Source organism: Gossypium arboreum, chromosome 12 (genome assembly GCF_025698485.1).
Source record: "Gossypium arboreum isolate Shixiya-1 chromosome 12, ASM2569848v2, whole genome shotgun sequence".
Classification (NCBI taxonomy): domain Eukaryota; kingdom Viridiplantae; phylum Streptophyta; class Magnoliopsida; order Malvales; family Malvaceae; genus Gossypium; species Gossypium arboreum.
In genome coordinates, this window is record NC_069081.1 from 55,642,228 (window position 1) to 55,786,406 (window position 144,179).

Sequence of the window (144,179 nt, forward strand, 5' to 3'; positions counted from 1 at the left end):
TGATGCTATATTATAAGTATTGAGCTACAATATGTAAAGCATTAGCTAGTAAAATGTGTGCCATTCATGTGTGGTGTTAAACATGTAATTGGCCTCAACATCAACATGCATAATCGGCCATGAATGAGTGCCTAAGAGGTTGTGTTGTTCGCCATGAGTAAGCATGTTGAAGGCTTTGTGTGTTGAGTCGATTCATGAATTCCGTACTTATGTGACTTTAATGTCTAGTGAATATATGTGGGCTAAGTGCCTTGAGTTCTTCTTTTCGATACTCAAATGATTGAATCAAATTATTTGTTAAATTAAGCTCAAGAGCAAAGGGGACCAAATCCGATAAAGGGAAGGAAAAATAGTCGAATAGCCATCGAATCGCTCGACAACATCCGAGGTAAGTTTTCGAGTATCGAAACTTAGATTTTGATTCGATTGAATGAAGTAATAAGCAATCGAAATTGTGCCCTTGTATATGGCCATTGAGCCGAAATGATATTTTGATTAAGTAAAATGTGCATAAAAGTTTGTTATGAAATTGAAACAAAGATGTGAATGAATGTGCGACCAGATATCGGGCTAAGCCCAAGGCAATTGTGCGACCAGATATCGGGCTAAGCCCAAGGCAATTGTGCGAGCTATGATATCGGGCTAAGCCCAAGGCAATTGTGCGAGTTGTGATATCCGGGTTAAGTCCGAAGGCGTTTGTGGGTTACCATAACGGGCTATGTCCCGAAGGTGTTTTGAACAGTAGCTATATCTGGATAAACTCCGAAGGTATGTGATTTGAAATTTATAAGCTGCTGGAAAATTTTCAGTTAATGCACTTGTGAAATTCCCAACAACAAGGTATGTTTTGTGTGTGCTTTGCACACTATGAGTAAGTGCGTATGAATATTCGCTCTAATGATAAATGAGCTATCGGCATTAACTAGGCCTTTATTTGTGTATGAATATAAGAGTTGGGATTGTGAAGTAAGCATGTCTTTGAGAAATTGTGCATATGAATTATTGTTTAGCTACTTGAATGCTATGCTTTGGTTGTGTGTATATTATGGCAAGAAACTTACTAAGCATAAATTGCTTACTCCGTTTCTTTGTTTCTCTGTTTATAGATTTTGCTCGTTAGCGATCGGATTCGGGATCATAGAAGTTGAAGTCAACCACACTATCAAAGCCCTTTTTGGTACTCCTTTAGTTGAGTTTTGGATATGGCATGTATAGGACTACCCTCGGTTGTTTTTAAGTACTTGTGATGTATATGTGTACGGCCATGTGAAAATGGTTCGTAATAGTGGAGTATGGAATTAGACCATTTGTGGTTTGTAATTATATTTGGTTTCATGATGTGATTATGGTTTGGAATGAGAGAGTTGGTCACATGATCAGCCATTGGAATGGCTAAATATGATCATATGTGACCAAAGTATGACTAGACTATAGTTGGTTCATGGGAACTACAATATAGGTAAAGCCTACCTTAAAAACAGATGCTGCCAGCTGCAGTGACGTGGATGTGGAAAATCATCAAAATTTGTAGGAATGGTGTTAAATAGTGAATAAATTATGTGAACGAACCTTGACGAGTCTATTTTCATATGAAAGTAACAAAACGATCATATGAACAGTATACCGAGAGATATTAAATTTCTCATGAGACAGGGCCAGAACGGTTTCTGGGTCCCCTGTCGCGACTTTGAAAATTTACCATAAATTATCCAGAATGAATTAGAAGTCATACCTTATATGTGCAGATTCCTTTTTGAGTATAGTTTCATTAGAAACAAACGGCATCAGTATTGAAACCCTTTGCAGAGAGATATTCAAGTTGTAACGCGCGAAGGTCATTGTAGTCAACCCCTGTAACATGGGTGACTTTAATTAATAAACTGTACCAATTGGCCCAACCAAAAATTCTAGAAATAAATCCATGGATGGATATATGAGTCTAAATTCAGGGAAAATTTACGGAATCAGTTTCCGAGTTGTGAAACTCAAGATATGCTTTTTAAGGCGACAGCGATGCAGTTTTCCAGCTTGCCTGGGAATGTCAAATTGGTAGGTGCCATAAGTGGTTTTGGCTTGTTAACCCCTCGTGTCCGACATCGGCAACGGTCTCGGGTTCGGGGTGTTACAAATCAAGTTATTAATGACTGGATGAAACCAAGAAATAACCCCTCACGTGCAAAATTATAGAAGATACAAATGGTCCAATGGGAGCAAGAATTTCCAGGAGCATTTGGAACATTTCGTTTTATGCGGTGCTAACAATTTAAAAACTATCTTTGTAGCTCCAGAATGTTTCAGTTTATGCTCCTACCTATTATCTGGATATACCAAGAAAGATGTACGGTCTAATGAGGCTACTACGAAATATTTACTCATGGGTGGGGCAAAACGGAATCTATTCCAAACATATATGCCATGGTTCCTTACTTCGACAGGGTACAAATATCTAAATTTGATATTTTTACATCTAACTATTGGAAATTTTGTACTGATAAAAGAATTGTAAGAATAAACTCAACAGCACACAAAAAAAATCTATTACTCTGCACTGGGAATAAAAAGGCTTCAATGCTGAATAGAAAACCTACAAGCCTAACCGCATTTAAGATAGAGGAAACACATTACTGACATCTAAATCAATATAACCTCAGTGAACAAAATGTAGAAAAAGGAGAAATTCAGCAACCTGATTACAAAGTGGTTCTAATTGCAAACTCTCCACTGTGATTCGCCTTTTGACCTTAACTTTGTTAACTCGACCAAGATTTTCAATATTGCAATGTTGCTCAAACATGATAACCTATAAAATACAAGAATATTTTATTAATATAACTAAATTATAATGTAAAAATTAAAATACTAATAACATTTTAATTTGAAAATGAACTAAATCTATTAAAATTCTAAAAATAAGAATTATATTATATATAACAATATTTATGTACGCATAAATAAAAATACTCAATGCCAAAAGTTCCAACTTCCTAATCTGGATCTCCTGCACGTTCAAATAAAAATATATATGTCAAACAAGAATTTCTGAAGATGCTAAATTAAAAAATAATGCCAATGTAATAAAGGATTATGATATTACTAGATAGTTTTAGCATTGACAATGACTACATTTCTAAAATAGGATGGTTTCTCAATCATTTAGGTTGTTCCTTGACAGCAAGTTTAAAGAGTTAAGAGGAAATAATTGACTAAGGGTGGATGAAAAGATGGCATTATGCTAACCTTGTTAGTGTTTGAGTGGTAAGAACATAAAGTGGAGGATCAACAACACTTTCATCAATAAAAAGCAACGTTTTACCCTAAAAGACTAGTGTTGAATCATGGTATCTGAAAAAACTTAAAGAAATAGAAATGATTGTAAAGAGGCAGTGAATAAGAACATTACATACTATGAATTTATATTCAATGCACTCTTTGTAAATGGTTATCAACATGGAAATGAAAGGATCCTTATATGAAACAAATGGTAAATTTTGAATTTGGCAATTGAATCTTTATATCCTTATATGAAGTTTGGTCGGCAAATGAAAATGAAAGAAAACTAAAGCAACATGGTTCCAAAGGTAGAAAGCTATCTAAGTTAATGTCTTCGTGCACACATTTTTGGAAAAAGTTCACATCTCTTAGCTAGGTGGATATACTGGCAAGCTTGATAGATCACATGAATAAGGTTTTGTAGTGAAATACTGAAAATTGAAAATTTAATAGGGTCAAATCTCAGTTTCTTTTTTTTTCAGATCGAGAGAAAAAGATTAGCTAAATTTTATTTGGGGGATTTAGGGCGAGCGATTGATGAACCACACTGAAAAATCATAAGGTCTAAACTTAAGACAATCCAATCTAACATCAATGGTAGTTATGATAGCTTAACACACGATGGAAATGATAGCTCATTTAAGCTATGATATGCTTGCTTTCAAGTAAAAACAACAGCATCGCTTAAAAATAACAGATATCTTGGACTCTATATTCCATGAAAATTGAATCTAATGGAAATTTTGGGTTTACCAAAATTGCGACCAACAATGCAATGCCAAGTAGGTCCATGTTTCTTGTCAAATTCTTTCTTAATGTACTCTGCTACATCTTTCTCTACATTGTTCTTCTCGAAAGCCTAGTCAAAACCCCCAGAAGGAAAAACCACTCCAAGTCAACAAATTTACAGTATTTACTAACAAATCAAGATCAAACGAAGAAAACCCGAAACTAATTCCAATAAAAAGCCATAAAATTAGGAATCTTGTAAGGTAGAGAAAAGGGCTAACTGAAATGGCTATATTGACGGCCTCTTTTTGCATGTCGTCTTTCATGTCGGCGCTTTTGATGATAACTTTATTGGGTTCTCGCAGAAGCCGGAGAAGGCTTCAATTCATCGGTTCTCCGTTGTTTCATCGTCGAGCTCGGTGGTGCTTCTCTTAGTCGCTCAAGACTCATCCTACTTTTTTCTTTTTCGTTTTTCAAATTCCAGAGCCAAAAGAAGAGAAAAAGAGAAGGGAGAGACTTAGTTTCCACAAAATTCCAGTTTGCAACAATGGGGATTTTGTTTTGGAAGAAATCGAAAAATTTATTTGGGAAAATTTTTCTAAGTAAAAGGGAAAAAGAAATAAGTACAAACATCTATTTGGGGATTTAGGGCGCGCGACTAATTTTTTCATGAGAAGAAGAGGGAGTAATGAGCGGTAATCAAAAATTATTTGTCTTTTGCGGCGTTTTTACTAAAAACGCCACTATAGCTAAACCTTTTGTATTTTGGTAAAACGCCAAGATTATTGCTTAATTTTAATTTTTTTCATTTTTAACATATTTTTCTATTTTTTCTTTAAATTTTTTTTTTTGAGTTTATTATTTTTGGAATTTTTTAAATTTTGAATATTAAACTTTTAACTAAAATATGGACTAAAATATTAAATTTTAAAATTTAAATTTTTAGTTTTTAATTTTAATTTTAATTTTTAATTTTTGAGTTTATTTTTATTTCGGTTTAATGTGCAATTGTAGACGTGAAATTCTAATTATGGTTTAAATGTATAGTTGAAACTTTAATTTTAATTTAATCATACACATTTAAAAAATAAATACATCAATATATTTTTATATTGAATAAATATAAATATTTATGTATGCATGCAATATATAAATATAAAATGATGTTATTCCAATAATTGTGTTAACAATTTACAAGAACCATATCAAATTAAAGTTCATGCATGTATACAATTGCACACTAAACCATTGTTTTAGGGTGTGGGGTTTAAGGATTAGGGTTTAGGGTTTAGGGGTTGGAGTTTTAAGGGTTTATGATTTGAGATTTAGAGTTCAGGGTGTTGGGATTAAGGTTTGTTGTTTAGAGTTTTAAGGGTTTATGATTTGATATTTAGGGTCTGATATTTAAAGAGTTATTGATTAGTGTTTATAGTTTTAGGGGTTTATGATTAGAGATTTAAGGTTTGGGGTTTAAAGGGTTGTTGATTTAAGGGGTTAGGGATTAGGGGTTAGGGGTTAGGGTTTAAAGAAAGCCATAACATTGATTTTAACAGCTTTGTATCTTAATTAAATGAAAACTTCTAATTAAATAGTTTAGTTATCAAAGTGTAACTTTTCATAATTAAGTAACTAAAATGAAATTAACTTTCTCATAGCTAAGTGAATGGTGTAGTTAATTTATATTGTTTATAAAGTCGGTTTTAGATATGATCAAAATAAAATCGAATTCAAAATAAAAATAAGACCTTATTTAATTTGTTATAATTTGGATCTATCCAAAATAGATAATTACCTATCCATATCAATCATTATTTTTTATTTATTTTTCAATAAATAATTTGTTATAATTTTAAAATATTAAAATTAATATTATCTATTTTATAATTATATAAGAGATTATTTAATATATAAATTAAAAACACTAATTAATCTAAACCTTAAACCCTTAATTATAGTCTCCAAACCCTAAATCATAAAACATAAACCATTAACCTTAAAAGAATAAAACACACTCTATAAAACAAGTTGGAACTAAATCAACATTTATTTAAAAACATAAAAAACAAAAAAGAGTTGTAACTTTTAATAAGAAGATTGATTTACTGAATAAAGGAAAATTCACTTTTATAAAAAGAAAATGAGTTACAATTAAAAAACGTGGAGACACAAATGAGTGCAGAGGATTTTCGTTCAGATAAATAAATATATATTTTAATTAATCAGTATAGATAAATATTAAAATAGTATAAACAAAAACTATTAATAAAATTTAAAGGTAAACTTATCATTTAAAATGTTTTCCACAAAATATCCCTTAAATCCATTAAACAATATAACACCTTATTAATATATAAAAATATTTTTTATCAAAATCAAGATATCTATTATCGATAACAATAATTAATTATAGGGTTTAAGATTTAATTATTGAATATGATTCACTTGAGATTAACATACTATATACCCATGGCCATTAAACCTTAAACCATAAAACCCTAAACCCAAAAATAAATTTAATCAATATTAAGTATTGCTTCCATAATTTATTATGAACATAAGCTTTTACATTAATATCTATGTATATACACATCAACATCCATATGATATTTTTTAGGGTTTAGGGTTTTAGGGGTTATAGTTTAGGGTTTAGGGTTTTTAAGGTTTAGGGGTTTAGTATTTTAGGGGTTATAGATTAGTGTTTATGATTTTTTTAGGGTTTAGGATTTTAGGGGTTATATGAATTTTAGCGGCGTTTTATCAAAAGCGCCGCTAATGCTCTGGTTTTTAGCGGCGTTTTACCGAAAGCGCCGCTAATGCTCTGGTTTTTAGCGGCATTTTACAGAAAGCACCGCCATTGCTCTATTTTTTAGCGGCGTTTTACCAAAAATGCCGCTAAAGCCCTATTTTCCTGTATTAGTCCTTTAATAAGAAACAATTAAATCTAGATTTCTAAACCCACACTTATTCTATTACAATTAGATTCGAAGTTGTGATTCACTTCTAAATTAGGGGTGGTTCGGGTTGATAGCAATTGGTCCTTCAACATACGAATAGTACATGAGATGTTAAAATTGAAGAAAAATGATATCTAATATCACTATAATATTTGACCCTTGAATAAAAGAATGGGAAAGAAGTGATTATTAGCCCAAATCATCTTATACTTATGTTGAATCAATCAGATTAGAAGGATTTGCGACTCACCAAGGTCTTGACTCGTAGAAAAAGTAGAAACTGTGAAAAATCATCATCATTAAAAATAAAAGGATTGGTTTGGGATTTAGTAACAAATTAAGAAAATAGGAGAAAAGGAGTAGAAATCTTATTATCACTAAAGATTTGAAGGGAAAATGGAAAACAAAGAAAATGATGACTAACGGTGGTGGTAGTGCGACGGCGGCGATGTAGTGGTGGTGAGATAGTGGTAGAGTGAACTATGGGTGGTGGAAAGTGGAAGATCAGTGGAGCAAAAGGTGGTTCAAAGAAGAAGAAAATAGAAGAGAAAAGAGGAATAAATGGAAGAGTACTGGAGGAATCAATCAAGAGTAGAGGAGGAGAAAACAAAATAAAACAAAAATGAGAATAGTGGTTATTATGGTAGGGTGGACGGTTCAAGTAAGGCAAGTGGGAGGAAATGGGGGGGACATGTGGAGTGAAAATGAGGCTAAGGGAGGAAGGTTAACTCACTAAAGAAGGAAAGAAATCTTCTCCACAAGGCAACAATAGGGGGAGACATAGGTGGTGTTGACCAAGGATTTATGAGCCAAAATTTAAATAAAAATAATGAGGGTGTTAGGAATTGGACATAAGACCTTAAGGAAACTAATTAAACTCTTAATCGTTAAGCCAATTCACTTGCTTATTAACACTTCCACAACATTTATTTAAAAACATGGCGTGACACTTACTAAGGTTTGAAGCAAAAATTCACCAAATAGAAAATAATGTGAGGGAAAGGATTTGAACTCAGGTATTTAAAGACAGCTCCACCACTATTAATCACTAGACTAGATACCTATTTATTATTAAATGCGCAAAAGTCATCTTAAAAAAAACCGAGCGTGACAACTCTCGATTCACTAACCAATTTTTTGGGGTGTGACACAGTAGTCAACATAAGGCTTTAATTTATAGCCCAAAAAGGGAGGCAACCCTTTTAATTGAAGCAGACACCTCAAGATCCCATATCACAATTCTGAGAATAATACAATGGCATAACATCCTTCTCCCTGCCAAATAGAGATTAGAAGGCGCCAAAGATCTTGCCGCACTAACTCTCATAAAAAATATTTCATTAAGCTAGATTTCTCAACACTAGGATGACACTGTTGAATTAACATTAAATAGGTCTCCTAGAATTTCCCCAATACCCCATGACATTTTTATGAAATAGGAAGCTCTAGTGTAGCCTTTAAATAGCTAAATATAGAAAAAAGAATAAAATCTTGAAACACAAAGAACAAATTTTAAGATAGTTAGAGCTTGTGTCTCTTCCTTACCTACTAAATTTAAAACCAATTTGTAAGTCATTGATAATTCCTCAAATATATCCTAACCTATCAAAGCTAGACAATAAAAGAGTTCCTTAAATTCACCTAATATGTCTCCAACATATTTTTCAATGACTAAGAATGCAATAGTAGAAAAAAAAATCAGAATTTGTTGCATTAGAAAAAGGCTTTTAAAATCAATAAAGAGTGGTGTAAAAATACTTCTATTCCAACATGAATAAACAAAAGAAGAAGATGATGATATTACCTTAGAAATTACAATAATGAGAAAAAGATATTCTCCAAGAATATTACAAATTTATTGATACCACAAATTTCATATAAAATTCTTTAAATGATTTGAGGGCTTATTTGAAAACTATTAGTACAATAAAAATATTACTAAATGGCAAACAAATAGAGGAAAAGTTTATTCTCAACATCCTCCTTTTACAAAGGTCTAATACTTCCATAAAAATATTGGAACAAAATCAAGCTTCTTAATAATGAGATCTCTTAATGTGAGAGAAAATATCTCATAAAAAGATATTAAAATGATAGTAAAACAAAACAATTATACAAAACTAAGCCTTCATACAATAAGAAAATAATTAGATTATATAAAAAATCTAGTAGGAAACCATCCAATTAGGAAGAATTGGTAAAAGAAGATACAAAGTAAAATCTTGAAGAGCCAATATTTACACAATACAAAATACAAAAAACCTTTCCAAAAACTCTAAAATAATTTTTTAATAGAAACCCAACTTGAAGCTTTAGAAAGTTACAAGTCTAAATTAGTTGCCCTATATACTTTTATGTAGGGTTAAAACTTTGTCAAAACATTACACCAATCTTCTCAATCTAACTCTGACGAGTTAAATGAGAAACAAATTAACAAAATAACTTGGAAAGAACCAAAATGATTGTATTATCCAAAAATCATTGCACTTGACCTTAATATAGAAGAAAAATTCATTTCCCAAAACAAATATAATGACAACATGATCTATGAATAAAATATAGATGGAATGTCTGAAAAAATATTCTCAATTTATTAGAAAAATATCAATGGTTTCAAATGTTTATAAAACTCAAAACCAAAATTAGTTAATCACTGATCATGTTATAGTCAATCTTTTAGACTCCAATTTCACTAGTCAACTAAAATGGATGGGGGAATCATACACTCACTACAACCCAACAAGAAGAAATTTTAAAATCTATGAAAAAAAAAAAGGATGATCAAGGGAAAGATATATTGGATGAACAAGTAAGAGAAATTCATGATGCAGTTGCAACCTTGATTTTCTCAATCTCTAAATACTTTATTATACAAGGTTCCTCTCATCTTAAATATAGAAATTTTGACATTGTCAAATTTAAAATTCAAAAATTTAACACACCTCAAATGGTATAAAGATGTCTTTATGACTAGAGTTATACAAATATTTGATAATCAACAACCATTTTAGAAAGAAAATTTCGTAGTAAGACTTCCGATCCTATTAAGAGAAAAGGTTAGGAATTAAATTAGCGAAAGTTACAAAGGTATAATTCCTTTTCAAAAGCTTACATATGGTGAACTAACTAGTTTCACCCAAAGGAAGGATTAAAAATTTGTTAGGATCTAAGATTAGAAAAGCAACTTAAAAAATAAAGTTATTAATGCTAGAATTAGGATCTTTTTGTCCCCAATTTGACATTAAAGTGAACCATCTTCCTTGAAAATATGTTGCCCTACAAAACCAAAAAAAAAAAAAAACCTCTGAGTATCATATGAAACCAAAATATAAAAGATTCAGAAAGAAAAGAAAAAGAAGCAACAAAGCCTAGAAAACAAAGTTAATAAGACAATAAATTGTTATGGTTGTGGAAAAATAAGACATATCTAAAAATATTATAAGATTAAGGCTCCGTTTGTTTGCCAGTAAAATATTTTTCGAAAAATAATTTCTGGAAAATGATTTACTTTCCAAGCATTTTGGATGAATCTATATAAAATATTTTCTATTGTTTGGTATATTTCCTGAAAATATTTCATAAAAGCTATTTTAAATTAAACAAATATATATATTTAAAATTTATTATCTTTTCATTTTTTAATTGAGTGAAAAATGAAACAAAATAGAACATTGAATAAAGGTAGACAGAAATTAAAATCAAAGCATGAAATAGAAGATTAATAAAATTGGAACTGGAATGATAACTAGGGGGATAATAATCAGGGGGATAATAACCTAAGTCAGTTCTGAAAGTTTGGAAACTCGGACACAGGCAACATGTGTATCAATATCACGACGTAGCTTATCCCTGACTTTTGAGGAATCCTAATTTTCTAATTCAACAACAGCATCTGAAAAATGATGTTACACTCAACATGTAGTCAGTCAACCTTATTGAGCAAAAATAATCTCATTGACAAGCATCTATGGCACCAAACTTATTAAATGCAACCAAGATAGACAGGCTTTTAAAGTTTCAATTCATAGGAATGGCTTAAAAAATCATTTTCCTAATACTTCATAGCCAAATGTGTAACACCCCGAACCCGAGACCGTCGCCGGAGTCGAACACGAGGTGTTAACAGACTTCAAACCACTTATTAAAAATTTCCCAGATAAGCTGCCAATCTGTGTACTAGTCGCTTCAAAAATCATATCTTGAGTTCTAAAACTCGAAATCCAGTTCCGTAAACTTTCCCCGGAACTAGACTCCTATATCTATATGGTAGAATTTTTGTAGAATTTTTGGTTGGGCCAATTGGTACAGTTTATTAGTTAAAGTCACCCCTGTTTCAGGGTTCGACTACTCTGACCTTCATGCATTACGACTTAGATATTTCCCTTTACAGAGCTTCAATGCTTATGACGATTGTTTCTAGTGAAACTAGACTCAAAAGGGAATCTATACATATAAGTCATGACTTCTAATTGTCTCTGATTAATTTATGGTGAATTTCTAAAGTCGGAACAGGGGATCCAGAATTTGCTCTGGCCCTGTTTCACAAGAGTTTAATTATCTCCTAACATACAGCTCATATGGTCGTTTCGTTTCTTCCATATGAAAATAGACTCATCAAGCTTCGATTACATAATTTATTCCTTATTTAATTCCATTCCCACTATTTTTAGTGGTTTTTTTCAATCTCACATCACTGCTGCTACCAGCATCTGTTACTAAAGCAAACTATGCCTATTTTGTGATTTTTCCTTAATCTAACTAATAATTCATCATACATATCATGAATTTAACACCGAGAATAATCAGCCATGACAACATTATCAAACCAATTTTTACTAAGACTTATGACGAAGTATCATAGGACCAAAATTCAACTTAATATTTATGCCATTTTCGCATGGCTAAAGTTTACATACCAAAGTTCAATAAAACATAATAGCCTATACATGCCGAAATGTTCTCCTAGACCAACTAAGAAGAAGATACCCCAAAAGTTGCAATCCGTGTGATGACTTAGATGACGGTCCGAGCACGCAAAAAGACGAGTCCAAGGAACCTAAAATAGGTGACAAGTAAACACCGAATGAGTATATAACTCAGTAAGTCATAAGCAATGCACTACCATCCATTAATAACATTATCACAAGAGGAAACAAAATGGAACGAGGCTAATTAGTCCATCCAAACCGAACTATACCATAGTTCCTTAGACCTTTCGATTCAATCTCATACCAAGTTACACATTCACATTCCATATACTAATCAATAGGATATTTGAGGCATTTTTATACATCATTTTGTTTTCGTTACAATCATACAACTAAATGACCTTTCACTTATTCCACGATAATTCTTATGTACGTGACTTCAATTAAAATTGTCACATAGGTTCAAAACTTACCAAGCTCAACTCCAAATATAAACATAGCGCCTATTAGCCATGAACTCAAGGTACTTACCCGATCCGCTGTCCGTGATCAACTCAATAATGTCGCACACTCAGTGTCAATAGTGATTCAAAAGCATATAGTGAGTCCGCACACTTAGTGCTATATAATCAACTCGCACACTTAGTGCTATATAATCAAACTCGCAAACTTAGTGCTGTACAAATTTTAAACCCGCACACTTAGTGCCAATCTCATGATCATAAATGTTTATACCCGCACACTTAGTGCCGAAATCAACAACTCAATACATCTCACCTCTTTTCTTTTCATTCAATACTTTCATCACCACATACATACATGTATATAAATTTATCATTCCTTTCGGCATAATTACATAGACATTATGTCTATTTAAATCAATACAAAATATATGCTTAGTGACTTACCTTGTGTTGGGTAAAATAGTTCCAAGTCGGCTTCTCGATGACCTTCGTCTTTCCCTTGCTTGATTCTCCTCCTTTAACTCCTTGAGCTTAATCAATAAATCAACTAGTTTAACCATCTTGCTAAACATTCATAATTCAATTACACATGCATATGTATGTTTGTATATTCGGCAACCATCCTCACTAATTACCCATTTAGTTGATTATACACATAATTAAAGGTAACATCACGAACGGGCATACTTATGTATATTTATATATATATATATACACTTCCAAATGGGCATCACAATTAGATTTAACACCACCTTCATACTCAATTAGATGGCCGAATGTATGTATATATATACAATGTCAACTATAACATCTTTTAAATACCTAATTTCATCTCATGAACACTTAATCAAATTTTCCTAATCTAGCATATATTTTCACATCTATTTGTAACATCATGTAAATTCACATATAACTACATTTCTTAAGTTCTACATCTTAATGCCCATTATAGCCACTCCCATGGTCTAAATCTAACAATCGGCAACACCTACCTTTTCACTATGTTAGCCGAATACTCATTCTCTTCTTAGTCCTAAATTCGACACTTCCAACAAATTAGCTTAACAATTCCAACTTTCATGCTAACATCCCAAGCAACTTAACACATCCATATATCTAGCATGCTAATAGCATCAAGGTATCAACCAAAATTTTTAGGCTCCTTAGCCAAATTCTAACTCTCCATCAACCCCAAATCCAACCATGAGATAGATAGAATTTAGACTCATCACCCAAAGGTTGTATATACTTCCAAAGATACCCTTGAACATACCTTAATCTAGAGGACCACCTTGGCCGAATCTTCCTTCTTCCCCTTCCTCTAGTTACGGCAATTGTAAAAGAAAGAAAACATGAACACTCCTTCTTCTTCTCAAGTCACGGCAATGGAGAAGAGAGATGAGCATTTTTTTTCTTTTTCCTTCTTTTACTAACATTATTTTATTTCCAATAACCCAATTTCTTATTATAATATCTAATTAAACATATGTATTGCCCAACAACATTTCATCTTGGCCGGCCACTATAAAGAAATTGGGCAACTTGACATGCAAGTCCACCTTTGTGTTAACATGCACTAATAAGCCATTTAAAATTAGCCTATCATATTTCACTATGTCTCATATTGATCCCTATTTAATAATTTCTCATGCAATTGGCAAAATTAGAGAATGAAACTTCCACATACTCATGTACACACATAATAAGCATAGAATATAGCAATTAATTATTTTTATGACTCGGTTTTGTGGTCCCGAAACCACTTTCTGACTAGGGTCACACTAGGGCTGTCACAACTCTCCCCCACATAAGAAATTTTCGTCCCCGAAAATCTTACCAGTGAACAATTTAGGATATCGATCCTTCATAGAGTCCTCAAGTTCCCAAGTGGCTTCTTCGATTCCGTGTTTATGCCACAACACCTTCACTAATGGGATCTTCTTATTTCGCAATTCTTTCACTTCACGCATCAAAATGCGAATCGGATCTTCTTCATAACTCAAATTAGGCCGAATCTCGATCTCAGATGGAGTGATTACGTGCGATGGATCGGACCTATATCGTCGAAGCATCGAGACATGAAAAACGTTGTGAATCTTCTCAAGCTCAGGGGGCAAAATTAATGGGTATGCGACTGGTCCAACTCGTTCGGATACTTCATACGGGCTGATGAATCTCGGACTCAATTTGCCCTTACGGCCAAATCTAAGCACCTTCTTCCAGGGTGAAACTTTGAGAAATACCTTGTCCCCAACCCGATATTCAATGTCTTTTCTCTTTGAATCCGCGCACGACTTTTGACGATCCGGCGGCTTTCAAACATTCACGAATTACTCGAACTTTTCGCGGCAAAGATCCTTAATCAAATCAACCCAAAGATTTTACTTTCACTAAGTTCAGTCCAAAATAATGGGGTTCGCATTTACGATCGTATAAAGCCTCGTAAGGTGCCATCTTAATGCTTGATTGAAAGCTATTGTTGTGCGAATTCAATCAAAGGCAAATATCTTTCCCATGAACCACAAAACTCTAAGACGCAACATCTCAACATATCCTCGAGTATCTCGAATTGTTCGCTCAGATTGGCCATCATCTGGGGTGAAATGCGGTGCTAAAATGCATCTTAGTACCCAATGCTTCTTGTAATTTCTTCCAAAATCGCGAGGTAAATCTTGGGTCTCTATCCGACACAATGGAAATGGGTACCCATGCAATCGAACTATTTGGGAGACATATAATTTCGCCAATTTATCGAGCGAAAAATCCGTGCAGACAGGATAAAATGAGCGAGACTTGGTCAACCTATCGACAATGACCTGCATCGAGTCTTTCTTACTCGAGTCAACGGTAACCCGGATACAAAGTCCATTGTTATTCGATCCCATTTCCATTCGAGTATCATGATTGGCTGAAGTAATCCCGATGGCACTTGATGTTCTGCTTTCACTTGTTGACATATCAAACACCTTGAGACAAATTCAGAAATGTCTCGTTTCATACCGGGCCACCAAAATTGGCGTTTTAGGTCATTGTACATTTTAGTACTACCCGGGTGGACTGACATTCGACTACTATGAGCCTCGTCCAAAATCGTCGAAATAAGTTCTGAATTTCTTGGAACGCATAATCGACCTCTGAACGTCAAGCAATCATTGTCGTCAATCCGAAACTCCGATTCCTCATTCGAAGCACATTCAGCTCGTTTAGTGACCAATTCAGCGTCGACTTTCTGAGATTCAAGTATTTGACGAATCAATAATGGTTTGGCCTCTAATTCAGCTACTAGCACCCCATCGGGTGAGACGGATAAGTGAGCATTCACCGCTCTCAAAGCAAACAGTGCTTTCCGACTTAAAGCATTGGCAACCACGTTAGTCTTTCCCGGGTGATAATCAATAACAAGTTCATAGTCCTTCAACAACTCAAGCCAACGTCTTTGTCGAGATTTAGATCTCTTTGAGTCATCAGATATTTTAGACTCTTGTGGTCCGAATAAATATGACACCTTTCTCCAAACAAGTAATGTCGCCATATTTTCAAGGCGAACACTATGGCTGCTAATTCAAGATCGTGGGTCGGATAGTTTCTCTCATGCGGCTGTAATTGTCTCGACGCGTAAGCCATAACTCGACCTTCTTGCATCAACACACAACCTAGCCCAAGTAAGGATGCATCACTATAAATGACAAACTCTTTGCTTGGGACTCGGTTGTACTAGCACCGGAGCTTCGGTTAAGCAGTCTTTAGTCGATCAAAACTCTTCGACAGTTTTCACGTCCTTCAAACTCAACATCTTTTGGAGTAGTTTCGTTAATGGTGCAGCTATCATCGAGAAACCCTTACAGCATCAGTCGGTAGTATCCAAGAAGTCCCAAAAGCTCCTAACTTCAGTAATATTCCTCGGAGGTTTCCAACCGAGTATGGCCAATTTTGTTCGGATCCACTCTAACACCGTCGCGGACACCACGTGCCCCAAAAAGCTAACCTCTTTCAACCAAAATTCACATTTCTTGAATTTTATGTATAATCGCTTGTCTCGCAAAATCGTAATACTAACCTCAAATGCTCGGCGTGTTCGGCTTCACCTTGTGAATAAACTAAAATATCATCAATAAACACAACCACAAATCGATCCAAGTATGGCCACGAATACTCGATTCATTAAATCCATAAATACCGCAGGGGCATTAGTGAGCCCAAACGGCATCACTAAGAATTTGTAGTGACTGTACCTCGTTTTAAAAGCGGCTTTGGGTATGTCCGAGTCTCGAACCCTCAACTAATAATAACCAGATCTCAAATCTATCTTGGAAAATACTGAGGCTCCCTTTAATTGATCAAACAAATCATCAATACGTGGCAACGAGTATTTATTCTTTATGGTCACTTTATTCAATTGACGATAGTCGATGCACAATCTCATGGTTCCATCCTTCTTTTTCACAAACAATACGGGTGCGCCCCATGGAGAGAAACTCGGTCGAGCGAAACCTCTATCCATCAATTCTTGAAATTGAACTTTCAATTCCTTTAATTCCGTTAATGCCATACGATACGGGGCTATTGAGATTGGCGTGGTACCAGGTACAATCTCGATGCTGAATTCCACCTCTCGAACCGGTGGCAACCCTGGTAACTCCTCAGGAAAAACATCTGAATACTCACAAACCACTGGTACTGATTCAAGTTTCCTTTCCGTCTCTTTGCTATCAAATACATACGCAAGGTATGTTTCACACCCCTTTTTCACATATCTCTGAACGGTCATTGAAGATATTATCGATGGCACCCCCTTCAACTCGGTAGACTCAACTCGGACTACCTCATCATTTGCACCCCTCAAATCGATGGTTTTTCTTTTGCAATTCACCACTGCATCATGTACGGTCAACCAATCCATACCAAGAATAACATCAAATTCGTCAAACGGTAAAAGCATCAAATCGGCCGGAAAACAGGATTCTCGGATTATTAGAGGGCATCTCTTACACACTTTATCAACAAGTACGTATTGACCCAAAGGGTTTGACACTGAATTACGAACTCGAGAGACTCAACAGGTAGAGTCTTACTGGATGCTAAGGTTTCACATACATATGAATGAGTAGAGCCAGGGTCAATCAATGCAATCACATTAGTATCAAAGAGAGCGAAAGTACCAGTGATGACATCAGGGGAGGATGCCTCCTCTCGTCGCTGAATGGCATATGCTCTAGCAGAGTACGGTCTCGGCTCGAACAATAGTGTCGAGGCCCTCTCTCACCACCACCCCTACCCCCGAAATTCTCGGTGATCTACCTCTAGTGTCATTCCACTAGGTCTTGCACCTTGCATCTTATTCTTCTCATCAAGCTCCGTCCAATCTCTAATGAAGTGGTCCTTCGAACCGCATCCATAACAGCCCTATTAGTAGACTTACCCCAACATTCACCTAGGTGTCGTCTTCGCATTGGGGACATTCGGGTTTCTCTTGACGATTATTGCCCACACTAGCTACCAAGTAGCTCAGAGTCCGTCGATGGTCGTGCTCTAATGGAAATTCCCGCCGTCATCCTCGATTTATTAGTGTCCTCCCTGAACTTCTTTACAGCCGAGAATGGAGCTTTACCCGTCGATCTTTTACGATAGTCTCTAGCTTCAAATTCAGCCTTCTTCTTCTCCTTTCCAAGTTCTTCCACCTTGCAGGCTCGTTCAACTAGTGTTACGAATTCTTTTATCTCCAAAATACCCACTAGTAGCTTTAAATCTTCATTCAATCCTTCTTCAAATCTTTTGCACATAGCAACCTCATCAGCCACACACTCCCGGGCATACCGACTGAGTCTTACGAACTCATGTTCGTATTCAGATACTGTCATACGGCCTTGCTTGAGTTCCAAGAATTCCTTACGTTTTTGATCGATGAACCGTTGACTAATATATTTCTTTCGAAATTTCGTTTGAAAGAAATCCCAAGTAACTCGTTCGTTTGGGACTATGGAAATCAAGGTCCTCCACCAATAGTAGGCTGAGTCCCGCAACAAGGATATAGCACACTTTAGACATTCATCGGGTGTGCATGACAGTTCATCAAACACCCGAATGGTGTTATCAAGCCAGAACTCGGCCCTTTCGGCATCATCAGTAACTATGGCCCTGAACTCCTCGGCCCCGCGCTTCCTAATCAAGTCTACAGTGGCTTAGTCACCTCACAGGATCAAGAATCGATGACATTACGGGCTCTTGGGGTGGATTATTCAAATTCGGAATTGTTGGATGTACCGGATTGGTTCGGGCATATTGCGCGACCCACTCATTCATCATGGTAAAGAAGGCTTGTTTAGCCCCCTCACCTTGATTATTCGCAGATGACTGAGGCTCAACAGGCGGTGTCCCTTGTGCAGGAGCAGCCGCTACACTTTCAACGTCATCCGCGAAGGTTCTCTCTACACCGGGATCCATTTACTAATCAAACAAAAATTTTAACCGTCAGAAGTCATCACACATTTAAACATTAACATTAAGGCATGTATAGCTAGACTCATACGCGCTATGGTAGTCCTAGAATCGACTAAACCATAGCTCTGATACCAATTAAATTGTAACACCCCGAACCCGAGACCGTCGCCGGAGTCGAACACGAGGTGTTAACAGACTTCAAACCACTTATTAAAAATTTCCTAGACAAGCTGCCAATCTGCGTACTAGTCGATTCAAAAATCATATCTTGAGTTCTGAAACTCGAAATCCAGTTCCGTAAACTTTCCCCGGAACTAGACTCCTATATCTATATGGTAGAATTTTTGTAGAATTTTTGGTTGGGCCAATTGGTACAGTTTATTAGTTAAAGTCACCCCTGTTTCAGGGTTCGACTACTTTGACCTTCATGCATTACGACTTAGATATTTCCCTTTACAGAGCTTCAATGCTTATGCCGATTGTTTCTAATGAAACTAGACTCAAAAGGGAATCTATACATATAAGGCATGACTTCTAATTGTCTCTGATTAATTTATGGTGAATTTCTAAAGTCGGAACAGGGGATCCAGAATTCGCTCTGGCCCTGTTTCACAAGAGTTTAATTATCTCCTAACATACAGCTCATATGGTCGTTTCGTTTCTTCCATATGAAAATAGACTCATCAAGCTTCGATTACATAATTTATTCCTTATTTAATTCCATTCCTACTATTTTTAGTGATTTTTTTCAATCTCACATCACTGCTGCTACCAGCATCTGTTACTAAAGCAAACTATGCCTATTTTGTGATTTTCCTTAATCTAACTAATAATTCATCATACATATCATGAATTTAACACCGAGAATAATCAGCCATGACAACATTATCAAACCAATTTTACTAAGACTTATGACAAAGTATCATAGGACCAAAATTCAACTTAATATTTATGCCATTTTCGCATGGCTAAAGTTTACATACCAAAGTTCAACAAAACATAATAGCCTATACATGCCGAAATGTTCTCCTAGACCAACTAAGAAGAAGATACCCCAAAAGTTGCAATCCGGTGTGATGACTTAGATGACGGTCCGAGCACGCAAAAAGACGAGTCCAAGGAACCTAAAATAGGTGACAAGCAAACACCGAATGAGTATATAACTCAGTAAGTCATAAGCAATGCACTACCATCCATTAATAACATTATCACAAGAGGAAACAAAATGGAACGAGGCTAATTACTCCATCCAAACCGAACTATACCATAGTTCCTTAGACCTTTCGATTCAATCTCATACCAAGTTACACATTCACATTCCATATACTAATCAATAGGATATTTGAGGCATTTTTATACATCATTTTGTTTTCGTTACAATCATACAACTAAATGACCTTTCACTTATTCCACGATAATTCTTATGTACGTGACTTCAATTAAAATTGTCACATAGGTTCAAAACTTACCAAGCTCAACTCCAAATATAAACATAGCGCCTATTAGCCATGAACTCAAGGTACTTACCCGATCCGCTGTCCGTGATCAACTCAATAATGTCGCACACTCAGTGTCAATAGTGATTCAAAAGCATATAGTGAGTCCGCACACTTAGTGCTATATAATCAACTCGCACACTTAGTGCTATATAATCAAACTCGCACACTTAGTGCTGTACAAATTTTAAACCCGCACACTTAGTGCCAATCTCATGATCATAAATGTTTATACCCGCACACTTAGTGCCGAAATCAACAACTCAATACATCTCACCTCTTTTCTTTTCATTCAATACTTTCATCACCACATACATACATGTATATAAATTTATCATTCCTTTCGGCATAATTACATAGACATTATGTCTATTTAAATCAATACAAAATATATGCTTAGTGACTTACCTTGTGTTGGGTAAAATAGTTCTAAGTCGGCTACTCGATGACCTTCGTCTTTCCCTTGCTTGATTCTCCTCCTTTAACTCCTTGAGCTTAATCAATAAATCAACTAGTTTAACCATCTTGCTAAACATTCATAATTCAATTACACATGCATATGTATGTTTGTATATTCGCAACCATCCTCACTAATTACCCATTTAGTCGATTATACACATAATTAAAGGTAACATCACGAACGGGCATACTTATGTATATTTATATATATATATATATACACTTCCAAATGGGCATCACAATTAGATTTAACACCACCTTCATACTCAATTAGATGGCGAATGTATGTATATATATACAATGTCAACTATAACATCTTTTAAACACCTAATTTCATCTCATGAACACTTAATCAAATTTTCCTAATCTAGCATATATTTTCACATCTATTTGTAACATCATGTAAATTCACATATAACTACATTTCTTAAGTTCTACATCTTAATGCCCATTATAGCCACTCCCATGGTCTAAATCTAACAATCGGCAACACCTACCTTTTCACTATGTTAGCCGAATTCCTAAATTCGGCACTTCCAACAAATTAGCTTAACAATTCCAACTTTCATGCTAACATCCCAAGCAACTTAACACATCCATATAACTAGCATGCTAATAGCATCAAGGTATCAACCAAAATTTTTAGGCTCCTTAGCCAAATTCTAACTCTCCATCAACCCCAAATCCAACCATGAGATAGATAGAATTTAGACTCATCACCCAAAGGTTGTATATACTTCCAAAGATACCCTTGAACATACCTTAATCTAGAGGACCACCTTGGCCGAATCTTCCTTCTTCCCCTTCCTCTAGTTACGGCAATTGCAAAAGAAAGAAAACATGAACACTCGTTCTTCTTCTCAAGTCACGGCAATAGAGAGGAGAGATGAGCATTTTTTTTTCTTTTTCCTTCTTTTACTAACATTATTTTATTTCCAATAACCCAATTTCTTATTATAATATCTAATTAAACATATGTATTGCCCATCAACATTCCATCTTGGCCAGCCACTATAAAGAAATTGGGCAACTTGACATGCAAGTCCACCTTTGTGTTAACATGCACTAATAATGTGACACCCCTAATGTGACCCTAGTCGGAGAGTGGTTTCGGGACCACGAAACCGAGTCACAAGAATAATTAGGTGTTATATTCCGTGCTTATTGTATGTGGAATTTGTATGCATAAATATTTCGTGTCTCGATTTTTATTAATTAGGTGCAAATTTATAAGAAAGGACCCATGTGCTAGGACTTGAAAATGTGATAGGTGTATTTTTAAGTGGCCTAATAATGCATGAAGTGAAATAAATGGAGTTGCATGTCAATTATCCCATTCCCTAAGGTGGATGGCCGGCCATGACAAATTATGGGCAAGGGAAACATGTTCCCAACATGTTTTACTAATGGATGATGTTAGAAATAATAAACAACTAAGCATGGGTGAGAAAAGAATGAAAAAAAATGTGTGTGAGAGAGTAGCATCCCCCATTGCCGTGCAACCAAGAAGAGAAAACAAAAAATTTGTTCATGCTTGCTCTCTCCCTTTTGGCCGAAAATACTAAGAGGAAGAAGGGATTTTGCTTCATTTCCTTTGTTTAGAAGAGATCTAGAAGGAGATTTGGCTAAATTTGCATCAAGATTAAGGTATGTATGAGGTTGTGTTGGGAGTTTCATGCATGTTTTGGTTGCTAACTTGATGTGCATGTTAGCCATGGCTCAAATCTTTGTTATGCCATGGAAATGGTATTTGGCCAAAGTTGTTATGGTGATAAAGCCATTGCATGCTAAGTGTGAAGCTTGATGATGATGCATGCAATGATGGATTGTCTACTCTTGAGTAAGATTTTGAGTTTTGTTTTGTTTTATCATGATTGAAGTTGAAAAGGAGCATGATTGTCATATTCGCCATGATGCATTCATGAGCATGGTTCATGCTTCTTGCATGTTAGTTAAAATTTGTGTTTTGGATAGCTATGGACACCTTGAAATTCGCCATGCTCATATATGTATATATATGTTTGCACATGATGTTTTGGTTATGAAGGAAGTGATGAATAAGTTTGTTTAAAGAAGAAGATGTTGAAGAATAATTGTGAAATTGCAAGCACAATTCGCCTAGCACACATATAAGTGCTTGATGCTATATTATAAGTTTTGAGCCACAATATGCAAAGCATTAACTAGTAAAATGCATGCTGTTTTTGTGAGGTATTAAGTGCATAATTGGCCTCAACATGTACATGAATATTCGGCCTTGGGTAGCCTATTGAAGGCCTTAGCATTTCCTTGATGCTCGAATAAATTGTATTGAATTGCTTGATGTAGTATAAAATGTGCATGACCATTGTGTATTCAAGCTAAAGGGTGGCCATATGACCATTTAAACTCCTTGTCATATTCGCCATAAGCTAGCACAATGAGATTTTAATAAATTGAATTTGTTTGAATTAGCTCAAGAGCTTAGAGGGCCACAATTGGACAAGGGAAGGAGAAAGTGATCGAATAGCCGAAAAAGCCGTTCGACAACATCCGAGGTAAGTCCTCAAGAAGTGACCCTACTTGAATTATGTGAAACAAAGTATGGATGTGTATTGATTATTGATTATGTGTGTATGAGCATTTGAATTCTACCCGGCTAAGTCCCAAGGCGAATATGCTTGTGATTATATTTGCGTTTGAGCCTTAGTAACGAAAATGAAATATGTATGTCCAATGATTATTGATGTATGTGTACATGAGAAATTGAATGATATCCGGGCTAAGCCCAAGACAATTATGTTGAAATTATATCCGGTTAAGACCAAGGCAATTGTGCAAGTGGCTATATCCGGCTAAGACCAAGGCATTCGTGCGAGTCATTCTATCCGGCTAAGACCAAGGCATTTGTGCACATGGTTATATCTGGTTATATTCTGAAGAATCTTGGGCTGGAGGTGAGTGTTGGTTGCTGTAATAAATTCAATTAGTACACCGAAAAGCCCAAAGAATAAGGTACGTTTATATGTGCATTGAAAGTCGACACGTTTGAGCAACATTCGCTCAATCGACTAATGAATTTCAGTTATTGACTTGATTGATACTTTGTGAAAGTATATAATGATGAAGTGTGAAGTAAGAATGTGTATTAATGAAATGATGCATTTGGCTATGTGAATGTATTGCTGTAATTAGAGTTGATTATATTCCTTGAGACTTACTAAGCATAAAATGCTTACCCTGTTACTTTGGCTCTCTGTTTTATAGATTTCGCCGATAGCAATCGGATTCGGGATCAATAAAGTCAAGTCATCCACACTATCAACGCCTCCATTTTGGTATAAATTTTGTTTGAACTTTGAAATGGCATGTATAGGACTACCCTTGTTGGTTTAAAAATGTGGTGATGTATATGTGTACGGCCATACGAAAACGGCTCGTAAAAGTGAAGAATGAACTTAGACTATTTGCGGTTTGTATATATATATATGGTGTCATGATGTGACTATGAATTGGAAATGGGAATGTTGGTCACATGATCAGCCATTGGCATGGTTAAAATGATCATATGTGGACCTATGTATGGCAAGACTAGTTGGTTCATGGAGACTACAAAATAGGTAAGACCTACCTTAAAAACAGATGCTGCCAGCTGCAGTAACGTGAATGTGAAAAATCACCAAAATTTGTAGGAATGGTATTAAATAGTGAATCAGCTATGTAAATGAACCTTGATGAGTCTATTTTCATATGGAAGAAACGAAATGGTCATAGGAGTTACTTGTTAAGAGATATTAAAGCTATTGTGAGACAGGGCCAGAATGGTTTCCGGGTCCCCTGTCGCAACTTTAAAAATTACTATAAATTATCCAGAAGGAATTAGGAGTCATGCCTTATATGTGAAGATTCCATTTTAAGTCTAGTTTCATTAGAAACAAACGGCACCAGTATTAAAGCCCTGTACAGAGAGATATTCAAGTTGTAACGCGCGAAGGTCAGAGCAGTCGATCCCTGTAACAGGGTGACTTTAACTAATAAACTGTACCAATTGGCCCGACCAAAATTCTAGAAATAAATCCATGGATGGATATATGAGTCTAAATTCAGGGAAAATTTACGAAACCAGTTTCCGAGTTTTGAAACTCGAGATATGATTTTTAAGGCGACAGTGACGCAGTTTTCCAGCCCGACTGGAAATGTCAAATTGGTGGGCAAAATATGTGGACTTGACTTGTTAACCCCTCGTGTCCGACACCGGTGATGGTCTCGGGATCGGGGTGTTACAATTTTATTGGTATCAGAGCCACGGTTTAGTCGATTCTAGGACTACCGTGATGTGTTTTGGGCCTAGCTATACATGCCATTAAATGATGAATCGATAGTGTGGTGATTTCTGACAATTTGACTTTGTGTTTGTTTATAGCAATGGATCCCGATCCCAACCGAAGCGATAGTGATGATGTGGAGAGTGTGGCGCTGCTCCGCGCAAGAAGGGACAGCGCCGGCGGACTCTCAACCTATGGCCAGCAATCCGAATGATGAGGCTAGGCAAGCCTTTTATAGTGTGATGAACGAATGGTTTAATCAATACATTCGAACTAACACGGTACTGTTCCACAACCTCCATTCCCGACAAATGCAACCCCGCACCTACAATACCTCCGGTGATCGACCAAATAAGGTCAAGTAAGCCCCATCGATAGGATTCGAAAACATGGGGCCACTGAATTTAAGGCTACGGATGATGATGATGCCGAAGCGAGTTGAATTTTGGTTGGATAACACTATCCGGTGCTCGATGAGCTATCCTGCACACCGATGAGTGCTTAAAGTGTACCATCTCCTTGCTACGTGAGTCCGCCTACTATTGGTGGAGTACTCGACTTGTGGTGCCTAGAGAGCAAGTGACTTGGGAATTCTTTCAAACCGAGTTAGAAAAAAGTATATCATCGAGATTCATCGACCAAAAGCGGAGGGAATTTCTTGATCTTAAGCAAGGTTCTATGTCCGATTCTGACTACGAACGAAAGTTTGTGAGGCTTAGCCGTCTGTGAGAATGCATTTCGTCCGAAGCTATTATGTGTAAATGCTTCGAGGATGGGCTGAATGATGATATAAGGATGTTTGTTGGCATTCTCGAGATACGAGAGTTCGTAGTACTTGTTGAGCGAGCTTGTAAAGTCAAGAGCTTAGAAAGGAGAAACAAAAAGTGATGTGGGAACCGGAGAATTCGAAAGAGGTCCTCGGAAAGTCTCTTCAACAAGCATCGAAGAGATTTCGAGATGATGCGAGCCGGTCTAGAGGCGTTTGGGCTTTTCTAGACGAGGACGCGATCGACCCCGTGACCACACGAGTCACTTCGATCGCTAGTGGTGGAAATGATCGAGAGAGGCGGAGTGTCCACATTGTGGCAAATGGCATTCGGGAGCTGTTGGTTTCGTGATCGCTCCTCGCTATAAGTGTGGATCGGCCGACCACTTTATGAAGGATTGCCCGAGGATGCTTGAGCAGAATGTGAGTCGAGTGGAAACCCGGTGCTACCTTTGCTCGAGGTAGGCCACCTAGAAATATGGGCAATGTCGTTGGCGCGAGAGAGGACCTAGAGATGCTACCATCGATCCGAGGCTCGTGCTCTGCTAGGACTTATGCCATACTGGCAAGACGCCGAGGATCTGCCTCTCAAATGTCATTACCGGGTACTTTCACTCTTTTCAATACAAATGTGATTGCTTTGATTGACCCTGGTTCTACTCATTCGTATATATGTGAAACCTTAGCATCCAATAAGACTTTGCCTATCGAGTCTACTGAGTTTGTAATTCGGGTGTCAAACCCCTTGGGTCATTACGTGCTTGTCAACAAAGTGTGCAAGAAAAGTCCCCTAGTGTTCCGAGGTTCTTGTTTTCCGGCGGACTTGATGCTTTTGCCATTCGATGAGTTCGACGTTATTCTTGGTTTGGATTGGTTGACCATGCACGATGCGGTTGTAAATTGCAAGAGCAAGACTATCGATTTGAGGAGCGCGAATAACAAGATAATTCGGGTTGAGTCTACGGACTTAAAGGGTTGCCACCGTAATATCGCCGATGTTGGCCCGAAATATGTAAGAAAAGGGTGCGGCGTACCTTGCGACGTGCTTTCGATGACAAGGAATCGAAAAGAAACCCGAATCTGTGCGTGGTTTGTGAATACCGGATGTTTTCCCGAAGAATTGCCGGGTTTACCACTGTTCGGAAGTAGAATTTGGCATCGAATTGGTACTGGTACCACTCAATTTCGATAGCTCCGTATCGTATGGCACCAACGGAATTAAAGGAGTTGAAAGCTCAGTTGCAAGAATTGGTGGATAGAGGTTTTGCTCGCCCGAGTTTTTCGCCTTGGGGTGCGCCAGTATTGTTCGTGAAGAAGAAGGATGGAACCATACGGCTGTGCATCGACTATCGTCAGCTTAATAAAGCGACGATAAAGAACAAATATCCGTTGCCACGTATTGATGACTTGTTCGATCAACTGAAGGGAGCCTCGGTGTTCTCGAAAATAGATTTGAGATCGGGCTATTATCAATTGTGAATCCGAGATTGGACGTACCCAAGACCGCCTTGAGCGAGATATGGTCACTATGAGTTCCTAGTGATGCCGTTTGGGCTCACTAATGCCCTGCGGTATTTATGGATTTAATGAATCGGATCTTCGGACCATATTTGGATCGATTCGTAGTCGTGTTCATTGATGACATCTTGGTCTATTCAAGAAATGAGATCGAACATCTTGAACACTGCGGTTAGTCTTGCAAATTTTACGGGATAAGCAATTATATGCTAAGTTCAACAAGTGTGAGTTCGGTTAAGAGAGGTTAGCTTCTTGGGTCATGTGGTATCAGATCGGTATTCGAGTCGACCGAATAATATTTCAGCCATACTTAATTGGAAGCCTCAGAAATATTAACGAGGTTCGAGTTTTTGGGGCTTGCTTAGGTTATTACCGACGATTTGTAAAGGATTCTCAACGATAGCCACGCCGATGACGGCTACTCCAAAAGGATGTTAAGTTCGAATGGACGGAGAAATGTCAAAAAGTTTCGATCAACTGAAAACTTATCATTGAAGCCCCAATTCTAGTGCAACCCGAGTCCAAGAAAGAATTTGTCATCTATAGCGATGCCTCCTCCTTGGGTTAGGTTGTGTATTGATGCAAGAGGGTCGAGTTGTAGCCTATGCGTCGAGGCAATTAAAGCCACATGAGAAAAATTATCCGACTCATGATCTCGAATTGGCGCCATCGTGTTCGCTTTAAAGATTTGGCGACATTACTTATTTGGTGAAAGGTGCCATGTGTACTCGGATCACAAAAGTCTCAAATATTTGATGACCCAAAGAGACTTAAATCTGCGACAAAGACGTTGGCTCGAGTGTTAAAGGATTATGAGTGATCATTGACTATCACCCGGAAAGGCAAATGTGGTTGCGGATGCCTTGAGTCGTAAATCATTATTCGCTTACGAGCGATGAACGTGCACTTGTCTGTCCAATCCGATAGTGTGTTAGTAGCCGAATTGAAATCCAAACCACTGTTGACACACCAAATTCGAGAAGCTCAGAAAGTCGACGATGAGTTGGTTGCAAAACGGGCTGAGTGTGTTCCGAACAAGGACTCGAAGTTTCAAATCGACGATGACGATTGTTTGAGGTTCAAAAGTCGTCTGTGTGTTCCAAAGAATTCGGAACTCATTTCGATAATTCTGAATGAAGCCCATTGTAGCCGAATGGCAATCCACCCGGGGAGTACGAAGATGTACAATGATTTGAAACATCGGTTTTGGTGACATGGTATGAAATGAGACATCTCCGACTTTGTTTCGAGATGTTTAATATGCCAACAAGTGAAAGCGGAACATCGGTGCCTTCGAGATTACTTCAGCCAATCACGATACCCGAGTGGAAATGGGATCGAGTCACAATGGACTTTGTATCCGGACTGCCATTGTCAACAAGTAAGAAGGATGCGGTTTGGGTCGTGGTTGATAGATTGACTAAGTCGGCTCACTTTGTCCTGACGCACGGATTTTTCAATGGACAAATTAGCCGAATTGTACGCTTTCTCAGTTGTGAGATTACACGGGTGCCTATTTCCATCGTGTCGGATAGAGATCCGAGATTTACCTCACGATTTTGGAAAAAGTTGCAAGAAGCTTTGGGTACCAAGTTGCATTTCAAGACCGCCTTTCACCCCAAACCGATGGTCAATCCGAGCGGATAATTCAGATACTTGAGGATATGTTAAGATGTTGCGTCCTCGAGTTTAGTGGTTCATGGGAACGGTATTTGCCGTTGATTGAATTCGCTTACAACAACAACTTTCAATCAAGTATTAAGATGGCACCTACGAGGCCTTGTACGGTCGTAAATGCCGTACACCATTGTTTTGACCGAGCTCGGTGAAAGCAAGATTTTCGGTGGATTTGATTAGAGATCTGAATGAAAGTGAAAGTAATCCGTGAAAGTCTCAAGATAGCCTCCGATCGTCGAAGTCGACGCGGATCTGAAGCGTAAGGATATCGAGTATCGGTGGGTGATAAAGTGTTTCTCAAGGTATCGCCTTGGAAAAAGATACTCAAATTTACCGTAAGGGCAAGCCGAGCCCGAGGTTCATTGGGCCATATGAGATATCCGAGCGAGTCGGTCCGTGGCATATCGTTTGATTTTGCCCCCGAACTCAAAAGGTTCACGATGTCTTTCACGTTTCGATGCTTGACGCTATAGATCCGATCCATCGCACGTGATTAGTCCATCGAAATTGAAATTCAAGCTAATATGAGTTATGAGGAAGAACCGATTAAGTATCCTATCACGAGAAGTGAAAGAGTTGCGAAACAAGCGGGTTCCGCTAGTGAAAGTGTTATGGCTCAAGCACGGGATAGAAGAAGCTACTTGGGAGACCGAGAACTCTATGAAAGAGCTATATCCAAACCTATTTGCGGTAAGATTTTGGGACGAAAATCTCTTAAGTGGGGGAGAGTTGTGACACCCTAATGTGACCCTAGTCGGAGAGTGGTTTGGGACCACGAAACCGAGTCACAAGAATAATTAGGTGTTATATTCCGTGCTTATTGTATGTGGAATTTGTATGCGTAAATATTTCGTGTCTCGATTTTTATTAATTAGGTGCAAATTTATAAGAAAGGACCCATGTGCTAGGACTTGAAAATGTGATAGGTGTATTTTTAAGTGGCCTAATAATGCATGAAGTGAAATAAATGGAGTTGCATGTCAATTATCCCATTCCCTAAGGTGGATGGCCGGCCATGACAAATTATGGGCAAGGGGAAACATGTTCCCAACATGTTTTACTAATGGATGATGTTAGAAATAATAAACAACTAAGCATGGGTGAGAAAAGAATGAAAAAAAAATGTGTGTGAGAGAGTAGCATCCCCCCCCCATTGCCATGCAACCAAGAAGAGAAAACAAAAAAATTTGTTCATGCTTGCTCTCTCCCTTTTTGGCCGAAAATCCTAAGAGGAAGAAGGGATTTTTGCTTCATTTCCTTTGTTTAGAAGAGATCTAGAAGGAGATTTGGCTAAATTTGCATTAAGATTAAGGTATGTATGAGGTTGTGTTGGGAGTTTCATGCATGTTTTGGTTGCTAACTTGATGTGCATGTTAGCCATGGCTCAAATCTTTGTTATGCCATGGAAATGGTATTTGGCCAAAGTTGTTATGGTGATAAAGCCATTGCATGCTAAGTGTGAAGCTTGATGATGATGCATGCAATGATGGATTGTCTACTCTTGAGTAAGATTTTGAGTTTTGTTTTTGTTTTATCATGATTGAAGTTGAAAAGGAGCATGATTGTCATATTCAGCCATGATGCATTCATGAGCATGGTTCATGCTTCTTGCATGTTAGTTAAAATTTGTGTTTTGGATGGCTATGGACACCTTGAAATTCGGCCATGCTCATATATGTATATATATGTTTGCACATGATGTTTTGGTTATGAAGGAAGTGATGAATAAGTTTGTTTAAAGAAGAAGATGTTGAAGAATAATTGTGAAATTGCAAGCACAATTCGGCCTAGCACACATATAAGTGCTTGATGCTATATTATAAGTTTTGAGCCACAATATGCAAAGCATTAACTAGTAAAATGCATGCTGTTTTGTGAGGTATTAAGTGCATAATTGGCCTCAACATGTACATGAATATTCGCCTTGGGTAGCCTATTGAAGGCCTTAGCATTTCCTTGATGCTCGAATAAATTGTATTGAATTGCTTGATGTAGTATAAAATGTGCATGACCATTGTGTATTCAAGCTAAAGGGTGGCCATATGACCATTTAAACTCCTTGTCATATTCGGCCATAAGCTAGCACAATGAGGTTTTAATAAATTGAATTTGTTTGAATTAGCTCAAGAGCTTAGAGGGCCACAATTGGACAAGGGGAAGGAGAAAGTGATCGAATAGCCGAAAAAGCCGTTCGACAACATCCGAGGTAAGTCCTCAAGAAGTGACCCTACTTGAATTATGTGAAACAAAGTATGGATGTGTATTGATTATTGATTATGTGTGTATGAGCATTTGAATTCTACGGGCTAAGTCCCAAAGGCGAATATGCTTGTGATTATATTTGCGTTTGAGCCTTAGTAACGAAAATGAAATATGTATGTCCAATGATTATTGATGTATGTGTACATGAGAAATTGAATGATATCGGGCTAAGCCCAAGACAATTATGCTGGAAATTATATCCGGTTAAGACCAAGGCAATTGTGCAAGTGGCTATATCCGGGCTAAGACCAAGGCATTCGTGCGAAGTCATTCTATTCGGGCTAAGACCAAGGCATTTGTGCACATGGTTATATCCGGTTATATTCGAAGAATCTTGGGCTGGAGGTGAGTGTTGGTTGCTGTAATAAATTCAATTAGTACACCCGAAAAGCCCAAAGAATAAGGTACGTTTATATGTGCATTGGAAAGTCGACACGTTTGAGCAACATTCGCTCAATCGACTAATGAATTTCAGTTATTGACTTGATTGATACTTTGTGAAAGTATATAATGATGAAGTGTGAAGTAAGAATGTGTATTAATGAAATGATGCATTTGGCTATGTGAATGTATTGCTGTAATTAGAGTTGATTATATTCCTTGAGACTTACTAAGCATAAAAATGCTTATCCCGTTACTTTGGCTCTCTGTTTTATAGATTTCGCTCGATAGCAATCGGATTCGAGATCAATAAAGTCGAAGTCATCCACACTATCAACGCCTCCATTTTGGTATAAATTTTGTTTGAACTTTGAAATGGCATGTATAGGACTACCCCTTGTTGGTTTAAAAATGTGGTGATGTATATGTGTACGGCCATGCGAAAACGGCTCGTAAAAGTGAAGAATGAACTTAGACTATTTGCGGTTTGTATATATATATATGGTGTCATGATGTGACTATGAATTGGAAATGGGAATGTTGGCCACATGATCAGCCATTGGCATGGTTAAAATGATCATATGTGGACCTATGTATGGCAAGACTAGTTGGTTCATGGAGACTACAAAATAGGTAAGACCTACCTTAAAAACAGATACTGCCAGCTGCAGTAACGTGAATGTGAAAAATCACCAAAATTTGTAGGAATGGTATTAAATAGTGAATCAGCTATGTAAATGAACCTTGATGAGTCTATTTTCATATGGAAGAAACGAAATGGTCATAGGAGTTACTTGTTAAGAGATATTAAAGCTATTGTGAGACAGGGCCAGAATGGTTTCCGGGTCCCCTGTCGCAACTTTAAAAATTTACTATAAATTATCCAGAAGGAATTAGGAGTCATGCCTTATATGTGCAGATTCCATTTTGAGTCTAGTTTCATTAGAAACAAACAGAACCAGTATTAAAGCCCTGTACAGAGAGATATTCAAGTTGTAACACGCGAAGGTCAGAGCCGTCGATCCCTGTAACAGGGGTGACTTTAACTAATAAACTGTACCAATTGGCCCGACCAAAAATTCTAGAAATAAATCCATGGATGGATATATGAGTCTAAATTCAGGAAAAATTTACAAAACCAGTTTCTGAGTTTTGAAACTCGAGATATGATTTTTAAGGCGACAGTGACGCAGTTTTCCAGCCCGACTGGAAATGTCAAATTGGTGGACAAAATATGTGGACTTGACTTGTTAACCCCTCGTGTCCGACACCGGTGATGGTCTCGGGATCGGGGTGTTACAAATAAGCCATTTAAAATTAGTCTATCATATTTCACTATGTCTCATATTGATCCCTATTTAATAATTTCTCATGCAATTGGCAAAATTAGAGAATGAAACTTCCACATACTCATGTACACACATAATAAGCATAGAATATAGCAATTAATTATTTTTATGACTCGGTTTTGCGGTCCCGAAACCACTTCCCGACTAGGGTCACACTAGGGCTGTCACAAAACGATAGATCAAGCTAACATCAAACAAATTAGGGACTTCTACATTTTCATCCATAGTTGCATGCAACTGATTCAAAGCACAATCACAAAGAAAAGACAAAAGTAGATAGAGGAACCAAAGCATGAAACCAAAAAAGCTAACAATCTCTACTTGGATCTAAATTCAGACGCAATCATCTTTTTAAGTAGCACAGACTAAAATAGAGCTCAAAAAATTGGGGGAAAGTTTCCCCATTAGAACTACTACCTCACTCCCAGTTCCCCATTAGAACTGATGTACAAAATCGGGGAAAGTTTCACCCTAGTCAAGCGAATGACAGTGGGTAATCTTTCTCATTCTTCCAGTTGGAGAAAATAAAGAAAGAAGTAGTTGAAAGATGCAAAATCCAAATAGAACAAACAAATGCAAAAAATCCAAACAGATTCTTCAACAAAAAAAAAAGTAAGAAGAAGATTTGAGTGAGAGAGGCAACAAAAACATGAAATACAAATTAAAAATAAAGCATAAAAAAATTACCTGGATGAAGAAGGAGAAGGAAGATGAAGAACGGACGAAGGAGGAAAAAAATTGGTGAGAGTTTTGGAAGATGGAAAATGTCTTACAGAAATAAAATCAGTAAGACATTTTCCCTAAAACCCATTTCATTTTACCTGTGTTTTAGAAAATGTTTTCCAAATGTAATTTAATTTCAATCAAACAAACACCGTAAAATCAGGAAAACATTTTTCGAAAATGTTTTCCTGACAAACAAACGGACCCTAAAAGAAAGATTAATACTCTAAATCTAGATGAAATAGAACAAAAGATTAATTAGATACTTTTAGAAACCGTTCTTCTGAAAAATGACACATTTACAAAATCAAATGAATTATAAATAGATTAATTACATACAACAGCCAACCCTTTGCTGAAGATGAACCTATAATAAATATCTTAACCAAAGACTAAGAATTTATGATTAAAGTTATTGATAAAATTCAAGACTCGGAACTCAAAAGATAATATCTTTTAAATTTACAGTATTTATTAATGGACAAACCAGAGAAATAAAAGAATTTATTCCTAGCCAGTCACAAATGTTACAAGATATAATATTTAATAAATATGAAAAAAATGAAACCTAAACAAATAAAAAATTCTGAATTACAATAGAAAAAAAATGAAGTTATAGCACTCCCAACATAAAACTGAACAACATAAGATGAAGAAACAAATGAAAATCCTAAAACATAAAACCCCATAACATAACTCTTCAAATAGTGAACTCGAGCCAGAAGATGATGCATAAGAATATATGATGGTTCTTGCTAAAGTATCCATCTAAATATATTTGATAAAAGTAAATCCTATTATAAAAAATGAATTTCACTTAGAAACAACAGCCCTTTTTAAAATTTTTATTGACATATGTTAGAATTAAGTGACCCAAATTCTTATTTAAATAAAATACGATGGAAAATAAAATAAAAGTAAAATCCATATAGAACTAGACTTCTTTTATTTTATTTTAGAATAAGGTTTTTAAACCTTATTAAACTCCATCTATTTTATATTGATTAGGATAAGGTGTTTCAATCCTACTAGAATATGGCTTTGCAAGCCTATAAATAGACATAGTCTATTCCTCTTGTATTAGAGTAAAAATTTTTCGACATAGTGAATTTTATTCTCCTTTGCCCGTGGTTTTTTTCCCGAAAGGGTTTCCACGTAAAATTTATGTGTTCTTTATTTTTATTTATTTTATTCTATTTTATTTTTCACAAATTGGTATCAGAGCTTCCGGTTATTCATCTCGATCACGGTAATGGCGTCTTTGAAGTATGAAATTCATTGTTGGATCGCAACACCGATTTGCGTTGTGGCAAATTAAGATGCAAGCGCTTCTTGCAGATGGATCTAGAGGATGCCCGCTAGGATAGATAAGATGCCTTCGACATTAACAGATGAAGAGAAGAAGCGTAAGGATCGAAAGGCATTAACACAATTACATCGCATTTGTCCAACGAAATTTTGCAGGATGTGATGAAAGAGAAAACCGCATTGCATTATGGAAGAGGCTAGAACAAATATGTATGTCGAAAACTCTAACAAGCAAGTTGCATATGAAGCGGCGTCTTTATGCTCATCGTTTGGAGGAAGGTGCGTCGTACACGAACACTTAATGGTGTTTAAAGAAATTCTCTCAAACTTGGAGGCCATGGAGGTTCAAGATGATAAGGAAGATCTAGGGTTGATTCTACTTTGTTCGTTGCCCCGTCTTATTCAACCTTTAGAGACACGATTTTATATAGCGCGAGTCTCTCACAGTTGATGAGGTTTATGATTCTTTAACCTCGTATGATAAGATGAAGCATCTTGTGGTTAAACCCAACTCTTAGGGAGAGGGTCTCATTGTTCGTGGGAGACAAGACTGGAATGTTGATGATGATCGTGGTAGAACACAGGAACGGAATCCTCGTGGTAAATCTAAGGGTAGATCGAAATCTTCAAACAGAGGTAAAACTTGCAACTTCTGCAAGAAGAAAGGGCACATTAAATCTGAGTGCTATAAGCTACAAAATAAGATTAAAAGGGAGGTGCGAATCAAAAGGAAAATGACCGGAAAATTCGGTGAAGGCGATGTTGTAGAAGACTACAGCGATGGTGAACTTCTAGTTGCTTCATCAATGATTCTAAAGTGGCGAGAGTGGATACTTGATTCAGCTGCACCTTCCACATGAGTCCCAATCGGGATTGGTTTACAACTTATGAAACGAAGATCTGAAGGTGTTGTTTTGATGGGAAATAATGCTTCATGTAAAATCGCGGTGTTGGAACAATTAAAGTTAAGATGTTTGATGGAGTTGTCGAACACTTAGTGACGTGCGGCATGTTCCGAATTGAAAAGAAATTTAATTTCGTTGAGTACTCTTGATTCAAAAGTGCAGATATACAGTGAAAGTGGGGTTTTAAAGATTTCAAAGGGTCCCTTGTTGTGATGAAAGGGCAAAGAAAGATTGCCAAGTTATATGTTTCTGAGGTTCTCTTATTCTTGGTGATGCATTGTCGCTTCCTCTTCCTTGTCGATGATGATATTACTAAACTTTGGCATATCGCCTAGGGCATATGAGTGAGAATGGCATGGCGAATTAAGCAAAGAGGACTTCTTAATGGGCAAGGAATTTGCAAACCGAATTTCTGTGAGCACTTGTGTTTTTGGGAAGCAAAGAGAGTTCGATTCACTAGAGGAATCCATAACACGAAGGAAACGTTGGAGTATATCCATTACGATCCGTGGGGGCCGTCGAGTGCCTTCGAGAGGTGGAGCTAATTATATGCTAACCTTTATTGATGATTTTCCGAGAAAAGTTTGGGCGTTCTTCCGAAGCGAAGCGATGTGTTTTCCACATTTAAGTCTTGGAAAATTATGATTGAAAAACAGACGGAAAGCAGATAAAATACCTCCGCATGCAGACAATGGCTTAGAGTTACGCTCGATGAGTTTAATAGATTGTGCAAGTCGGAAGGATCATGAGACACTTGACGATTCGTCATACTCCACACAAAAGCGGCGTTGCGAGCGAATGAACGAACGATCATGGAGAAGGTTCGATGTATGTTGTCAAATGCCAACTTATCAAGTCATTTTGGGCGAAGCGACCTCATCTTGCATGTTTTTGATCAACCGATCTCCATCCGTTGCCATTGAGAAAAGACTCCACAAGAGGTATGGTCCGTAATCCCGCTAATTATTACGATTTAAAGATTTTTGGGTGTCTGCGTATGCTCATGTTGATAATGGAAAATTGGAACCGAGATCCATTAAATGCGTTTTCTTGGTTATAAAGTGGTGTAAAAGGCTATAAGTTATGGTGTCCGAAAATAGAAAAGTTGTGATTAGCAGAGATGTTGTTTTTGATGAAAGCGCTATGCTACCTAACTTATCTCTTAAAGACTCTTCCAATAAAGAAAACCAAAAGCGGTGGAGCATCGATTAATACGAATCAACTCCTCAAGCCGGTACAAAATTGAGAATAGAGTTGCTTCTTCACCGCAATACTCTATCGCCAAAAACAGGACAAGAAGAGAAATTAAACCTCCAAAGAAGTATGCCGAGGTTGATCTAGTTGCTTATGCTTTAAATGTGGTGAAGATATAGATGCGAATCAAGAGCCATTTAATTATTCGAGGCGATTAGTGTGAAGACTCGAAAAGTGGATGTTTGCTATGCAAGAGGAGATGGAATCACTCCACAAAAACAGAACATGGGATCTTGTAAAACTTCCTAAAGGTAAAAAGGCATTCGTTGTAAATGGGTGTTTAAAAGAAAGAAGGGACTCAGGAGTTGAAGAACCCAGATATAAAACAAGGCTTGTTGCAAAGGGTTACAGATCAAATTCGAGTGGACTTCACAGATGTGTTCTCTCCGGTTGTTAAGCATAGTTCGATTCGAGCTTTGCTTGGTATTGTTGCCATGCATGATTTGGAGCTTGAGCAGTTAGATGTAAAAGCGTATTTTGCATGGAGAACTTGAGGAAGATATTTACATGCAACAACCAGAGGGTTTTATAGTCTCGAAAAAGAGGACTATGTTTGCTTGCTGAAAAAGTCCCTTTACGGTTTGAAACAATCACCAAGACAATGGTACAAGAGGTTTGATTCCTTTATGACTTCTCATGATTTCAAAAGAAGTAGTTTTGACGATTGTGTCTACTTTAAGAAAAAAAGTGATGGTTCTTTTGTGTATCTACTTCTTTATGTTGATGACATGTTGATAGCAAAGAAAAGATAAAAGAGAGATAAGAAAGGTTAAAGCCCAACTAAGTGAAGAATTTGAGATGAAAGATTTAGGACCAGCAAAGAAGATACTTGGTATGGAGATTCTCGAGATAGAAAAGCAAGTAAATTGTACCTAAGTCGGAAGGGTACATTGAGAAAGTTCTTTGCGTGTTCAATATGCAGAGTGCTAAGCTGTTAGTACTCCTTTAGCGACCCATTTCAGACTTTCATCGGCCTTATCTCCTCAATCGATAATGAGATTGAGTACATGTCACATGTTCCATACTCTAGTGCGATAGGATCTCTCATGTATGCTATGGTTTGTTCACGCCCGATTTATCATATGCGATCGGTCAGATTAGCGATACATGGCGAATCTCGGTAAAGAACACTGGAAAGCGATTCGATGGATTTTAAGATACTTACGAGGCACTACTAATGTTTGCTTACAGTTTGGAAGAACTAAAGATGGAGTTATAGGGTATGTTGATGCTGATTTTTTGGAGACCTTGATAGAAGAAGATCTCTCACGAGTTACGTCTTTACAATCGGAGGTTGTGCAATTAGTTGGAAAGCCACTTTGCAAACTACGATCGCTTTGTCTACCAATGAATTTGAGTACATGGCGATTCTTGAGGCTTGTAAAGAAGCTATTTGGTTGAAGGGACTATTTAGTGAACTCAATGAAGACCTTCAAATCAGCACAAGATTTTGTGACGATCAGTGCCATCTTTCTTACAAAAGATCAAATGTTTCATGAAAGAACAAAACACATTGATATTCGGTATCATTTTGTTCGTGATATTATTGCTCGTGGTGATATTGTTGTGAGCAAAATTAGCACTCATGAAAATCCTGCAGATATGATGACTAAGTCACTTCCTATAACCAAGTTTGAGCATTGCTTAGACTTGGTTGGTGTTCATTGTTGAAGTTAAACCCTTAAGGGGTTTTTGGAAGAGGTGAAGAACTTGTTTATTGAAAGTTCGCGATGAAGAACTTGTTCATTGAGAATTTGTGTCAAGGTGGAGATTGTTAGAATTAAGTGACCCAAATTCTTATTTAAATAAAATACGATGGAAAATAAAATAAAAGTAAAATCCATATAGAACTAGACTTCTTTTATTTTATTTTAGAATAAGGTTTTAAACCTTATTAAACTCCATCTATTTTATATTGATTAGGATAAGGTGTTTCAATCCTACTAGAATATGGCTTTGCAAGCCTATAAATAGACATAGTCTATTCCTCTTGTATTAGAGTAAAAATTTTTCGACATAGTGAATTTTCTTCTCCTCTGCCCGTGGTTTTTTTCCCGAAAGGGTTTCCACGTAAAATTTATGTGTTCTTTATTTTTATTTATTTTATTCTATTTTATTTTTCACAACATATAAAAAAATAGTGTCAAATCATTAGAAAGGTTAAGTGCCAATTTGTTTCAAACAAAAGGGCCAAATTGAAGCACAAGTTTGATAGAAAAACTATTTTACTTATTCATCGAATATAAAAAATTCAATTTACCCATTTTTCAAAAAAGGGTCAAAATATAATTTAAAATATAGTATAGTACTATTATTATATTTCTAAGGGATAAATCCCAAAACTACACATGAATTTCAGTTAAATATGCAATATTATACATGACATTTCGATTTGATTCAATTTTCATAAACAACTAACATCTATCGATACAATACAATTTTACGTTTACATATTACGCATACATATAATTATATTTATCCAATATAAAAATAAATGATGTATTCATTTCTATAAATGTGTATAATTGGATCAAAATCAAAGTTTTATATATACATTTGAACCAAAATCAAAGTTTAATGAGTACAATTGCATAAAACCAAAGTTCATGTATCATATTGCATATTGGATCAAATTTTATATATAATTTTGATATTTATCCCTACTTCTACTTAAAAATGGTTATTGAGGGCTCGTGGACAATACAAAATAATATAATGAAAGTGTAATTACAGAGTAGTAATTACACTTTTTTGTAATTACAAAAATTCTTCCCTAGACGTGTTTGGTTGATAGAGTATGTAACTACATTGTAATTCTTTATATCATGTTTAGTAGTATAAATTATAATTACACGTTATATAAATTATATTTTTAAAAATATTAATTACTAAAAAATAAAGCAATAGAATATTTCTAAACAAGTAACAAAAATTAAAATCAAATCATAATATGTATTATATTAGTTAGAAAAATAGTTGATAATACGACTACTAATAAAAATAATAAGAAAAATAAACATTATATGCAATTTTATCTAATTGTTCTAGTATTTCATATTTGTTGGGTTATTCCTATTTAATATTTAACATATGCTCCTTATCATCATATGTTGGTCCTTAACCAAGTTAATTATCATTTGAATATGAATTTGTATCATTAAGATTATCAATATCTTCTTCTTTCATGTACTCTTCAAAGTATAAATCATTTCAATTCTACCTATAAATGAAGTTATGAAGTATGCAACATGCTAATATGATCCAATATTGTTTTTTTATAGTATACGAAGGTGATGTTGTAAGTATGAAAAATATTTTTTAGAACAACAAATTTCCTCCCAACTACATTTCAAAGCCTTGAATGTCTCAAGTTAAAAATTTCAACGAGTAATTTTTAGTGCCTATGTCTGGATCCATTTACTCAAATGGTATCATACTTGTAATACCGTGCCCAACATACTCGCAATTGATGGTTTGTATGGGTGGATTGTTGGCTAAAGTATAAGCCAAGGAAGGATGATTTGCGCCCTATCCGCCACATTAAGTTGGTGTTGATTGTTGTGCTATGATTAGCACATTGTTTGGCTATCCTGATAAGTCTGTAAAGATGTGGTAGAAGGTTCATCTTTTTCCGAAGTGTAGGTTACTAATCTATACGTGTTTGCATGGTTGATGTAGAGAACTTGTCAATCAGCGGATTTTCTTGGTGAGCCTTATGTTAGGGACCCTTCTATTAGTATTCGCCAGTGGTGGATTGTTAGGTCATGGACCCAATAGTTTTTCTTATGAGCACATGGGTATGTTGTTCAGTTTTAGTTGGTTTCTTATTAAGATCTAGTTGGAAATTAACTAGAGTATTGTAAATGAAAACTTAATGTGTTTAGGTAACTAAATGACTAGTTTAGATGGTTTCTTGAGTACAAGAAAAGTGTACCACATTGATTGGTGGTGTTTGGTAAAAATGATTTGTCTATAAATTATTATGTTGGCCACAAAAGGGTGTTGAGTTAGCTTTGCATGGTTGGCCACGTGTAGGGTTATTGTGAGAACTTTGTAGGCTATAAATAACAATGTGGCTATTGTTGTAGTGTCTCTTTTCTTTTCTTTTTTCTGCCTTGTTTTATTCATGTACCTAGAGAAAAAAAGGGAATAACCTGGCTGGAGAAGAACCAGCGAGTGTCTGAATAACAACTTAAGGTTGTGGAGTGTAGTGAAAGACTTGTGATGTAACCACCTACCTTGAGATCTTTTGTGAGTATCCAGTTTGTGTTAGTCATCTATGAGATTCCTCCAAGTCTTTGTAAACTGTTAAATTCTAGTTGTTATAATTACAATTTATGAATTTAGGTGAAATTGTCTTCATGAGATATTGTAAGTTGTTACATGTAATCATCTGTATGTGCATGTAAGTAATATAAAACAGACACGACTTCCTTGGTATGCAAACTTGGTATCCAAATAAGATAGGCCACTTGTATGGCATGTTAGTTACTAACCAAATTGGGGATGTGATAAACCACTGGTAGGGCATGTTAGTTACTAACCAGATTGGCGTGAGTGTTGGGTCTCTAGTAGAGCATGCTAGTTGCTAACCAGCCTGGCAATATGCGTGTTGCCATTGGTAGGGCATGTTAGTTGTTCACCATGGCAAAGAGCTTTGAACTTATGGGAACATGCATGTGTTCAAGATAACGTGGATAATGATATCTGTTCTGATGTGTAAATATGAGATCTGAGGTTAGCACAAATAAGGGCAAGAAAAAAAGTAAGAAAATGTAAATTTTGATTTGTTGTTTGTAATGTATGTTATGTATATCTGAAGAGAGGAATGAGACACTGAGTAAGGATGTTTGATAATGTAATTGCAGTGAATGATAATCTTGATCCTATTACTGAGTCGAGTATATGGCGTATCCGCTAAGTTGTTGTGATTGGCATGCAATATCCACCCTAGTGAAATTGAATTCAGTAGGCGTGTAAGTGCCAGTTGATCAATATGTTTGAGATGTTAAGGGTAAGAGTTGGTAGCATTTGTGTTCCTCAAGGGAAGTATATGTTCTATTGATGTTAAGGAAACTATTCTCTAGGAATATGGTTGCATACAATAATCGACAGATGATAGAATTCGCCAGGAGATACTATCCGCTAGGGATGGGTATCTGCCATTGTCGTATGTAAGAGGGTAGAAACCCAATTGTCTTTGCGGGAAGTCTATTAATTTATTGTTATTTTTATATGTATATATATGCCCAATCATTCCTATTCATTGAATTTGTTTGGAAGGTTGAGAATTTTTATTGTTGGAGCTTAATAGGTTCTTTTGAACTTAATTCATTTTTCCCTTTTTCCAGGTGGTACCTCGGCATAAAAAGGCTTGTAGAAGGGACTCAGCCAGATATAGCGACCTCTATTGTGAGCCTCGCCTACGTTTGTTTTATAACATGCCTATACTTTCATTTTGGGCGGGTGACGTGTAGCTCTATTTGTAACCAAGATTTGTAATAATTTATATTTTTCACCAAATCATTGTAATAAGAGAATGTTTACGTGCTCTTGAAGTTTAGGTTAAACCTTTGTGAATTATGGCTTATAAGATCATCTTTTAATCGTATACACCAAACTGATTTAAATGATGTTTAACTGTTAGTGATGCACTTGAAACTTTTGTGTCGGAAAATAACTCACCTTGTGTTTTATATTAACTTGTCTACTTTTTTAAGGCTTCCACTGAAAATTAGTTTTCAATTATGTTTTATATTATATGAAGTATCCCTAATTAGATTGTTTTGTCATTTAAAAATTTTTGGGTTGACGCCTCAGTTAATAAGGTATACATCGAAAACTCAATAAAAGTACAAACCAAGTTTAAGACTGCTTTCAATGTAATGCCTCAGTCTGCAAGTGGGGGTTGGGGTGTTATAATACCCCCATGATATGGTGCAAGAAAACATTTAGTATTTACAAGGTTACCATCTATCATAAAACATATGGGTTCACGATGTAAATAGTTTGTAACTTTAATTATAAAAACTTACATAAACTTCTAGACATAACTTTAGAAAGTTTTTTTTATAAATAAGTTATGATAAAAAACTATAATATTTTTTATAAATAAGTATTTTTTTACTGAAATATCTAACGATTTACTAATATTTCTAGCATGAGTTTCATTGAACAAAGCTTATGAAAAGTTTTAGCAAAATATCTAACAATTTACTAATATTTCTAAGGATTAATATTATATCAATATTGGTAAATCTTTAGAAATATTGGTAAAGCCAATATTAGTAAATCCTTAGAAATATCAATAATTGTTAGATATTTTGGTAAAAGTTTTTCTAAGCTTTTTTAATGGACCTTATGCTTGAATTTTCCTTTTATAATATATAGCATGGACACATAAAATGTCTATACATTTTCCATAATTTTTATAAAGAAATATTTTATAGCAATTTTATAGCATGTAATTTATTTTTATAATAATTTTTTTACCATAACTTTAGAATTTTTAGGATTTAAATAATATAATTTTTGGTTGTAACTTTATAAAACACACATAAAATTTTTTTATAATATAATTTTTAGGATATAAAACATAAGAATTTTTTTTCAAAATCACCTTGAACACTTATATATGCCCATACATATAATACAATTTTTATAACTTAAACATGTATAAAAAAACATTTTTTTAAATTTAGATTTTGGTATAATTACCTGCACGATTACTCCAATTCTCACTTTCCCCACTAAGAAATGGAAAGTGTAATTAGAATGCTCCAATGACTCCCAATTAATTAGGACTTACCAATTATATTGGTTATACAAACATGTCACCTTTGTGTAATAACAAGCAATTGCACTCAAATCTAATTATTAGATAACTTTCCAAATAATGCCTAAAAAAAGTGCTGAATACAAAATTGCCCCTATTGATATCCCTATTTTGTCATTGTTGTTAACTTTTAATTTTAACTAAATAAATAAAGGTTTAAATATGTCAAAGGTCCCTGTACTCTTTTTGAATTTTAAAATTTAATCACTACACTTTAATTTTGAGGTATTAAGTCCTTGATCTTAGTCCTTCCATTTAATTTTTCTGTTAAAGTTAATAGTGTCAAAGGTAAAATAACTTTTTTAGCCCTTAACATTTATAGTTTTTTTTTGTCAATTTGGTCCTTACTCTCTAAAACTCTTTCAAATTTAGAAAAAAAAAACTCTTTCAAATTAAAAAAATATAAAAAAGATTTTAAAAATATAAAATTCCTGTAACACCCTAAAATTTTGAGAATTTAATTGTGAGAATCTACAGTATTTAAAATTATGTATCTGTGGCTTTTTGTTATGCTATTGTGTTTAAGGTCTGGAGTTCGAGTTGCATCGTTAAAAGTTTTATTACTTTTGAAACAACCCCTATCCATGCATTATATAGTTAAGTGCAATTTTGTGTAAATCTATGTCAAGAATGAGCCTATTGGTTCACTGGTTAAGCATCTGTATTCTACCTGGTCTCGAGTTCGAGTCCTATCATATGCGTTAGCCCTCTGTGATGTTAATTGTGTTAATTTGTTAAAGTTCTAAGAAAAATGGTTTGGATTGTTGATGGTTACGATAATGGATGAGTTCTCGTTATTAAGCGATGTTGGTTCCTTATTTTAGGAATAAGAGTTGGAAGAACGAGTCTCAATAGGACAATTCAAGTAATTTCAGTTAAGCTTCGGTAAGTGTCGATTCCGTTGAAGGTTTTCATGTCGAAGTTTTCGACATAAATTTCTGTGTGTATTTGTACTTCGATGTCATTAATTTTGGTTGATTGAGTGATTGTAGAATTTTTTTAGGCTTTGGAGACACTCTCTACACTATTCTCGCTTTAAAATCTCTTCAGGTACGTGCCAAAAACCTTAAATTTTTTGAATTTTGAAAGTAGAAAAATGTGGCGGTCAACGCCATAAGGCTAGGCACATGGGCGTATGCCCAGGCCGTATGGGTGGCCGTGTAACAAACTGTTCATTGATTTGGAGGCACACGGGCGTGTGTCTAGGCCGTGTAACTCTCTGTTTGTGACTTAGGACCACACATCTAGGGACATAGGTGCGTGCTCAGGTCATGTGTCCAGGCCATGTAACTCACTATTTATGTTTTAGAGCTACACGGGCAAGGACATGAGTGTGTGTCCAGGCCGTGTGGCATATAAATAGGGCACAAATCCTGTTTTTGAGGTTGTGAGTGTTGCCAAACACTAATATTGACCTCTTCAATGTATGAATGATCTAAATTTGATTGTACGAGAACTCTCTTATGCTTTGTGACTGATATATGAATAACATAATTGTATATGTACTGTGATAGTTATTTCTAATAATGAACTATACTATCTAATTGTGAAATAATTTAGAATGACTGAACACATATTGTGGATAATTAAATTATGCGTTTGCATGAGTTGGGATATTGTGAAGAATGAAGTAATCTGCTCTGAATTAGTGGCTAAGCCATAATGCGTATAATTCTAAACCTGGTGCTTTGTCACATTTCGATCTAGTAGCTAAACTGCGTCTTAGTAAACATGTCTGACATACATTCTATGGTGTGTAGATTTGATTGGGCATTGAATGCCCTTGATGGTGTGTTGGGATGGCCAAAGACGATGTGTAGCGGAGTGGGGTAGGAATATCTGCATCTGAATCTGTCATGTTCTGTTTCTGAAACTGAAATTGCTTCTGCATATGCAATTGATCTGTTCTAAATATGAACTGAAATTGCTTCTGTTACTAAACCAAACCTTGGGATTTGGGAACTTTTTTATAAATGTGTTCTAATTGAACAAACGTCTTTTATGCACTGAGTTCACAACTCATTTTGTTTTTGATTGGATTTTAGGTGGTTCTTAGACTTGAACGAGTCAGCATTACGAAAGCTCGATCAAGCTTTTATCTTACCTTTAAATACTCCTAGTAGGGATTTTGATATTCTATGATATTATGATGTTTGGGAAGATTCTATATTTAGTTAATCGTTGTGTTTGATATTATATGTTGAATGGTAATTTTGACTACGTTATAAATGTGTATGTATAAAGTCGATGATGTAAGCCTCTAGACTTCGTCTGGATGTCTAGGCCGGATTTAAGGTGTTATAATTCCAAAATTCAATTTTGTCTAAATTAGACTAGACTGACTAGTCGGACTAGGAAACATCCGTAAACCAATATGTAGTAGTTGAACTAAGCTAAAATAATCAGTTGAATCAACCGCTAAATTGATTTCGAACTGGTCTGACCAATTAGTTCCCATAATTACTGGTTTGACCAGTTAAAGTAAATAAATTATTAAAAATATGTAAAAATCAGTTCAACTACTGGTTCAACTGGTTTTTTAGTCTGATTCAGTTAGTCCGTACCGGTTTGTGGGTTAACTAATATTTTTTTACATCTCACTGGACCAATATCCCGATTGGTTCTTAATCTAATTGGTTTAGTTTGATTTAGGCAACATTGAATTTCTAATTTTATATTTTCAAAATAGTTTTAAAAAGTATTTCTTTTTTTATTTTTGAATTTTAAAGAGTTTACTTTTCATATTTTTAAATTTTTATTTTTGTTTAAAAAAGAAAAATTAATTTTAATTTTATGGACCAAATTGACAAAAAATGTTAATGTTGAGGGCTAAAAAGTTTAAAAATTTTAAAAACTAGTTAACATGTGAACTGTACGGATTGGTTTAATCAAGCTAAAAATCTATTAAACTAACAGTTGAACCGGTTTTATCATTTATAATATTTTTATTTTTAATAATTATTTTCTTTGAATCGGTCGAATTGGTTGTTTTGGAACCAATTGGTCAGGCCAATTGGAAATCAATTCAATCGATATTTTCAGCTTAGTTCAACCAGTCAGTATCGATTCGCAAGCAAACTGATTTTCACCTCTCACTTGACTGATAGCCCAACCAAGTCCCGATCCAACTGGGCTATTTAGATAACATTGAATTTTGGAATTTTTGTTTATATTTTAATTTTTTTATTTTTAGTTTTAAAGAGTTTTTATTTTTCATAACTTTGTTTTTTATTTAAAAAATAATATTTTTTATGTTTTTATTTAAAATATGAAAAAAAATTTAAAATTTTATGTACTTTTAAAGGGTAAGGACTAAATTGACAAAAAATATAAAAGTTGAGGGCTAAAAAAGTCAATTTACCTTTGACATTATTAAGTTTAACGGAAAATTTAATGGATTGATCAAGACTATTAAATAAAAAATACAAGGATTCAATGTCTCAAAATTAAAGTATAGGGACTAAATTTTAAATTTCGAAAAGGTACATATACCTTTGGCATATTTAAACCATATAAATGGTTAAATTTTGCTATTAGTTTGTAACACCCCTTGCCCGACTGATCACCAGGTCTGAGCTACAAGATGTCATATTCATTGCCTGAGCAACTACAACAAACTTTAATACAATTCAGTCATTCTAGCATGCTCATTAGTGTAAAGCATACTTTCAATATAATACAAAACATTTTTTAGTCTTATATAGGCTTACGAAAGCTCTTTTACTAACCTAAGATCGATTAAGGGCTCAATTCTAAAGTTTTCAAAATCTACGAATTGACTTTGTGACATCATGGCTTTCATGTCATGATATCATAAGTCAATGAGTTACGCCTCAACTTCAAAAAATCTTGACGTTGTGATGTCATTCACTTTCGATGTATGTCGTGGGGACTTGTAGTTGCAACATCACCCCTATTTTGGCAAGAATCACTTTGGTACACATTCAATACTTCCAATCAAACACATTTTTACAACCACATACCTAAACCGATTTCATCCATGCATCAAATTATACCAAACCATACCAATTTAAGTTTACAACACATTTACAATCCATGTTAAATTGACACCAAACACATGATCAAAACCTAACTCATTCAAGCAATTCACCAATCTTAACCTATCAAACCATATTTCCAAGTTCAAACATATAATAAGGTCTAGTAAGCTTTAAAATCAATGATTCAAAAGGCATTGATATGATTTGATGTGAGCATGAGAGCAATACATGAGTTGAATAATAAAGACTCTTTGAAAGCTACAAATGAACTGAATGTAATTGGGCCAATTGGATGTGGATCATTTTCAAACACAAGGGACCCATTACAAATACCAAGTAGGCTGAATAGAAGGGCTAGGGCTAAACGGTCCAAGGAGGCACTTGGTGGGCTAGTTCAAGGTATTTGGGGCGATAATAAGAAAACCAAATTTAAATGTGGGCCAAATGAATACCAATGTTTAGTCAACATTATTGAGGTGGTTGTTTAGCTTCCAAATTGGCAATCAAGCTTCCAAGATTCATCCCCTTTTATGTTTAGCATACTAATAGTTGTATTTAGTTTTTATTTAACACATTAAACTTACTTTAGATACATTAGATGGCCGGCCAACAAGATGCATGCATAATCGACCATTCATTTGCCTTAGATACATTGTATGGTTTTGGTTCATGCATGTTTGGCCACTCGTCTCTTTTTAGGTTCAACACAACCAATGTATACATGTGTGACCATTCTCCTACCTTGGATGCACTAGTGGAAGGTCAAGTGAATGTACATGTATTAATGATCATACATGTACTTAAAGATACATTGCATCGGAGGATTCATGAACTCGAAGGATACATGTACTTGAAGATACATCGCATAGGAAGATACATGTACTTTCATCCACGAACCTAAAGATTCAATGTATGGTCGAGTTCATGGATACATTTATGGTCAAAATTTTTGGTCATTCCTATTCTTGGAGGGATGTTCCAAGTATAAATAGAAGAACTATGCATGTGTAAAAGGTTAATGAATTATTTAACTTGAAATATATTTGAGATAGTTTTCTCTTTAGTTCTTTAATGAACTTTCAAACTTATCAAGATTGATTCTTCTGGTGTTCACCCATGTCTTATCACTCACCTTCTACCTATCTTGAGTGTGGCGACAATAATTCCTTCTTACACTATTGGTTTGTGATCTATTATAGGTTTTTGGGTCAAAAGTTCTACTTAATGCCTCTGGTTTGAAATCTAACTAGACATTGGGTCAAAGTCCTTTTCTTTATATTTTTCAATCTGTTTTAGATGATCCAGGCAACAAATTGTGTCTCTAATTCGAGTTCTAGTTTCACTGTTCTTTTTAAGGTTCAATTTGTTTAGTCGACCACATCATTTGGTATCAGAGCTAGATTTATAAATAAAGTTTTTATTTATCTTAATTTTATTGTTGTTATATCTATTAATAAAAGAAAACATATTTAAAAAAAGGAGTCATACATGATTATTAAAAAGAAAAGAAAATTTCATATTTGAAGATTTTTAAAAAAAATTCAAATTCATCATTACAACGTGTGTTTTTATCTTATCTTGAGCTTTCTTTTTATTCTCATTTCTTGCAAGTGTTTGTTGAAGTTATCTTAAGTTACAAGAATTTTTTCTGGTTCAATTAAGTTCAATAAAGAATACAAATAATGAACTACGAGTGGAAAAAAGTAAGAGCAAGTAAAATTATTATAGGGTAAAAAAAGCCAAATTTTTAGTGAAAACACGAGTGTGAGTGTTATCATCAAGTTGAGTGCTATCACGTGAGGGAGTATGGTGAGGAATTTTATTACTAATAATTTATTTTTTGTAGTGATAATGGCACAAGAGCAAGTACAAAGCTAGGTGATGTTTCCAATCTACAAATGCAAGCTTTGGTGGGAGAGACAAGATGAATGATAAGGTCTGATTCAAACGACTACATGAAAGGTTGGACAAATTGAAAGGAAGGTCAAAAAAAGGGCAACCACCAATAGCTTTTAATGTGCAACAAAAAGAACTTTTGATTGCAAGAAGGGCTTTAAACATGCAAGTCAAGGAAGAAGAACTACAACGAGAAAACATCTTTCACATAAGATGCCACATCAACGACAATACATTTAGTATGATTATTGACAGTGGATGCTATATGCATGTGGCGAGCACAACCATGGTGGAAAAGTTGAATTACAAACTTTGAGGCATCCAAAACAACACAAGATACAATGGTTGAATGATTACGGAGCAGTTAAGGTAAATAAGCAAGTCTTTGTGACATTTTCCGTTAGGAAATATAAAGACAAGGTTCTATGTGACATGTTGCCAATGCAAGCTGGTCACATTCTCTTACGTAGACCATGGAAATACGATAGACATGTCTTTCACTACAGACATACCAATCGTTACTCCTTTTGTAACACCCTAGTTTTGGCAGATTCAAGGTTTTTGTGATAGCCCAAAATTGACCCTAGTAGGGAAGTGGTTTCGGGACCGCTAAACCGAGTCACCAAAATGTTTGAACGTAATATTTATTGTCTAGAATATGTATTTATGAATGTGTGAAAATTTCAAGCTTCGATTTAGTCGATTGCATGTGAATTCAGTTATTAGGACTTGTGTGACACTTTTGAAATGTGATAGGCTAATCTATAAGGACCTAATAGTGCATGTAAACAAAAGGGGGGACTTGCATGTCAAATTTCCCCCCCTAATAGCTAGTGGCCGGCCATGACAAGGGATTATGGGTAAAAACATGTCATAAAACATGTTGGGACAATGGTGTATGTAAGAAAAAAATAAAATAATGAGCATGGGAATTTAATAATGAAAGGAACAAAAAAAAAAAAGAGAATGGTGAGTGTTTCCCCTTGCCGTGAGTTGAAGAAAGAGAAGAAAAAATTTGTTGTTCATCTTTTTTCATTTCTTTGAGCTGAAATTCTAAGGAAGAAGGAAGGGTTCTTGCTTCATGCTTGGTTTGGAAGAGGATTAGGAGGAGGTTTGGCCATACTTGTGTCTAGATTAAGGTATGTTTGAGGTTGTGCCATGAGATTCATGCATGTTCTTAGTTGCTAGCTTGAGTTCTAATTAGTCCATGGTTCAAAACTTTGCTATATCATGGGGATGATATTCGGCCAAGGTAGTTTTGTATTAATGTCATTGCATGCTAAATATGAAGCTTGTTAATGATACATGTAATGGTGGATTGATGACTCTTGGATTTTCTTTTTAGCATTTTTGAGTAAGACATTAAGTTTTGGAATTGATGGAATGGAGAGTATGCTTAAGTTGTGTTATGAACAACTATGTGTTAAATCGAGGGTTGCTAAGCTAGCTATTAAGGTGAAGTGCAATGTTAGTGATTGATTAATAGTGTATATACATGTATGCATATTAGGCCATCAAATTAAGAGCATAGGTGATGATGAGTCTATGCTTTGTACATTCGGCCATATATATATATATATGCATGTGTGATTGGATTATTGATAGTAGGGCTATAGCATATGGTTATGAGCCGAATAGCTAAGAGCATGAGGTAGCAAGATAAAAATTTTACCATGCCGTTCAGTATGTCATAAAATCATTAAATTGTGAATATCAATATGTGTAGCAAAGCGGTTGAATGAGTTAATTTATTTGTTTAAGCTCAAGATCCTAAAGGAGAGGCGTCCAACAAGGGGAAATCGAAGGTCATCGAGTAGCCGACTTGGAATTATTTTACACCACACAAGGTAGGTCACTAAGCATATATTTTGTATTGATTTAAATAGACATAATGTCTATGTAATTATGCCGAAAGGAATGATAAATTTATATACATGTATGTATGTGGTGATGAAAGTATTGAATGAAAAGAAAAGAGGTGAGATGTATTGAGTTGTTGATTTCGGCACTAAGTGTGCGGGTATAAACATTTGTGATCATGAGAATGACAATAAGTGTGCGGGTTTAAAATTTGTACAGCACTAAGTGTGCGAGTTTGATCATATAGCACTAAGTGTGCGAGTTGATTATATAGCACTAAGTGTGCGGACTCACTATATGCTTTTGAATCACTATTGACACTGAGTGTGCGACATTATTGAGTCGATCACGGACAGCGGATCGGGTAAGTACCTTGAGTTCATGACTAATAGACGCTATGTTTATATTTGGAGTTGAGCTTGGTAAGTTTCGAACCTATGTGACAATTTAAATTGAAGTCACGTACATAAGAATTATCGTGGAATAAGTGAAAAGCCATGAAGATGTATGAATGTAACGAAAACAAAATGGTGTATAAAAATGCTTCAAATATCCTATTGATTAGTATATGGAATGTGAATGTGTAACTTGGTATGAGATTGAATCGAAAGGTCTAAGGAACTATGGTATAGTTCGGTTTGAATGGAGTAATTAGCCTCGTTCCATTTTGTTTCCTCTTGCGATAATGCTATTAATGGTTGGTAGTGCATTGCTTATGACTTACTGAGTTATATACTCATTCGGTGTTTGCTTGTCACCTATTTTAGGTTTCTTGGACTCGACTTTTTGCGTATTCGGGACCGTCATCGAAGTCATCACACCGGCTAACAACTTTTGGTATTTTCTTCGTAGTTGGTCTAGGAGTACATTTCGGCATGTATAGGCTGTTATGCTTTATTGAAATTTGGTATGTAAACTTTTAGCCATGCGAAAATGGCGTAAATGTTCGGTTGGAATTGGTTTTGCGATGTTTGGACACAAATCATGGTTATAATTTGGGACATGCATGATGAATTATTAGTTAAATGAAGGGAAAGTCATCAAATAGGCATGGTTTGTTTTAGTAATAGATGCTGACAGCAGCAGTGGTGTAGATGTGAAAAATCACTAAAAATTATCAGGAGTGGAATTAAATAGTGAATAAATTATGTAAATGAGCCTTGATGGATCTACTTTCATATGGAAGAAATGAAACGGTCATATGAGTTGTATATTGAGAGATATTTAAGTATTCGTGAAACAGGGCCAGAACAGTTTCTGGATTCCCTGTTCCGACTTTGGAAATTCATTATAAATTAACCAGAGATAATTAGGAGTCATACCATATATGTATAGATTCCTCTTTGAGTCTAGTTTCTATAGAAATAAATGGCATCAGTATTGAATCCCTGCACAGGGAGATATTCAAGTTGTAACGCACGAAGGTCAGTGTAGTCGACCCCTGTAACATGGGAGACTTTAACTAATAAACTGTACTAATTGGCTTGACCAAAAATTCTAGAAACAAATCTGTAGATAGACATATGAGTCTAGTTTCAGGGAAAAATTACGGAACTGATTTTTGAGTTTTGAAACTCCAGATATGATTTTTAAGGCGAAAGTGATGCAGTAACCAGCTTGTCTGGAAATTTTTTTTTATGGACTGTGAAAACAATTAAGTTAAGTCTGTGTGCACCTTGTATTCGACTCCGGTAACGGACTCGGGTACGGGGTGTTACAGTTTTGGCTCATAGTCTCAAAATAGTTTGTATGGCGAAGTAGTGTTCGCCTAAATATTTCTATTGGGCATATAGGATGGGTTTATTCCAATAAACATTTAATTTAATGATGGTTTTATGTCAGATTACTATGTTAATTGAATTATGATAATATCATAGTAAAAATGTAGTTATGGTATGAGTTCATGCCAGAAGTATAGTACGCCTATATGTTTGAAATATTGTTCAAGTTATGATACAAAGTAATCTAATTAGGAGTCAACGGGATTGTATTATCAAATATTGTAATATTTTATTTTTCATTTATTTCATTCTCAGATTCTGTAGGTCATTATAAAAGACAAGCTCTGAATTCAGATGACACATGTTGAGCTATTGTAAGTGAGATTAGACTATTTATATATGTATAAGATTAGAGATGGAGAATTGTTCTTATTTTTCCTTCTTTTAAAATGATACTATCTTATTCTTTTTGGAACCAAAAGCATTTATTTCTCCTTTAAGTTGAAAACAGTAATTTTGGATCTTATTAGTATTTACTATATGTCTAGGTAAGTTATATGACTCTACATGTTGAGTTTTGAAAGAGTAAGTCCATTAGAAGCAGTTGAACAGTAAGATAAAGATATAAGGTTTTGCATGGGGATTTCCAATGTTAATGATGATGGTAAAATGTATGTGAATAAATTTTAATGGTGTTTCTATGTTCTGTGGCAATATTTGCTACTGATTTGCTTGATGGATGATTGGTTTGGAGCAAAGCATTTGTAAGTGAGTGTTAGGTGAGACTCTACTCCAAGTTTTGCATATATATATTGTTCATACTAAACTACATCAGATTAAAATATGGGTTGGACGATTCTTTACATGATAGCATTGAGTGGGCTCGAAACACATTCCTTTGGAAGTCACTTTCAAAAGTTTGGGTCCTCTTGCGCGAAAACATCATATGGTCATTCGGTAATGGGACAAAATCCAGTGATGGAAGGACCCTCAGATTCCCAATGTTGGCCCCTTTATCAATTATGTTCCTGCTCACGTTAATATTAGTCCTGATAGTCTACTTCGAGAATTGACCACAGAGGATAACAATTGGGATTTTGACCTCCTGCAGGCTTAGATACTAAAAGAGATCATTTGCCATATCAAGGGCATCCCACCTCCACATCCACTTGAAGGACCTGACAGACTATCCTAGCGTCATACTTCAACTGGAGCTTTTAGCATAAAAAATGCTTTTAAAATATTGAGGGAGGAGTCTTGGAATCCCAAATATGAGTTTTGGAAGAAAGCGCAAAAACTTTTAGGACAACAAAGAGTTCGTTTTTTCTTCTGGACTGTTCTTAAGCAAAGACTCCTTACCAATGCGGAAAGAGATAGGCATGGTTTAGCAGAGGACCATTCTTGCCCAATTTGTGGTCATGCATCAGAGGATATCTTACATGTCATCTGAAACTGCATATTAGCTAAAGAAGTTTGGAAATAGGTAATCTTGAGAACTCAATAGTTTAACTTTTTTCTAACACTCTACACAAATGGTTGTCTCTTAATTTATAGGTCAACCCAAATTTCTACAGTGGGGAAACTAGTTGGGCGTGCTTCTTCAAACTATTGGCTTGGCGCCTATGGAAGAATTTTAACCTCTTCATTTTTCAAGGAAGATCGTGGAGCCCAGAAGAGATAATTAAAACCTCAGTGCCTTTGGCCAAGCATTTTTCCTAGGCAAGCAAACAGGTTGCGGATGTTGAAATCCAGTCGACTCGTGGAGAACCACTGGCAGAAGAGTGGATTTACCTCAACATAGATGGGGCCGTTCGAGTGGACTTAGGGGTTGCTGCTGCAGGGGGAGTGCTGCGCGAAAAAAATGGGGAGTGGATCCTAGGTTACAACAAATACCTAGGTAATTGTTTGATCCTTGATGCGAAACTTTGGGGTAATCTTGATGACCTAAAACTTATCTAGCAAAGAGGCGATGCCAAGGTTGTAATTCAATCTGACAACTTAGAGGCAGTTAAAGCTATTCACAGAAGTGTCTTGAAGACCTCAAACTCAGCTCTAATCAGAAGGATACACCTCATCCTATCCCAAGAAAGCAATTGGCTCCTACGCTACATTCTTAGTGAGCAAAATCAAAGTGCTGATTTTATAGCCAAATTGGCTTTTGGAGAAAAGGAGGATTACAACTAATTGAAACCCCTTCAGAAGCAGTCTCAGCACTCATCAAAGCTGATAAAAAGAAGAATTTTTGTATTTTATTTCCCAATCTTGTAACTTAGTTTTGTAAGTTTCATTTTTCACCAAAAAAAAGTGAGCAATTTGGAATCTGGAAATCATGGATAATATAGTATGAATCTGATATTTATACAACTATAGGAATAAGGTTATGATTAGATTAAGATATAATTCAGTCTGCTTGAAAATAAGATTTATGGGATGTATGAAGAGTGTCATGAACTTATGAAATCTTGGGTCTGGGATGTGTCTATTCATAGTGTTGGTAAGGTGAGTCGAGTCACCGCGATGGTTAATAAGGAAGTCCATCAGGACTGTAAACACGAGCTCTAATACAAAACTTTGAAAGAAAAAGTCTATGTCCATAGCCATGGCATACTTTGAAAAAGATCTGTTGAATAACATCTTATCTAATGGGGTTCTCTGTGTGTCCCAAGGCAATGATGGACAAACCTCACTCAATGTGATTTAGGCAAATTCATACCGCAAACACGGCAGTTTTAGGATGCCTATGTGGCATCCTATTAACCTTTTTGGAACACTTTGAAAGGAATGGCTTTGTGGCACACTCTGAAAGGAATGCCTTATCGACAATCTGGATGGATCGACTTGGTGGCATACTCTCTATGACTGCCTATATGGCGTGTTCTGTTAAGCCTATGTTGTGTGGATTGATAAGATTGTCGGGTAAGACTTGAATTTGAATGACTATCTTTATGGTAAGATATGAGTAAATTCTATTAGTTCTAGAATAAGGATAACCAAGATAAGACATTGATATGCTCTGGGTTAATAGTTGAAAAAATCTTAAAGGTTTCTATGAAAAGAGATGTTATCGATATGTTAAGAAGAGTATATGTCATTATGATCTGTAAGTATGTAAGATGAGTGGTATTGTATCTTCATCTAAAATCAATCTGATATGAGTCAATGTTATCTTGAATTATGGGTTTATGATATAACACGATATGGCTTCCATCTGAATAGACTATGTTGTGATCTATCAGTAGAAAAAATGGGTGGTACTAAATCAGGGTACGCTTGAGTGTGAATTAATGGTATTAAATTTTGTGTAAGTGTTCACCAAACTTATATGTTTCCACCCATGATAATGTCAGTGAACATCTGTTGAAATAAGTGCAAGGGTTAAGACACGGGTTGTTGGAAGTGGACTCTGAGGATATGTTCTGGTTGTTGGGAAATATGCCTATATTGTAGTAAACATGTAACTATTTTCTATTTATTTGAACGATGAATAAATAAATAAATTTAATTTCACATTTCACCATTATGTCTTTTGTATTTTCTATCTTTTATATTTTGCATGCATACCAAAATTGTGGCAAGCAAATATTAGCTCATTGATTGTCTAAAGCTCATACTAAGATAAGTGGCATTGTAAAGAACATTTACATTGTAAGAAAGACAACTTACTTCAATAGATAAACTAAATGAGTTCGTAATCTCGTAAAAGAATCAAAATGAGCATTTGATTTAAATACTAAGAAGGATTATTATGTCGTCTACAATTCCAATTGGAGAGATGACTAGTCTTAGCTATTGGACTAGTTGACTCCATGAGTAGAGACATAGATGTATTCATTGGTAGAATGATACATTGGATTGGAACCAAGATGAATTAATTTTGAATACATTTATGAATTAATTCACTTGTAACATTCATGGTGTGATTTACCTAAATCCTGAGCTAGTCACTGACCATTTGTATGCAACTCATGTGCTTTGATATAAGTGAAGGTTTATGCTCTAAAGATGATCGAGCCCGTAGCCGGTATGTTGGGTATATGACTTGTGTATGACATGGTTTTACTAGTAAAAGTGGAATTCATAGCTCAATTAAAGAGTTAATGATATCCTCTCATTGGCATTGTATGGATTGATAAATATGGAACGTGGCCACGGGTTGCTTGTTCTCGAACGAGCAATTTATCACAGTCATTTATTGATAGTGATATATTAATCATTAAGAAGACACAATGACGACAATGAGATAAAATATGATTGTATTGAGTGAATGAATTTAACTCAAAGGAATCAAGGATACCATATGAGGGTGACACACACATGACGAGGTCATTGGACAAAACAGTTGGATGAATTGCTTTTATAACACCCCTCACCTGTATTCAACGCTGGAATAGGGTTACAAAGCATTACCAAACATATTATACAATTACACATACATTTTGAAGTCCCAATAATCATCATTCAACAACATACATATCATCCCTATTATAAGCCTACGAGGCCTAAAGCATGCATTTGGGGTGGTTCGGGACTAAACCGATAATTTAGGGAACTTTTGAATCACTTAGAAAATTTTGCAAAATACGGGGGACATACGCCTATGTGGTCTGTCCATGTGTCTCACACGGCCAAAGACACGCCCGTGTCACTGGCCATGTGGACATTCGAGATAGGATCACATGGCCATGTCCCAGCATTTTTTTGGCCCCGTGTAACTCTCTGACTGGGGTCACACGGCCACCACACACGCCCGTGTGACTAGCCAGTGTGCCAGGTCGTGTGCTAGGTCGTGCCAAACCTGTAGGGTATACTGAATTATGTCACATGACCAAGTCACATGCCCTTGTGATAGGCCATGTGGAGCATGCTGACTTGATTTTTATTTCAACACCAGGGGACACACAGCCGTGTAACATAACCATGTGTCGCACACGGCTGAGACACACGCCCGTGTCTCTACCCATGTAGACAAAAATAAACTATTTACCAATCTATTTTGCCACCCAACACCAACATCAATCCATATGACACCAAATCATAGCATATAATAGGCATTTAATCAACCTCAACCAAGCATATTTCATACCATTTCTGACACCAACAAATACAAGATATACAATCTCACAATGTGCCATCCAATTCCATACCAAAATTCACTTTTTCAAATCAACAATATGGTCATTTTCTAAACATGCATTATTTTACCTAAATTCACAAACATAACAAACTCAAATCTCAACCATTTGTATTTCTAATTACCAATTATCAACAAACATAACATATCCATCATTAAACACATAACCAAAACCATATGCACATATGTATACACAACCAAACCAACCAAATTAAGCCAACTCTCATGGCTATATACAAAACCAAACTCTTAATATTTACAAGCCATTTCAAATGACTAAATTCATTAACAACACTTATACCAAAATGACCAAAGTACCTATACATGCCATATACTCAAATACTTAAGTTCAAAAGTACCAAAGTGATAGTTGGATAGTGTGATGAAGTCTCTGACGATTCCCAAATCCTAGCTAGCTTTGATTTCTATAAAACACGAAAAAAAATAAACAATGTAAGCTATGAAGCTTAGTAAGCTCATATGATAATAAACTTAACTTATCATTAAATACAATCTAAGCATTAAACATAACATAGCATAACATCACATTATTCTTAATGATTCACAAACCTTTCACATGTTCATTCTCAAGATTAAATATGGACTTCTCAAATTTCATCGATTCAATACTTATACAATTCTTGTACATACCTGTACAGACTTATATCGATCTCATGCTCATCCTTATCATTGATTTACCCGTTAAACCATTCAGAATACTATCGGATACTCGGGAAACTTGCACCCTAAGTGCCACATATATAGCCGAAGCTATCTCAATCTCGTATCACATATAATGCTCACACTAGAGCTATCAATGGGTCTACTCACACAAGCTAACGGTCATGACGAAGCTACACGGTGCTGCTCACATAAGCTGACAAGTATCCGCAACACATGCCGGATGACTTAGCCACCGATAGGACGTACGGACCAACACCCAAATCACATAACCCCTAATGACATGCCATTTGTATCCTAAACTATTCCTAAGGTTCAACCGAGACTTCACACTTGCCGAATTATCGTCGAATGTGTCCTTAAGGTCGTGTTTACAATTTATGCAATATCAAATATTTAAAACACAATTATAGAAATGCTTATTACATATGAACTTACCTCGAATGCAAAAACAGTGAATTAAGTCGATTAATCCGAAACTTTGTTCTTCCCCCAATCTAAATTCGTATTTCGCCTTTCTTGATCAAAATGTAATAAAAATTAACTTATTAATAATCTCTTTATTCAAATTAGTCCAAAATACATAATCTCTTTATTCAAATTAGTCCAAAATACATATTAAGGCACTTTAACAATTTTCCCCTAACATTTCAACATTTTTACAATTTAGTCCCTATTTCATAAAATTACAATTTCATGCAATTCAGCCAAAACCCATGCTAGATGAATTTCAATTAGGTCCCTAACAGCCCATTTTTTCATTTATTTCACAATTTAACCATGAATTTTACACATTTCACAATTTAATCCCTAATTGGACATTTTACTAAAAATCACTTTACAAATGTTTTTATTTAATAGCAACTATGCATTTTCTACCAGTAAACATCAAAATACACATAGATTCATCAATGGTAAAACCCTAAACCTTTAATAAATTTGCAAAATAGTCCCTGGGCTAGCTAAACTAAGCTGCAACGATTTCAAAACATAGAAATCATTAAAAACGAGACAAAAACGAACTTACAATTAAGCTAGCAAGTGACTGAATGCTTCAAACCCTAAAAATGGTTTCTCTTCTCTTCAAGTTTCGGCACTAGGAAGAAGATGGACAAATAAATTGGATTTTGGTTTTACTTATTTTAGATTTATTTAATAATTTACTAATATAACCTTAAGTAAATCATACTAATGATGTCCATAAATGTCCATTACCACTATTAATGGTTTAATTATCATTTAAGGCCATATATATCAATAATCCATAGCAATTTGATACTTTCTTCTTATAGAATTTAAATTTTTCACTTTATGCAATTTAGTCCTTTTTATCAACTTAAACACTCCAATGATAAAATTTTTGAACAAAACTTTCACACAATCATTTTATCATGCTGTAAAAATTAAAATAATAATAAAATAATTATTTTGACCTTGAATTTGTGGTCCCGAAATCACTGTTCCAATATGACTAAAAATGGGCTATTACAGCTTTCATAAAAAGTATAGAATAAAGAGTTTTCAATCATGGTACTTATTATGGACTGTCTCCATGATTAAGTAATTGCAAATTATCGAAACGATACTTCTGGACATAATTGTATTCACTAGAGCCTAATTGTATATGTCTGATTGGTCCCTCCGCTAGCTCAACAAAAGCTCGATCGGACTACATTTGAATCAGAAATAAATTCTACGACTTTAGGAATAATTTAATTGAGTCGATTTATTCGATATGAAATTAAATTAGATGGTCGTGAGAATTTTTCAACTAGAGAATTTGATTAAAGAATTGGGATCGGTATATGAAACTGAGCTGACGGTCCTACCGGTGGCTAGATCGGACTGATTGGGTTGTCATTGACCTGGACCGAACTGGCTCAGGGTGCTATAAGGGTGTCGCACCTACATCCCCAGACATGGCGACGGTTGGTCGTCGGTGGTTGAGCAGTGGAAGAGTTACACTCCTACTAGAACTCTACTAGATTTCAAAAATAATATTATTTTAATAGTTTAATATTAAATTAAATTTAATACTTATCTCAATAGTATTTTATTAATTTAATATTGAAGTGATTATCTTAATATTAATTTAATATTAATGTGATTAAGTTTAATCATAGTTGAACTTTCTAAACTCTCCCTATATAAAGAGAGCATTGGGTCATTATTTACACACACCTGAATTCAAGAGAAAGTTGTAAAAAGAAAATTCTTTAAAGAGATTATTCCAGAAAATTTCCAGAGATATTTTTTTGATTTACAACTTGACCAAAAAATTTAGAGAAATTAGAAAATGACCCTACTGGTAATTTTTGTGAAACATTTTCTGATTCGAAGCGAGCCCACACTTGGCAGACATGAGCTTGAGGATAGCGAAGAAGACTACTCTGTCGAAGCACTCAGCCTAAACGAATCGAAAATGTACAATTTTGATTAAGTGTTTATTACTTTAGATATTACTACTAAGATCTTGTTTTGAAAAAAAATTTAAAACTCTAGTTTTTACCTAAATTTATTTTCTGTTGCATTTTTCAAACCTGTTTTTCCAACACTGCTAAGAAATTACTAGGGCCAAAGATTTAGGAATTGAATGGAAGGATCTCTCAGTTGACCAAATAAAGAAGACTTAGTATGATAAGAGAATGATAACGAGCATATAAGAGAATGATAAAATTGTAATGGTATTAGCCGAAATAAATGACATAGAATAATGGTTAACTTGTAGTAGTTTTTACAAGATTACGAAGCATCTATCAAGGTATGGTTAAGATTCAACTCACTAAGTACTCATGTACTTACAAGATTTACTATTTTCTTTTCAGGCATTTGGGAAGAGACTTCGCTTGGAAGGACAACGCCAGTACGCCATGTTGGTGTTGATGTGGGCTATTATGCATACAGTGGATTTTGTGGCACTATTTTGAATATGCCTTTAAGTCTGTAATAAATAAACTTCTAAATTGTAAAGATCTATATCAAGAATGTTGCAATCAAATAATATTTTAAATACTTCCCTTTTTTTCTTGTAAAAAGTATTTAATTAAAATGTCATTGAACATGTTTTAAGAAATAGGAAATTGTAAACTACTTTTGTTAATGCTTAAGTTTTGTGTAGTAGCACCTGAAATTCGAACCCAGTGAATGGGAATTACACTTTTGAAGTCAAAAAGAGGTCTATCACTCTTGTACTTTTAAACCCAAAACAAGTATATAAAGATTAATTGAGGTTAAAAAAAGAAAGTGAGAGTAAAAAAAAATAAGAGAGGTCGAGAGAAAGAAAAAAACAAGGAAAAATTGAAAAAGAAAAAGAACAATTCGAGAGAAAAAAAGAAAATAAAAAAAAAAGTGAACTTGTAACACCCCCGATTCGGAAGGTCAACTGGCGAACGGTGATATTACCGAAAATTTAACATCCCTACTCGACCCGTTCGCCAAATCTGGGTACGAAGCGTCATAGTTGAACTGAGTAGATGTACACATCTAAATAATACCAATTTAAAATCGGACTATACTACCTATTAAAAACATCTTACAACAATAGAAATTTTAATTTAATGATTATTATCTCTACTCCATTTTATGGGAACTACATAAGTACTATGTTCGCCCTCATGGCAAAGTGCCTAAAGATGACCCCTACCCTATGTGCATGACATTTTTCTTCAATGCCCCTTGACTCATCATGATTTGGCTCGATCCTTCCTCGAGTTCCTTATTCTGCAAATCTTGCACCCACAAGTCAAACCACTTGTCAAGGAGTGTCGCTGGTATGGGTCACTCATTCTGTTTCGTGATGCAGATCAAAATGTCTCTCATGTCTTGCATCCAACGGGTCTACCACTCCGATATCGACATATTCGTGAGGCCACTCATCCTCTTCGTGTGTGCCTTCTCTTTCCTCTTCTTCGGCCCCTGAGTGTCACTCATATGTTTAGTTTGGACTTTTTTCTCATGATTTTGCTAGCCCTAGAACTCAATCAACTGGACATATAAGTTATCCCCAATCACGCTCCTGGTGGGTCTCATAAACGGCTCAATCAGTGATACGGGAATGTCGTCTTGGCAACATAAGGCAGTGATTAGATGCGGAAAGTACATACTCTATTTTTGATATCGTATGCACTTAAGCATTTCCTAGTATATCTAGTGGCCCATGCAAATTTCTTCTCTCTGCAAAATCGAGTAAAGCAGAACTTCTCGATAGGCAGTAACGTCAAAGGCATTATGAGTTGGTGTGAGGCAGGTGCAAATAAACTGCATCCACATCTTGACCATCGGGAATATGATGGTTGTGTTAAACATGATGCTCGTGCTAAACTTCAATGGTACTTCAGAGTTGGCTTAGTGAGTCTACTCGCCACGGTCCTCCATCAAGTAGTCTATAATACCCTCCATGTTAAAATCCCCAAACGTAAATAAGTCTAAGGTCTTTAAAATATCATTGTTATAATACAGGGCATCGTAGAATCGACAAATATCTTGAGCTGTAATCGACACCTCTTTGCCCTAGACGGTCATAGGGTGATTATCTCCTTTTTGCTTCTGATTCTTCCTATCTTTCAGGGAGGTATAAAATTCATATACAATAACGTTACTAGTTGGTTCGGTCAGGGTTGAGCAACAATTATTCCAATAGTGGGCTCAAACAATATCCAAATCTTGTCGCAAGCAGACATAATGTGATCGAACCTACATTACTATATAAGCGATTCTCTACTCATCTGAAAGAAGAACCTTTCAACTTCCATATTATGGAAGTTATTGGCCTCGGGGTTACTTGGTGCTTGAATGGAATATCGTTGTTTTCTTGGTGCCATTTTCAAGTTAAAGTGAAATAACAACTAACCCAAGTAATAAAAATGGTAAAAAACAATTTTTGAACACTATACCTCAAGCGGTTGTCCACTATTCTTGGTTCTTGATCAACGTAGAATGGAACAAAATGAAAAGTGAAAACTAAAATGAAAAGAGGATATGAACATTTACATAGGTGAATTAGAGTTCAAAAAGTGAAAAATCGAAGCTCAGTGGTAGGGAAAACGTGCGATAACTCCAAAGAGATGTTTTCTCTCCTTTGGGTGTTTTAGATTATATTTTTTTATACCTAAAACTAGTGGTTATAAATAGAATTTTGACAGGCTTTATGCCTAAAATGGCCCAATTTCAACTAAAAACACAAAGGTGTCGTGCCACAGCTTGTGCGTGGTGTGACACGATGCCCTAATATTACCCATTTTATATCCGAAGTCCTCATGTCATGCCACAACTTGTGTGTGGCATGACACATTCCTTTAACATCAGATACCCTTTCTTTGAAATGCATGTGTCACCATAACCTATGCATGGTGCGACACGACATTATTTCCAACCCTTTAGGGTGTGTCGATGTCTTCCGATTGTTCATTTTCATCCTCGTTTAGCTTTATTTCGTCCCATTATGTCTGAAAACTAGAGTTCTATCTATCTTAACATGTAATTACATCCTAATTATCTTAAATTTTCACTATAAGCTAGAAATTGAAACTAAATTGCAGAATTTCACAAAATTATTAAAGTTCAATGGTTAATGTAATGTCGTGCTACCGAATGTGTCCAACAATTCTTTAAACTTTACCTTCAACTTCAATTTTTGTTCACAATCGTCTTGGCTCTTCCAATTGCCTTCTTTTTTTTTTCTAGATCTCACAATTTGTCTTATTCTCGTGTCTTATGAGTACCTACATATATACCTTTTGTTATTGTTTTTAATTGAAATTACTATATTGGGTATCGTTTGATGTTCTTCTTGATTGGTTCTTGGTGTTTGGTTTCTTTCTCTTTCTTCATGGTCTTGTCGACTTCTTTCGAGACTTTTTCTTATTCATGGTTGTGTCCGGTGAACATTTTCAATTCCTTTCTCAATTGTACCATGATTGCCTTTATGTGTTCCTACCTATCTTTCCGAGGATTATTCTCCGTGTTACTGGGGAGACTCTGGCCATTTTGTTTTTGGAGCATCGTAATTAATTGGCTCATTTGATCACTGAAGTTGTCCATTCAGGATTCGAGTCGTCCATATATTGTTTGAACTCATCGAATATCAGTATTCATTATTTGTATCTCCTCCTCTAGTCAGTTGAATCTTTGACGACATGCAATATGGTCATTACCCACAGTACGTTGTTGCAACAATGGAGTTTGATAAAGGGTATTTTTTGAGTTCGTGCTTGATTTGCATCTCCTTGGTAACCTCCCCATTCAAAGTTCGGATGATCTCTCCAACTAGGAAGATAAGTATTTGAATAGGGGTCATGAACCTTTTTTTACGTAACTTGCTTCCTCCGGTCGGCTTTCTGAGTATAGCTTTGCTCTCGTTGGCTTGACTAGCGTCTCCAAACGGTTAATCTTTTCTAAAATTTGTTCGAATCTATCCTCTTTGTTCCCTTTGTTCACTACTTTCGCCATTGGAGGTTTCAATTTGCACATAAATCTCTCTTTAGGCAAAATGTACGAATTCATAGCCATATCTTTAATGATTTTATGAGCTCATTCGTATGTATAAAATATGAGAGATCCTCCAAATTCTCCATCTAGGTTAGATCATGTAACACCCCTTACCGTGTCCGACGCCGGGACAAGGTACGAGGTAATACCGGACTTAAACATACACATACATGCAAAAACCATACCAGAAAATTTCTTTTAATTTAAAAATTTTCAAACACATGCATGTCATCCCTTATTTGGGTCTGACAAGCCTAAAACACACATCGAGATTGATTCGGGACTAAACCAAAACACACTCCCGTGTGGACATAGGGACACGCCTGTGTCCTTAGGCTGTGTAACTCTCTGCTTATGACGTCATCATGCAAATCGAACCACACGACCGGGCCATACACCCATGTGCTAGGTCGGGTCATCCACACGGTTGAGACAAATGGCCGTGTCTCTGCCCGTATGGCTAACACTTAGGCTATTTTCCAAGCCTTTTGTTACCATTAATCCCTCACATCTTTACACACATCAAAGTTATACATCATGGCATCATTTTAATGATTTAGCATACTTCACTAAGGTGTATTCTCAACTTTAACGTGCTATCAGACACAAGTTTCACCTACTCATATAATATCAAGTCTAGACACAATAAATCCATATTCATTGACCTTGTCGAGTGACCTTATTTAAACATTAAGCATTCATGTTCAATCATCATCGTCTTGTTTCTATACCATACAATTACTTCATGGCTATAACCATTTTGATTGGTCATGAAACATTTATCATACACACATGTCTTAACACCCAACATGCATGTCCCACAAGCATAAAAACATCATCGCATCACAAGCATTAGAACTTATCATGGATAACTAGGCTTACAAGCCACAATCATTATAAGCTACATATCATGCTATATACAATGAATCAATATAAGCCAATACATATGGCTGATCATAACAACATCTATCATAAAATCTAAGTCCCTATACATGCCACTCACTTGAAGGTACTTAATACACATATGTCAATACTCCAAAGGTGATGACTTGACAGTGTGATGCTACCTCTGACAATTTCCAAACCTGAGCTAACCTGACAACACTAAAGAAATGGAAAAGAGAGGGTAAGATTTATAGCTTAGTAAGACCATATGAAAATAATAAGCAGTTTATCAACTTTCTTCTCAAGGTAATACAACCTTATTTGCATTTTTACTTATGTTCCAGTCAAGCTATTTTCGCAAGTCATAGTTACTAAATTATTTATATCTGGAGCTACGGAACTCCAAATTAAGATCCGCTAATTTTATCGGAAACTAGACTCATATTTTCTTACCATAAAATTTTAAGAATTTTTGGTCTAGCCAATAAGTACAGTTTATTCCTTAAAGTTACCCATTTTTCGCTGTCTGACAGTTTCGACCCCCCTTCACTAAAAATTAATTATCTCATAATACGGGACTCAGATAGTATTCCCATCTATTTCTCTTGAAAATAGACTCATTAATAATTATAAGAATATAAATTATAACCCATAACTATTTTTTTTACAATTTTCAATAAATTTCTCAAATCAGAACAGGGGATCTCGAAATCATTCTGACTTTGTCTCACCATAATTTAAATATTTTGTAGTATGAAACTCATTTGCTTACACCGTTTCTTCTATGTGCAATTGACTAATTAAGCTTTAATTTCATATTTTATTCAGCCCCTAAATTTCCACAATTTTTGGTGGGTTTGGAAAGTCGGACTACTGATGCTGTCCAAAACTGTTTTAGTGTAAATTAATGATACTAAGTTTATCACACCTTATTAATTCATTTTCACCACATTGGTAAAAATACACGTTTATACATCATAAGTATAGACCTATAATTACAAGGTCATCAAAAATCATTCTCATAGGCATGACTTACCTATTTACATCCTCACCAAATGTGCATCATAAACCGAAATCATTTCTCATGAGTTTGGCATACATACTTGTGTTACTCAACATGCACATATACTTACTCATATTCATTCTTTATTAATCATGCATCATGAATTGAATTCACATATCATCAATTTCATGTAAGTGCCTGTACCAGTCACAACATAGCCATAAGCTCTATCATTTCGATATAAACCATACATCTCCCGTTGAACCATTTGCAATACTACAGGATATTCAATAGCCCCAAACATGGGATAAGATGCCGACATCATGTCCCAAACATGGTTTTACACTGGCTAGCATATCAAAGTCGATGCCATGTCCCAAACAGGTCTTACACTGACTTTTATATATCGAGGCCGATGTCGTGTTCTAGACAAGTCTTACACTGGCTCTCATCTATTGATGTCGATGCCATGTCCCAGACAGGTCTTACACTGACACACAACAAGCTGACGCCATGTCCCAGACAGGTCTTACACTAGCCTATATATCTCGAGACCGATGCATGTCCCAAACATGTCTTACACTTGCTCTCATAATGTAGGCGATGCATGTCTCAGACATGTCTTACACTAGCACACATATCACTCAATGTCATGGCACGAATATCCCAATCTATTCCTAAGGTTCAACCGGGAGTTATTGCTACGTAAATTCTCATAATTTACATTCACAATGCAAGTCAACAATTCAGACCATACTAATTGTACAATATGTGACAGCCCAAAATTGACCCTAGTCGGAATGTGGTTTCGGGACCACAAAACCGAAGCATAAAAATAATTAAAAATTTATTTTGATACCTATAATATGTGCGTGCTCATGTATGACATTTTATGATGATTGATTTAGTGTTATAAAGGTGAATTTCACTAGAAAGGACTTGTGTGAGAAAACTTAGAAATGAGATAGGCAAATGTTGAAGAGGCCTATTGATGCACACTAGGAAAATGTTGTCCTTGCATGTCAAATTCCCCAAATTTGACTATAATGGCCGCCAAGGTGGGCATGATGGGCAAGGAAAACATGTTTCCAACATGTTTGGCTAGTGAGTCATGTAGGAAGTATTATAATAAAAATAAGCATAAAAAATGAAAAAAAAAAAGAAAGATGAGCTTGGATGCCCCTTGTCGTGAGTTGAGAAAGAAGGAAGAAAAAATTTTGTTGTGTTCATCCATTTTCACTTCTTGGCCGAAAATACTAAGGAAAAGGGGAGGACTTTTGCTTCATGCTTGGGTTGGAAGAGATCTAGAAGGAGATTTGGCTAAGTTTGCATCAAGATTAAGGTATGTATGAGGTTGTGTTAGGAGTTTCATGCATGTTTTGGTTGCTAACTTGATGTGCATGTTAGCCATGGCTCAAATCCTTGTTATGCCATGGAAATGGTATTTGGCCAAAGTTGTTATGGTGATAAAGCCATTGCATGCTAAGTGTAAAGCTTGATGATGATGCATGCAATGATGGATTGTCTACTCTTGAGTAAGATTTTGAGTTTTCTTTTGTTTAATCATGATTGAAGTTGAAAAGGAGCATGATTGTCATATTCGCCATGATGCATTCATAAGCATGGTTCATGCTTCTTGCATGTTAGTTAAAATTTGTGTTTTGGATGGCTATGGACACCTTGAAATTCGCCATGCTCATATATGTATATATATGTTTGCACATGATGTTTGGTTATGAACTAAGTGATGAATATGTTTGTTTAAAGAAGAAGATGTTGAAGAATGAATTGCAAGCACATTCGGCCTAGCCCACATATGAGTGCTCGATGCTATATTATAAGTTTTGAGCAACAATATGCAAAGCATTAACTAGTAAAATGCATGCTGTTTTTGTGAGGTATTAAGTGCATAATTGGCCTCAACATGTACATGAATATTCGGCCTTGGGTAGCCTATTGAAGGCCTTAGCTTTTCCTTGATGCTCGAATAAATTGTATTGAATTGCTTGATGTAGTATAAAATGTGCATGACCATTGTGTATTCAAGCTAAAGAGTGGCCATATGACCATTTAAACTCCTTGTCATATTCGCCATAAGCTAGCACAATGAGGTTTTAATAGATTGAATTTGTTTGAATTAGCTCAAGAGCTAAGAGGGCCACAATAGGACAAGGGAAGGAAAAGTGATCGAATAGCCGTAAAAGCCGTTCGACAACATCCGAGGTAAGTCCTCAAGAAGTGACCTTAATTGAATTATGTGGAATGAAATATGGATGTATTGATTATTGATTTATGTGTGTATGAGTATTGAATTCTACCGGGCTAAGTCCCAAGGCGATTATGCTAATGATTATAATTGTGTTTGAGCCTTAGTAACGAAAATGAAATATGTATGTCCAATGATTATTGATGTATGTGTGCATGAGAAATTGAATGATATCCGGCTAAGCCCCAAGACAATTATGCTGGAAATTATATCCGGTTAAGACCGAAGGCAATTGTGCTAGCGGCTATATCCGGCTAAGACCAAGGCATTCGTATGAAGTCATTCTATCCGGCTAAGACCGAAGGCATTTGTGCACATGCTTATATCCGGTTATATTCGAAGAATCTTGGGCTGGAGGTGAGTGTTGGTTGCTGTAATAAATTCAATTAGTACACTCGAGAAGCCCAAAGAATAAGGTGCGTTTATATGTGCATTGGAAAGTCGACATGTTTGAGCAACATTCGCTCAATCGACTAATGAATTTCAGTTATTGAATTGATTGATACTTTGTGAAAGTATATAATGATGAAGTGTGAAGTAAGAATGTGTATTAATGAAATGACGCATTTGGCTATGTGAATGTATTGCTGTAATTAGAGTTGATTATATTCCTTGAGACTTACTAAGCATAAAAATGCTTACCCCGTTACTTTGGCTCTCTGTTTTATAGATTTCGCTCGATAGCAATCGGATTCGGGATCAATAAAGTCGAAGTCATCCACACTATCAACGTCTCTATTTTGGTATAAATTTTGGTTGAACTTTGAAATGGCATGTATAGGACTACCCTTGTTGGTTAAATATGTTGTGATGTATTTGTGTACGGCCATGCGAAAATGGCTCGTAAAAGTGAAGTATCGACTTAGACTATTTGCGGTTTGTATATGTATATATTTGGTGTCATGATGTGACCATGGATTGGAAATGGGAATGTTGGTCACATGATCAGCCATTGGCATGGTTAAAATGATCATATATGAACCTATGTATGGCAAGACTAGTTGGTTCATGGAGACTACCAAATAGGTAAGACCTACCTTAAAACAGATGCTGCCAGCTGCAGTGACGTGAATGTGAAAAATCACCAAAATTTTTAGGAATGGTATTAAATAGTGAATAAGCTATGTAAATGAACCTTGATGAGTCTATTTTCATATGGAAGAAACGAAATGGTCATAGGAGTTACATGTTAAGAGATATTAAAGCTATTGTGAGACAGGGCCAGAACGGTTTCTGGGTCCCCTGTCGCAACTTTAAAAATTTGCTATAAATTATCCAGAAAGAATTAGGAGTCATGCCTTATATGTACAGATTCCATTTTGAGTCTAGTTTCATTAGAAACAAACGGCACCAGTATTAAAGTTCTGTACAGTGAGATATTCAAGTTGTAACGCGCGAAGGTCAGAGCAGTCGATCCCTGTAACATGGGTGACTTTAACTAATAAACTGTACCAATTGGCCCGACCAAAAATTCTAGAAATAAATCCATGGATGGATACATGAGTCTAAATTCAGGAAAAATTTACGAAACCAGTTTCCGAGTTTTGAAACTCGAGATATGATTTTTAAGGCGACGGTGACGCAGTTTTCCAGCCTGACTGGAAATGTCAAATTGGTGGGCAAAACAAGTGAACTTGGTTTGTTAACCCCTCGTGTCCGACACCGGCGATGGTCTCGGGTTCGGGGTGTTACACAATACATGGTAACATTATATTTGCATTATTTACGTACAACTTACTCGTTTCGATGTAATATCATATTCCATCAAATTTCTAATGTATTCTATCATCACATGAGTGTTATTAACTCTTAGAATCACTTTCTCATACCTAACTCCATTAACATATAATTCAATACAATTATAGCAAAATAGATTTCAAGTATATTAAGAATAATATGGATAACATGCTTATTTAGTCACACAAACTTACCTCGAATGCAAATTTCAGCAAGTTATTCCATTTTAGACCATAACCTTGTACTTTCCAATTTAAGCTCGAATCTCAGTTTTCTTGATCTATAATAATAAAATCCACTATTTTAATCATCATATTAACCAATACATTTCATCATTTATACTTTGAAAAAATGACCATTTTGCCCTTAGACTTTACAAAAATTATAGTTTTGCCCTTAGGCTCGTACATTGATTTTTATCAAATTTTGTCACTACCCAAGCCTAGCCCAATTCTTTTTATACTAGGAGCAGCCCACAATTCTCATTATTACTCATACTTATCACTCATTTTGCCATCTTTACAAAATAGTCCATATTAGGTGTTTTCATGAAAATCCTTTCATTAAAGTTGTTTATTACACAACCAAGACTCATTTTCTTCCATAAAAATTCAGCAAAAAACATAAATATTTTCATGGAAAATCCCTAGACTATCAACCATTTCACAAAATAGTCCCCCCATTAGCTAGTTCATGCTATAAGGGTTCCAAAAGTACAAAAATTACAAAAAAAAATAGGCATTTAAATCACTTACTTGCAAGAAGATAGCTAGGCTGAAATTTTAAAGCTTCAAAACCCTTACTTTTGCTGAAAATTTTGATGAAAAAGAAGATGAGAAAGAAATGATATCATTCTTTGTTTATTTTATTTTATTTCTAGTCAATTTGGTTATCAAAATTCACCTAACCATTTTGACTATTTTAATTCCTTGTCTCATGGCCGGCCATCATTTATTTAAAGGCCTAATTTCACTTTAAAGGCCCCCAATTTTGGTTCTCTAGCTATTTGGTATATCTATCTAATAAAATAAGACTTTTTCCCTTTATGCAATTTAGTTCTTTTTCGCAATTAAGCATGAAATTGCTAAAATTATTTCACCAAAATTTTCATGCACTCATGTAATCATGCTATAACGCATAAAATATCATTAAAAATAATTTCTCCAACCCCGGAATAGTGGTTCCAAAACCACTGTTCCGACTAGGCTCAAAAGCGGGCTGTTACAATAAATATATTCCTCAACACCATTGTAGAATATTTGGATTTGGAGCCATGCTTGCAGTCTATAGTGTTAGCACTTCCTTAGCATTGTCTTAAAACACTCCCACGCCTCGTAAAGTGTTTCACCTTTGTATTGTTTAAAATTAGTTATTTCTCGCCGAAGTTGAATGGTTTGACTAATCGAGAAAATTTTATGAAGAAAAATCATTCCATGTTGTAATGGAACCTGGTTCTAATGAGTCTAACCAATCGGTTACGTTGTCACATAATGAAAATAGGAATAAACATAGACATATAGCGATATTGATTACCCTATTATACTAAAAGGTATCACATAGTTGAAGGAACTGCTTCAAGTCTTGGTTTGAGTCTTCAACCATGTTCCCTTTAAATTGCAGTGTGTTTTGGGTCATCTATATTATGGCTGCTTTTAGCTTGAAATTTTTGGCGTTAATTTTCGACCACTCAATACTTCTTCGCACCACATTTACGGTACGTAAGGCGTACTCACGCAACATCCTCTGAGCCATTGGGACTTCTTCTCAGTTATTTTCTTGCAATTTGCGTGACTCTTCGAATAACGAATTTTCCCAACGTAATTTTATTACTGCAGATGGATATTTATCCATTATTTGATGGTTGCACCTAAGTATTTTAAATGGATCTGGGTAAGGTTCAATTGGAGTGCTGAAGCTTCAAATCATACACGAACTGAAACAAAAATAAAAACAACAAACAAAATTTAAAAAATCATATCTATAGCTCCTAATGTTCCTACTTATCTTATTAATTTTAAAAATTTTATTTTCAAAATTTATTGCCAAAACCTCTCGATAACAGCGTCAACAACTTGACCGCTTATAAATGAATTATTGTTTATAGAATAAATATAACACCAAAAATATAAGAATTGAGAACGGTGGTGTCTGCAAGTGCATGAGCCAAATTGTAATATAGTTGTACAACGAAATATTGGAAGTATTTCGAGGATAGTACCCAAGGGAAGATGGAACAAATAATGAAAATACTTTTTACAATATTAAGTCTAAGTAGTAATAGTTAGTTCTTATATTACGATGGATCATAAAATAGATTAAGAGGGTTAAAAATAAATAACTAACAAAAATAAACAAATAAAGAAATATAAACAAATGAATTAAATTGGTAAACCAATCAGGAAGATTAACTTGATTCGGAGTTTGCAATTAACTTTGTATTGGAGTTTTAGAGTGAATTAGTTATCAATTAAACAATTATTACCTTTCAACTCTAATTAACTTAATCAATTGGTTGATACTCACTCAACTCCCGACATCACTTTTTCAACCAAGATAAATTACGATTTACTTAGTTTGACTTTATCTTCTTATCTCATCTACCCTATGATAACTTATTAGGGTTGTCAAGCCTAACAGTTTAAGAACACATAATTTATACCAACTAATCCATCTCAAGAAATCCTAAATCCTCTGCTAGTCACATCCCCATCCACTCGTTAATCTCCTCTAAGGGATTTAGCCACTCATGTTATTCATAATCTCAATTTCGATTGAATAAACCATATAAGAAACATGATCGATTCGGAGAAGAAAAGATATTTGAATAATTATGGATTGAGTATCGAATGGGGAACAGAGTAACAAATCTCTCGATTGGAATAACGAAATAAAACAAATACAAAAAAAAATATAAACTGAATACTTTAAATAAATAAACAAGTCCTTAAATCAAAACCGATTCAAGAAGAAAAACAAGAAAGTATCTAAAAGCCGAAAAGAAAATAAACTAAAACTAATTCTAAACTACGACAATTTTTGAAGGTGTCTAGGACGACTTGATTACATTCAACCCCTAATGTCTTATTTATAGAGGTGTTGGTAACCCAAATTAGGTCTTCGGCACGTCCTAGGTCTTCATATAAGTTTGATTGCGTAGACAAAAACAATTCGGTAAACTTGGGTAACATATTAATGTGTGTCGTGCCACACCCTTGCGTGGTGCGACATGACACCAAAAATCTATCTTGTCATTCGTTTGTTGCTTTGACGTCTCGGAAAGCTTGTGCATAACTCGACTTTTCCTTCCATGTCAATTGAGGCTTTGTATTTTTATCCTACACACTCAATTAAACCAATTAACACAACCTAAAACCCATGTCGGCCTACTGGGTCACAACACCTACAAAATATGTTTAAAACACTTATTTTTATTAACTTTTAATCATAATGCCTAAATACTGAAAACATAAATTAAAATCCTAAATTGTTTAGAAAATAAATTCCTTAAGTGTGGAATTAACCCAAATTAACTACTGTATTTAACGATAGGTCAATAGGCTGAAGATCTTCTCATGTATTTACCAAAATACCATGAGAAATTACATGATTGTATGCAAGATTGAAACACCAAAAAGAAAAGAAATAAACCACAAAAAAACCTCACAAAGGAATGAAATTGGAAAATTTCTAGAATTGTTTGGAATTTTGGTGATGAATTTCCACTAACACTGGAGCCACATGAGCAAAACAGTGTGATGAAACTAGAAAATTGTTTGCTTTGAAGAGAGATTGAAGAAGAAGTGACTAGTGTTGGGAGGGAGAAGAAGAAGGGTGGATGAAGGAAAAATAAAATAAAATAAAATAAAAATAATTAAAAATATCACGTCATGATATGATTGGTCAAGAAGATTTTTTTAATGATTGGATTAAAGGGCATAACGGAATCAAATTTAAATATTATTTTTTATCAAAAAATAATTTAAAAACCGTATACTTTGGGGCAAATTTTGGTTTAAGCCTTTTATATATTATCTTAGAAGGCTTAATGTATTCTTATACAATATTAAAAGAAATAAAATTAATTAAAATGATTTTGGGATTAAAAACACTCCACTAATTATCTATAGAATTTTTTTAAAAAAAATTAAATAATATAAAGGGTAAATTACACCAACAGTTACTCAAGTTTGGGGTAGCTGACAAAACAGTCACATTGGTTTCATTTCGGTCACTCAACTTTGGAAAGGTGACAAAACAATCATTTTTGCCTTTTTCATCACAGATGCCACAACAAAGTGATATGGAAGATGATAGCATGCTTGGTGTAAAAAAAAAAACCCTCCAGTTGGCCGATTACCTCCAATTTAACAGCCCTATCAGCACCAATTTAGGGTTTAAGAAGAGAAAAAAAAAAGAAAAAGAAAAAGAAGAGAAGGAGAAAAAATGGACATGCCTCCAGTGATTCCAAAATCAACTACTAGGCTTATGGTCTCTCATTGTTGCCACTGAAACTGCAGACAAATTATGTCATATGCACAAATACACACATCCCCTAGAACCCAATCCACCATTTTTTTTCAAAGAAAAAAAATATATGTTTGATGAAATTTTCTTACCTGCTCTGCAACTCTTGATACATTATCTTCCCCGAAAAAAACTTTACTTCTGCAAAGACATGGTGTTTCAATGACAAAAATGAGTTTTTTATTTTTGAGTTTTCATTTTGGGTTCATTTTTTTTCCTTTTATATTTGGTTCTTTGATTCTTCCAGCCTGATGTAAATAATCACTAACAACTTTTGGCAGGTCAAAGTTGTATATGTGAATAGTTTCTTGAAATTCAATCCCCTTGGCTACAATATTCTTTGCTCTTTTTTTTTTCAAATAACAACAATTTCCCCTTTGCTGTAAATTTCCATTCGCAGAAAAATGGTGATGAAGAAAAAATCGAGTCCCTGGGATGGTGTTGTGTATTTTTCATTTTGTGTTGGAATTTGGGAATGGTCACCGGAATATGAAATTTCTTGACAGAGTTCGGAATATTATAAACTCTGATTGTCGGAGTTCGGAATGGTCATCGGAGTATAAAATTTCTTGATATATCTTGTTCTTCTTCTCTGTTATTAAGGGATTTTTTTTTCAATTTCTTCTTAAACTGGGTAGGTTTCAACTGTGGAATCCAACGTGGTAAGTTAAGGGGCCACATCAGCAGTCCCGTTAAGATACTACTGAAAACTATTAATCAGTGACTGTTTTGTCATTTTTTATAACATTAGTGACTGTTTTGTTATTTTTCAAAAGTTGAGTGACTAAAATGAAACCTAGGCAACTGTTTTGTTAGCTACCCAAAGTTGAGTGACTATTGGAGTAAAGTACCCCAATATAAATTTTAAAAAATAATGTGATTTGAATCTATAAATCAATCAAAGTGAAATTATAAATGAAAAAAATGTAAAATTAAAACAATGACAAGATTGCTTATTTATATTTAAATTGAATGTATATATATATTTAATGGGATAAATCTAAAATTATACATGAACAATGGTTTAATGTGCAATTGTATACATGAAATTTAGATTTGATCCAATTCTTGTTAATTATTAACACAATTATTTATATAATATCATTTTATGTTTAAATATTGCATATATAAATAATTATATTTATCCAATATAAAAATAATTTTATGTATTTATTTCTTTAAATGTGTATGATTAAATCAAAATTAAAGTTTCAAGTATATATTCGAGACACATTCGAGTTTCACGTGTATAATTACACTAAATTAAAGTTTATAAATACAATTACAAATTAAATAAAAGTTAACATATAATTTTAAGATTTATCCTTATATTTAAATTAAAATTATCTTTTAAAATTACTCATATTTTCAAGCATACAGATCAGCTTTTTTTTTTTTCATATGTTCATAATTTAGTGTTTTGAAATTAATTTCACTAACAATCAAAAAACTCCCATCGTATGAGGCGACTGTCCAAATTACCCTCGAAGAAGTTTACAAATAACCAACGGTCGGAAGGTTCGTTAGTTTTTCCCCTCCATCTTCCCAAGAGTTTGTTGCAGCAGAAATGAGAAAAATCTCGAGCGCTAAAAACCAAGGGTCAGGATTTCATCAGAAGGAAAAAGAAATGGTGCATTTAGACTTAAATTAAATTTAAAAAGAAATGAATAAATATAGGAAAGATTGGAAAAGATGTTCCTAACAATAAACAAAAATAAAACACAAAAACCATACTGTTTTGAGGGGTTCTTTGGTTACATACCAATTTTCCATGAAGACACCCCCTCAAAACACCAATACGAGATTGTGATGTACCTCATATCTTTGATTTTTTTTCTTTTGAAAGGGGGGGGGGGGGGGAATTTGATTTTCATGTTTCTTAATCATCCGCCAACTTTTCTAAGCTGGATGTTGGAGACGAATTTGGATTGAAAAAATAGAAATACCAATACAATGTTTCCTCTTTTCTTTCTCTTTTTTTTTGAAATAGCGATCTCATCTTAAACGTTATAATCGCTATTTTAATTTCGATTCCTTTCATCATTTAAATTCATCACCATAGTAATGGCTGTCAAAGGTTTTTTTTTTGTTTTTTTTTTGTTTTTTGTTTTTTTTTGGTATTTGGATATAAAAGTGTGATTTGTGTTTGTTTATGCAGAAACGGGAAGAGAGGACGGAGAGGTTATAAACCCGGAAAAGGAATCAAAATCCGAGGTTGTGGAGAGAAGTGAATCATTAAAACAAAATGAGGAGTCATCATCAATAAGGGAACCGGACATTCCCGCCGTCCGGGGATTGGATTCCGATAGCAGCGGTGGTGCCTGCACCAGCAATTGTCCCTACTATCCTCAAAAGCCGCCGCAAGTTTTCCAGAGATGGAACCGAGATTCTTATGCTTTGCAATGGAAGCATGTGATCGATAATATTAAGAAGAAATCAGCCAGGAGTTTCTCTATCATTCCTTTGCTCACAAATAACTACGAGATGTCTAAGAAGAATTTGTGGAGGAAATTGACCAAATTTTACAGCTCCGAGGCCGGCGTCGTTGATATTGACGGAATACCGGTGCCTAAACCATCATGGAAGACTTTTTCTTACTCCGACCTTTGTGCTGCTACAGATCATTTCAGTCCTGGTAAAAAACAACATTATCAAATTTACAGTTTAATGTTGTCATTCTTGATGGTAGTTTAGCATATGATATTAATGATATCGGCTTCACTTGTCTTCGAGTAACAAAATTTGTCCAATATTTTAATGTTGCACTTACTGCTTTCCTAGTTGAACATTGGGACTATAAATTTTCCAGCTGAAGGACCTTTGCGCTATTAGGGAACATTAATTTGGCAGACTGGGGTAAGAGAAGGGTTTGTAAATGTTACGATTCGAATCAAGATTTGCTCGATTTCACCTCTTAAGAATAGCTGCATGAACCAACTAAGTTGAGCATGTTTCTGGACCAGTGTATAATTTGATTTCATTATAAGCTTTATGTATTCAACTAACACATCTTAGAGAGAAAAGCATCTGCAGCCAAATGGATCAAAGTTGCCTGCAATTGAAAACAACTCAGGGATTTAAAGAGAAGTTCTGATATGATTTTTCCTTTGATCAAGGGAAATGAAGTTGACTATTTTGTTTTTCTAGTTTTGATTATGTATGATTTTAACAATTCATAATAATGTTGTAGAGAATATGCTGGGAAAAGGGGGCAATGCGGAGGTATACAAAGGGCACTTAACTGATGGTCAAATTGTAGCAGTGAAGAAGCTAATAAAGAATGAGAAGGAAGAAGAAGATAGAGCCAATGATTTCTTGTTAGAACTTGGGATTATTGCTCACATTAATCACCCAAATGCAGCTCACTTAATCGGATTCAGTGTTGATGGAGGCTTGCACTTAGTACTTCAGTTTGCTCCTCATGGCAGCCTTGCTTCTGTGCTTTTCGGTATCTCTAATATATGACTGTTCCACCGTCAGATTCATTTGTACTAGGGAAAAAAAAGAAATGGATCTAGATGGCTAAGATTTATGTTATGCACTGCAGGTTCAGATGAGTGTCTAGATTGGAAGACAAGGTACAAGGTGGCGACAGGGATAGCAGAGGGATTGAAATATCTCCACCACGATTGTCCGAGGCGCATTATACATCGAGACATCACAGCCTCCAACATACTGCTCACCGAAGATTATGAAGCTCATGTGCGTAATCTCCGTGTACCTATATTACCTGAATATATATCTGACATGGATATGGTAATTTCTTCTGCTCATTGCAGATCTCGGATTTTGGTTTGGCAAAGTGGCTGCCGGAGAATTGGCATCAACATGTTGTCCATCCCATCGAAGGAACATTCGGGTTAGGCATGCAGCTTCTTTTGCCTTGTTAACTTCGTTTGTTATTCTCAGAAGTCATTTCACAAAGTCGAATTGGGGCTAATGCGTATGAAAATGCCTCCAGGTACTTGGCGCCAGAGTACTTCATGCATGGGATAGTTGATGAAAAGACCGATGTATTCGCATTTGGAGTCCTACTACTGGAGATATTAACAGGCCGTCGCGCAGTCGATTTATCCCGACAAAGCCTCATGATTTGGGTACATCTTCTACCCCAAAAGCAAATCAACATTATATTATGTATAATTCGAAGATATGAAGTTGGTTTCCATGTTTTTTGATACAGGGAAAGCCACTTCTGGAATCAAATCAAGTAAAGGAACTGGTAGATCCTCGACTGGAAGACGATTACGATCAAACACAAGTGAAACGTGCAATGTTAACAGCTTCCATGTGCATAAACCATTTAGCCAACCTACGTCCAAGCATGACAAGGGTAAGTCAATGAAAAACAAATCCGCCATTTCCACTCAATCCCATTGGTAAATTTGGGGAATTGGTGATGATTTTTCCAGGTGGTGGAGTTGCTTAAAAACGAAGATGGTGCAGTAGAGAGTCAGCAGAAGAGTTGTGGAGGGAAAGCAGTGATAGTAGACGGTTGTGACTTGCAAGATTATAGTCGAAGCAGCTATCTAGATGACTTGAACCGTCATATGCAGCTGGTTTTGGAGTAATGGCTTTAGTTGGTTTATTTGTGAAAATTGGTACATATCAATGAAATGAAATTTCATAGGTGTAAATATTTTGGGCTACCTTTCATCGATTTTCTTTTGCCATTCACACACTCTGAAGATGATTGGGAGCTTCAATGTCCACAACTCTAAGGAACAATTAGAAATCAGATGTCATTTGAGTCAATATTGTACTGAAATATTAGAAAAAGAAACCTGTCAATAGTTGTCTTTTTTTTTTTTCTTCATGCTTTTCATAGAATTCGTATGTAAATTTAAACATTCACCAACTGCTAAGTGCTGACCTTATTTGTGATTACTATTAGTCAAATCAGTTTGCAATTGGCACTGATTTCTTTTTATATTTGTGATTTTCATAGAATTCATATGTAAATTTGAACACTCAGTAAATTAAGTGCTAACCTTATTTGTGATTATTACTAGTCAAATCACTTTGCAATTGGCACTGATTTATTTTCATATTTGTGATTTTCATAGAATTCATATGTAAATTTGAACACTCAGCAAATTAAGGGCTAACCTTATTTGGGATTATTACTAGTCAAATAGTTTCATATTTGTGATTTTCACAGAATTCAGATGTAAATTTCAGCACTCTGCAACTGCTAAGTGCTAACCTTATTTATTTGTGATTACTACTAGTCAAATCAGTTTGCAATTGGCACTGATTTTTTTTTTTTAAACTCCATTTCATTATTTTTTTAATTTTATAATATAACTTTTTTGACATAATATAACTAGTTTGTTGGTGGGGTTAATTTTATTTATTTAATATATGTCTATGCATAAAATAAAATTAAGAACTAAAAGAATATAATTGAAATGCTTTAAAATAAAATAATTATTAAAAATTTAATATAGTAAAATGACATTATGAGTACTATAAAAAACATTATGGGTATTATTATATTTTGAATTGAGTACAATAAAATATTTAAAATAGGACTTAATATTTAAAAATAAAAATATAAAATGATTTTTTTATTTTTAAAATTTTAATTATAAATTATCATTTAATCAAAATCAAAGAAGTGGGAATGATCTAGAAATAGAAAAATAATTTAAAAGAAATTTAGTGGTCAAAATAAATTTAGATTTTTATAAAGGTCATTGGACGAGAACTGATCAAATTATTTTTGTAATACTATATCATTAGAGAGAGCTCAATCTCAATACTATAGTGAAATGACTTCGTGATTAAATGAGTTTACACTTAATAAGCGAAAATCTGAAACTTAATTATAAATTATTTGAGCCCTAATTATAAATATTTAATCGGTCCCTCCACTAGTTTATTAAAACTGGAAATGAATTACATGTTGAATCAAATGAACAAAAATGGATAAAATGAATAGAATTTGTAAAGTTGGAGAAATAGAAAATATTTAGAAATGAATGTCATTTTCTCATTAAATAGAAATGACCGGAAAATTAATTTATAGTTTTTGAATTATTAATTAATTAATTGAAGTTTGAAAATAAAATTAAATTAATTGGTCATTGTGAATCCATTGAATGTGGAAATATGAAATATATTTTCTCATAAATTCTTTTACTAGTAAAGTTGCCGTATTTTAAAAGGAATTAGAATCAAGTTGAAAAAATTATTTAATTGGGAAATTAGTTTATTTATTTAAATTAGTTCATGATATTTACTTTGAAAAATAGAAAAACATGTATTGGGTTGGATTGAATTATAAAGTGTTGAGTTAAAAGTCCAAGAAACACTTATAATTGGACCCAAGACGGGAGAGGCCCAAAAGCCCCTCATGTTAATTCATGGGACGGAAAACCCTAGTATATTTAAGTAGGTTGTCACTCCCTCTTTCCTAGTTGAACTGGGATTTTGTTTTTCTATTGAGATAGACTTTGCTGATTCAACAAGGGTTTCACTTCTTCTCCCTATAAATAGATGACACTAATAGGGCTAAATAAACAACTTTTGAGATATTGTTATTGTAATACCCCTAACCCTTATCTATCGTCAAATTAGGGTCATGAGTATTATTAACGAATAACATATAATATAATAACATATAAACTAACTAATAACATTATAATATGCAATGGCAGGTCACAACAATCTAATACTTTCATGCTAGATTCTTATACATTTGAATAATAAATTATGCTATGCATTTTTTAACTTGGTCTTCCACTGTCTACACTCTTATCACTATTTATCCCTTCTAGAATGTCAGAATTCGGATACATACAAGACTATTCCAATTATTAGCATCAGAGTATTAGTCCATACTCTGTCTATGATTATCTTTTTAATTTATCTTTAATGATGTTAGTGGAATGCATTTAATTTAGGTTTGTTGATCCACCCCAATACAAAATAAAAATTACTCTTATAGCCCCTATTTCGAGTCTATGAGACCCTAAAAGTAGTTCAAAAATAGGCAAGGACTAATTTGAAACAATTCTAGAAGTTTAGGAAATAATTATAAAAATTTCGATTTTAGGAGTCACACACTCGTGTGGCCAGGCCGTGTGCACCCAAAAGTACCTTAAAACTCAAGCTTATCATTTCCTATTTACTTGGGCACTAAGCAACTCAATTACCAAACGTTTAACCTATTCAAAACACGATTAAACATGTCCAAAATACACCAAATTCATCACCTACTATGTCTAACCAATGTACCCTCATTGGTACCACATTTTATATGTTCAAATACATCAACAACACATCAAACCTTCAAGACTTTCATTCATATCACATTTACCATAATTGGACTATCACTTAGCTATTTAAGCTACCAAACTTTAATCTAACACATACCAAATATAAACTAGGCTAACATACCAACATAGCCTCAACCACAACCATAAAAACATTTAAGCATCATTTCACTAGCAACTAAGATAACGACACTTATATACAATATCAACAAAAGACTTCCTAGGTACATGCCATTTCAAAATCAAATATCACCACACTTGAGCTTGGGATTTGTGATTTGATGTTGAGTCAGCAATAATTCGAACAGTACCTAACCTGTGCACGGAAAACAAAACCGCGCGCTGAGTAAAACTCAGTAGTATTTCTATAATCCGAATAACATAAACTTAATAAAAGTATTTAAAATGCAAAATGTAACAAGTAAGCTATGTTCATGTTTTTCAATTCAATAGTATAATTTTTACTCATTTCTTATTCACATCTACTAAGATTTTCACATGTTCAAATATATAAGTATATATCAATGGCATTTCATTTAACATTTGAATACATCATCTCATGCAATGGCATGATTCATATCTTTGATTAATACTTGAATTCATTCAAGTTTCACATCTCAATTCATCATTTCATATTTAATTTCTCATCTCATAATTATTTCTCATATTTGTCATTTCAATATTTTCTCATCTCATATTCATTTCTCATCTTTTCCATTTCAATATCAATCACATAAATTATTATTTTACTTTTCCCTATTAACACGACACGGACTCGGACGGATACACGAATCCAACCAATACACCAATTTGGCACCCAGTGCCTCATCGGATAAATCTAAAGTAATAACTACGCCCAGCGCTATATAAATTAACACCTAATGTCTCGTCGATTAAACCAAAGCAAATTGGCACCCAGTGCCTCATCGACTCGAGGTCGAAGTAATCCCTGAACTCTTTCTATCTTATGGCATGCCATCTATATTCAACTCAGCTCGATACAATTAATAGGGATTCATTTCACTTTTCAATACAACCAATGTCTCAATTTCATGAATGTATATCATCACATATAAACATATATTCAATTTGATAATAATCACATTTTTCTCAATACGCATATATTCATAATCAATATATTTCATAATACACAAAATCAATCCATTTCATTTCAATTATGAATTTAATTCAATCCCAAAGTATCAAAGTACTCACCTCAAATGCTTACCATATGCAAACAATTATATATGCAATAATCTACTATTTAATTCAGATTATAGAAACACAAACCGTGGTTTCTAAACTATTTGACATCGATTTTATCCTTCCCCTTTTTACTTGAGGATTTCGATACAATGTTAGCAATTTGGATTTGAACTTCAAACCCCCTTAGGTCGTGCGCTTCTTCTCTTTTTCTTTCTTTCTTTCTTTTTTTCTTTTCTTGTCTTTGTTTAATTTGCATACATCCACTATCATTCTTTCTTTTTTTCTTTTATTATAACTATTATTATTATTAACTTTATATTATAACATATAATATATATACATGCATGTTACTTAGCCCATGGTCGGCCACCTATACGCAAACAATAATTAAGTGCACAATTGCTACTTTAACCCCTTTAGTTTATTTCAATTTATAATTCAACTTTTAACCTTTACGCGGTTTAGTCCCTGTACCTTAACAACTCCTATTTCACAAAATTCGCTATTCCAAAAATTAATTAGCTACTAAGCTAACCTCGTAAATATTTAATAAAAATATTTATGGGTTCGATTTACGAAAAAAGAGTCTCAAACATACATTTTTCGACACCCCTGAATATCGGGTCATTACAGTTATTCTGCCTGAAAACAGTAAGAATTTATGTTCTAAGTATAAATTCTATTTTTAAGTATAAATTATACTTTCCGAAATAAAAATTCTACCAGTTTTTATTAAAGAAAGGATTTTTATTTCCCGCTGAAAGTAAAGTAAATAATTTATGGTTCTGTGTTTGATTTGAATTCGTCCGAGCCCACACTCGAAACAATTCATGCTACGAGAATATAAAAGAAGGTCGTGTAATTGAAAACTAAAAACGATAAGGATCCGTCTAGTCGAAAACATAGGTGCGATTTCGGAAAGAGATTATTTCTATAAATATCACAAATTGGCTAGGTTTTCAAATTTTTAATTTTCCACTATGCAAGAAAACCATTTTTGAACAAAATTTTTTCCAACAAGGACAAAATTTCTTAAAGGGACGAATTGAAACAATCTGACTTTCAGTGTGTCAAAAAATACGAATTTGGAACCTCATTTTTGTAAATCGAGTTCATAGCCCTAAACCTTAAATAGAAATGTTTACAAAGTTAGCAAAAATATATATTGAAATTTGATTAAGTACTTTAGCCTAAAAAGTAGTTAACTAAGGCTCAGAGACTAAATTGTAAAAGTCCAATTGCTATAGATTTTTAATTAGAAAAAGGCTTAGGAACTTAGATAACAATTATCCAAAGGACTAAAATGGTTAATAAACCAATTTTAAATAGGTGTTAGTGGATTGTAATGATGGATGTCATTAAGCTTAAGAAATTAATAATTAAGTAAATAGAACATAATTAAATTTGTTAATTAAGATTAATTATAGTTTAAATAACATCTAAAGTGGAAAGAAAGAGGAACTATCATAATGTTCTTCCACGAGTCGTCGAAGGAAAAGAAAAACAAATAAGAAAACTTTAGGTTTTTCAAACATTTTGCCATCAATTTCTAGTAACTCCCTAAGCCATTTTTCTTTTATTTTTGTAGATTTATGACCATGAGAGCTTGATTTAGCTAGCCCATGTACCAATTTGATAAACTATTAAAATTTTAGAAAGTTGCCATTGTTGATTAATTGATAAAATAGGCTTGAAATGGATAGACTTTAAGCTTAGATTATAAAAAGGACTAGATTGTAAAGTTAATTTAGCTTGTTTGTTAACATTGCCACAATAAGGACCAAATCAAATAAATGTAAAACATGTCATGAAATTATGTTAAAAATAGAAAATATAAGGTCCATAATGAGAATATGAGAAATTAGATTTTAATTTGAAGGTAGGAATCGAGAGTTATGTTTGTCCCGAGTTTAAAAAATAAATTGAATAAAATACAAAATATGCTAGACTTTATGTTTGGATATGAATTAGATGAGAATTGATATTGTTTATCTATTTTATGATTTTACGTAGCTAAAGATGACGTTGAATTGTCGAGAGGGAAAGGAAAAGAGAGTCATCGATGAGTGATGTGAGATTTCGATTTGTACTTTTATGATTCGAGATAGATATATTTGCTTGTGTATCCATGTTAATTGCATGATTGAACATCAAGGTGAGTATATAATTGTTATATGATTTGATTTGCTAATATTGTTATTGAATATCGTAAAAATAGACTAAAGTGAACAAAATGAAATGTACATATGAATTTTATGGAAAATGATGTGTAATATGATAATGAATTGAAAAATGTTATATGGTATGAGTTATTTGTGTGTTAGTGATAAATTGGGATGAAATTGTGGAATTGAATGTAAAGATATATATATATATATATATATATGAATTGGATTGAATTGAATTGAATTGAATTTAAATGAAACGAAATAAGTGATCGTTAAGTGATAGTATAGTGTACAGAGTGTGATAGGAAAATGTAAATAATTACAGAGTATGTGTAACACTCCTAACCCTTATCCGTCGCCGGACTAGGGTTAAAGGCATTACCGGACAAATCTAAACATCTTGCACTCATTTCTCAATCATCATAGCATCATCGTCACACATTATTATAAAGTCCCTTACATAGGTTAATGAGACCTTAAACATGCTTTAGAAAGGGGTCAGGACTAAACCGAGCACATACAAATTTTCTCAAAAACTTAACAAAATTTTCAAAGTTTCAAAGGTCACACACCCATGTGAACAGGCTGTGTACCTCACATGGCTTTAGACACGCCCGTGTGTCTAAACCATGGCAAAATAGGGCAAAACAGGGCATACATATTGACTTAACGACACGGCCACAAGACACGTTCATGTGCCTTGGCCGTGGTCGAAACTGACTTGGGTCACACGACCAACCACAGGTCCGTGTGGCTAGCCCATGTACCCCTTGAAATGGTCATACACGCCCATGTGCCAAGGCTGTATGCCTCACACAGCGAACAGACACGCCCGTGTGTCTAGGCCTTGCTCAAGACTGACTTGCATAACTAAGTTATAACAGACACACGATTGAGAAACACGTCCGTATGCTCATCCGTGTGGAGCAAAATTGGGCTTGGTTTAAGCCACATTTCCCACCTATCTCAAGCATTCCAAAACCACAACATTTAGCATTATTTGTATATATTTATAGGCAACCAATTCAACCATTTTGTATATATTACATGCCATTCAAATACCATCCAATTCAATACTCAATTTGTAACACCCCGAACCCGAGACCATCGCCGGTGTCAGACACGAGGGGTTAACAAGCCAAGTTCACATGTTTTGCCCACCAATTTGGCATTTCCAGTCAGGCTGGAAGACTGCGTCACCGTCGCCTTAAAAATCATATCTCGAGTTTCAAAACTCGGAAACTGGTTTCGTAAATTTTCCCTGAATTTAGACTCATATATCCATCCATGGATTTATTTCTAGAATTTTTGATCGGGCCAATTGGTACATTTTATTAGTTAAAGTCACCCATGTTACAGGGATCGACTGCTCTGACCTTCTCGCGGTATAACTTGAATATCTCTCTGTACAGGGATTTAATTCTGGTGCCGTTTGTTTCTAATGAAACTAGACTCAAAATGGAATCTGTACATATAAGGTATGTCTCCTAATTCTTTCTGGATAATTTACAGTTAATTTTTAAAGTTGCGACAGGGGACCCAGAAACCATTCTGGCCCTGTTTCACAATAGCTTCAATATCTCTTAACATGTAACTCTTATGATCATTTCGCTTCTTCCATATGAAAATAGACTCATTAAGGTTCATTTACATAGCTTATTCACTATTTAATACCATTCCTAAAATTTTTGGTGATTTTTCACATTCACGTCACTGCAGCTGGCAGCATCTGTTTTAAGGTAGGTCTTATCTATTTTTTGTAGTCTCCATCAACCAACTAGTCTTGCCATACATAGGTTCACATATGATCATTTTAACCATACCAATGGCTGATCATGTGACCAACACTCCCATTCCGATCCATAATCACATCATGACACCATATATATACATTCAAACCACAAATAGTCTAAGTTCATGCTTCCTTTTACGAGCCATTTTCGCATGGCCGTATACATATACATCGCCACATTTTAAACCAACAAGGGTAGTCCTATACATGCCATTTCAAAGTTCAACCAAAATTTATACCAAAATAGGCGTGGATAGTGTGGATGACTTCGACTTTATTGATCCCGAATCCGTTTGCTATCGGCGAAATCTATAAAGCAGAGAGCCAAAGCAGCGGGGTAAGCATTTTATGCTTAGTAAGTCTCAAGGAATATAATCAGCTTTAATTAAAGCAATACATTCACATAACCAAATGCATCATTTCATTAATGCACATTCACATAATCGTACTTACTTCACCATCCCAACACTTATGTTCATACACAAATAACGGCTTCATTAAGGCCGATAACTCGCTCCATCATAGGAGCGGATATTCATCGCTCTTACTCCTAGCGCGCAAAGCACACACCGCACTTACCTTGTCATTGGGAAATTTCACAAGTGCATTAGCTGAAATTTTCCAGCAAGCTTATAATTTTCAAATCACATACCTTGAGTTTAACCGGACGTCGCTACTCGTTCAATCGCCTTGGGACATAGCCGGTTATGGTAACCCGCACCAAGGCCTCACGGGACTTAACCGGATATCACGATTTGGACAAATGCCTTGGTCTTAGCGGATTTAACAACTTGCACGAATGCCTTGGTCTTAGCCGGATATAGCTACTAGCACAATTGCCTTGGTCTTAACCGGATATAATTTTCAGCATAATTGTCTTGGGGCTTAGCCGGATATCATTCAATTTCTCATGCACACATACATCAATAATCATTGGACATACATATTTATTTTCGTTACTAAGGCTCAAACGCAATTATAATCACTAACATAATCGCGCCGGGACTTAGCCCGGGTATCATTCGAATACTCATACACATAAATCAATAATCAATACATCCATATTTCATTCCACATAATTCAAGTAAGGTCACTTCTTGAGGACTTACCTCGGATGTTGTCGAACGGCTTTTACGGCTATTCGATCACTTTTTCCTTCCCTTGTCCAATTGTGGACCTCTTAGCTCTTGAGCTAATTCAAACAAATTCAATTTATTAAAACCTCATTGTGCTAGCTTATGGCGAATATGACAAGGAATTTAAATGGTCATATGGCCACTCTTTAGCTTGAATACACAATGGTCATGCACATTTTATACTACATCAAGCAATTCAATACAATTTATTTGAGCATCAAGGAAATGCTAAGGCCTTCAATAGGCTACCCAAGGCGAATATTCATGTACATGTTGAGGCCAATTATGCACTTAATACCTCACAAAAACAGCATGCATTTTACTAGTTAATGCTTTGCATATTGTGGCTCAAAACTTATAATATAGCATCAAGCACTTATATGTGTGCTAGGCCGATTTGTGCTTGCAATTTCACAATTATTCTTCAACATCTTCTTCTTTAAACAAACTTATTCATCACTTCCTTCATAACCAAAACATCATGTGCAAACATATATATACATATATGAGCATGGCGAATTTCAAGGTGTCCATAGCCATCCAAAACACAAATTTCAACTAACATGCAAGAAGCATGAACCATGCTCATGAATGCATCATGGCGAATATGACAATCATGCTCCTTTTCAACTTCAATCATGATAAAACAAAAGAAAGCTCAAAATCTTACTCAAGAGTAGACAATCCATCATTGCATGCATCATCATCAAGCTTCACACTTAGCATGCAATGGCTTTATCACCATAACAACTTTGGCCAAATACCATTTCCATGGCTTAACAAAGATTTGAGCCATGGCTAACATGCACATCAAGTTAGCAACCAAAACATGCATGAAACTCCTAACACAACCTCATACATACCTTAATCTTGATGCAAACTTAGCCAAATCTCCTTCTAGATCTCTTCCAAACCAAGCATGAAGCAAAAATCCTCCTTCTTCCTTAGTTTTGGCTCAAAGAAAGGATGAACAAAATTTTTTCTTTCCTTCCCTACAACTCACGGCAATGGGGGGATTACCACACTCACACACATTTTTTTTCATTTTTATCACCCATACACCTTTGTTTATTATTTCACCCTAATGCACCAACAAAACATGTTTCATGACATGTTTAGCCCATCCTCCTTGTCATGGCCGCCACCACCTATAAAGGGGAATTTGACATGCAAGTCCATTATTTTGCATGCATGCTTTAATTAGTCATCACACATTTCCTATCATACTTTCAAAGTTCATTACTAAGTCCTTTCTTGTGGAATTCACCCTTATAACACTAAATCAATCATCATAAAATGTCATACATGAGCACACACATATTATAGGCATCAAAATAAATTTTTAATTATTTTTATGCCTCGATTTTGTGGTCCCGAGACCACCTTCCGACTAGGGTCAATTTTGGGCTGTCACACAATTTCACATCCAAAACATACCAAATTAGTGTACATAAAATCATCACAACTTACATAAGTTTCCAATACATAAACTCATCATTTTATCACATACTTCATACCACAAAACTTGCCAATTCAACATTCCATATTCAAACCATCACATGAACATTATATACACCATATGACTTACCTATCAAACACATCATTTAGGCCAACTTAAGAGGCCATACATACTAATATTTACAAGCTAAGTCTCATGACTAATCACAACACAAAACATAGCAAAATGATACTAGCCTATACATGTCATAGAGCATATATACAACTCTCAAAATGGTACCACAATAGATGTCTGATAGTTTCAAGCTTCATACACATAATATCATCTACCACATATGTATCGAACATACCTGAACTTTTTGTTATTTATTCATTTCATTCTTACCTCTCGTTCAAATACATTAATTCATTCAGAAGTTTTTCCATACTTTAAGAATTTGTACACTTAGTGCATCACTGTTTTTCCGAAACCGTAACAATCTCGCACACTTAATGCCATTTCAATAAACCGAGGCTATCTCAGTATCGTAAACTTGGTGCCTCATATAGCCGAAGCTATTCCAACTCTCACACTTAGTGCCATTTGTAGCCAAAGCTATTTCGAACCGCACACTTAGTGCCGAACATAGTCGATTATCTTCATACTCAAACCGTAATCAAATATCTATACAATTTATGCATTATCAAAGTATTAAAACATAACTATAACATCATTTATCACGTACGAACTTACCTCGTACTCAAAATTGACGATTCGAATCATTTACTCGATAATCTTTGATTTTCCTCGATCTAAGTCCGAATTCATCTTTTCTTTATCTATACGTATTCAAAATTAACCCTTTTAATCACCAACACATTAAATTTAATACACAAACACATCTTTGGGCATTTTTTCACTTTAGCCCCTAAAATTACATATTTTGACATTTTAGTCCTTATTACATAGAACACCAAATATATAAAATTCATCAAAACCATGCCTTAGCTGAATTTTCGTATGGTCTCTATCAGCCCATATTTATCATTTATTTTACATTTTAGTCCCTTAATTTACCATTTTCATAATTTAGTCTAAAATACTCAAATTCATCAAAAATCCCAATACAAAACATAGTAATCTAACACATATCTTCCATTTACTAACATCAAAATTCATAAAACTCACATTATCAACAATAGCTCAACTCAAACTCATCAACAATTTCCAGAATTCATACATAGGCATGATAGTATACAGAGCAACGATCACAAAAACGTAGAAATTATCAAAAACCGAGCAAAAATCACATACCAATTAAGCCTTGTAAGTGCCGAATGTTCAAAGCCTCCAAAACCTATTATTTTCTTCTATTTTTGGCTATGAATGGTGATAATGGCCTTTATTTTCATGTTTGTTTTATTCAGTTATAACTTAAATACCAAATTACAACTTTAACCTTAATTAAAACAACCAAAACTTCATGATATAATACCCATTATTGTCCTTTAACATTATCAATGGGTTAATAACAACATAAGGACCTTTGCTTTAGTAAGCAATGACAAATAGATACCTTCATAAAATAAAATGTCACTTTTACAATTTACGCGATTAAGTCCTTTTTATCAAATCGGCACACAAATAATTAAATTTTCATACGAAGCTTTCACATATATCAATTCGCATATTATAAACAAAATAATATTAAAGTATTTTTCTAATTTAGATTTTTGGTCCCGAAACCATTATTCTGACTAGGGTCTAAACCGGGCTATTACAGTATGAATATGTAACGCCCCGAACCCGAGACCATCGCCGGTGTCAGACACGAGGGGTTAACGAGACAAATCCTCTTAAAGTACCGAGCAATTTGGCATTTCCAGACAGGCTGGAAAACTGCGTCACTGTCGCCTTAAAAATCATATCTTGAGTTTCAAAACTCGGAAACTGATTCCGTAAATTTTCCTTGAATTTATACTCATATATCCATCCATGGATTTATTTCTAGAATTTTTGGTTGGGCCGATTGGTACAGTTTATTAGTTAAAGTCACCCATGTTACAGGGGTCGACTACACTGACCTTCGCGCGTTAGAACTTGAATATCTCTCTGTACAGGGCTTTAATACTGGTGCCGTTTGTTTCTAATGAAACTAGACTAAAAATGGAATCTGAAAATATAAGGCATGACTTCTAATTCTTTCTGGATAATTTATAGTGAATTTTCAAAGTCGCGTCAGGGGACCCAGAAACCGTTCTGGCCCTGTCTCACGAGAACTTTAATATCTCTCGGTATACTGTTCATATGATCGTTTCGTTACTTTCATATGAAAATAGACTCGTCAAGGTTCGTTTGCATAACTTATTCATAATTTAATACCCTTCCTACAAATTTTGGTGATTTTTCACATCCACATCACTGCAACTGGCAGCATCTGTTTTTAAGGTAGGCCTTACCTATTTTGTAGTTTCCATGGACCAACTATAGTCTAGTCATACATAGGTCCACCTATAATCATGTTTAGCCATTCAAATGGCTGATCATGTGACCAACACTCCCATTCCAATCCATAATAACATCATGAAACCATATAAAATTACAAACCACAAATGGTCTAATTCCGTACTCACTTTTACGAACCATTTTCGCATGGCCGTACACATATACATCACAAAAGCACTTGAAAACAACCGAGGGTAGTCCTATACATGCCATATCCAAAGTTCAACTAAAAGAGTACCAAAGGGGTTTGATAGTGTGGATGACTTCACTTCAATGATCCCGAATCCGATCGCTAGCGAGCAAAATCTATAAAAGAGAGCCAAAGCAGCGGGGTAAGCATGTTTATGCTTAGTAAATCTCAAGCAATGAAATCGGCTTTAACTAAAGCATTACATTCACATAGCCAAATGAATCATTTCACTTATACACATTCACATAATCATACTTACTTCACACTTCATCAACATATACATTCACAAGATATCAACCAATTCAAGAGCTGAAAATTCGTTAGTCGATTGGCGAATATTATTCAAACGTATCGACTTTTCCATTGCACATGTAAACATACCTTATCCTTTGGGCTTTTCGAGCGTACTAATTAAATGTATTACAGCAACCAACGCTCACCTTCAACCCAAGCTTCTTCGGACTACAACCGGATATAACCACACACACGAATGCCTTGGTCTTAGCCGGATATAACGACTCGTACAAATGCCTTGGGTATTAGCCGGATATAACAACTTGCACGAATGCCTTGGTATTAGCCGGATAAAGTCACTAGCACAATTGCCTTGGTCTTAACCGGATATCATTCAATTGCTCATGCACACATACATCCATAATCATTACACATTCATGTTTCATTTTCGTTACTAAGGCTCAAACACAAATATAATCACTAGCGTAATTGCCTTGGGACTTAGCCGGGTACCATTCAAATACTCGTACACACGTATATTAGTAATCATTACACATCCATAATTTCATTTCACATAATTCAAGTAGGGTCATTACTTGAAGACTTACCTCGGATGTTGTCGAACGGCTTCAACGACTATTCGATCACTTTTTCCTTCCCCTTATCCAATTGTGGCCCTCTAAGCTCTTGAGCTAATTCAAGCAAATTCAATTTATTAAAGTCTCGCTTGCTAGCCTTGGCCGAATACACACATCATTGACTCAACATCACATAACTAAGCACTTTAGTCAATTTTCTTTAATTACGCACACATTCGACCTTAGCTCACAACAAGGTAGCCGATTACCTAAGTCAAGAATAGGCACCATTAAGCTTGCCTCTAACCGAATGCATGCACAATAATTCCCCTCATGTGGCCGATTATACTTAGTCATACTTACACAAAATCAACAATAAATTGCAAGATTTTCACATCATATGTGTACTAGGCGAATGTACTTGCAATTTCACAAACATTCTTCAACACTTTCTTCTTTAAACAAACATATTTATCACTTACTTCATAACCAAAACATCATGTGCAAACATATATACACATATAGGTGCAAGGCGAATTTCAAGGTGTCCATAACCATCCAAAACACAAATTTTAACTAACATGCAAGAAGCATAAACCATGCTCATGAGCATACCATGGCGAATACATCACACACCATACCCTTTTAATTTTTTGGTCATGGTTAAACAAAGGATTCAATGTCTTACTCAAGAATGCTAAAAGAAATTTCAAGAGTAGTCAATCCATCATTGCATGCATCATCAACAAGCTTCACATTTAGCATGCAATGGCTTTAACACAATATCAAACTTGGCCAAATACCATTTCCATGGCACAACAAGGATTTGGACCATGGGCTAACATGAACATCAAGTTAGCAACTAAAACATGCATGAATCTCATGACACAACCTCAAACATACCTTAATCTTGATGCAAGTATAGCCAAATCTCCTTCTAGATCTCTTCTAAACCAAAAATGGAGCAAAATCCTCCTTCTTCCTTAGTTTTGGCTCAAAGAAAGGATGAACAAATTTTTTTCTTTCTTTCTCTACAACTCACGACAATGGGGGAATACCACACTCACACACATTTTTTTCATTCTTTTCTTACCCATACTCCTTTGTTTATTATTTCTCCTAATGCACCAACAAAACATGTTTATGACATGTTTTTCCCATCCACTCTTGCCATGGCCGCCACCACCTATAAAAGGGGTATTTGACATGCAAGTCCATTGTTTTGCATGCATGCTTTAATTAGTCATCACACATTTCCTATCATACTTTCAAAGTTTACTACTAGGCCCTTTCTAGTGAAATTCACATTTATAACACTAAATCAAATCATCAAAATGTCACACACAATTTAACACATATCATAGGCATCAAAATAAATTTTAAATTATTTTTATGCCTCGGTTTTAATGGTCCTGAAACCACATCCCGACTAGGGTCAATTTTGGGCTGTCACAACTCTCCCCACTTAAGAAATTTTCGTCCCGAAAATCTTACCGGTAAATAGGGTTGGGTATCGCTCTTTCATAGAGTTCTCGGTTTCCCAAGTAGCTTCTTCTATCCGTGTTTGAGCCATAACACTTTCACTAGCGGAACCCGCTTGTTTCAGTAACTCTTTCACTTCACGTGATAGGATACGAATCGGTTCTTCTTTATAACTCATATTGGCTTGAATTTCAACCTCTGATGGACTAATCACATGCGATGGATCAGATCTATAGCGTCGAAGCATCGAGACATGAAAGTCGTCGTGAATCTTTTCGAGTTCAGGGGGCAAAATCAAAAGATATGCAAGCTGGACCGACTTCGCATTCGGATATCTCATATGGCCCAATGAACCTCGGGCTCAACTTGCCCTTACGGCCGAATCGAGTATCTTTTTCCAAGGCGAAACCTTAGAAGCACTTTATCCCCACGATACTCAATGTCTTTTCGTTTGAGATCCGCGTCGACTTACGACGATCGGAGGCTATCTTGATTTTTACGGATTACTTTCACTTTTTGTTCAGCATCTTTAATCAAATCCACCCGAAAATTTTGCTTTCACCGAGCTCGGTCCAAAACAATGGTGTACGGCATTTACGACCGTACAAAGCCTCGTAGGTGCCATCTTAATACTTGATTGAAAACTATTGTTGTGGCGAATTCAACAAAGGCAAATACCGTTCCCATGAACCACGAACTCGAGGATGCAACATCTCAACATATCCTCAAGTATTTGAATTATCCGCTCGGATTGACCATCGGTTTGGGGGTGAAAGCGGTCTTGAAATGCAACTTGGTACCCAAAGCTTCTTGCAACTTCTTCCAAAATCGCGAGGTAAATCTCGGATCTCTATCAAAACACGATGGAAATAGGCACCCGTGTAATCTCACAATCGAAAGCGTACAATTCGGCTAGTTTGTCCATTGAAAAATCCGTACGTACGGGGACAAAGTGAGCCGACTTAGTCAATCTATCTACCACGACCCAAACCGCATCCTTCTTACTCGCTGACAATGGCAGTCCGGATACAAAGTCCATTGTGACTCGATCCCATTTCCACTCGGGTATCGTGATCGACTGAAGTAATCCTGAAGGCACTTGATGTTCCGCTTTCACTTGTTGACATATTAAACATCTCGAAACAAAGTCGAGATGTCTCGTTTCATACCATGCCACCAAAGCGGCGTTTCAAATCGTTGTACATCTTCGTACTCCCCGGGTGGATTGCCATTCGGCTACAATGGGCTTCGTTCAGAATTATCGAAATAAGTTCCGAATTCTTTGGAACACACAGACGACCCCTGAACCTCAAACAATCGTCATCATCGATCTGAAACTCTGATTCCTTGTTCGGAACACACTCAGCCCGTTTTGCAACCAACTCATCGTCGACTTTTTGAGCTTCACAAATTTGATGTATCAATAATGGTTTGGCTTTCAATTCAGCTACTAACACATTGTCGGATCGAACGGACAAGTGCACATTCATCGCTCGTAAGCGAATAATGATTTACGACTTAAGGCATCCGCAACCACATTCGCCTTTCCGGGTGATAGTCAATGACCACTCATAATCCTTTAACAGCTCGAGCCAAGCGTCTTTGTCGCAGATTTAAGTCTCTTTGAGTCATCAAATATTTGAGACTTTTGTGATCCGAATACACATGGCACTTCTCACCAACTAAGTAATGTCGCCATATCTTTAAGGCGAATCGATGGCGACCAATTCGAGATCATGGGTCGGATAATTTTTCTCATGTGGCTTTAATTGCCTCGGCGCGCAGGCCACAACTCAACCTTCTTGCATCAATCGCAACCTAACCCAAGTAGGAGGCGTCACAAAAGATGACAAACTCTTTGCCGATTCGGGTTGCACTAGAATTGGGGCTTGGTCAAATAAGTTTTGAGTTGATCGAAACTTTTCGACATTTCTCCGTCCATTCAAACTTAACATCCTTTTGGAGTAACCGTCATTGGCGTGGCTATCGTTGAGAAACCTTTACAAATCGTCGGTAATAACAAGCAAGCCCCAAAAGCTCGAACCTCGGTAATATTTCTCGGAGGCTTCCGGTTAAGTATGGCTGAAATTTAGTTGGTCGACTCGAATACCGATCTGAGATACCACATGCCCCAAGAAGCTAACCTCTCTTAACGAACTCACACTTTTTGAACTTAGCATATAATTGCTTATCCGTAAAATTTGCAGCACTAACCTCGGTGTTCAGCATGTTCGGTCTCATTTCTTGAATAGACCAAGATGTCATCAATGAACACGACTACTGAACCGATCCAAATATGGTGCGAAGATCCGATTCATCAAATCCATAAATACCGAGGGCATTAGTAAGCCCAAAGCGGCATCACTAGGAACTCGTAGTGACCATATCTCGATTCGAAGGCGGTCTTGGGTGCGTCCAGAATCTCGAATTCATGGCGATAATAGCCCGATCTCAAATCTATTTTCGAGAACACCGAGGCTCCCTTGGTTGATAGAACAAATCGTCGTCTGTGATAGCGGATATTTGTTCTTTATCATCGCTTTATTAAGCGAGGATAGTCGATGCACGACCTCATGGTTCCATCCTTCTTTTCACAAACAACACTTGGCGCACCCCAAGGTGAAAAACTCGGACGAGCAAAACCTCTATCCACCAATTCTTGCAAGCGAGCTTTCAACTCCTTTAATTCCGTTGGTGCCATACGATCACGGAGCTATCGAAATTGGAGTGGTACCGGTACCAATTCGATGCCAAACTCTATTTCCCGACGGTGGTAAACCGGCAATTCTTGAGGAAAACATCCGGTATTCACAAACCAGCGCAGATTCGGTCTCTTTTCGACTCCTTGTCATCGAGCACATACGCAAGGTATGCTTCGCACCCTTTTCTTACATATTTCGGGCCAACATTGCGATATTACGGTGGCAACCCTTTAAGTCCGTAGACTCAACCCGAATTATCTCGTTATTCGGGCACCTCGAATCGATAGTCTTGCTTTTGCAATTTACAACCGCATCATGCATGGTCAACCAATCCAAACCAAGAATAACGTCGAATTCGTCGAACGGCAAAAGCATCAAGTCCGCCGGAAAACAAGAACCTCGAAATACTAGGGGACTTTTCTTACACACTTTGTTGACAAGCACGTAATGACCCAAGGGTTTGACACCGAATTACAAACTCGATGAGACTCAATAGGCAAAGTCTTCTTTGGATGCTAAGGTTTCGCATATATAAGAATGAGTAGAACCGGGGTCAATCAAAGCAATCACATTAGTATCGAAAAGAGTGAATGTACCGGTAATGACATCTGGTGAGGTAGCATCCTCGCGTGCGCGTATGGCATAAGTCCTAGCAGGAGCACGAGCCTCGGGTCTTGTTGTAGCATCTCTCGACCCTCTCGGCCGCCACTAGCATTGCCCGTATTTGGATGGCCTACTTGACGATGGTAGCACCGGGTTTCCACTCGACTTACATTTTGTTCAAGCAACCTCGGGCAATCCTTGATAAAGTGGTCGGCCGATCCACACTTATAGCGAGGCGATCACGGAACCTCTGACTCCCGAATGCCATTTGCCACAATCTTGTGATCCATTCGGTTTCGACGATCATTCCCAACAGGAGACCAAAGTGCCTCGTATACCCACGAAGTCGATCACGATTTCGTCTAAAAAGGCCCGGCGTCTCTAGACCGGCTCACATCTTCTCGAAATCTCTTGATGCTGTTGAAGAGACTTTCACGAGGACCTTTTGAAATTCTCCGGTTCCACATCAACTTTTGATTCTCCTTTCTAAGCTCTTGACTTTACAAGCTCGCTCAACAAGTACTACGAACTCTCGTATTTCGAGAATGCCAACAAACATCCTTATATCATCATTCAGCCCATCCTCGAAGCGTTTACACATAATAGCTTGGACGAAACACATTCGGCGTATCTCTGAGTCTAACAAATTTTTCTCGTAGTCGATAGCGGACATAGAGCCTTGCTTAAGATCAAGAAATTCCTTTCGTTTTGGTCGATGAATCTCGACTAATATACTTCTTTGAACTCGGTTTGAAAAACTCCCAAGTTACTTGCTCGTAGGCACAACCGAAGTCGAGTACTCCACCAATAGTAGGCGGAATCGCGTAGCAAGGAGATAGTACACTTTAAGCACTCATCGGGTGTACAAGATAGCTCATCGAGCACCGGATAGTGTTGTCCAACCAAAATTCAGCTTGCTCGGCATCGTCGTCATCCGTAGCTTTAAATTCAGTGGCCCCATGTTTTGAATCACTGTCATTTGGGGCTTACTTGACCTTATTTGGTCGATTCTGGGAGGTATTGTAGGTCTTGAGGTTGCATTAGTCGGGAATGGAGGTTGTGGAGCAATTGTGTTAGTTGAATGTATTGGTTGAACCAATCATTCATCACGCTATAAAAGGCTTGCCTAGCCTCATCATTCGGATTCTGGCCATAGGTGAGAGTCCACCGGCGCTGTCCCTTGCGCGGAGCAGCGCCACACTCTCCACATCATCAGCTATAGCTCGGTTGGGATCGGGATCCATTTCTATAAACAAACACAAATTCAGAATGTCAGAAATCACCACACTATCAATTATCACTTAATGGCATGTATAGCTAGACCCCAAACATATCACAATAGTCCTAGAATCGACTAAACCGTAGCTCGATACCAATAAAATTGTAACACCCAGAACCGAGACCATCGCCGATTATCGGACACGAGGGTTAACGAGACAAATCCTCTTAAAGTACCGACCAATTTGGCATTTCCAGACAGGCTGGAAAACTGCATCACTGTCGCCTTAAAAATCATATCTTGAGTTTCAAAACTCGGAAACTGATTCCGTAAATTTTCCCTGAATTTAGACTCATATATCCATCCATGGATTTATTTCTAGAATTTTTTGTTGGGCCGATTGGTACATTTTATTAGTTAAAGTCACCCATGTTACAGGGGTCGACTACACTGACCTTCGCGCATTACAACTTGAATATCTCTCTGTACAGGGCTTTAATACTGGTTCCGTTTGTTTCTAATGAAACTAGACTAAAAATGGAATCTGCAAATATAAGGCATGACTTCTAATTCTTTCTGGATAATTTATAGTAAATTTTCAAAGTCGCATCAGGGGACCCAGAAACCGTTCTGGCCCTGTCTCACGAGAACTTTAATATCTCTCGGTATACTGTTCATATGATCGTTTCGTTACTTTCATATGAAAATAGACTCGTCAAGGTTCGTTTGCATAACTTATTCACAATTTAATACCCTTCCTAAAAATTTTGGTGATTTTTCACATCCACGTCACTGCAACTGGCAGCATCTGTTTTTAAGGTAGGCCTTACCTATTTTGTAGTTTCCATGGACCAACTATAGTCTAGTCATACATAGGTCCACCTATGATCATGTTTAGCCATTCAAATGGCTGATCATGTGACCAACACTCCCATTCAATCCATAATAACATCATGAAACCATATAAAATTACAAACCACAAATGGTCTAATTCAGTACTCACTTTTACGAACCATTTTCGCATGGCCGTACACATATACATCACAAAAGCACTTGAAAACAACCAGGGTAGTCCTATACATGCCATATCCAAAGTTCAACTAAAAGAGTACCAAAGGGGTTTGATAGTGTGGATGACTTCACTTCAATGATCCCGAATCCGATCGCTAGCGAGCAAAATCTATAAAACAGAGAGCCAAAGCAGCGGGGTAAGCATGTTTATGCTTAGTAAATCTCAAGCAATGAAATCGGTTTTAACTAAAGCATTACATTCACATAGCCAAATGAATCATTTCATTTATACACATTCACATAATCATACTTACTTCACACTTCATCAACATATACATTCACAAGATATCAACCAATTCAAGAGCTGAAAATTCGTTAGTCGATTGGCGAATATTATTCAAACGTATCGACTTTTCCATTGCACATGTAAACATACCTTATCCTTTGGGCTTTTTGGCGTACTAATTAAATGTATTACAGCAACCAACGCTCACCTTGACCCAAGCTTCTTGAATACAACCGGATATAACCACACGCACGAATGCCTTGGTCTTAGCGGATATAACGACTCGCACAAATGCCTTGGTATTTGCGGATATAACAACTTGCACGAATGCCTTGGTATTAGCTGGATAAAGTCACTAGCACAATTGCCTTGGTCTTAACCGGATATCATTCAAATGCTCATGCACACATACATCCATAATCATTACACATTCATGTTTCATTTTCGTTACTAAGGCTCAAACACAAATATAATCACTAGCGTAATTGCCTTGGGACTTAGCCGGGTACCATTCAAATACTCATACACACATATATTAGTAATCATTACACATCCATAATTTCATTTCACATAATTCAAGTAGGGTCATTACTTGAAGACTTACCTCGGATGTTGTCGAGCGGCTTCAACGACTATTCGATCACTTTTCCTTCCCTTATCCAATTGTGGCCCTCTAGCTCTTGAGCTAATTCAAACAAATTCAATTTATTAAAGTCTCGCTTGCTAGCCTTGGCGAATACACATCATTGACTCAACATCACATAACTAAGCACTTTAGTCAATTTTCTTTAATTACGCACACATTCGGCCTTAGCTCACAACAAGGTAGCCGATTACCTAAGTCAAGAATAGGCACCATTAAGCTTGCCTCTAACCGAATGCATGCACAATAATTCCCCTTATGTGGCCGATTATACTTAGTCATACTTACACAAAATCAACAATAAATTGCAAGATTTTCACATCATATGTGTACTAGGCGAATGTACTTGCAATTTCACAAACATTCTTCAACACTTTCTTCTTTAAACAAACATATTTATCACTTACTTCATAACCAAAACATCATGTGCAAACATATATACACATATAGGTGCAAGGCAGAATTTCAAGGTGTCCATAACCATCCAAAACACAAATTTTAACTAACATGCAAGAAGCATAAACCATGCTCATGAGCATACCATGGCGAATACATCACACACAGACCCTTTTAATTTTTTGGTCATGGTTAAACAAAGGATTCAATGTCTTACTCAAGAATGCTAAAAGAAATTTCAACGATAGTCAATCCATCATTGCATGCATCATCAACAAGCTTCACATTTAGCATTCAATGGCTTTAACACAATATCAAACTTGGCCAAATACCATTTCCATGGCACAACAAGGATTTGGACCATGGGCTAACATGAACATCAAGTTAGCAACTAAAACATGCATGAATCTCATGACACAACCTCAAACATACCTTAATCTTGATGCAAGTATAGCCAAATCTCCTTCTAGATCTCTTCTAAACCAAAATGGAGCAAAATCCTCCTTCTTCCTTAGTTTTGGCTCAAAGAAAGGATGAACAAATTTTTTCTTTCTTTCTCTACAACTCACGGCAATGGGGGAATACCACACTCACACACATTTTTTCATTCTTTTCTTACCCATGCTCCTTTGTTTATTATTTCTCCCTAATGCACCAACAAAACATGTTTATGACATGTTTTGCCCATCCTCTCTTGCCATGGCCGCCACCACCTATAAAAAGGGGTATTTGACATGCAAGTCCATTGTTTTGCATGCATGCTTTAATTAGTCATCACACATTTCCCTATCATACTTTCAAAGTTTACTACTAGGCCCTTTCTAGTGAAATTCACATTTATAACACTAAATCAAATCATCAAAAATGTCACACACAATTTAACACATATCATAGGCATCAAAATAAATTTTAAATTATTTTTATGCCTCGGTTTTGTGGTCCCGAAACCACATCCCGACTAGGGTCAATTTTGGGCTGTCACAGAATATGTGAATGTGAATGATTTAGGATGTAAAAATGTGAATATGTGAATGTGAATGATTTAGGATGTAAAAATGTGAAGTAACCGATTACAAGGATAGAAATGAAAATATGTATAATTGATACCCGTGTGACCTTAGTAAAAAGGTTAAGATACGATTGGCATGCCAATAAGGGCATATGTGCACTTGTATGGTGATTATTACAGGTTATAACGAAATCCAACATTTGTTGCAGATCATCGGACATTATATGATGTAGGTTTAGCTCAGATAAGTTACTTGATGTAATTTTAGCTCGAGCAAGCACCTAGTGTAATTTACTTGTGTATCCAAATCTGTTTTACTAGGGTTCCATCGAGTGAAATGTTATAGTTGGAAAGTGGAACTTTAAAATGTAATTAAATGGATTTGATAAAATAATGTGATATAACATTGAAGTGAATTAAGTGGAACTAGTGTAATCTTATAAAATGATAATGGAGTATGAAATTGAAATGAAATACGTGAATTTAGTATGAGTTTATGATTGATAATAGAATTTAAAATTAAAATGAATTATGTGAAATTGGTATGAACTTATGGATTGATAATAGAATTTGATATAGGAATGAATTATGTGAAATTGGTATATGCTAATAGATGAAGGTACGAATTGAATAATTTGGAGAGGAAATAAATGGGAAACAGTATGGTAAGTCATGTGCAAAAATTAGTGAATTGGTATGCAAGTTGCTATATATGTATTTGTATCATATGTAAAGGGAAACTATAAGTATAAATGGTATTGTGAATGAGTTAAACATTAGATTTGAATTTGATTGTGTGCATTTGATATTGAATCATGAAAGTACCACTGAGCATTCTCATTCAACGTATGGTTTGTTTATTCCGTGCGCAAGTACAAGTATATCTCAAGGTTAAGATAAGTGATTCCAACATCCATGTAACATCCTGGATTAGGGCCTAGTCAAAACAGTGGTTTTGAAACCAAAAATCTGAGATAAAAATAATTATTATATGATTCTTATAAGGTCTATGATATGAATGCATGCTTATGTGAAAGTTTCATGAAGAAATTCTATGCATAAAATGTCTAATTGAACTTTAGGGACCAAATTGAATAACATGCAAAACTTGCATTGTAGAAGCTTTAAGCATGAAATTGCTTTAGATTATGAATTAGAGGGTCCTAATTAGAAATTTGACAAATTTCTATAATTTTGGACAAAAATGAACATGCATAGGAAAATTTTGAAAGAAAAACCTTAAGAGCATTTTGGTCATTTGGTAATTAAAAGAATAAATAGGGAAAATCAAAGAAAAAATGTGTCCATCTTCTCCAAGTGCTAGCCGAATTTCTCAATAGCCATAGCTAGGGTTTTGTTCAACATTTCCAAGCTTGATTGTACGTGCTCCCTAGCCCCGTTTTTAATGTTCTTTGTATTTTTGAAGTCCTTGAAGCATGATCTATCCATTTCTAGCTATATTTTGAGCTAGGGTTCATGTATGAAATTTGACCCATGTGTAACATGCATGTATTTTGTTGATTAATGGAGGAATATGAATGTTTGATGCATGGTAAACATCTTTTACTAGCTGTTTTTTAGTGAAAACACCTAAAAAGGGGACTTGTTTGTAAAAGTGTATAAGTGAGTAGTAATAATGTGAAATAAAGGAAAATATGGCCTGACATAAGTAGAGTAAAGGTTTGGCTAGCTTGGGTAACCAAGAAAATGCATGCATTTCATTTTACGAGCCTAGGGACTAAATCATAAATAAATGAAAAGATAGGGGTAAAAAGGTAATATCACCAGAGCATGAATTATGGATCGATTAGCATACTGTGATTAATAAACAAGTTAAATTTGGCATTATAGATAAAGAAAAATGTGAACCGTGTAACACCCCTTACCTGTGTCCAATGCCGGTACAGGATACGAGGAGTTACCGGACTTGAACGTACACTACTATGTAAAAACGGGCCATAAAATTTTGTTCAAATTTAAAATTTATTCAAGAACAAGCATATCGTTCCTTATATGGGCCTACGAGGCCCAAAACATACATCAGGGGCAGTTCAAGACTAAACCGTGAACTTTAGAAAATTTTTCTTAAAACAGGGTCACACGTCCGTGTGGACACAAGGACACGCTTGTGTGCCCTTGACACAAGTAAGGAGTGTTACAAACTGGGTCTTGATCGAGGGAAGAATAAAGTATACGACAATTAGGCTCGATTACCATCATTTTTGTACCGAGGTAAGTACATGTGTAAATAATGTGACAATGTGGTATATTATGTTGTGTTAACATTATGTGATTATTATTTTATTGCTAATTATGTATGTTATGTCTAATGGTACTATTATAAGCATGAATGATATTATGGTCACTATCCACGATGTCACAAGCAAGTGTAATAGAGGCGCAATGTGCAAGTGAGAAAAACCTCATTTGAACCATAGGAATAGTTTAGGATACAAGTGACATGTCACTAGGAATTAAAAATTCCGAACTCGTTGAGTGGTCCAAGTTCGTGATATATATGGCATCCGAGCTCACTGAGTGGTCCGAGTTCATAATGGATGTGATACATGTGATTGAATTTCGGGCAATGGTCTTGTGTTTCCTATCGGTCGCTAGGTAATCTTTGAGTGATCGGATACCTGACAGCTTTTGTGAGCAGCCCGTGTAGTTACACCTTGATGATAGCTTATACGAGCAAGCCCGTGAGTAGCTCCATTGTGAGCGTTGCATGATATGAGGTAGCTTCGGCTACGTATGTTTATGTGGCACTCATGTGCAAGTTTTCGTGTATCTAATAATATTCCGAGTATTCAACGGGCATTATAATAAATAATGCGATGAAAGTCCCAAGATGGGCATAGTAATGAATGTAAAGTTATTTGATATGCTACGGATATGTACAGGTACGTACGTTATACTCATGAGTGATGCCTTGTTAAAGGATGATATGTGATGAGAAAGTATATTCATATAATATATGAATACTTGATAAATGAGCTAGAATGCTTGAATAATGAATAATCTTGGTGGTTATGCTATTATGTCTTACATGATTATGGTTTACTAATATTGCATATTATTTGCATGTGGACTTACTAAGCTTAAATGCTTAGTCTCCTCTCTTTTCCATCCTTTGTAGTTCCTCCAAGCAAGCTCAGGGATCGGAAGTTGCCAGAGCATTCGATCACACTATCAAAAGAACATTGGGTATAATGAATTTGTTATTTTGAGTATGTCATGTATAGGGGACTTGGTCATTTTATGGTATGTGTCATACGATTTGGCCAAATTCTGAAGGCCTATGATGTTGATGATTCATTTTGTAATAGCCATGTCATATGGCTCATGATTGATTTTTAGGTTGTAATATCTAATTGTTCATGCATGCATGTGTTGATGCCTTGATGATGTTCTATGTGGTTGTGTGCTGGATATATGATGAGATATTGTCTTGATGATATGAATATGATTGCTTGGTGGGTGTATGAAGATGTATGGATTAAATAGTAAGAGATAAAGAATGGTTTAATAACCTAAGATGACAATAGTTATAAATGTGCAACTTGAAATTTTGATAATTAAGTTGATTTGCATGAAGTTTGTATAAAATGCTCCCAAATGGTGTGATTAAGGGAATGTGCAATAGGATGATATTATAAAGATGTGAAAGTGCTATAGTGTTGAATATTGAGTGTCTAAATATGTCATGTTGCATGCTATGAAATATGCTTAAGTGCATGAGTGATTAAGGGTGGCAATTGGCTTGGAAAATAGCCTTCAAATTATCCACACGGGCAGACAGACGGGCATGTGTCTAGGCCGTGTGTGACACACGGTCTGTCCCACAGGCATGTGGAATGGCCGTGTGTCCCCTGCACCCTATTTTTGCAAGTCAGTATGCTCAGTAGTAAACACACGGGCTAAGAAACGGGTGTGTGTCTTGGCTGTGTGAGGGACACGGCCTACCCATATGGGCATGTACTCTGGTCGTGTGAAGCCTGCACCTTTTTATGAAAAATTCATTTAATTTTAATTGACCACACGGTCTGGCCACACGAGCGTGTGATGCGGCTGTGTGATCCTAAATTGGTGCTGACATCATAGTCAGAGAGTTACACGGCTAGAGGACACGGGCGTGTCCCTTGTCTCACATGGGCGTGTGGCTTTGTATTAGGAAAAATTTCCCAAACTTTTCTAAAAGTTCCCGATTTATTCCTGATCCTTTTCCAATGGTTGTTTCGTAGGCCCATATTAGGGACAATTTGTGTATGTATGAATGAAGTTGTTTTAAAGAAAAATTTTATAGCCCGACTTTTTGTATGAATGTATGAGTACAAGTTTGGTAATGCCTCGTCCCTGTCCCGACGTCAAATATGGGTAAGGGGTGTTACAATTTAGCCAGTAACCCTAGACTCAACAATGTTTGTATAGCCTCATTTTTTTTAAACATATGTCATATACCTAGGTTAAGTCAGTTTCTGGCATAATATTGGTCATGTTTAATTTTGAAGCTAGAATTGAAATTTTGGTTACGGCAAATGGAATAGTTGAAATTGGCATAGTTTGAAATGCATGAGATGAATTGTAACATGTATGTATATGTAAGTATGTCAAAAGGGTTAAATGCTTAACATCATGAAATTTACTTGTGTGTTTGAATGAAATGGTGTAATTGATGTAGTGTATATATATAATGAATGAAATGGTGTAATTGATGTAGTGTATATGTATAAGATGTATTAAACACTTAGGAATGAATATTGGATTGTGGCATTTTGTTTGATTGGATGAATGGAAGAGTTACCTTGTATACTTAGTTAAATTGATTAGGTACCAAATTGGACTTTTTGAAACAGATAGTCACATCACAATGTCGACCCCCTTTAACGTCATGAGCGACCTAATCAGTGAGTTGTGTCACGACAAGGTATCCCCAAAGTCACAACGTCAACCCGGTATCTTGTAAACTTTACAATTTGGTCCTAATTAGACCTAAGGATAGTAAAAGAGCTTTCATAAGCTTGTATAAGACCCGAAAATGAGAATGTATCATATTATGATAATGTATTGCACTATTTGCATGTTTAAATGATTGTATTATGTATTTGATTGATCGTAGTTATTCCGGCAACGGATGTGACATCCCATAACTCAGACCCGGCGATCGAGTCGAGTGTGGAGTATTACAACATGAATATTTTACTATCAAAAACCATTATTTAATAATTCCTACACAAGTGGTAGCATAACCCATATATTTTTTATTGTTACCTATTCTTAATGACTACTAATTTAATAAAAAAATAACAGCCAACATTTCACAGCAGTTGTCCAAGAAAAAAGTCAAAATTACACACTGTTAATTAAGGTAGTGCATCAATTACCATTATCAAACAAATTATCATATTCTTATCATATAATATTGCTAAAACAAGCAATATACACTTTAATGTATTCAATAAAACACTGAATACACGAAATCATGAACTTCTCACCATAATCTAACCAAAAAAATATAAATCCTAATATCAAAAATAATTAGTAACTACTAAACCCAACATAAACTTTACAAAATCTAAGCAATAAGTTGTAATAAAACTTTGAAACTAAAAAAAATGTATTTCACAAATGGTTGCCCCTCCAAACGCAGCACTCTCCTATCCATTATGCTCCATTCAAACAAATGTAGTGATTACCTCTTGATTTTGATCCATCTAATTCCCTCAAAATCAAACAAAGTAATATTTTCACAAGAAAATTTCTCTCTATTTTCCCAAATCAAGAGACTTAGGGTTTTTTTCCTTCTGAATCAAATTATTTCAAAAATCAGTTCCTTTTCGTTTAGACTATTTAGGGGTTTAATTTTTTTTTGGATTTTATTGTTTTCTCTTTAACCCTTTGTTGTTTCCATCTAACGTCCTCTAATCATGCCATTTTGGCTTTTTCAAAAATTAAAATCGAAAAAATGATTACTTGCCATGGTCGACCATATTTCCGTTAAGGAAAATTAAATAGCTATCATTTTAAGCAATTTAACTAATAACAGTGACTAAATTGATATTTTTTTTAAAGTGACTGAAATAGGAACGATCATGTTTTAAGGTGACTAATGGATTATTTTTCCCAAAAAGGAATGCCCACTAACTTTACCAAATAGAATAAATAGTAAGATAGTAGTGAAGTTATCAGCATCTTTTAAAAACTTCCATATCAAAAGCAATACATTTAGTTTCCTACAAGAAAACTACATCGAGACCTTTTTTTCCAAACAAAGTTAGAAATATTGTGAATTGTCTATGGTTTTCTAAGCTCATAGCAATTCTAGGCCATGAGCGACAATAATCCTAAAGAGGTTGAAAATCATTGTCTGCCTCTGTAGTATCAACATTATACAAATCAAACGATGTTACAAACTGTACACACAAATTCTAAGTCAAAATAAGACTTGGAAATTTGAATCAAATAAAAGAACTTTATTTCTAAACTCCGAGATACACTTTTTAGATAAATCATTTGATTCTTTTTTTAATGAAGCTTCGATCCAAGGGTCGTGTGGGCTTGATCTTGAATAAATGCAATCCACTTCAAGGGTGTTTGAACTTAATCTTGAAAATGGGTTTGCAGAGTTGATTACTTGAGAATTTAATTAGATTTGGATTTAAATGTATTTGGGACTTTATTTTGAATCAATTTAGATGCTTCAAGGTCATTGAACTTGATATTGAAGATGAGTGATGAAAAGTTGATCCAAGGATCTCTTAGACTTGATCTTAGGTTAATGTGATCCGCTTTAAGGGTTGTCAAGACTAGATCTTAAAGAATAAATTTTATCTCCTTTGTATTGAGACAACTAAATTGGGGAAAACTTTTATCCAAGGGTCTCTAAGACTGGATTTTGGATGGATGATTCTGTTTCAAAGGCCTTCTAGACTTGATCTTAAAGAACAGGTTTAACCTCTTTTTTATCAACTAACCAAGATCAGAGGGCAACTTTCTTTAGATTTGATGCAATGTTCTAAAGAATTTCTTTGAGTTCTTTAGAGATTTCTTATGATTTTAGAGAAATATTCTACTTCAAAATCTTCTCTTTAGACCACTTGTGAAATTTTGGACTTCTAAACTTTGGAAGTTGTATTAAAAGATTTGAAGGTGATACCTTTTTATAGCTTCAATCTCTAAGTAAAAGAAATTTGAGTAGAATATAACATCTTCATTTGAATGGTCTACAATGATTAAACTATTTTAAATATTTTATTAAATGGATGTCCATCAAGATCTAGATAAGTTTTGATATACTTTAAATTCTAATAGTCATTAAAAGTAGATCTCTACTTCATTTATGCCTATAAATAGAGACTTTGGAGAAGCTTCGTAATTATTCTCATTGATCAATGAAATACGCTCTCTCTTTTGCTCTCATATTTTCTTTGTTCTTTACTTTTTATTTTTTTATAACATGTTATCATCACGATTCTCTTTTATTTTATAATACGGTCACTCCAAATCTGTTGCTTAAGTTGTTGTTGATTGCCTTCTAAAGCTATTGCAATTTCAGTCTTCAATTGAGGCCTACGCACCATGGGTAATCATTATCCAAAGAAATTTATATAATCTTTACGTGGGTGATGACGATGATGTTAAAGATCTTCAGGTATATTTTACTATGATTTATTTATTTATCATGTTTATTATAATTGGAGACTAATCATGACAACATGAATAGATAGATTCTAGTTTGAAATCCACATGTGTTTGCGATGTTAATTATGAAATAAACAATCAATGGAGACGTTTAAAAGTCTGTCCTACTAGATTTGTTGCATTCCCTGAAGTGAATGCAAACATAAAGAAAATAAAAGATATAATCATGGATCACTAAAAGTGTAAACATAGTAATAAATAAGAGAACAATGATAGTTCTCAAGATAACTCTTTAAAGGGTAAAGATAACTTATGTTATCAATGTGATATGAAAGATTATTAACCATATATGTGGTGTATGCCCAAATATTTTGTTTCTATTAATATTCTTTGAGGAATGATATGAGGATGTAATAATGAATTCTATCATTACAGATAGAAAATACTTATCTTATTTGGTACTGAAACAAACAAATATTATTTCAATATTTGATAGTACAAAATTAGTTAAAGGTTCCGGAAGAGCTATTATATTATTACCTAAAGGTATAAAATTTGTCATTGATGATGCTTTATGTTCCACCAGGTCTCAAAGAATTTTATTGAGTTTTAAAGATATTCGTATTAATGGATATCACATTGAGACTACGAATAAGAAAAATAATGAATATCTATATATTACAAATGTTGAATGTGGAAAGAAATATATTTTGGAAAAACTACCTGTTTTTTCATCAGGTTTATATTATACACATATCAGTGCAATTGAGGCACATGTTACTACAAACCAGAAGTTTGTATAACCACATACTTTTACAATTTGGCGTGACCGATTAGGCCATCTCAGATCTATTATGATGTGAAAATTAATTGATAATTCATATGGACATTCATTAAAGAACCAGAAGATTCTTTAATTTAAAGAATTCTCATTTGTTGCTTACTCTCAATGAAAACTTATTATTCGAAACTCACTAGCTAAAGTTGAGATTTAATGTCTTGCATCTCTGAAATGAATATGGGTTCATTCATCCACCATGTGAATGGTTTTGATATTATATGATTTTGGTAGATGCATCTACAAAATAATCACATATGTGTTATCAATTTACAACATTTCGTTTGCAAAATTGCTTGTTTAAATAATTAAATTTAGATTATGCATTTAAGACAATTTATCTTGCTAAAGCTGATGAGTTTGTATCTCAATCTTTTCTTGATTGAGTTTAAAAAGCTTTTGTAAAAGCTTGTTATTTATGCGTATAATGGTTTAAAGAAATTATTGATTGAACTAATCTTATTAATGTCTAAACCATTACTTATGAGAACTAAACTTCTTATTTCAACATGAAATTATGTTGATTTACGTGTTATACGCATCGGGCCAATAAGTTATAAATACTTTCCATTACAATTGGTTTTTAATTAAGAGCTAAATATTTCTCATCTTTAAATTTTTGTATGCGTGTATACGTTCTAATTGCTCCACCACAACGCACAAAGATGAGTGAATCCTCAAAGAAAGTTGGGAATATATATTAATTACGAGTCTCCTTGTATTATTATATGTTTTAAATGTGTTGGAGATTCAATTATGACATGATTTGTGATTACTATTTTGGTTTGATAGTTTTCTCTACATTAGGAGAAGAGAAATAATAACTTGTAATGAGTTAGGGGGAAGAGTAATTTGAACCAGAAGTTCAACAAGGATACCTCATTACAAGTTTCAAATATGAAAATTCTCATAAAAGAAAATAATAAATCTAGATGATCACATAGTGAAGGCGGGTGCTCCAAAAGAGACCCAAGACATGACTAATAAGTAAAACTCCAGAAGAGATTCAGGCACCTAAAATTGAAGATGAAAATAGTGAAAATAAGATATCTCGATATGTTATGTCAATTCGAGAAAATGTGGAACTGATAATAAACCTAGTCGACAACGGTTTTCATGTAATATTATTGTTGAAATAATGAAATAAAAGGAGGATCTTGAAATAAATCTTGTGAAAAATAAAATAAAATAAAGAAACACACAGATTTTTACGTGGAAACCCTTTCGGGAAAAAACCACAGGCAGAGAAGAAGAAAATTCACTATGTCAAATTCGAATTAATTACAAGAAGAATAGACTATATCGATTTATAGGCTTGTAAAGTCATATTCTAATAAAACTGAAACACCTTATTCTAATAAATATCAAATATATGGAATTTAATAAGGTTTAAAAAACCTTATTCTAAAATAAAATAAAAGAAGTGTAGTTCTATATAGATTCTTCTTTTATTTTATTTTACCATTGTATTTTATTTAAATAAGGATTCGGGTCACTTAATTCTAACAATCTCCACCTTGGCACGAATTCTCAATGAACAAGTTCTTCATCGCGAACTTTCAACGAACAAGTTCTCCACCTCTTCCATAAAACCCCTTAAGGATTTAACTTCAACAATGAACACCGACCAAGTCTAAGCAATGCTCAAACTTGGTTATAGGAAGTGACTTAGTCATCATATCTGCAAGATTTTCATGAGTACTAATTTTGCTCACAACAATATCACCAGAAGCAATAATATCACGAACAAAATGATACCGAACATCAATGTGTTTTGTTCTCTCATGAAACATTTGATCTTTTGTAAGAAAGATGGCACTCTGACTGTCACAAAATACTGTGCTGATTTGAAGGTCTTCATTGAGTTCACTAAAGAGTCACTTCAACCAAATAGCTTCTTTACAAGCCTCAGTAATCGCTATGTACTCAGCTTCAGTGGTAGATAAAGTGACTGTAGTTTGCAAAGTGGCTTTCCAACTAATTGCACAACCTCCGATTGTAAAGACATAACCTATGAGAGATCTTTTTCTATCAAGGTCTTCAGCAAAATTAGCATCAACATACCCAATTACTCCATCTCTAGTTCTTCCAAACTGTAAGCAAACATCAGTAGTTCCTTGTAAATATCTTAAAATCTACTAAACTGCTTTCCAATGTTCTTTATCGGGATTCACCATATATATGCTAACTGCACTAACTGCATACGATAAATCCGGACGTGAACAAATAATAGCATACATGGGAGATCCCACTGCACTAAAGTATGGAACATATGACATGTACTCAATCTCATCATCTGATTGTGGAGACAAAGCCGATGAAAGTCTGAAATGGGCTGCTAAAGGAGTACTAATAGGCTTAACACTCTGCATATTGAACCTACAAAGAACTTTCTCAATGTACCCCTTCTGACTTAGGTACAATTTACTTGCTTTTATATCTATGAGAATCTCCATACCAAGTATCTTCTTTGCTGGTCCCAAATCTTTCTTCTCAAATTCTTCACTTAGTTGGGCTTTGACCTTTTTTATCTCTCCTTTATCTTTTGCTGCTATCAACATGTCATCAACATAAAGAAGTAGATACACAAAAGAACCATCACTATTTTTCTTAAAGTAAACACAACTGTCAAAACTACTTCTTTTGAAATCATGAGAAGTCATAAAGGAATCAAACCTCTTGTACCACTGCCTTGGTGACTATTTCAAACCGTAAAGGGACTTTTTCAGCAAGCAAACATAGTCCTCTTTTTCTAAGACTATAAAACCCTCTGGTTGTTACATGTAAATATCTTCTTCAAGTTCTCCATGCAAAAATGCAGTTTTTACATCTAACTGCTCAAGCTCCAAATCATGCATGGCCACTATACCAAGCAAAGCTCGAATCGAACTATGCTTCACAACTGGGGAAAACACATCTGTGAAGTCCACTCCTAGAATTTGACTGTAACCCTTTGCAACAAGCCTTGCTTTATATCTGGGTTCTTCAACTCTTAAAGTCCCTTCTTTCTCTTTAAACATCCATTTACAATGAACAGTCTTCTTACCTTTAGGAAGTTTCACAAGATCCCATGTTTTGTTTTTTTGAAGTGACTCAATCTCCTCTTGCATAGCAAACATCCATTTTTCTGAGTCTTCACAACTAACCGCCTTAGAATAATTAGATGGCTCTTGGTTTGCATCTATATCTTCAACCACATTTAAAGCATAAGTAACTACATCAGCTTCGGCATACTTCTTTGGAGGTTTAATTTCTCTTCTAGTTCTATTTTTAGCGATAGAGTATTGTGGTGAAGAAGCAACTCTATTCTCAATTTTTGTACTGGTTTGAGGAGTTGACTCTGTATTAATCTGATGCTCTACTTGATTTTTATTTTCTTTATTGGAAGAGTCTTTAAGCGATAAGTTAGGTAGCATAGCATTTTCATCAAAAACAACATTTCTGCTAATCACAACTTTTCTATTTTCAGGACACCATAACTTATACCCTTTTACACCAGCTTTATAACCAAGAAAAACGCATTTAATGGATCTCGGTTCCAATTTTCCATTATCAACATGAGCATACACAGGACACCCAAAGATCTTTAAATCAGAATAATTAGTAGGATTACCAAACCATACCTCTTGTGGAGTCTTTTTCTTAATGGCAACGGATGGAGATTGGTTGATCAAAAAACATGCAGTAGAGGCTGCTTCTGCCCAAAATGACTTCGGTAAGTTGGCATTTGACAACATACATCGAACCTTCTCCATGATCATTCTGTTCACTCGTTCTGCAATGCCGTTTTGCTGTGGAGTATGACGAACTATCAAGTGTCTCACGATCCTTTCTGACTTTAAACTCATCAGAACAGAACTCTAAGCCATTGTCTGTACAGAGGTATTTTATTTGTTTTCCAGTCTGTTTTTCAATCATAATTTTCCAAGACTTAAATACGAAAAACACATCACTTTTCTGCTTCAAGAAGAACGCCCAAACTTTTCTAGAAAAATCATCAATAAAGGTTAGCATATAATTAGCTCCACCTCTCGAAGGTACTCTGGATGGCCTCCACAGATCAGAATGAATATACTCCAACGTTCCCTTCGTGTTATGGATTCCTCTGGTGAATCGAACTCTTTTTTTTCTTCCCAAAAACACAATGCTCACAGAAATTCAGTTTGCAAGTTCCTTACCCATCAAGAAGTCCTTTTTTGCTCAATTCTGCCATGCCATTCTCACTCATATGCCCTAGGCGCATATGCCAAAGTTTAGTAATATCATCATCTGACAAAGAAGAAGAAGCGATAGCTACATCACTAGTAACAGTAGCACCCTGCAAAACATATAACTTGGCAGTCTTTCTCTGCCCTTTCATCACAACAAGGAAACCTTTGGAAATCTTTAAAACCCCACTTTCTACTATGTATCTGTACCCTTTTGAATCAAGAGTACTCAACGAAATTAAATTTCTTTTCAATTCTGGAATATGTCGTACATCACTAAGTGTTCTGATAACTCCATCAAACATCTTAACTTTAATTGTTCCAACACCTGCGATTTTACATGAAGTATTATTTCTCATCAAAACAACACCTTCAGACACTGTTTCGTAAGTTGTAAACCAATCTCGATTAGGACTCATGTGGAAGGTGCAGCTTGAATCAAGTATCCACTCATCGCTTACTTTAGAATCATTGACAGAAGCGACTAGAAGTTCACCATCGCTATAGCTTTCTACAACATCAGCTTCACCGAAATTTTCTGGTTGTTTTCCCTTTTGATTTGCAACCTCCCTTTTAATCTTGTTCTGTAGCTTATAGCATTCAGATTTAATGTGTCCTTTCTTCTTGCAGAAGTTACAAGTTTTACCTCTATTTGAAGACTTTGATCTACCCTTAGATTTACCACGAGGATTCCGTTCTTGTGTCCTACCACGATCATCATCAACATTCCGATCTTGTCTCCCACGATCAATGAGACCCTCTCCCTGAGAGTCGAGTATAACCACAAGACGCTTCATCTTAACATACGAGGTTAAGGAATCATAAACCTCATCAACTGTGAGAGACTCGCGGCTATATAAAATCGTGTCTCTAAAGGTTGAATAAGACGGGGGCAACGAACAAAGTAGAATCAACCCTAGATCTTCCTTATCATACCGAACCTCCATGGCCTCCAAGTTTGAGAGAATTTCTTTAAACACTGTTAAGTGTTCGTGTATAGGCGCACCTTCTTCTAAACGATGAGCATAAAGACGCTGCTTCATATGCAACTTGCTTGTTAGAGTTTTCGAAATACATATTTGTTCTAGCATCTTCCATAATGCAGCGGCAGTCTTCTCTTTCATCACATCCTGCAGAATTTCGTTGGACAAATGCAGATGTAATTATGTTAACGCCTTTCGATCCTTACGCTTTTTCTCTTCATATGTTAATGTCGAAAGCATCTTATCTATCCCTAGCTGGGCATCCTCCAGATTCATCTGTGCAAGAACTGCTTGCATCTTAATCTGCCACAACGCAAATCTGGTGTTGTGATCCAACAACGGAATTAAGACGCCATTACCGTGATCGAGATGAATAACCCGGAAGCTCGGATACCAATTTGTGAAAATAAAATAAAATAAAATAAAAAAAACACACAGATTTTTACGTGGAAACCCTTTCGGGAAAAAACCACGGGCAGAGGAGAAGAAAATTCACTATGTCGAATTCGAATTAATTACAAGAGGAATAGACTATATTTATTTATAGGCTTGTAAAGCCATATTCTAGTAAGACTGAAACACCTTATTCTAATAAATATCAAATATATGGAATTTAATAAGGTTTAAAAACCTTATTCTAAAATAAAATAAAAGAAGTGTAGTTATATATGGATTCTTCTTTTATTTTATTTTACCATTGTATTTTATTTAAATAAGGATTCGGGTCACTTAATTCTAACAAATCTGTTGAGAAATATAGATATGAAATAGATTGTTCAAAATAGAAAGACGCAACTCAAGTATAATTAAATTCGTTGAGTTTTTAGACTAGTAATCCAAATATCTAAAGGTATAAAACCAATGAGTTTGCAAATGAAGTAGTTTTGCAAAAGCGGAATAAAAATATAAAGTTTTTCTCTAAGTCTTGGCATTGATTATGAAAAGATATAATATTCTTTTGTGGTGGATACAATAACCTTTAGAAATAATATCAAACTAACAGTTCATAAAAATTTTAACTTACATCTAATGGTTGTTGTTACAACCTTTTATGAACCATTATATAGTAAAATTTATATTAAAACCCTTGAATGATTTAAAATACTAGAAGCATATTAAAATTCTCGGGAAATCGTTCATTTATATGATTGAAATAATTTGAATATATGTGGTAAATTTGACTGATTGAATGGTAGTTGAAGGATGATTGTAAAATGATTATTTATGTTTTTATAGAAGAATCATGATTAAATTTTGTTATGATTATTGTTGAAACTCCTGGAGAGATCAAAATATATTTCCCACAAATTTTCCCTCACTCATGACTTTCAAAAGAATGGTGATATAAATGCTTAGCAAATACATTCAAATAGTCATTTGATAAACTAGTATTTAAGATTGAATACGTAGAATATAAGAAAGTATATGATGTTTTCATAACGGGGAGTAAATACATGTTGTATTCTTTTTCCTTTAACCAATGTTTTGTCTCATTGGGTTTTCCTGGTAAGGTTTTTAATGAGCCAACATATTATGTGTATAATAGATATGCATACTCTTTTTCCTTCACTAGAATTTTTTTCCCACAAGGTTTTTATCTTAATAAGGTTTTAACGAGACACATTATCTACAAATGAACATTCAAAGGGGAGTGTTATGAATATTTTATTAAGTAAATGTCCATCAAAATCTAGACAAGTTTTGATATTATTTAAATTCTATTAGTCATTAAAAGTCTCTACGACTTTGGAGAAGTTTTGTAATTTTTCCCATTTATCAATAAAATACGCTCTCTCTCTTTTACTCTCTTATTTTCTTTGTTCTTTACTTTCTATCTTTTTATTTCATAAAATAAATTATTTTATTTATTATTTATATCATATTATTTTGAATAATAAGAGATAAAAATCTTTATAAAATTTTTATAGTAAATTATATTAATATAAAATATATAAAATAGAATTTACTCATAAAATAAACATAACATATAACATAATAGAAAAATATAAGTAAGAATATAAAAATATATTTAATAATAGTAAATAATAAATAAATATATATTATAATGATTTTTATTATTATATTATAATATTATAATATTAATAATATATTATTTTATGGTTCAATTAAAATTAAATTTTATTATAATAAAATTATCATCAAATAGAATTAAATAATTAAAATAATTTTTAAATTTTAAAATTAAAATAATTTTTAAATTTTAACAATTCAACCAATCATGGTGTTTATATTTGTTTTTCCTCTTACTTTTTTACTCAAATCGAAAAAATCTCTTAATTTGAAATTCATTTGTCAATGTGTCATTTGGGCCGTGCCCCAAAAATTATAATTTTTTTTTTAATTAGACCCATTTTTAATTAAGCCGACCCGGTCTGAAAGTCTAAATTTATTATTGATATAATATTAAAAATATATTTATATATATTTATAATTAAATTTAAATAAAATCATTTATAATTAATAGATAGTAATTTGGTGTGAGACAAATATATCAGCCGTGTTTAATCTCACATCACAAAACCTTACACAACAGCCTATCTGAATGAGAAATTTTAAGGAGAGAAGGGATTGATCGTTTAAAGTTAATTTCATTAGCTCTTAAATGCAATGCCAGTAAAAGCAAATATTAATAATGAAGAACTTAATAGTAGAAAGCTAATACAAGCATAAAGCAATGATCAATTTACTTAAATTAATATCTAGTATTTGCTACTATTGACTGATCTCATTAAACCATTGTTCATCCGACGCAAGATGGATATCCTTTGCTTCTTCGGTTTGCCGCCGAAGAGGAATGCGCTCAACGGAACTCTAGACCGCCTTTCGGAGCATTGCAGTTGGCCACTTTGGCGGTTCTTAGACCCCGAAATTCCCCATTTTTCACTCAATCTTGCATGGTTCCTCTCAACTTCAAGCTGCAATTTTGTTACATTGTTCAGACCAGCTTGCACTTCGATTGCAACTCGGACGTTCTCTTGTTTCATGTTCAATATCTCGCCTTGGAATTTGGCTGCTTGGTCGCTTGTGAACTTGAACTCATCATCTTCAGCACTTGCTTTCAGAGCCCTTGTTATTTCTTCTTGGATCTCACACAATGACGAGAACCGCTCCTTCAGTTCTTCTTTTAGCATTACACCCTTTTCCATCCACACTCTCAACTCCTTCTGCACCTCTCTCAGATGTTTGTACAGTGGCCGCGCGTCTGATTGCGGCGCATATTTCACACTGTTTTCATTGTTATCTCCGCTTTCCTTTCGTCTTTCCTCGATTTCCAATACCTCCGCCGATAAATCTTTCACTTGTTCTTCAAACTTGTTCACCTCTTGGAATGTAGTACTGAATCTGTACCAGAAATCCAAGTTCTCTTCAAGTAGTTCATCGATGTCCGCCCGGAACTTATCTTCGATTTCTGAAGTAGTTCCCGACTTGGCAATTTGCATCACCGCATCGATCACATCGAAGCCTCCGTTTACTCGGCTTTCTGCAGGCTGAGTTTCGATAACCACTATTTTCTCAGAAATCACTGAACTTGCTTCACCAACACCTGTTTGGCTTAGTTTCTCTTGTAAGGATCGGATTAATTCATCTTTCATGGCATTACTCTCTTTAAGTTCTTTCAGCTGCGACATTATGTCAAACATCCCATTTTGGTTATTTGCCTCAGCTTCCTTCAGCTTCTTCTCTGTATCCTTATCCTGGTTTCGAAGCTTCAAACTGTATTCCATCAATATATCCTTCGCTTTGTCTTCAATACCTTTCGACAGCAACTGCTTCGAGTTTGGCTCATCCCCTTCTATTCCAACTTTGGCAATGGTGTTCACTGTCAGTGAAGAAACTCGCGCTGTCGAGTCTTCACATTTCTCCGAAGCCATTGAAGTTTCATGGCTAATAACCCCTCCATTTGTACAAGTTGCATCAGATTCATGCTCTTTTGCGGCTTCGGTGTCCTTCCCTTGCAATGAAGTAGACACCATGACAGTTCCTGTTGTTGTTGTTGTTGTTGTTTCAAGCTCAATTCCTGTTTTGGTCTCCTTCTCATTTGATGATTTGACTTCCATGGATGAGCTCTTCTCTACTTCATCGACCTTGTCATCTGGCAATGGCATCATACGATCAAATTTCTCGGAAATATGATCAATACTACAATTTGCTTCAGTGAAATAGATTTGGAGATTGTTGTTTTTATCTTCAACAGTCTGGCTCAAATCCTGAATCTCATTCAACTTCCCCTCCATTTCCCTTATCTTCTTCTTCAATTTCACATCATTTTTCCCATCAATCGATGTGGCTTTTTCATCTTCCAACACCTCAATTTGACCCTGTAGCTCATCGATCTCGATTCGTAGTCTTTGGACAAGAATCGACTGAGATGTGACCGTGCTTTTTAAGTTGATCACGTTGTTCACGAGTTCATCGATCTTCTCAGCCATCTCCGTCACACTCAAAGTTCCACTAAAGAAAACCTCAAACTGTTTCTTGATCTTCCCCTTTAAAGATTCTATTTCCTTTCTCTTTTGGTTATCATCATTGTCGCTAGCACCCTTTTCTTGATTGACTTCATTCAAGAGATGGAACTTTTTCTTGAGGGCGTTCAACTTCTCCCTGGAAACCTTGACCCTTTTATGCTCGATTTGAGCTTCCATTGCAGACCTCTCCTGTTTCTCTTCGAGCTGAGCCAATGTATCTCTACAAGATTTCAAAGCGGTCACTTCCATCAGGATTCGAGCCTCATCATCTGCAATCGCTTTACCTTCGCCAAACTCATCTTCCAAGCCACAAAGTTGCTTATGAATCTCTTGAATCTCATTGTCTAATTCCCAATACTTGGCCATCCCACTCTCGTAGGTGCTGTGAGCGAACTCTTGCTCGGTCTGCAATGCCAGGATCCGTTTCTGAAGCCTATGAATCGCATCAAGTCCTTGGGGTATACTCAAACCGGATTTCGGAATCACACTAATACTCCCTTTTGGTGATATTATCTTCTGTTGCTTTTTCTTGAAGCCTGATGTGACTGAGCCCTTAGCATCTTTAAATAGAGGGTTTGGGACATTTGGGACAGAGGCGATATTGCCTGTGGCGTTGTGGGGAACGTAGGGGAGATAGGAATGGCCTTTGGAGTTGTCAGTAAGATATGGATGGGCTTTCGAGTACTCAGGAACATAGGGGACATAGGAATATCCCTTCGAGTTCTCCAATGGCTTTTTCGAGAACTTGGGAGACCCGAATTCGTCTTCGTCCTCCATCGCGAAATGAAGCTGCTCTGGGAAAACGGAAGCAATGGTGCTGTTAGCATTTTGTAGCTCAGTTGATAAGTGATCATATCTTTCAGCTAAGGCTCGATAAGCTCTATAGGATTCTTCCACAAAATGGATCAATTCGGGCCTCCTTTTGTAGTACATTTCGGCTCTCCTTGCGAACGAGTCTCCTTCTTCGTCCAGCAGCTTAAGAACAGCCTTTACCTGTTGCTCCATATCTGCATTTTCCCCACAGTTCAGACATCAAAGATTCAAAACCCAGAAATTATTACAAGAAAAAAACAAAAACATCAAGCAAAAGAAATACCTTGAAGGTTTTGATCCATCCATTTAGACTGCTTTGTTCTGATATGACTAGCCCACCACCATGAATATGCATTGTTAGCTGCTCTCTGCAACATCTTTTCAATCCTTATTACTTTCCTTTGATTTTTTATTCTTTTTTGTTATTGTTTTTGGTTATGTGAATGTGAATGTTGTGATGATGGAGGGGAGGAGAGCAAACTAAATAGGTCATGAATGTTGCATTGTTCCAGGGTGTTCAGGGCACCCTTCTTTTTTGCTTTAACTGACATTTTTCTATTTTTTAAAAAATTATTATAATAATAATAGTAATGATAAAGTTGTCAAAAAGTGTGGGAAAATACTAATTTTATTATTAGAAATCAAAGCTGTTTAAGCTAAAGTAGTATAATAATCTGTCAGCCAGTTGAAGACTAAACAACTTTTGGAAAGCTTTCAAATAAATAAAGAATGCTTTTAATAGAATGTTAGGCTATTAAATTTAGGAGCCCCCTGATCTATCTGGTTGGCAATGACAGGTAATTTCAGTTATATTTGTGGAGGGTAATTTACGTAATTGTGCGCAGCACTATTTTAATCATTATTATTGTTTGAGTCTCCTTGATTTTCATCAAATTTATTTATCATATGTCACCATCATTATATTGGATTTAAGTAGAATATTAATATATTTTATTTTTATTTAAGTTCGGTCAGAAAAAAATAAAGACTTAAAATTTTACTCAAGTCCGTCTCATATCGGCAAATAATTATCCTAAGTCTATTTTAGGCTCACCCATATAAATTTAAAAATATATATTTATATTATTTTTAATTTATTAAAATTTTATATATAATTATTTTAACATTTATGTAATGTTTACATTATAATAGTATTTTATACTACTATTAATTTAATTTTTATGTGTTATAAATTACATAATATAAAATATTACAAACTTAAAAATGGATATGGTCGAATCGAGCTCGGGCTTTGTATGTTCAAGCTTGAGTCTAGCCCATCTTTTAAACATGTCTAATTTTTTTTTTTTTGCTCAAACTCATTTTTTTAGACTAATATTTTTACTCAAACCTTTTTAAATTTCGAACAGACTTTTGAACTTGAACAAATAATTCGATTATTAATAGATCTAGTACTGATTGTAAATTTTTTTTTTTAGAAGATTTGAGTCCTAAATATAAAGTGACCAAAAGAAATCAATTTCAAGACTTAAACGAACCATAAAATCATAATTTATTGACCTTTTGACCAAATCTAAATATTTTAGAAGTTATAAAATTTTGATTGAATATTATTACTTATAAAGACCGTCTGGTTGTTAAATACTGCTAAATCTGAGAATGGTTGGAACAGACAACTTAATGAGAGCAACAATAGAGAATGCCGACATTCATTAAGAATGTTTATGTAACTTGATAAATTATTTATGTAAGTAGGTGTCTACGTAAAAGTTAAATTCATTATCAATTAATAAATGGAGATATGTTGGAACAATGCATTTTACAAGAGAATTAGTAAATAATGCAACATACAAGCACTAAAACTATTCACGTTATTTAATAAATTTCTCACGTCTGTGAGATGTTACTCATAAAATGAATCTACTATCTACGTATAATGCAACCTCCAATTATAACTCAATGAATTCAAGAAATTTTGTTAAAGATTTCTACCAACTTTCAAAGGAGTGAAAAAAAAAAGTGTTCAATGCATAAACGATAAGTTGTATGTTGAACAAATGGTGGTCTCTTAATTTGGAAGGATGAAAAGCTCCTTAAATAGGGATAGGATCTAATTATTCTTTTCATCCCCTTCTCAATCCTTTTGATTATCTTTTTATAAATTATGAACTCTATAATATCTAATTTTTTTATTACATAAAAAGTTTATTTTGTTACCACTAAACAACTAGTGCAACAATTATTTTAAAATCGTTAACTAGTGTGATTAACGAGAGGATGAAGTGGTGGTTTGGATGGTAGTTCATCTTGAGCCCAAGCAAAGAGCCACTAGAGATTGGTTGAATGTTTTAGATGATACATTATTGATGAAGGGGAATCTAATTTGGAAAGGGACTTGGTCTTTTTCAATTACTATCATGAGCTTTTATACTAACAGGGATGTCTATATGCTTAGAGACTACTGGCAGTAAAGTCATACTTTGTTCTCTTATAGTGATGGTGATGTGACGTCTTAAGATATGACTTCTTAGGACAGCTAGGCAATCAATAAGTCTATATCCTCCAAGTGCGTTCCATGCATGTCCAACGAAGATCACCTTATAGTTGGTATGGTTAGGATCCATGTTCATCGATCCTCGAAATTGGAGATTCCCTTGAATCATTTGGATCATTGCGGGCTTTATTTCAAAGTTACTCGCATTAATAGTGAGGTGATTAATGCTTCCCCAAACAACCTCCAAGTTAAGCATAGCATTGTCCTGCAAAGTTATTTGTTCCATCGTTGGTGGTTATGGTGGTTGTCTTTCTACTCTTGGGTCTTCAAACGACTCGTCTCTTTGTGGAGGTTGGGCGTCCCTCAGATGTTGAGCCCTTCTCACATACGCCAAAATTCGTTCCGGTTCGAAATGTACAACACCGTTACCAGTCTGGTCATGCCCCACCTCCTACAAGCAAAAAAAGGTAAAACAAGTTAACAAAAATTTTTAAAAAAATAAAATAAAAAAAACACAAAGAAACGTTGTATCTATAAATTTAGCTTTTGTCAACTATGTCCCTATATAACATGCAACAAAACTAAAAATAGCTTAATCAAGCACCAACTCCTCAGCAATGGCGCCAACAACTTAACTGTCTTCGCATCACCCTCACGAACGACAGGAGGAAATCAACAGTTAAAGACAACAAACAAATAATCAGAATCTACTAACACGCGATGTCTGTAAGTGTGACAGGTCAGTTGTAATACAATTGTACAACGGGTACGAAGTACTCCGAGGATCGAACCCAAAAGAGTCGCAAATGAGCAAATTCTAGCTACAAGTATGCAAAATAAAAAGTCTAACTAACTAATTGCTAAACACTATAGTACGACAGACCATAAAATCAAGATTAATTATACTAATTTACCGACTAATTAATGCAAGGACTAAATTGTAAAATATGCAAAGTTACTAAATTAACTAACGAATAACAAATGATGGTTGATTAATTTTGATTTGGTTCACTAATCTTTGAATTAGGGATCTAAGTTGCTTAAACCCCTAAAATTTATCTCTCGACTTTACCAAATTAGACAAATTAGTCTGGTTTATCTCTCAATCTCACTGGCTAACTCGGAACTAATGAATTGGTGCTCAACATTACCTCTCAATATCACTTGCCTAAATATCCCCTTAGGGACGTCAGTCCTAAGTTTTTAGGTTTATTCAATTTAGTTCAATTTATTTGCAACTTAATCCCTCATCAAAAAATCAGCTTACCCACATCTCCATCAACCAATCTCCTTAGAGTTTAATTATCCATGCTAAAAACTAAGCTAACAAACATGCAAGAAAAGGAAATGGTAGCCATTAACATAAAGGTTGAGAAAAAATATGAAAGTTTGGATTTTTAATATATAAAACTTAAAAGAAAAGTGTAGATGAACATTCAGTAGTAAAATGAAGTACAATAAACATAAAAGTTGAAGTCTTTAATAGATTAAACTAAAAACAACTGAAATGTAACACCCCTAACTAGTTTCCATCGCCGGATTAAAGTTACAGAGCATTACAATACAATCTGAACATTTAACTTACAATAAAACAATTATGCAAAGTGATTAATAGCATTTAGTAACTCAATTTAACTAATGTAAAAATACACTCACGGGCCTAAAATCAATCCTATGGGGCCCTAAAAAAAGTTTGAAAATATTCAGGGATCATTTTGAAACAAAATTGAAAAATTGAAAAATAGGGGTCACACGGCCATGTGGCCAGGTCGTGTGACATAGCCCAAATCGTGTGAGCATTCGAAGTATGGACACATGGTAGTATCCCAACCTGTGTGGATATTCGAAACAATGCCACACAGTCGTGTCACAGGCCGTGTGCCAGACTATGTAACAATCGAAGTACCTTCACACGACTGTGTCGCAAGCCATGTCCTGACTTGAAACACATGGCCATGTAAAGAGACTGTGTGTAGCACACAACCGTGTGGCAGCCAATGTCCCAGGCCATGTGCTCTTATTTGTGCCTTCAAATGCAAGTCTACAAATTCATGTTTACTTGGACATCAAGCAACTCATTTACCAGCAATTAAATCAACTTAAAACACGATTAAATCAACCCGAAATATGCCAAAAAATCCTACCTAAGTGCTTAACCAATGTGTCCTCATTGACACCACAATTTAATAAACAAATACATCCACAAAACATACTACAACAAATTGCATTCAATCTTATAAGTTTATACCTAAAAAAACACATACCATACTTATCATCTCATTTTGTCCATACACAACCAATATACCATTTTTTTCAACTACTTTCAAGAATTTATACCAACTAGCCAAAACATAGTTATATGCAAATTTCATACTAAAACCAAAAGCAACCATACAAGCAAATTGTTACCAAGTTTAAACAACTTTACTCCAACCTATTATGTAACACATGAAATAAGTATTCAACGTATATACAAAACACACCTATTACATGCCATATAACTTAAAGATAAACATATTAAAAACTACTAAAAGATATCGAATAGTGTGATTCTTTGAGTTGATCTGATAGCCCGATTCTACAAAAACATAATCTACAAGGAAATAAGAGAAAAGACACGAGTAAGCTTAATAGAGCTTAATAAGTTCAATGGTTAAAAATGATAAGCTTATTGTAAAAACATATAATTCACATAGTATCAGTTAATAAACTAAAATCCTGTCAATCACAACCATTTAACAGGTGAGTCTTTATATCAATACTCATAATAGATAAACAACTCAATTGAACTATATCATTCAATATCAACTCATATCAACCAATAAGAAAATCATATAATCACTTATAATACGAAATAAACCGTATAACCAATGAAAATCTACCCAATGAATGATATAAAGGATCTGGATACACGATCAACACACCAGAATGCTCAAATGAGCTAACCAACCGAGAACACACTTGGGCACCAAGTGCCAACTCGTAGGCTAACATCCCTCCAATACACACCTAGGCACTGAGTGCCAAGCCCGAAGGCTTTACATACACCCCTGATAACATACCTGAATCACTATAATATAACACGATAGTCCGCAACAAATGCTGGACTTCAGTATATTCAATAAACAAGAATAAATAATAAATTATCATCTCACCACCAATCAACCCCGTACTGCACGCGATATAACCTATTGGCATGTCAATTGTATCCTATCCTATATTCATCATGCTTGATACACATAACCATATAACAGCTTCCATTTCAATCAATTTCTCACCAATTCAAACATAATATTTCCAACATAACTAGTATCATCAAATTACATAAATCATATCAATAACATTATTAATGATACTTAAAACATTACCTACAAACTTACCAGGGCTAAACTGCAGAAACAACAAAAGTTTAAGGACTAATCAACAACCTTGCGTTTTCCTCGATTATCAACTTGATCTTGATCTATAATATAATTTATTTAAATTATTAGCCTCAATTTCATGTATAATTCAAGTTAATGCATATGTCTTTTTATTTATAAATTTTCACAATTGCCCCAAACTTTTACACATTACTCAAATTAGTCCCTAAAATCGAAATAAGCTTATTTCCACAATTAAATTCTATACCCATGTAGCAAAATTTTTATCCATATTATTACAGCCCCTAAATTTCAAAAATTTACATGAAAACCAAGCAAACTTTAACATTTTACTTATTTAGTCCCTAAACCTAAAATTACTAAAAATCACTTTACAATTTAATCGCATCTAACAATCAAGCTTCTAAAAAAACCTACTAACACCAAAAACATACAAAACCATCAATGGTAAATTTCTAAACATTTGACAATTTCACAAAATAATCCTCGAGCTAGCTAGATTAAGCTACAACAATCTCAAAAACATAAAATTCATGAAAAACAGGTGAAAATACCTATCATGCAAGTCAATTAAGCCAATGTCGAAAGCTCCCTTCTCATATCCATGGTGTTTCAATTTTAACTAATTAAAATGAAGATAACATCTTGATTTTAACTAATTTTAAGTTTTATTTTCTATTTACTATTTTACCCTTAATAAAACATTTAAATTACGCACCAAAACATCCATTAACTATCCACTACATGAAATTACATGGTATATTTACCATTTAGGTCCATTAATTTTCATTTCCATAGCCATTTAGTACTTATTACTAATAGGAATTAACTTTTGCAACTTTTACGATTTAATCCTTTTTAATTAATTAACTACTTAAATAATAAAATTTCATAACCAGAATTTAATACGACACTAATGACCTCATAAATATAAATTATTTAATATTTACAGGCTAACAAGTTGGAATTGTGCCCCAAAACCACTGTTTTCAACACCACTATGAAAAGGGTTGTTACATGAAATACATTGAACTAAAGGATGAAATGTTGTTACAAGCAAAGAAAATGGACTAAAAGTAAAATAAACCTTAGCTATAGTGATAACTAACTTAACTAACTTCAAGAACAACAAGAACATGAAGAAAAGTTGCAGAAAAATAACTCTACAGCTAAGGAAGATGAGAACTAAGAAACCCTAAAAATAAAGAAGAAGACCGAAAATGACTAAAGAGAAAACTAAGCTAAACTAAGTCTAATGTTTGTATCCCTCTCTCCTCAGCCAAAATTGGTTGTTTTAGCAACAAAATTTGACCTCATTTTGTAACCATAGTGCCCTTGAATGACCTTTATTTGATTGGCGCTTCGATTGGACAAAAACTACCCCTGGTGTAATTTGTTTGTCTCCTTCACGATGTGGATATTGCGAAACCCAAGGTAGGATATTGTGATATTGTAATCAATATTGAATGGGGTTGCCCCTTAGAAGGTGGATATCATAGTACCCAAAGTGGATCTCGCGATACCACTGTAGTTGGTATTCATCCCGGGCCTTATAGAGGTATCGCAATTCCCATGCTCCGATGTCATGATACCTCTTTCTTCGGTGATTTTTCGCACAATTTCGGGCCATCGTTAAGTACCTACAATACTCAATCAAATGTTACGGCCCCAATGGCACAATTGGTCAATTTAGGTCTCAAAATGAGTAAAAAGAGGTACTTACACTTATTAAGTTAAAAATCTAAAATCTACACTAAACTATGGAAAAGACGCTAATTTGCCCAAAAATAAGCTCTTTTAAGTATAACGAGAAATCCTGATTTGACATTTCAAATTACGACAGATCAATAAGTCCTCTTGTATTTTCTAAATTAAAACTCAATAGCGATTACACTTTTACAATTTAGTCATTGTACCTTAATTAAGAATTTTCTCAATTTAATTACTCGAAAATCCAATAGTATAAGCTCTTACTAGATATGTAAATCCTTCTATTAATAATTTCTCTAATTCAATTATGAAGTTTACCTCTGAAACTACATTTTCAAACACCGATTAAAAATTAGGTTGTTACAGAATACGTGAATTCCAGCATGCACAAAGGCATAGAATTGAAAGTTATGTTCATTTGAATGATGCAATTGAATCAACAATGCATTGGGGACAATTGAAGCAACTTTTCACTCGCCTAGGAAAAGGAAAATAGACCATAAGAGGTGTGATCAATGTTATTGTAGGGTCCAATGAATAGTGGGTTAGATTTAACATGAAGAGAAATACATATTTACACAATGTTATGTCTATGTCAATTGCAACAAAGAAACCTCGCCTGACTCAACCATAGAGAATAGGTTTTTTCGATAATGATGAAGCAGGATTATTTGATATTGAGGGTAATGATTCATTAGTAGTTTTAGCTCTTGTTGTAGGTTTTAAAGTAAAAAGAACTTTGATAGATATGAGGAGTGTTGTCAAAGTGTTAAGTTGAAGGGCATTTAAGCAAATGAAATTGAATGATTCTACATTGAAGTGAGCTAGTCCAATATATGGCTTCAGCAATTAGCCAATATAAGTTAGGAGATTAGATTATCTATCCAATTTCATTCATCTCCATTCATCCAACTTCATCAAATTTAGTTGCATCTTTCTACAAGTCCGTTTAATTTTTTTCTTGTTCAATCTTATCAAGTTGTGGAATTTATTGGACTTTATTTCTTACTTTTTCTCTTAATTTTTAGATTTTAATTCCCCAAAAGAGTCTTCTTCTCGCAAGCTTTCTTTTATTACAAGAAAGATTATTTTTGCTCTCTAACTTGAGGATATTTCTTCCATATTCTTAATCTTTATTCTTGAACTAATTTTCCATTTTATTATCATTATTTAATCTCCATTCTGCTGGAATTTTTAAAAATTGATTGAAGCATGCACATCAAGTCATTAGAGTAAGTCTAACATATGAGTCATTTTGAGTTTATTCAAAAGAAGTTATATTAAATTTCTTGATTTTAGAATTATAAAATAAAATAAAAGTTTGCATTGAATTTTCTTATTGCAAATAGACAACAATAAAAATAAAAATATACACAAATTAATGTAATTTGGAATAATATAGAATTGTTATTAATATCTTTCTAACTATTCACGAGTCCCTTCACCTACTCCGCCAAATACAAATATGCCTGCATGAGCTTTGGTAATGTTTTTAATTCCATAATGAGTTCTATTTCACCTACCCCAACCTCCCCAAATAGTTCGATTTTTTCTCAATGATGATAATGAGCTAAAAGATCAACTACTTTAATTCATGTTTCAAAAATATATAATTTTGTATCTAATTAAGTGGGCGCAGATTTATGAATAGGAGATGTTGTGCGAGTATCTATAAGACCTAAATTATCAATGGGCTACGAAAAATACCATTTACGGGTATTTCCATCGAGATAGCAAAACGGGAATGCAACATTAGTTCTTTCTCTTGGTCTTGAATCAATTGAAATGTAATAATAAATCTATTTTTTCGTCTCTTTGCCAATAAATCAACATTATCATGGAGAATAATGGAATATATGAAATCACAATGCCGAGTACCTATGCTTGATTCAATTATGAATAATCGTAAATCTTAACTTCTTGGAGTTTTTGTCTTTATATATATATATATATATATAATCTATAAAAATCATTTTAAACATAAAATAAATCTAAAAAATCTCTAACATGATGAGAGTTGAACTTAATATACCATGAACTTCAAAGTATTAACTTTTATCATTTAAACAAAAACATCACTTGTTTTTTCATATCTTTTATAAATTTGTTTCTACATAAAATTTTCACCTATAAAATGATTGAATTGGTGTCGTAAGTTACATGAACATCAACTCAATTGAAGAAATGTCAAAAATAGTTTTAAATAATAATTTTATTGAATTTGGTTTTAAATAAAAATATTTTTTGACAATAATAATATTACTAAATGTAAATGCGGACCAAAATTAATTCAATAAAATTTAACTCTTTTTAAAATAAAACAAAATAGAAAAATGTTTGATGCACCATTAGTATATGGGTTTCATACACCGTGAGTGAATAATAATATGACACCTTATTATTGAATAATATAAAAACAATGAGGATAAAAAAGTTGAGGCTAAATAAATAATAAATTTATTTAAATATAATTAAAGAATAATTAATTATAACTAAATATTAAAATCCTAAATTCTAAACTTATGATCCGAATCATGAAATTATATATCTTAAACCTAAGATATTAAACCCTCAACTTAAAATTTTAAATTGAAAGTTATTAATATTTATTTATAATAGTTTTAAGTAATTAATATTTAATTATATTTAAATAAAATTATTATTTATTTATAAATACTTCATTATTTTATTTTATTTAATAGTAAAGTAAGGTGTTATTTTCATTAATAATATATGAGAATGTATGATATTATTCCAAACAAAATTCTTTTTAAAATCTTTAAAACTACACTTTTCTCAATCTTTTACTAATTGCATGTCGTGTTTTTTTCTTTAAAAAAAAAGTTTAAGAGTATAAAAAATCTCAAAGTTTAAAAAAAAATTAAGCTTTTGTCTTTTTTTTCAGTCAATTGGGTATTTGAACATTCAAAATGTATCAAAAAGGCTCTCAAACTTTTTCAAAAAAGGCAATTAAGCCCCTTTTTTTCCACTTATTTGGGTACTTGAACTGTCAAAATACATAAAAAAGACCATTTGATCATTAAATTTAACCCCCTAATTTTTTTCAATTAAGGCCACCACATGTCACAACTACAACATGACATGTGGCAAAAATGGTAAAAATAAAAATCAATAAAAATTATAAAATGATTAAATTTTAATTAAAATTTAAAATTAATTAAAATTATAAAAATTGCAAAATATATAGAAATATAGGAAAAATTTATGAAATTTTATTTAAGAAAATTATAAAATGTAAAGAAATATAGATTCGTAAAATAAAAATAAAAATTATCGTATCAAAAGAAGCATTTTACAATTTTTCTATAAGTTTTATTGATTTTATTTTTTTTCATTTTTTGCCACGTGTCACGTTGTGTTGCGACATGTGATTGCTCTAATTAAAAAAAAAACTAGGGCTGTTAACTTAATCGTCAACGGTTAAAGTTAATGACTAAAGGGCATTTTTATGCAATTTTATAATTTTTATGATTTTTATAAAATTTTATAATTTTTAATATATTTTATATTTATTACGAATTTTATATAATTTTTAATATTTTATATTTTTAATTAAAATTTAATAACTTTTATAACTTTTATTGAATTTTATTTTTTATATTTTTTTGCCACATGTCAAGTCGTGGTTGTGGCATGGGGTGGTTTTAACTGAAATTGTTTTTGATAATTCAAGTATGTGAAAAAAAAAAGGGCTTAATACCAATAAAGGCCCATTTCTAAAATTATTTACAAAAATAGGTCATTTAACAAAATATTTACAGAAATAGACCGAAAACTCAAAAACGCGCTGAGGTGAACGCATTTTCAGGGGAAAACCTATAAAGGTGCTTCTACGTCAGCGCTTTTTTCCATGTGTCAAGTAAAAGAGCGCTGATATGGACGTGCTTTAGGAAAACAAACATTGACGAGGACACGCTTTTGGCTGTGTAATCCCAGTGGGTTATTTACAAATTATGGTCTAGATTTAAGGTTTTAAGGTTTAATTAGAGTTTAAGATTTAATGATTAGGTTTTATAAAAAATAAAATTAGGATATTAAGTGTAGGGTATTATTATGGTTATATATGAAATTATGGGTTTGACAATCTTTATATTTGGGCTGGCAATGTTACAATGTTAAATTTTATTATTATATTTTGATTTTGATTGCTATGTATTCTATTTCTAGACTATAAGTGATTAAATTTTTATTTTCATCATTCAATATCGATTTAAACAATAAAAAATAATTAAATTTTAACTAAAAATTATTTCAAACATTTTATTTCAATAATTAACAATAAATTAATTTATTAATATAGAATCTATTTTCTATTATGCGAAGTAGTTGAATTTTTTATAAATATAAAAAAAACATAAGAAAATTAAGTATACTTTTATAAAATAAACATATTGCTTTCTTAAAAAAAGTTTTCAAGTGATTAAAATTAAAATCGTATAGTAAATTTAAATCTAAAATTACAATTTATTGACAAAATTCAAATATGATATATGAATTGGTTTCACTTTTCACAATATAACAATAATTTGTACAAAAATATTTTAAAATAAATCAATGCATGTGCCGGTTGGAATTAGTGCCATATGGGGGTGGTCGACAGTTACGCTTTGGATTCTTTCTTGGTTCAGCTTTTGGCCGAGGTTGTGGCTGTTCGGGATCAGCTTCTAGTTGTGAGTGTTGGGAAGATAACCCACACTGATAGAACAAAGATCCTGGAGGTGTTTGCATCACCCACGGCAAATTAGCGTAACCGGCTTGAATCCCATAAGGCGATAGGGATTAAAAATAAGTTGACCTCCCCGACGGTGCCTCGTGTGGTCCCTCCTGCGACAATAGCCTATATATCATCGGTTGACTCGGAGTCATCGGGAAATGAGATGCACCGGGCCATAAATTCCAACTTAACATAGGAGTGGAAAAGGATACATATAAGGGTTAGAATACGCACTTGGCATAATTTGAAGGGCTGTGGTGTGGGCATCGTTGCTTGCTCCGTTAGGGCAGGTGATTGCGTGGGCACTGTTGATGGGCCCACCTCACCACTCATTGTCCTTGGATTTAAAGGGCCCCGTCGTTCCCTTTCAACACAGATTTTCCAACGCCTCTCCTCTTCCAATAGCAAATATGACTTGCCATGGATCCTAAACCATGACATGTAATCTAGATCGCACGCTAACTCTGGAACAATAATCGGGTCGCAAGTAAGTATATTATAGTACCGGTTTTCCCATATTTTGATATATTCTGAATGGAAGAGCAGCCAATGCATATCCGATCACTGTAAGTCTATTTTGTGCTTATCATCGAGCATCTCAGGTGCCATGGGAATCCAATGTTGGAATCCGAATTGCCGCAACACTATCTATCTGGTGTATCTTGAAGGTAGAGTAGCTGATCAATAAGACCCTAACATGCTAGATGCTCGGATTCTGTAGGAATTCATCCATATTTACTGCCCGAATTGCCGAATCCTTGTATGGTTTCCATTAAAACTATATAAACATGATAAAAATATTAGTTATATACATAATACTAAATACTAAATACTAAATATTAAATATGAAATTGACTGTGTTATGTGTATATATAGTTCAAAATGAAATAAATACTTACATGCGCTTCCAACCATTGGTCTAATAGAAGCCGTATATCTTCAAGAGCAGTAGGTATTCCCTCGTAACTCAACAAATGGTTCCACCGAATTGCCGAATTGCCGAATCCTCGTATGGTTTCCATAAAACTATATAAACGTGATAAAAATATTAGTTATATACATAATACTAAATACTAAATATTAAATATGAAATTGACTGTGTTATGTGTATATATAGTTCAAAATGAAATAAATACTTACATGCGCTTCCAACCGTTGGTCTAATAGAAGTCGTATATCTTCAAGAGCAATAGGTATTCCCCCGTAACTCAACAAATGGTTCCACCTATTTAAATAAAATTTTAGCATAAAATTTTCTTTTAAATCTATTTAATAATTGTAAAATCTAATATAAAATTTACCTTTTTACGAGTGAGAATATATACGGGTGGTCCACTCGAGGACGTAAAAATGGAAAGCGAATCGAGCCCATGATTGTAGCAGTGAGAGGCAACCTTCGATTTTGATTTTATTTAGTTGCGTCGCCTAACACATCTCCCGATACAATGTCACCAACACGGCAGACCCCCAACTGAGTTTGTCAGCTACTCTAAAACCGATGAGTTTCAATAGTCACCTCAGATGTATAAGGTTTCGTGACTTGTCCTGTAACACGCCTCACCCGTATTCAATGCTAGAATAGGGTTATGGAGCATTACCAGACTTATTACACAATTAAAACATACATTTCATATACATTTTCAAACTTCATGTAATCATCACTCAACATCATTCACATTGTCCCTAATACAAGCCTACGAGGCTCAAAACATGCTTCAGGAGTAGTTCAGGACTAAACCGATAACTCAGGAAAATTTCAAAAAACTTAGAAAATTTTACAAAATACAGGGGATACACGCCCGTGTGGGCCAACCGTCTGTCTCACACGGCTAAAGACATGCCCGTGTCACATGTAGTGTGGACATTCGAAATGGGATCACATGGCCATTTCCCAGCCTGTGTCCTATTCCATGTAACTCTCTGACTTAGGTCACATGACCAACCACACACGCGTGTGACCAACCCATGTGCCCTTCGAAATGGCCTCACACGTCCTTGTGCCGGGCCTTGTGCTAGGTCGTGCCAAACCTATAAGGCATACTGATTTAGGTCACATGGCCGTGCAACCTGACTGTGTGTCACACACGACTGAGACACACGCCCGTGTCTTTGTCTGTGTGGACAAAAATAGGCTATTGACCAAGCTATTTTTCCACCTAAATTTGCACACACCTATACCAACTCAAGTGGCACAAAAACATAGCATATATAAACATTCAATCAATCTCAACCAAGCTTAATTCATGTCAATTCTATACCATCATCCACAAGTCACACAAGTATCATTATTTGTCTTTCAATTTCATATCAAGTGCATATTCACAAAACACCTATATGATCACTTTCAAACATATATTACTTGGCTATTACTACAAACATGCCATATCTCACAAATCAACCTTTCACCACAAGAATTCATATAGCAAATACAAATCACATAACAAAGGCCATAAGCATATATATATGCATCACCAAACATGACAAAATAAGCCAAATCACATGGTTATAAACAAAACCAAACACATAACATTTACAAGCCAATTCAAATGGCTAAAATTCATTACCAAAATATATACCAAAATGACCAAGCTCCTATACATACCATATATCCCAAAAACATAGATTCAAAAATACCAAAGTAGATGCTTAACAGTGTGATACGATCTCCAACGAGTCCCGATCCGAGCTAGCTTCGATATTCACTATAAAACACAAGAAAATAAACAGAGTAAGCTATGAAACTTATTAAGCTCGTATGCTAAGTAAGTAAAACTTACCAACCAACAATTCAATAACATAAATATCATATAATGCAATTCAAATTTGAATTATAACTTAACACATGAATTCAACCCAAATATTAACACAATTTCCATCAACTTCTTTGATTCGATGATTGTATAGTTCACGTACATACCTGTGCAAGCTCGTATGTAACACCCCAAACCCGGCCCAGACGTTATGGTCGGATCCGACATGCCACATCGAAGCATTCGAAACATTTTATATTGTTGATCCAGAAAAACTTACTTAGTGTTTTAAAAGATGATTTCATTATAGGTTAAAGTGGATGGAAGCTGTGCACCAGGTAGGAAACAGAAAAAAGAGGAGGTGAGTCCATCGGACTGCTTAAGTACCAAGCTCCTTTCAGATCCAATCCTAGACATGCACACCGCCATTGCCACACCTTAATGTCATGTATATTTCTAGGAAACCGATTTGATTAAGACCTTTTTAGGAAAAATGATTAATTTTGGAAAATATCTTCATTGCGGAAGCTTTGCTTGTTGTTGTGTTATTTTGAAATCAATTACTGTTTTTGAAAACGTGCCCTAAAGCTATCCAATTCCAACAGTTAATATAAGTAATACCTATCTTAATAAAACATATCAAAACCATCAAAAATAATTAAGCGGCCTTATTACAACTTAAAACCCAAATCATAAAAATAAAAGAAAAGAAGTCCAATTCACCGGAAGAAAATAGGAATTTGCAGAACATGTGGCCACTCTGAATTCCCTCACAGCTCCAAGCCCACTATGGTTGGGGTTTACCTACGTGGATGAAAAATAAGGGGTGAGTTTGGGAAAACTCAGTGTGTAAAATAACCCAACCATAGTCTAAATCAGCTCAAACCACAGAAACAGAATAAGTTGGCCTTAGCCGAGCAAGATTTGAGAATGAAGCCCATAGGCCCATAATGTAGCAGTAACATATATTACATGTTTATGCAGAAACCCAACCCAGATTCATCCATAACACCCCCGTACCAGCCTTACACCATGTGGGGAGGCTACTCGACCCACCCAACCGCTACACACTACAAAAATATGCAGTATGGCTGCCAGAGCAGATAATATGACAGTCACCAGATACAGATAATCGTGGCAGAGCCACCAGAACAGATATATGTGGCAGAGCCACCAGATCAGATAATCGTGGCATAGCCACCAGAACAGATATATGTGGCAGAGCCACCAGATCAGATAATTGTGGCATAGCCACCAGGACGCTTCCTCCATAATATAACCCATGTCCCCATGCAATAGATATATAATCATGGCATACATCATACAGAATCAGATCGTCATGCTTTTCAGTCAAAATTGACCCTAGGGGTATAACGGTAATTTTGCACCTAGGGTATAACAGTAATTTTCCATACATAGGGGTATTATAGTAATTTAGCTGCTTTTAGGGTTTTCATGCATATCCTAACTATTTACGTACTATCAGAACACTTACCGCTCATACTTACCGAATTGGGCCCGTTGGCCCATGAACCTGATCTTTGGCCCATTAAGCCCAAATTATCAAAATGTACGAAATCGCGCGTACTGTAGTTTATTACTTTAGATTACTAAATATTCAAACCCAACTATCTTACGAGCATTCGCACACTCGCAAATTCTCAAAATACCGACTTTTCGGCATTTCGGCTTTTTGGCTTTTGCCAATCTAGTCTATGAGAAGGTGTCAGTTACACACCTGTTTGTGACGATATGCTGACGAGATCCACACACGAACCGCCTACAATTGGATTACTAACACGTTAATCTAACTATTCAAATACGAACTACGTATTAACCCCTTACAATATTCGGCCAACCACACCTACAGATCAGAGTAAGCTTATAAGAAATCAATAAGCAACTCATTAACAATTTTTTTGTCAGTGTTTATCACATAATCATAATTTCACTGCAAGCTGTCTTCATGAGCAACAGTCACTAAATCATTTATAGCTGGAGCTACGAAACTCCAAATCAAGTTCTGTTAATTTTTCCTGAAAATAAACTCATATATCTTCTATCCATAAAATTTTCAGAATTTTTAGTTTAGCCAATCAATACCAGATTTTTCTCAAAGTTTCTCATGTTTCACTGTTTGACTAATCTGACCACTCTTCATTACGAATCAAATTTCTCATTGTACAGAATTCAAAATATGTTCTTGTTTATTTCATTTGAAACTAGACTCAATAAGCTTTAATTACATAATTTATTTAGCTTCTAATTCATCTCCCACAATTTATGGTGATTTTCCAAAGTCACGTTACTGTTGCTGTCCCGAGCAGATTTATTACCAAATCACTCTTTCACACATACCTTGCATGCATGTTATTTAAACATGTATATCACCAATCAATCATCACATATCTATGATTTTACTTAAGTATAATCTCCATTTCATCATTTTAAAGCACAACATGTTAGCCGATTTTTCCCTTTAGCATCTAAGGCACATGCATGCTCATTTGTTTGGCTCAACTTCACCTATCTTCCATTTTTCATCAAAAGAACATGAAACAACAACCATTTCCTTCATTTTAATTCATGACTAAATGCTCACAACACAACTAAAAACCAAAATATGCTTCAAGAGTTAAGGTAGAATCAAGAAGAACTCATGAACCTCAAAATAGAAGCAAGGTACCAAGAACTTACCTTCAATTTTCCTCTTCCTAGTGACCGAATACTCAAGAACTTTCTCCTCTCCTTTCTCTTCTCTAACTTTCGGCTATGATGAACAAAGATGGACAAAACTTTGTTCTTTTCATCCTTTTGTTATTTTATTACCCAACATTTTATGACACAAAATAACCTATATTATTTGTGCCATACCTATGCCATAATGTCAATAAAAAAAATGCCCATAATGTTTATCATGCCCATCATGGAACATTTACCTAACTGTGACAGCCCAAAATTGACCCTAGTCGGAATGTGGTTTCGGGACCACAAAACCGAGGCATAAAAATAATTTAAAATTTATTTTGATGCCTATAATATGTGTGTGCTCATGTGTGACATTTTTGATGATTGATTTAGTGTTATAAAGGTGAATTCCACTAGAAAGGACTTAGTAGTGAACTTTGAAAGTACGATAGGGAAATGTGTGATGACTAATTAAAGCATGCATGCAAAACAATGGACTTGCATGTCAAATTCCCCTTTTATAGGTGGTGGCGGCCATGACATGGTTTATGGGCAAAGAAAACATGTTGAAACATGTTTTGTTAATGGAGCATGAAAGAAATGATTAATAATTAGATGTGGGAAGAGAAACAAAAAAAATGTGTGTGAGAGTGTAGCATTCCCCCTCCCCATTGCCGTGCAACTAAGAAAGAAAACAAAAAATTTTGTTCATCCTTGTTCTCTCCTTTTGGCCGAAAATACTAAGAGGAAGAAGAGATTTTGCTTCATTTTCTTTGTTTAGAAGAGATCTAGAAGGAGATTTGGCTAAACTTGCATCAAGATTAAGGTATGTATGAGGTTGTGTCATGAGATTCATGCATGTTTTAGTTGCCAACTTGATGTTCATGTTAGCCATGGTTCAAATCCTTGTTATGCCATGGAAGTGGTATTTGGTCAAAGTTAATATTGTGATAAAGCCATTGCATGCTAAATGTGAAGCTTGATGATGATGCATGCAATGATGGATTGACTACTCTTGAAATTTCTTTTAGTATTCTTGAGTAGGGCATTGAGTCCTTTGTTTAACCATGACCAAAATTTAAAAGGAGTATGGTGTGTGAGGTATTCGCCATGGCATGCTCATGAGCATGGTTTATGTTTCTTGCATGTTAGTTAAAATTTGTGTTTTGGATGGTTATGAACACCTTGAAATTGCCTTGCACCTATATGTGTATATGTGTTTGCACATGATGATTTGGTTATGAAGTAAATGATAAATATGTTTGTTTAAAGAAGAAATGGTTGAAGAATGTTTGTGAAACTTGCATGTATATTCGGCCTAGTACTTATATGGTGTGAAAATCTCAAATTTATTGTTGATTTGTGCAAGTATGACTAAGTATAATCGGCCATATGAGTGCTTGATGCTATGTTATAATTATTGAGCTTAAGTATGTGGATGTAAGTGTGTGCGGCCTTATAAGGGCTAAGTACCTTGGATTCCCTTTGATATTCAAAACGATTAAATCAATTTATTTGTTAACATTAAGCTCAAGAGCAAAGGGAACTAGCTCCAATAAAGGAAAAGAAAAGGTGATTGAATAGCCGTTGGAAGCGCCGATAATCTCCAAGGTAAGTTTTCGAGTATCGAAACTTAGATTTTGATTCGATTGAATGAAGTAATAAGCAATCGAAATTGTGCCCTTGTATATGGCCATTGAGCCGAAATGATATTTTGATTAAGTAAAATGTGCATAAAAGTTTGTTATGAAATTGAAACAAAGATGTGAATGAATGTGCGAATTGTGATATCCGGGCTAAGCCCGAAGGCAATTGTGCGAGTTGTGATATCCGGGCTAAGCCCGAAGGCAATGGTGCGAGCTATGATATCCGGGCTAAGCCCGAAGGCAATTGTGCGAGTTGTGATATCCGGGTTAAGTCCCGAAGGCATTTGTGCGGGTTACCATAACTGGGCTATGTCCCGAAGGCGTTTGAATGAGTAGCTATATCCAGTTAAACTCCGAAGGTATGTGATTTGAAAATTATAAACTTGCTGGAAAATTTTCAGTTAATGCGCTTGTGAAATTCCCAACAACAAGGTATGTGTTGTGTGTGCTTTGCACACTAGGAGTAAGTGCGTATGTATATTTGCTCCAATGATAAACGAGTTATCGGCCTTAACTAAGCCGTTATTTGTGTATGAATATAAGAGTTGGGATTGTGAAGTAAGCATGTCATTGAGAAATTGTACATATGAATTATTGTTTAGCTACTTGAATGCTATGCTTTGGTTGTGTGTAATTATGGCTCAAACTTACTAAGCATAAATTGCTTACTCCGTTCCTTTGTTTCTCTGTTTTATAGATTTTGCTCGTTAGCGATCGGATTCGGGATCATTAAAGTCAAGTCATCTACACTATCAAAGCCTCCATTTTGGTATAATTTTGGTTGAACTTTGAAATGGCATGTATAGGACTACCCTATTGTTGAAGTCATGTACCTTTCGGTTTTGTGTGTAAGCTTGGATAGCCATGCGAAAATGGCTTATATACGTTTTTAGTATGATTCTATAATCGTTTGTATGATGATCATTATGGGGTATGGAATTGTTTTGAAAAGATTAGCCATTGGAATGCTTAATCATGATCACACTTTGTGCTATGTATGCAAAAAGGGCCAATTGAATCGTGGAAATCATGAAATTAGTAAAGGTTACCTTGAAAACAGATGCTGGCAGCAGCAGTGGTGTGGATTTGAAAAATCACCAAAATTTGTAGGAATGGTATTAAATAGTGAATAAGTTATGTAATTGAACCTTGATGAGTCTACTTTCATATGGAAGAAACGAAACGGTCATAGAAGTTACATGTTAAGAGTTATTAAAGTTATTGTGAGACAGGGCCAGAACGGTTTCTGGGTCCCCTGTCATGACTTTAAAATTTACTATAAATCATCCAGAAAGAATTAGAAGTCATGCCTTATATGTGCAGATTCCATTTTGAGTATAGTTTCATTAGAAACAAACGGCACCAGTTTAAAGCCCTGTACAGAGAGATATTCAATTTGTAACACGCGAAGGTCAGAGCAGTCGATCCCTGTAATATGGGTGACTTTAACTAATAAACTGTACCAATTGGCCTGACCAAAAATTCTAGAAATAAATCCATGGAAGGATATAAGAGTCTAAATTCAGGGAAAATTTACGGAACCAGTTTCCGAGTTTTGAAACTCGAGATATGATTTTTAAGGCGACAGTGACGCAGTTTTCCAGCCTGTCTGAAATGCCAAATTGGTCGGTGCTTTAAGAGGATTTAGCTCGTTAACCCCTCGCGTCCGACACGGCGATGGTCTCGGTTCGCGGTGTTACAATTTTATTGGTATCGAGCTACGGTTTAGTCGATTCTAGGACTACCGTGATAT

The 144,179-nt window shown here is 34.8% G+C and overlaps 3 protein-coding genes across 3 annotated transcripts; 1 reads left to right on the top strand and 2 right to left on the bottom strand.

The window, feature by feature from the left end:
- Window positions 1-2,984: 2,984 nt before the first annotated feature.
- On the bottom strand, window positions 2,985-65,817 carry LOC128285417 (uncharacterized). Its single transcript, XM_053022913.1, has 4 exons — window positions 65,610-65,817; window positions 4,281-4,345; window positions 4,024-4,129; window positions 2,985-2,998 (listed from the first exon to the last, which is right to left on the bottom strand). The coding sequence occupies exons 1-4, from the start codon at window positions 65,815-65,817 to the stop codon at window positions 2,985-2,987; spliced, it is 393 nt and encodes a 130-aa protein (XP_052878873.1).
- Window positions 65,818-78,060: 12,243 nt separating this feature from the next.
- LOC108465193 (receptor-like cytosolic serine/threonine-protein kinase RBK1) lies at window positions 78,061-80,858 on the top strand. The gene is made up of 8 exons (XM_017765513.2): window positions 78,061-78,288; window positions 78,370-78,846; window positions 79,402-79,659; window positions 79,759-79,913; window positions 79,991-80,070; window positions 80,173-80,308; window positions 80,395-80,544; window positions 80,624-80,858. Exons 1-8 carry the CDS (start codon window positions 78,276-78,278, stop codon window positions 80,780-80,782), a joined length of 1,428 nt encoding a protein of 475 aa, XP_017621002.1. The 5' UTR covers window positions 78,061-78,275; the 3' UTR covers window positions 80,783-80,858.
- Window positions 80,859-120,348: 39,490 nt separating this feature from the next.
- LOC108465194 (protein NETWORKED 2D-like) lies at window positions 120,349-123,611 on the bottom strand. The gene is made up of 2 exons (XM_017765514.2): window positions 123,343-123,611; window positions 120,349-123,253 (listed from the first exon to the last, which is right to left on the bottom strand). Exons 1-2 carry the CDS (start codon window positions 123,434-123,436, stop codon window positions 120,480-120,482), a joined length of 2,868 nt encoding a protein of 955 aa, XP_017621003.1. The 5' UTR covers window positions 123,437-123,611; the 3' UTR covers window positions 120,349-120,479.
- Window positions 123,612-144,179: the final 20,568 nt, after the last annotated feature.

Excerpts from the sequence above, each read along its gene's own strand:
- LOC128285417 (XM_053022913.1), bottom strand. The coding sequence starts at position 65,817 with ATGGCTATGAATTCGTACATTTTGCCTAAAGAGAGATTTATGTGCAAA. Across the intron at positions 4,346-65,609 it reads AGCAAGTTACGTAAAAAAAG|TTATCATCAAAAGCGCCGAC; the intron begins GTTCATGACCCC and ends AACCCAATAAAG. Across the intron at positions 4,130-4,280 it reads CCGTCAATATAGCCATTTCA|GCTTTCGAGAAGAACAATGT; the intron begins GTTAGCCCTTTT and ends GGTTTTGACTAG.
- LOC108465193 (XM_017765513.2), top strand. Across the intron at positions 80,071-80,172 it reads CCCATCGAAGGAACATTCGG|GTACTTGGCGCCAGAGTACT; the intron begins GTTAGGCATGCA and ends AAATGCCTCCAG. Across the intron at positions 80,309-80,394 it reads GACAAAGCCTCATGATTTGG|GGAAAGCCACTTCTGGAATC; the intron begins GTACATCTTCTA and ends TTTTTGATACAG.
- LOC108465194 (XM_017765514.2), bottom strand. The coding sequence starts at position 123,436 with ATGTTGCAGAGAGCAGCTAACAATGCATATTCATGGTGGTGGGCTAGT. Across the intron at positions 123,254-123,342 it reads GATGGATCAAAACCTTCAAG|ATATGGAGCAACAGGTAAAG; the intron begins GTATTTCTTTTG and ends GGGAAAATGCAG.